The sequence below is a fragment of the Myotis myotis genome, unplaced genomic scaffold (assembly GCF_014108235.1).
Source record: "Myotis myotis isolate mMyoMyo1 unplaced genomic scaffold, mMyoMyo1.p scaffold_m19_p_9, whole genome shotgun sequence".
NCBI lineage: Eukaryota > Metazoa > Chordata > Mammalia > Chiroptera > Vespertilionidae > Myotis > Myotis myotis.
This window is the reverse complement of record NW_023416401.1, coordinates 91689444-91803738: the sequence shown is the minus strand read 5'-3', so window position 1 is coordinate 91803738 and position 114295 is coordinate 91689444. Positions and strand designations below refer to the sequence as shown.

At 57.6% G+C, this 114295-nt stretch overlaps 5 protein-coding genes and 1 non-coding gene across 18 annotated transcripts; 1 reads left to right on the top strand and 5 right to left on the bottom strand.

Annotated features, from left to right (window-relative positions):
• Positions 1-9296: 9296 nt before the first annotated feature.
• On the top strand, positions 9297-28592 carry TCFL5 (transcription factor like 5). Of its 6 annotated transcripts, none has more exons than XR_004970116.1 (7): positions 9297-9994; positions 10540-10726; positions 11282-11444; positions 13475-13718; positions 16325-16466; positions 26624-26885; positions 27850-27982. XR_004970116.1 is itself a non-coding variant. In XM_036323587.1 (6 exons), the coding sequence occupies exons 1-6, from the start codon at positions 9345-9347 to the stop codon at positions 27970-27972; spliced, it is 1458 nt and encodes a 485-aa protein (XP_036179480.1). In that variant the 5' UTR covers positions 9299-9344; the 3' UTR covers positions 27973-28592. The 6 variants fall into 6 exon arrangements, 4 of the variants coding, with proteins under 4 accessions (XP_036179480.1, XP_036179479.1, XP_036179478.1 ...); XR_004970117.1 differs by lacking the exon at positions 26624-26885 and adding an exon at positions 27610-27754 and having other exon boundaries at positions 9298-9994; positions 27850-28592; XM_036323587.1 differs by lacking the exon at positions 26624-26885 and having other exon boundaries at positions 9299-9994; positions 11282-11396; positions 13478-13718; positions 27850-28592.
• On the bottom strand, positions 11048-11165 carry LOC118663890. Its single transcript, XR_004970191.1, has one exon. It is a non-coding gene; the product is annotated as a small nucleolar RNA SNORA1 (small nucleolar RNA).
• Positions 28593-28596: 4 nt separating the features above from the next.
• COL9A3 (collagen type IX alpha 3 chain) lies at positions 28597-49009 on the bottom strand. Its single transcript, XM_036323547.1, has 32 exons — positions 48823-49009; positions 48224-48292; positions 47020-47055; positions 46414-46485; positions 45767-45820; positions 44857-44892; positions 44602-44625; positions 44302-44355; positions 43910-43963; positions 43551-43592; positions 42549-42605; positions 42168-42221; positions 41678-41731; positions 41377-41430; positions 40945-40998; positions 39889-39942; positions 39172-39225; positions 38227-38280; positions 38076-38129; positions 37838-37882; positions 37665-37718; positions 37531-37584; positions 36816-36869; positions 36629-36700; positions 35617-35652; positions 35102-35146; positions 33830-33862; positions 33544-33690; positions 33394-33448; positions 32794-32976; positions 30254-30331; positions 28597-29339 (listed from the first exon to the last, which is right to left on the bottom strand). The coding sequence occupies exons 1-32, from the start codon at positions 48886-48888 to the stop codon at positions 29149-29151; spliced, it is 2043 nt and encodes a 680-aa protein (XP_036179440.1). The 5' UTR covers positions 48889-49009; the 3' UTR covers positions 28597-29148.
• Positions 49010-52407: 3398 nt separating this feature from the next.
• Positions 52408-60113, bottom strand: OGFR (opioid growth factor receptor). Of its 2 annotated transcripts, none has more exons than XM_036323572.1 (7): positions 59862-60113; positions 57325-57393; positions 56760-56838; positions 55387-55465; positions 54579-54645; positions 53901-54049; positions 52408-53370 (listed from the first exon to the last, which is right to left on the bottom strand). In XM_036323572.1, the coding sequence occupies exons 1-7, from the start codon at positions 60045-60047 to the stop codon at positions 52455-52457; spliced, it is 1545 nt and encodes a 514-aa protein (XP_036179465.1). In that variant the 5' UTR covers positions 60048-60113; the 3' UTR covers positions 52408-52454. The 2 variants fall into 2 exon arrangements, with proteins under 2 accessions (XP_036179465.1, XP_036179466.1); XM_036323573.1 differs by having other exon boundaries at positions 59883-60113.
• A 2030-nt stretch (positions 60114-62143) lies between these two features.
• On the bottom strand, positions 62144-67179 carry LOC118663717 (MRG domain binding protein). 7 transcript variants are annotated; one of them, XM_036323625.1, is made up of 6 exons: positions 66941-67179; positions 66645-66766; positions 64907-64988; positions 64602-64676; positions 64256-64455; positions 63885-64024 (listed from the first exon to the last, which is right to left on the bottom strand). In XM_036323625.1, exons 1-5 carry the CDS (start codon positions 67086-67088, stop codon positions 64289-64291), a joined length of 594 nt encoding a protein of 197 aa, XP_036179518.1. In that variant the 5' UTR covers positions 67089-67179; the 3' UTR covers positions 63885-64024; positions 64256-64288. The 7 variants fall into 7 exon arrangements, with proteins under 7 accessions (XP_036179522.1, XP_036179517.1, XP_036179516.1 ...); XM_036323627.1 differs by having other exon boundaries at positions 64256-64452; XM_036323628.1 differs by having other exon boundaries at positions 64256-64422; positions 66941-67178.
• A 14493-nt stretch (positions 67180-81672) lies between these two features.
• Positions 81673-113899, bottom strand: NTSR1 (neurotensin receptor 1). Its single transcript, XM_036323614.1, has 4 exons — positions 112971-113899; positions 92517-92718; positions 82865-82955; positions 81673-81949 (listed from the first exon to the last, which is right to left on the bottom strand). Exons 1-4 carry the CDS (start codon positions 113652-113654, stop codon positions 81700-81702), a joined length of 1227 nt encoding a protein of 408 aa, XP_036179507.1. The 5' UTR covers positions 113655-113899; the 3' UTR covers positions 81673-81699.
• Between the last annotated feature and the right edge of the window lie 396 nt (positions 113900-114295).

Genomic DNA, 114295 nt, shown 5'->3' with positions numbered 1-114295 from the left:
AAAAGGGACCCTGGCATGGGGCAGTCCCACTGCCACAGACCACTGTCCCTGGAAGGTGCTGGACAACCCCAAGGCCCAGCCCAAGGGGCGAGCCCTGACCTTGGAGATGGCCTGGCTAGCTGAGGTTCTGCCAAGTGGTAAAGCTGGATTCTGGCCGGACGCTCCCTACACTGTCAGGGCACTTCCGCCGGGACACTGAGAAGTCCGTCAGTCCTGTGGGGCTCCTCTGGCGGTCGGCCTCCTGTGTCCAGCCTGAAGCCCACCTTGTGTCTTGTGCACACTCCACGACACCTCCCGCTTCCTGCCACCCCAGCACCCTGCCTGTCCTCCAGCCATGACTCCCCTAGTGTCAGGCGGGTACAGGTGCTGCCCAGAGCTCAGCTCTCTGGGAACCTGAAGAGCGAGGGTTGGCTGGAGGACAGCCCAGGAGCCAGCAGCTGCGTTTGCCTGTCGGGGGAGTGCCTGGGGGCTTCTACTCACTGTCACTCCTGGTCCCTGCACTTCAGCCTCTCAGCTGCTGTGAGGGAGAATGAAGGGGGCTGTTTTGCCCCAGCTGATGTGCTTCAGCGGTTAGAGCATCGGCCCATGTACCCTCGGGTCTGGGGTTTGATTCCTGGTCAAGGGCACATACCTGGGTTGGAGGCTCGATCCGCGGCCCCTGGTTGGGACGCGTGCAGGAGGCAATTGATCTTGATGTGCCCCTCCCACATTGATATCCTCTCCCTCCCTCCCTCCCTCCGTCCCTTCCACTCTAAAAAAAAACCAATGGAAAAAATATCCTCCGGGTGAGTATTAACAAAAAAAAAGAAAGAAAGAGACTGTTTCACCAGAAAGCCCAAGGTGCTGGGGCCTCTGCTCCTCCCACCTCCTGCCTCACCAGCACAGGGACAGGCAGACAGGTGCCTGGGACACAGCTCACAGCAGGGACCACACTATGGCCATACTCTTGAAGGGGCCTGAGCCAGCAGAACTGACAGTCTGCAGGCACGCCTGCCACATCTGTTCCTTGTCTAAAACTTCAGGCCGGCCAGGCTGTGTCACATAGCCATCCCTCCTGCAAGGGAAGAAATCAGGGGTGTGAGTAAAAACCAGGAGGAAGTAAGCCTTAGTGGGGACCACCACAGTGTCAGAAAGCTGACCATCACAAGTGCTGGTGAGGACTCAGGCCTGTCCCTCAGGGCTGCTGGGAGGGGCAGGTGTGCTCCCCTGCAGGGCAGCTGCAGTGTCCTACCAGCGGGTTGTTGGGTGAGATGCCACATGACCCGCTGTCCCCGTGCACGTTCAATGAGCAGTACTGGCCTAGATCTTAGGTGTTGCCCAGGCCATGCCCGCTAAGGGCCCCGCCCCCAAAGGCTCCAGGAAGAGGTGCACAGAACCTCTGTGGCCACGATGTCGCCAGGGGAGAGGACAATTAAGAAACACAATTTAAAGAGGGTCGTTAGGGAGGAGTAATTTTTAAAAGATTGAGAAACTGCCCTAAACCAAGACTCACCTTCAAGTCTATAAGTATTTATCGCAATTTATTCAAAATTGCCCAAACGATCAACCACCCAAATACTCTTTTCTAAAAATATAGATTTTTATTGATTTCAGAGAGGAAGGGAGAGGGAGAAGGAGAGAGAGACAGAAACATCAATGATGAGAGCCCTAGCCATTTGGCTCAGTGGATAGAGCATCGACCTGTGGACTGAAGGGTCCCGGGTTTGATTCTGGTCAAGGGCATGTACCTTGATTGCAGGATCCTCCCTGGCCTGGGTTCTGGTCAGGACTCATGCAGGAGGCAACCAATTGATGAATTTCTCTCACATCTATATTTTTCTCTGTCTTTTCCTCTTTCTTCCACTCTCTCTAAAAATCAATGGAAAAATACCCTCAGATGAGGATTTAAAAAAAAAAAGAAAAGAAACATCAATGATGAGAGAGAATCATTGATTGCTGCCTCCTGCATACCCCACATTGGGGATCCAGCCCACAACCTGGGCATGTGGCCTGACTGGGAATTGAACCGTGACCTCCTGGTTCATAGGTCGACGCTCAACCACTGAGCCACGCCAGCCAGGCCCAAATATGCTTCAATTAATGAAAAGTAGAGGCCCAGGCCCAGGGACAGAAAGAAAGCTGGTGGGGAGAGGGTGAGTTTCAGGGAAAGAAGCCACACTGCAGCCACCAGCCAGAGGATCCTGTCACGTGACATTCAGGAGAAGGCAAACACTGCCTCCCTCTCAGGCTGGCAGAAGCACACCTGGCCCAGAATTGAGGCTACTCGGGTCTGCTCTACCAGGGGAGTCACTCCCGCTGACCCACCTCAGCCCTCGAGGCACACCCAGCCGAGTGTCTGTGCTTCTCTTCTGGCCTTCAGATCTCAGGCAGCCAGGTCTCGGTGACCCTCTTGGCCTGGAACCCTCAGGATCTGAGAACAAAGACCCAGCCCCGGCCAGCCACCAGGCCCTCGAACCCTCTAAGCCATAATCTCCCAACAAAGACAGTAACAAAGCCTGCGCCCACCTCACGTGAGACACCATCCCGAAACCACAATGCCGATCCCCAGGAGACCACGCTTCCGTGAGCTGCCGCCCTGCACACTCTGGGAATGAGGCCAGCTCTCTTGTCACATCTCCCGCTAGCTGACAGCACAAGAGGAAAGGGAAGCCGAGGCAAGTGGTTAATAGACACACAAACATGTTCCTGTCAAAGTCAGAAGAGGCACTTCAGCTATGACATCCTTATTTCTGCAGCTGGTCACATGACCGCCACTAGTGCTCATAATGACCCCATTCCCCTGCCCAGTCCGTGCTCCCTGTGCTGGTTGGGTCCCCAGCCTGGTAGGAGACCCGCTTTCCTTCCTGCTGGGTCTGTGCTGTGGGAGGTCCTGGAAGAATTATCACTGTCATTCTCTACCAACTATAATCACAGGATATGGGTGCTCAGAGCCGGCCAGCCCCTGACAGGCCAATCCCCAGGCTGGTACAGTCTGCCATCTCTCCCCTCGAGAAGGTGCTTCTTCCCTTGGGCTGAGCACTCTAGAACCTAAACTTGCAGAAACGGAAAGCACAGATTTTTCCAGTGGATCAGCAGGGCTAATTGTGACAGGTCCCTGAATCCTGGCTTTGAAGCCAGACCACCAATACTGGTTGCTAACTCAGAGCATATACTGTGTCCTGAAGACATCAGCCAGCCCTGTGCCATGCTGCACCTCGCCAGCTCTGGAATTGGGTCCACAAAAGATCATGGGACACACCTATCAGAACGGCCAAAACCCAGAGCACCGACAACACCAAGTGCCGGCGAGGACGCGGAGCAGCGGGAACCCCCCCTTCACTGCTGGTGGGAAGGCAGGGGCACAGCCACTTTGGAAGACAGCTGGGTGGTCTCTTACCAAACTGAACAGATTCGTGTACCCAAAGGAGTTGAAAGCTGATGTCCACATAAAACCTGCACATGGAAACCAAGATGGCAGCATAGGTAAACACCGGAGTCTGCTGCCTCACACAACCACTTCAAAAATACAACTAAAAGACGGAACGGACATCATCCAGAACCACAGGAAGGCTGGCTGAGTGGAAATTCTACAACTACAAGGAAAGAGAAAAGCACTGAGACTCAGAGGAGCTGCAGTGCAGAAGTAAAATACTAAGGTACAGAGGCGCACGCGGAGCGGGCTGGCGGCTGAGGGCGCGGTTGTCGTTTTCAATCGGGAGGGAGTTTCAGGCTCTGAGCTCCAGTTCCGGGTGAGTCTCTGGGGACTCAGACTCATACGGGAGAAGCGGGACTGTCTGGCATCGGTCTGAACTCGAGGGCAGCTTTCTCTCCGGAGTGCTTGCAGCGTTTGCCGGGATGCTAAGAAGCGGGGCCCCTGAGGGCAGGACTGAGAGTAGCCATAACTGCTCGTACTGCCCTGTTGATCCCGTGGGACCCGCCCCGCCCAAGCCCTGCATGGAGGCTTTTGCTGGGTGGCCTCAGGCAGAGGCTAGATTAGCACCTCCCTAGAGATCCAGGAGCTGGTGTGCCCGGTGGTCAGAGTGGGACCATCCAGTTTGCAGCCCCTTGGATCCATAAGGGACACACTCAGGGGGCAGACTCAGTGAGCACCAAAGCCCCATTGAAGCAAGTCTTGCCCCGGAGGGGTGTCTCCAGCACAGAAGTTCTCCCACTGCAGACACAGCTGATTCTCACAGCCAATTGGCCTGGAGGTCAATTCCTCCCAGTGTTACCTACAACAATCAAGGCTTAACTACAACAAGACTGTGCACACAGCCCACAAGGGGTGCACCAAGAGTGCCTACCTCAGGTAATTGGGGAGGCTGAACCACTGGGCCCTAGAGGACACTTAGCACAGAAAACCACTTTATCAACACAGGGAAGCATAAAAAATGAGGAGACAAAGAAACAGGACACAAATGACAGAAATGGAGGAAAGCAAACTACTGGATATAGAGTTCAAAACCACACTTTTAAGGTTTTTCAAGAACTTTCTAGAAGCCGCCGATAAATTTAGTGAGACTCTCAAAAAGACTGGTGAGACTGCCGATAAATGTAGTGAGATCCTCAAGAAATCTAGTCAGACCCTCCAGGTTATGATAAAGGATCAACTGGAAATTAAGCACACACTGACTGAAGTGGAGAATATTATACAGGCTCCCAACAGCAGACTTGAGGATCGCAAGAATCAAGTCAACGATTTGAAATAAGAAGAAGCAGAAAACACCCAACCGGAAAAGCAAAATGAAAAAATAATCCAAAAATACGAAGACAGTGCAAGGAGCCTCTGGGACAGCCTCAAGTGTACCAACATCCGAATTATAGGGGTGCCAGAAGAAGAGAGAGAGAGCAAGATATTGAAAACCTATTTGAAGAAATAATGACAGAAAACTTCCCCTACCTGGTGAAAGAAATAGACTTACAAGTCCAGGAAGCACAGAGAACCCCAAACAAAAGGAATCCAAAGAGGACCACACCAAGACACATCATAATTAAAATGCCAAGAGCAAAAGACAAAGAGAGAATCTTAAAAGCAGCAAGAGAAAGAAAGACAGTTACCTACAAGGGAGTACCCATATGACTGTCAGCGGATTTCTCAACAGAAACTTTGCAGGCCAGAAGGGAGTGGCAAGAAATATTCAAAGTGATGAATGCCAAGAACCTACAACCAAGATTACTTTACCCAGCAAAGCTATCATTCAGAATTGAAGGTCAGATAAAGAGCTTCACAGATAAGAAAAAGCTAAAGGAGTTCATCACCACCAAACCAGTATTATATGAAGTGCTGGAAGGTATCCTTTAAGAAGAGGAAGAAGAAAAAGGTAAAGATACAAATTATGATCAACAAATACACATCTATCAACAAGTGAATCTAAAAATCAAGTGAATAAATAATCTGATGAACAGAATGAACTGGTGGTTATAATAGAATCAGGGGCATAGAAATGGAGTGGACTGACTATTCTTGGGGTGGAAAGGGGTGTGGGGGATGCAGGAAGAGACTGGACAATAATCGTGCGCCTATGGATGAGGACAGTGGGTGGGGAGTGAGGGTGGAGGGTGGGGTGGGAACTGGGAGGAGGGGAGTAATGGGGGAGAAAAAGAGGAACAAATGTAATAATCTGAACAATAAAGATTTAATTAAAAAAAAAACCAAACACCTGCACATGTATGTTTATAGTCATCCTATATAATAAAACCCTAATATGCTAAATGCCTGGTCGTCCAGTCATCCATTCAACCAACCAAAGTGTAATATGCTAATGATATGCTAAGGCTGCTCAACCACTTGCTATGATGTGCACTGACCACCTGGGGGCAGACGCTCCCATTTATAGGTTAGTTTGCTCCTGGGGTCTGGCTGATCAGGACTGAGTGAGACAGGCTGGACATGCCCTCGAGCCCTCCCTCAGTCCCTCCCTGGCTGGCCACCTCCCACGTCCCTCCCCGGCCCGATTGTAAATTGTTGGGGTCCCTTGGCCTGGCCAGTGCCCTCTCGCAATCCGGGACCCCTCAGGGGATGTCGGAGAGCCGGTTTTGGCCCCATCCCACAGGCCAGCCCGAGGGACCCCACTGGTGCATGAATTCGTGCACTGGACCCCTAGTTTTATTCATCATCACCAACACTTGGAAGCCACCAAGATGTCCTTCAGCAGGTGGATGGATAGGTCAGCCAGACAGGGGAATATTGTTCAGCACCAAAAAAGAAATGAGCTGACAAGCCATGACAAGACAGGGAGGAATGAAATGCATGACTGAGTGGAAGAAGCCAATCTGAAAGGAGCCAATCTGTGACTCCAACTATGTGACATCTGGAAAAAGCAAAACTGTGGAGACAGTACAGATCAGTGGTAGCCAGAGGCTGAGGGGAGGGATGAAGAGGTGAGGCACAGAGGATTTTAGGGCCGTGAAAGGATTCAGTGTGATATCCAACATACATGTTCTATTCCTGTTAAAATTCTGTTAAATTTATTTTTTTTATTTTAAAGCAAATGATTTAAATGTGCAGCTACTGAACACTTTCAAAAACTAATCTACTTATGTTGTTCTTCCAGTCTCTATGCCATCTCCACTTTCGGTCCTCAGGTATCAGGGTTCTCTTCTGCGAGTTTTATGTTGATTATTCAGGAAGTTTTTCTGTATTTTAGTTGTAATGCCAGTTTGTTCCTGGGAGCATATCTGTGCAGCATCCAGTTACTCTCAAAATTCTGTTAAATTTACACCTAAGCGTATTTTTGAGTGAGTGTACTGGCATATTTTAATTTTAGTGCACACCTGTGTATCACTGGTATGTGGAACACAATGGACATCTGCATGCTGTTCTTGTATTCTGTGACCTTGCTGAATTCACATACTAGCTTTTATAGATTTCCGTGGGATTTCCTGCACAGATGGGCATGGGATCTGCAAGTAAAGGCACTTCTCTTCCACCTGAAAGCCTGTCTCTCCCCTGCTTTGTTGTGCTCAGTGGGCCCTCTGTACAACGCTGAGCAGATGTGGTGACTGTGGGCATCTTGGCTAATTCCCTCACCCGGGGGTGGGGGCATTTGCTCTTTACCGCCAAGTCTGACATTAGCTATAGTTATATTTCCTGTGTGCTCTTGGTTGGCAGAATTTCTATCAGGAATGGATGTTGGATTAGTCAAACATCGGAGTTTTTTTTTGTTTTGTGTGTATATATTTGATTTCAGAGAGGAAGGGAGAGGGAGAGAGAGATAGAAACATCCACAATGAGAGAGAATCATGGATCGGCTACCTCTGGCAAGTCCCCCACTGGGGATGGAGCCCACAACCCGGGTATGTGCCCTTGACTGGAACCAAACCTGGGACCTTTCATTTCGCAGGCTGACGCTCTATCCACTGAGTAAAAACGACTAGGACCAGTTTTGTTTTGTTTAGGTAATCATATGGCTGATATTTTTCATCTGTCAATACGGTAATTTTAAAAAAATATATTTTATTGATCTTTTTCTTTTACAGAGAGGAAGGGATAGGGATAGAGAGTCAGAAACATCGATGAGAGAGAAACATGGATTGGCTGCCTCCTGCACACTCCCTACCGGGGATGTGCCCCCAACCAAGGTACATGCCCCTGACCAGAATCGAACCTGGGACCCTTGAGTCCGCAGGCTGACGCTCTATCCACTGAGCCAAACCGGTTAGGGCTAATATGGTAATTTCTATTGGTTGACTCTTAAAAGTACACAAAGCTTGCATCATAATCTCCTTTTTGTTAATCTTGTTGAGTTCAGTTGGCTAAGATTTTGTTAAAAAATTTTGCATACTTGCTCAGTTGGTTGAAGCATTGTCCTACACACCAAAATGCTGTGGGTTCAATTCCCCATCAGGGCACATACCTAGGTTTTAGATTTGATCCCCTGTTGGGCATGTACAGAAGGCAACCTATGGATGTTTCTCTCTTTCTAAAAAATCGATAAAAATATATTATCGGGTGAGTATTTTAAAAAATGTTTGCCTACTTGTTCATGGGGGCTGTTGCTCTGGAGTTTTACTCTCCTGTAATGTTGTGTCTGGTCTTCACCTGGGGTTGTGCTGGTCGTGTCTGTGCAGCAGGTGCAGGTCCAGCTCTGGTCCTCGTCATGTGAGGCTCGCGCGGACAGATGGATGGTGCTTATGGCTTACTGGGTGGCCCAGAGCCCCTGAAGTGACTGACTGCAGCGGGGGTCTCCCAGAGCTGGGCAGTGCTGCCCTCGTTCTGTGAAGCCGCTTCCTTCCTCGGGGTTTCTCTCCCATTTGGCCTTTCCTTTTCTTACAGGTTAGGGGCCTGGGCCTGCTATGTGTGCAAAGGAGCCCTGCAGCGGGGTGCTCACTCGCCTCCTCTTGGGGTGATGAGTGCAGCGCTGTGAGCACAACCACTGGGCCGCACATTACATGGATGTGAGAAATGCTCACCTGTCCGAATTCAAATGATGGGCTCAGACAGAAGTATGGCCAAAACGAGATTTTTAATACGCTCTGGAGAGTGGGTGTCCGTTGGTACAGAACACCTGGAGCAGCAAACACCGCTTTATTCAGTCCCTCCTCCAGTTCCTCATTGGCTGAGTATTATGGAGTCACCTGTTTCCTCCATGTCTCCCATTGGGCCATTTAAAAGAATTGGGCTGAGGCCTTCTCCAGTTGCCCCCACATCCCCCTGTTCGGGCGTTTCCACCGTGATGCTGGCCCACGTCCACAGTTCTTTGTTCCTATATCCTGTTCCCTCCTCCCTACATTCTGTTTAACCTGGGGAAATTCAGCAAATTCCATCCAAAGCCCACCCTGCTGGAGATGGGTCACAGAGGCCCACCCCCTACAATGGACGAGCAGTAGGGACTGTGCAGGAGCTCAGTAAAGCTGTGCAAATCTTAGTCCCTTGGCCGGTGTCCGTGGAGGGCACCACACGCCCTGGTAAATACTGGCACGCAGCCTGCCTGTCACACTGGGTTTGGAGCACTGTTCACCCGTCTACTGTCGGGGCGCATGGAGACGTCGTGTCCGCCCCGCATGCTGAGAAGTGGGGAGCCGCACAGCACCCCGTAGCTCCGTGAACTCGGTGGAGTGTGCGCGGCTACCGCCAAGCTTAGGTGGTTTTCGGTCTCCGGACCCCGGTCCCCGGACCCCGTCCGTCAGGACCCAAGAACCCTGGCCCCACCCCCGCGTGCGCGCGCAGCCCGGCCCGGCCCGGCCACCGCGGCCGAGGGGCGGGGCGGCGGGCGGTTGGAGGGCGGGGCCCGCGCAGGGGGAGGGGCTGCCGTTGGGGGCGGGGCCACGCAAGCGCGCTGGACCGGCGGTTTCCGGCGCGCCGTCCGCCTGAGCGCGTCCGACGCCGGCCGGCCCGCCGCGCGCCCCCCGCCGTTGGCGCCGGCATGTCGGGCCCCGGGCCGCGGGAGCCGCCGCAGGCGCAGGCGGGCGGGCCGGCGGGCCCCGAGGGCGCGGACGCGGCGCTGGGCGAGGCGGGGCTGAGCTTCACGACCACCGACCTGAGCCTGGTGGAGATGACGGAGGTCGAGTACACGCAGCTGCAGCACATCCTCTACTCGCACATGGAGGCGGCGGCCGAGGGCGAGCTCGAGACGCGCCTCAACTCGGCCTTCCTAGCGGCGGGGGGCGCGGCGGCGGCGGGGGGCGCGGCGGCGGCGGCGGGCGGGGGCGCGGCGCCCGTGTACCCGCTGCTGTGCCCGCCGGCGCTGGCCGACGGCGGCTTCGCGGGCGCCAACCCGTGCCTGGGCCACATCGACTTCCAGGAGCTGCGCATGATGCTGCTGAGCGAGGCGGGCGCGCCCCCCGCCGCCGCTGCCGCCGAGAAGACGCCGGGCGCCGACGGCCCGGGCCCCGGCGCAGCGCGGCCCAAGGCGCCCGACGCCGCCGGCAAGGAGAACGTGGAGGGCGCTGGCGAGGCGCGGGCCAAGTCGGCGGTGCGCGTCCGCCTGGAGGACCGCTTCAACAGCATCCCCGCCGAGCCCCCGCCCGCCCCGCGCGGCGCCGAGCCCCCCGAGCCCGGCGTGGCGCTCAACAAGTGGGTGCCTGGGCGCGGGCGGCGGGGCGGAGGACGGGTCCCGCGGGTGTGGGTGTGGGAGGGTCCTGTGCAGGGGCACCCGTTCCTTCTGGCTGCCATCAGCAGGGGCAGGCCCGCTGGGTCGGTGAGGGGGACTGAGGACGAGGCTTTGACGGACGCCCGCTCCGGAGAGCTCTCAGCCTGGCTGCTCCCGTGACCCTGCAGCTTGCCATCCATCCCACCTACAGGTTCCCCGTTTTATGCAGTCATGATTTTGGAGGATGGCTCTCAAAAGAGATGGGTGTCCAGGGCGTGATGGGGAGGAGGAGGTATAACTAAAGGATGACAGCCCCTTCCCTTCGTGAGGAAGAAGGTGAGCTTGTCCACTGCATCAGTTGACAGTTGCTTGGTAGAGAGTTCGGTGATGGGCGTGTTCCTCCCGACAGATTGGAGCACCCCTAGAAAATGCAGTGTTAACCTTGGAGGTGATGGCAGATGGTGGCGTGCTTCAGGAAGCTTTCCTGCCGAGTCATCACGTGTTTCTGCGTCTTCTTTTGTCTCGGCAGTTTGGTGACTCTTATTCGACATCCATCTGAGTTAATGAACGTTCCTCTTCATCAGCAACAAAACAAATGCACAGCGTTAGTGAAAAATAAGACCGCCGCCGCCGCCACGACCCTGCAGCTCACCTACCCCCTGTTCACTGCGAACGCCTGCTCCTCTGGCGGGGGCACCAGCCTCTCTCAGACGCAGGTGCAGAAAGTGGCTTTGTTGAGTGACCTTAACCTCTTTACTTAGGTTCTTTCATTGATTTTCTTAACTTTTTCAAATAGATAGCATTTGTGGCTTAGTTGGGTGGAGTGTTATTCCATCCAGCCAAAGGTGGCGGGGTCAATTCCTGGTCAGGGCAGTTTCAATCCCCGGTTGGGGCATGAGTGGGAGTGACCGATTGCTGTTCCTCTCTCACATCGATGCTTCTCTCTCTTCCTCTCTCTCTAAAATTTAATACAAAAAGAAACAACATATAAAATTGAGAGCATTTATGTGGTTAGAGAATTTTTTTTTATTTTCAAAAAGTGTTACAGGTCTCGTCACCACTGTAATAAAATTACTGTGATGGAAGCATAATCTGTGTCTCAATGTAGCCACATTAACAAATTGGTTAGGGAATTTTCAAAAGTCCTCTGTGACCTAAGCTCTTCACGTTGCATGTTAATAGCTTTGACGTCACTGCTGTTACCGCGTTGTATTTGTGCAGAAAAGAGAAGGCGCATAGTGATCAAGTTCCCGTTGCTTCATCTTTTCCAGAGTTCTAATAACTCCTGTTCTATACTGGAGGCTGCCAAACATCAGGATATTGGATTGCCGAGAGCATTTTCTTTCTGTTATCAACAAGAAATTGAATCCACGAAGCAGACTTTAGGTAGTAGAAACAAAGCTTTGCCTGAACAGGTTTGGATTAAAGTGGGAGGTAAGCCACCAAGCAGGAGGGAGCAGGCACTTCTGTCTGACCTCTGCCCTCCTGTCCTTGTGGTCTTTCGAGGGGGTGGTGGTTTATGAACATGACCGTCTTGGAAGTGTCTGTATCTCAGGGCTTCCATCTTCCCCTAGGGCAGTGATGGCGAACCTATGACACGCGTGTCAGAGGTGACACGCGAACTCATTTTTTTGGTTGATTTTCCTTTGTTAAATGGCATTTAAATATGTAAAATAAATATCAAAAATATAAGTCTTTGTTTTACTATGGTTGCAAAGATCAAAAAATTTCTATATGTGACACGGCACCAGAGTTAAGTTAGGGTTTTTCAAAATGCTGACACGCCGAGCTCAAAAGGTTCGCCATCACTGCCCTAGTCACCTACCTCACTTTCAGCATTTGCCCGAATTATAGGCATCATGCTTACAGTTGGTATGGAAACATTGCGTTCGGGCTGCCTGTTCTTAATAGTAAATACCCTAACAAAAATGATAGACTTATATAGAGTTTCAGTTACCTTCAAGTCACCAAAGCACATAGGCTTGTTTGTCTTTATTTTCCTTGTGAGTGAGGCAAGGCCTGAAATCTGCTAGAAGCTTTAGGAGACAGTCCGTGGGTGGGCAGAGGTCTGAGTTGGAGGCAAGGAGCCATAAGGTGATGTAGAAACAGACACGGCTGAAGGCAACTCGGCTTTCCGAGAGCTATGAACACCAGATGGGGTGGAGGGCTACTGCTTTCTCCCGTGGCAATAACTAATTTTTTCCTTGTTTTTATGACACAAAAGTATATGTTAACATTTGTCAGGTGTGAAGGTTAAGATTGAAATAGCTCCTGTACTGCTTACTCAGCTTAAGGAATAAAACATTACCAATGCCTGTGAATTCCCTGTGTCCAATATTCTGAAATGTGGTGATTCTTTTGAATGTGGCTTCTCAGGATGCACGTCACCACACACACCAGTTAGGTGTCTGCTGTTCTGTGTCTGGTGGAAACATGACGTATTTTTGTAGCTCTGATGTGATTGCTCCTCAGGTGGGAAGAATCACTTGTAAGGTGAGCGTGAGTTGAATCTTAAACCACTTAGCATTTGTCCTCTTCTGAGAAATGCAGTTGTCATATTAGAACTAGTGGCCCATTAAAAGGGGATTAATTAGAGGAAATATTTTAATATTGCTATTTGCCTTTTCTCTATAATAGAAGTGTCAGAGATGAAAGAAAATTAGTAAAATGTATATGAAAATCTTCTTCCTGTCAGTCTGGGGTGCACCATGGGATCCAGAGTTAAGTCCCCACCCACCCGCTCACACCTCAAAATCACGCGAGACCCACCCAGCTGCCCCCTCCCTCATTGGGCTAGATCCAGACCCAGCCGGTCTCACCCTTGTCAAGCCTCTCTGGGTGGGGGGCAAGGCCTCAGGTCCCCTGGCCCGGTGCCGGGGTGGGGGGTATGGCCTGAGGTCCCCCATTAATCCCTGCCGGGCAGGGGGCATGGCCTGAGGTCCCCTGTCAACCCCCACGGGGGTGGGGGCGTGCAGCCTCAGGTCCCTGCTGATTGCTCCTTAAGGCTTGTTATGGGAACTCGCCTCAGCTGTGGGTGCAGCCATCTTTGCGGCAGAGCGATGGTCAGTTTGCATATTCCCGCTTTATTATATAGGATAATTCCAGCTTTTCCCCCCACTCTGAATATCAGAAAAATCAAATAACTTCTTGGTTGTTCATAGATGACAGTTAACGCCTGTTGATTAACGGGGGGGCGGGGGGGTTGGCAGGGCTATGCTGATTAACACTCAGCATGTTGTAATTTGGTTAGAGGTCTGTGTCTAGTTTTGTGTTTGGAACTAAGAGCTTGGAGCTGGCTGCTCACACAGAGTTGCCTTCGTGTCCAGCTCGTCCTCTTCAGGTCTCTGCTCCTTCCCCATTAATGTTTATGTCTTGGATTGAAGATTTCAAAAATGTATTCAGCATTACTGGAGGTAAGTTAAAAATAAATAATTAAAGTACCACTTTTTTCTTATTTTGCAAAGAAGAAGCGCTGTGCAAACAAGCGATAAATAAGAGGAATCGGAGTAGGATACGTCAGTTGGACACCAGTGTGGAGCGAAGAGCCCTCGGAGAGATTCAGAACGTGGGTGAAGGTGCCACCACCGCCCAGGGCTCCTGGCAGTCTGCAGAGTCATCACAGTCTCATCTTGGGGAGCAGTCCCAGAGCGCCCCGGGCGGAAGGTCACAGCGCAGGGAAAGGCACAACCGCATGGAGAGGGACAGAAGGTAATGTGTGTACGCGGGACCGAGCTTTGGAGCATCTGTGGACACTTACCTTAGACACGTTAGTAATAACGGCACCTTGCCGTAAAAACGAGAGTAGCCGTGTCTGTGTTCAAAGGCGGGGAGAGCTCGCACGAGTAAATGTGGACTTTGCTGGGTGGATTGGGGTCCCCAACACCCCCAGACCATCCTGATTGATTAGAAAAGACATGGAAAAATTTGAGAAGGTGGGGGGATGAGGGCGGGGCCTCCCAAGGGCTCTTCGCAGGGGAGCACTTCACTCCCCAGCCCTGAGTTCTTGGATGTGTGAAAGCTGTCAGCAGACTCCATGCCCGAGATTGTTTGGGGACCAGTCCTGTGGGCGTCCCCTGCCCAGCACACAGTCAGGCTCCAGACCCAGAAGGAGAGCCTGTGTTTCATGGAAACCACATTGTATAAACCGCTTAGGCCAGTGGTTCTCAACCTTCTGGCCCTTTAAATACAGTTCCTCATGTGACCCAATCATAAAATTATTTTCTTTGCTACTTCATAACTGTCATGTTGCTACTGTTATGAATCGTCATGTAAATATCTGATATGCAGGATGGTCTTAGGCGACCCCTGTGAAAGGGTCGTTCACCGCCAAAGGGGTCGCGACCCACAGGTTGAGAACCGCTGGCTTAGGCACAGGGAGCCTCTCTTAACTCACAATGGTGGGAAATCTGAAGTTCCCAGATGCCAGCCAGGCCAGCCTCATGGGCATGCCTGCCTTCCTGAGGGTGGGTGGCCTGCCGGCAGTTCCCCTGCAGCCCTTGTCACCAGTTTGTCCTGGTTCCTTTAAGAATGTTGGGGAAGGAGGGGGTTAAAACTGTGAAGTCGTTTTGTCTCTACATATATTTGCAGATTCTGTGTAGAATCGGGGTGGTTAGTGTTTCTTACAGCTGGGATTTTACATGGTATTTTCTAACACAGAGTTAGTTAACTGAGTCATTCATTGAGCACGCGGACCAGTTTTTGTTGTAGGCTCAGGAGGTGCAGCCTGGACCAAGACGAAGCCCCATGGTGGGGCTGAGGCAGGTTACCCCTCTGAGGCAGGGATGGGGACCTTGTTTCTGCCCAGGGCCATTTGGATATTTGTAACATCATTCTCGGGCCAGACAAGATTATCAGCTTAAAAATTAGCTGCTACATTTGATCAAACATTTAACTCACCCCTAATGCCTTACAGGGTCAAACCAAATGATTTCGAGGGCATGATATGGTCTGAGGGCCGGGTTTCCCCACCCCTGCTCTAAAGGGATACAGTTAAGCCAGCCAGGTCCCATGGACTGTGATGCACACACACCCTTGAGCTCACCAGGTGACAGAGCTTCTTTCCTCTGGCATTTATTTAGAGGACATTCACTGAGCACCTGCTCTGGGAAAACCCTTGCATGTTCACAGTGGAAGTTTCTATTCTCACTGCCATGTCCTAGTGTAACAGCCTTCCTTCCGCCAGCTCTTTCCATCCTGTCCTGAGCTTCCGTCTATAAGAGTTACTGTCTACCACGTAGGTTTACGTTAAAATTAAACAAGCTGATGAGGGGTGGAGAGCACCGCTAAGTGCCAGCTGTGTTCATGCCAGCTGTGTTCACAAGGCCCGTGACATCCTGCGCGCTCAGCAGGAGACCAGGATGAGGGCCGTGCCCTGTGCATTGTTTAGTGTCAGCTTAGGTCGGACTCCGCACGTCACTAGCCATATGTGTGCAAGTTACAGATGGCCTAGTCGTGACTCCAGCTGTGATTTGATTGGTCTCTAAGGCGGCCAGGTTTCCAGACATTAACAGACTGGTGTCTGTGGTCCTTTTTGAACCAGGTCCCTTGACGAAGTGAGGCTGGGATCTTCATCCTGGGCACAAAGCGGGCAGCTTACTAACTTGAGGGAGAGGGTGACCTGCCCAATAAGTAACACGACACTTAGCTTCCAGTTTCAGAGGTTTGGGTCTGTCGTTGGTCTAGCCCAGTGGTCGGCAAACCGCGGCTCGCGAGCCACATGCGGCTCTTTGGCCCCTTAGTGTGGTTCTTCCACAAAATACCATGTGCGGGCGTGCACGTACAGTGCGATTGAAACTTCGTGGCCCATGCGCAGAAGTCGGTTTTCAGCCTGGGTGAGTCTCTTTTGAAGAAGTGACATTAGAAGAAGTGGGGGTACGTTCGCTGAGGTCGACCCCTCAGATTGAGGACATTTTCAGCAAAGGACAGCTTAGGAGTACCGTAATTAAGTTAATAACAATGTACCTACCTATATAGTTTAAGTTTAAAAAATTTGGCTCTCAAAAGAAATTTCAACCGTTGTATTGTTGATATTTGGCTCTGTTGACTAATGAGTTTGCCAACCACTGGTCTAGACCCTTGAATCTGGCCCCTGGGAAGTAAATAGGGAAGCTCCCCGAGGAGGGTGCCCAGGGCAGGAGTGGCCGAGGGAAGGAGCCTGGGTGAGGGCAGTCAAGAGCACCAGGTCCTGGGGGGACAGGCCTCTGCCCGTGCACTTGGTGCCAGGCCCCTGCGCTCTGACTCTTCAAGTGACACACACATTTGCTCAGCTCTGTGTTTGCTTCAGATTCTCTGTGTTGCTTTGGATTTTGCTGTAGGCGCAGAATCCGCATTTGCTGTGATGAGTTGAATCTTTTGGTCCCGTTCTGCAACGCCGAGACAGATAAGGCCACGACCCTGCAGTGGACCACTGCGTTCCTAAAGTACATTCAGGAGCGCCATGGAGATTCTCTTAAGAAGGTGAGTATTGCCGGGCTGGCATGGCTCTGTGGTTGAGCGTCGACCTATGAACCAGGATGTCACAGTTCGATTCCTGGTCAGGGCACATGCCCAAGTGGTGGGCTCAAACCCCAGTGTGGGGTGTGCAGGAGGCAGCCGATCAGTGATTCTCTCTCATCATTGATGTTTTTATCTCTCCCTCTCCCTCCCTCTCTGAAATCAATAAAAACATTAAATTAAGGTGAGTATTGAGGCCAGGTGAGTTTTAGGAGTTTGTCAGCTTATCAGTGTTCTTATGTGTCCTTTTCCCTGAAGATCCCAAACTGTCCTCTGTGTCCTGGAATCAGACGTTACGGAGTCATTGTGAGCAAGAGCTGTGCTCGTGGCGTGTGCTCAAGTGGCCTCCGCCTGGCCTGCTCACTCCATGATAGTGGAGATGACGGGGGTCGCCCTCGAGACAGGCTGAGCACCTGCTGTGTGTGGTGGATTGGACTGGGCGAGGGGGGCTTTCAGAGACTGGAGGAGGGAGTGGTTTTGCCCTCAGGAAACCCAAAGGGATAAAGCAAGCAAAGGGCAGATAAATGTCAAGTAAATGGTCTGGACTTCAGTGCCTCCAAAGGCAGAAAGAGAGACACTTGTGTGGGTTGGGTGACTGGGTGACCTGGGGCTCGGGCCAGCATGTCCTTGACCATCTGTTGGGTTCCCATTGGACCGAATGCTTGGTGTGGTTTTTGTCCGCCCCTTCCTTGGCTCAGAGGAGAGAACCCAGGTGGTGTCAGCTGTGGCTTCTGTGTTCCTCCGGACACCAGGGCTCCCGTGTTGGCTGCAGAGCTAGTGGTCAGGCTGACTGGTAAGGAGGCTTTAGTGAAGTGAGCTGCAGCATGAGTCTGATTGGAGAGCCAAGCTGAGGTTGGTGTGATAAACATGGAACCTTTTTAAAAAGCGCCTCATGTCCTGGCTGGGGCTTAGTCCGTTGGAGCGTCGTCCTGTACACCAGTAGCTTGTGGGTTTGATTCCTGGTCAGGGCACATGCCTAGTTTTCAGGTTTGATTCCTGGTCGGGGTGTGTACAGGAGGCAGCTGGTTGATGTTTCTCAAATGATGTTTCTCTCTCTCCCCTACCCCCTTCCTCTCTCTCTTAAAAAACAAAACAAAACTATGAAAACATCCTTGGGTGAGGATTTAAAAAAAAAAAAGAGCCTCATGTGTCCAGATGCTGGACGCTGCACGCGTGGCCGGCCGTGCTGAGTGGCTCTGCTTCCCTGGTCTGCGGCGTGTGAGCTTCATATTTCATCTCTGTCCTGGTTCTCACTGTCTATTTAATTGCATTTCCAAGCAATGCTTATGTCGGATTCCCTCTGGCAGCGGTTCTCAACCTGTGTGTCGCGACCCCTTTGAAGCTGTATTTAAAGGGCCAGAGGTTGAGAACCACTGCTCTAACGGATCATTTATAGTTGTCATGCAGTTGCTCTTTAACACTATTTGTTAGGGGTAGACTGTGGGGTTATTTTATTTTATTTTATTTTTTGGGGGTTATTTTAATAAAATAAAGCTTTTACACTTTTTAAATGATTTAATGTTTGGCTCTGTGTACCTATTAGAAAATTATTGATAGAACTCATTCAAGTATGATGAAGGCATTACAACAGCAAAAACCTTGTTAAATATACACACACTCTCAGATTGATTTATAGGTATTATGTTTTATGGACAGTATGCATACTGGGCATTTCTGAAATTTAATTATATTGAATTTGTAGATTGTTTCTGCATCAGATCATAGGAACATCAAGAAACAGGCCGGAGTGACGCCAGTTGGCAACTGGCGGGAATTAGGAGGCAAACAGCCTAACCCAGTGATGGCGAACCTTTTGAGCTCGGCGTGTCAGCATTTTGAAAAACCCTAACTTAACTCTGGTGCCGTGTCACATATAGAAATTTTTTGATATTTGCAACCATAGTAAAACAAAGATGTATATTTTTGATATTTATTTTATATATTTAAATGCCATTTTACACATAGCGTACCGCATAGAAATCTCTAAGACGTACACCAGGGATCGCACGTTTTTGGGCAAACTGCACGTTATTTAAATCATCATAATGCACTTTAGGTGTTGTTTTCCAATAATTATAACATTTTTATTTACAAAAACAATTAAACAATTAAAGTTCCTAGTACTTTTTTAACGTATGGTGCTGCGTAAAACATTTTTCTCTATGAAGAGGGACCAAACAAAATTTACGTAAGTATCTAGATTCGCTCCTTTTTCCATGGGCGTGAAAAACAAGAACACTCGTGAGGGGTCCTTAACAGATGGCGCGAAACACGAGAAAACTCCTGGGCGGTACGAAATGTGTTAAAGAAAAATCACCCAAAAAAATGAGTTTGCATGTCACCTCTGACACACGTGTCATAGGTTCGCCATCACTGGCCTAAACGCACGTGGGCCTCACTGTTTCTCAGTAACTCACCCTTCTACTTGCATGAATGTCTTTGTTCTCAGAATACGATGCATGAGAGTCTGAAGTAATTTTCCTGAGTTATCTTAGCACACATTGAATTCCACAAACCTTTCCTGCTCCATCCAGGCTTCTGCTCAGTCATACTTTAAATACATGGAGACCCCGCTGGCCTGTGGGCGGCGTCCCCAGCGTCTCAAAGAGGGGACACTGCCGTGCGGGCCCTGCCGCAGCGCGCGTCTGAGGCCAGGTGTCCACAGCCTCGACGGGTCAGGCCGGAGTGGCACGCTGTGATTGACGCTTTGCTGTGTGCAGAGCCTGGACTCTGGGTAGGAGAGGTCCAGGGGGGAGTGAAGGTGAAGACGCTGGTTGAGGGCCGCAGAGCCGCTCTCCGAGACTGCTGGGCGCTGCGGTGGGAGCCGGAGGCCCGCGCTCGCTGTGATGTGGGCGTGCTGGAGGAGGGATTGGGGAGCACTCGGGGTTCTGGCTTGAGCTGCTGGGTGGACAGGGAGAAACAGGTGGGCGGGCGGAACCCATGGTCTTTCCCAGACTGTTTAGTGCCCAGGACGACTGCTAGGTGACTTCAAAGACAACTGCAGACGTGACCCTTCTCCGCTGAATGTCTGCTCGTGTGTCCTAATGCCCCTTCCTCCCCAGGCCATTGTCATGCCTCCCACATTGATTGTAGTTCTCTGATGTCTAATAGTCACATGTCCCCAAACTGCTTTTAAAATGACTCAGCTGTGTTTTTTCCCTGAACCAGTGACCAGCCATGGGGTTTGCATTTCATTATATTCTGCGGCCTCTAACTGGGGGTCCCTCCATTAGTTATTGTGGCATCCAGGTGTCAGAAGAATTCTGCACTTAGATGGCTCACTTTATTATTTATTTACTATGGCAGTTTAAAATTCGATGCTACTTCAAACTTGAATGACAAGAATAGGACTGAGAGCCCCTCATATACCCTCCTGGCTTCGCCCAGAGCCGCCAGCTGTTGGCGTGTTGCCCCATTTGCTCCATTCTGTGCAGAATCTGTATTTTGCTGAACCTTTGACAGTGAGTTGCAGGCACAAGGCCGCTTTGCACCTGGCCTTCTGTGTATGTTTCAGTGAGAGCACGTGGTCAGAGACAGGACTTTATACCGACACTGTTACTAGTAGTTCAGGGGCAACATTCACACTGCACCTGTTGTCCCGGGGGTCCAAGGTCACGGGGCTCCCCAGACCGTCATTCATCCCTGCCTCTCTGCTGTGCCCTTTCTGGTTCCACCTGAAGTCAGGGGACGGGACAGCTCTGCCAGATGGTCACTGTCCTTCAGTACCTGCTTGGGATTAGGGGCAGAGGTGCTGTTACTTGTCCCATAGTTACTCCCCTGCGAGAACTGGGCCCTTGTCCCCTGCCAGCAACTATCCCCCTCCTTGCTGCTCAGCTGCACCGCTCAAAGGAATTGCCTGTCCCATCTCCTTTCTCCAATTGCCTTTGACTGCCTAGTGCCTGTTTAGCCAGTGATGGGTCAAAGGTGATTGTGTTGACCTGACCTTGACCTCCGCCGCCAGTCCCCAGGTCACCACCCTCCCTGGTGTTCCTGCTTCTCTTGAAGCACCTGCTCCCCTCCCTCCTTCTATAACGCCCCCCATTCAGACAGTCCGGGAGCGGAGCGGCTGGGGATCTCACCATTGGTGCACACGACCCCTCCCTCATCACCTCCAGCAGGACCCTCGCTCCCAGGCAGGAGAGTGGCCGCCTGGCTTGGGGGCTGGCACTGTGGGGAGACCCTCCTGGGGAGTGCTCCACAGCTCTGTGCTGTGAGCTCGTTCCTCCCTCGTTCTTCCATCACACCTGCTCCTTTGTCCCTCATCCCAGTGTCCTGGCTCTGCTGTGGGTCTTCCCAGAGCACCGGTCCTGGTCTGTTCCTGGCCTCTTGGATTGGGAACAGGAGAGTCAGTAGGAATGTGTTTTCTATCATAATTTGCTTTTCTGTTAATTATTTTTAAACCGTACCTCTCTTTCTTTCCTTCTTTTTTTTTTTTAAATATATATATATATATATATATATATAATTTTTTTTTTTAAATATATTTTATTGATTTTTTACAGAGAGGAAGGGAGAGGGAGGATAGAGAGTCAGAAACATCGATGATAGAGAAACACCGATCAGCTGCCTCCTGCACATCCCCATCTGGGGATGTGCCCGCAACCAAGGTACATGCCCTTGACCGGAATCGAACCTGGGACCCTTCAGTCCGCAGGCCTACGCTCTACCCACTGAGCCAAACCGGTCAGGGCTAAATATATATTTTATTGATTTTTCACAGAGAGGAAGGGAGAGAGATAGAGAGTTAGAAACATCGATGAGAGAGAAACATCGATCAGCTGCCTCCTGCACATCTCCTACTGGGGATGTGCCCGCAACCCAGGTACATGCCCTTGGCCGGAATCGAACCTGGGACCTCTCAGTCCGCAGGCCGACGCTCCATCCACTGAGCCAAACCGGTCTCGGCATTTCCTTCTTTTTAAGTTTAGATTTTCTGGTGCTTGAGTTGCAAGCTGACTTCATTTACTTTCAGCCTTTCTCCCCTCTTGGTCAGTGAATATAGAGCAGACCGGTCTCCGTGCTCCTTGGAAAACACCCCCAGCATAGGGCAGTGATGGCGAACCTTTTGAGCTCGGCGTGTCAGCATTTTGAAAAACCCTAACTTAACTCCGGTGCCATGTCACATATAGAAATTTTTTGATCTTTGCAACCATAGTAAAACAAAGACTTATATTTTTGATATTTATTTTATATATTTAAATGCCATTTAACAAAGAAAAATCAACCAAAAAAATGAGTTCGCGTGTCACCTCTGACACACGTGTCATAGGTTCGCCATCACTGGCCTAGGGTAATGCCTCATTGTCTCCAAGTATCTCTGATGTCCTTGGTTTGTCTCTTTTAATGAACCCTGCAAAGGAGGGCTTTCATTTTCCACAGATTTTCATTCTTCCTGTCTGTTTCTCACAATGTGATCAATGAAGATGGTTGTATAGAAAGTAGTTTTGAGGTTTATTGAGACTACCATGTGACCTCTCCTGTGGTCAATTTTTAAAAAAATATATATCTTTATTGATTTCAGAGAGGAAGGGAGAGGGAAAGAGAGAGAGAAACATCCACAATGAGAGAGAATCATGGATCGGCTGCCTCCTGCATGCCCACACTGGGGATTGAGCCTGCAACCCGTGCATGTGCCCTTGACCGGAATTGAACCCGGGACCCTTCAGTGCGCAGGCCGATGCTCTATCCACTGAGCCAAACCACCTAGGGCTGTGGTCAATTTTTTATGGTTCTGTGGTCACTTGGAAAGAACATGCACCCTTCTTTGAGTGAATTTCCTTGTTTGTTAGGTCAAGATTATGAATTGTGATTTTGTCCCCTCGGGTCCCCAGAGGCCTGTGTGACATCTCCCACTGAGATCGGCTTTGTCATCCCCTTGAATTCTGTTTGTGTCACACAGTTCAGAGCTCTGTTAGGCCCTCACATTCCTTGTTCTGTCTCCTTCCTGTGTGGCTGTTGTATCAATTCGAAGACCCTCCATGTGTCTTTAACCCTTTGTCTCTACTGACATGAGTTCTTACTCGGAACTTCCTGGTATCATTTCCTGACATGTAATTAGAACACCTCCTTCCTCTTAAGAAGTACAGTTTTTGTTATTGGCATTCTCATACTTAGAAATCTAACGCGAATATCAACTTTGGCCAGACGTCATGTCAAGGTGTTCTGATAAATTATAAAAATCCCTTAAAACTCAGCCTTTTCACTTGTTTGGTTGAAAACAGATGCTAATTGAGAGAGCAGAATGACAATGACTAGCTGAGGAGGGTTAAGGAGGCCCCTGTCTCACTGTTTCACAGTCACCCCAACTCCCAGGGACTTGGGTTCCCCGGGACCCTGGGAGAGTCCAGATAGAGCATGGCTCAACCCACTTCTGGCAAAATACTAAAATTAAAGATGTGCCCGGGGTTAGCCTCATGTGCGAAGATGGCTTAGAAAATCTCTCCAAGTACCTTTTTTCCATCTGAGAAATGGCTGTTTTGTTTCTGACTTCTATTTAGTTTTTTTTTTTTAATATGTTTTTATTGATTTCAGAGAGAGAGAGGGAAGAAGAGGGAGGGAGGGAGGGAGAGAGAGAGAGAGAGAAACAATGATATGAGAAACATAGATCGGTTGCGTCCTCCATGCACCCTGACTGGGGAGCAAACCTGCAACCTGGGCATGTGCCCTGACCAGGAATTGAACTGGCAACTTTTCAGTGCACAGGATGTCACACCAGCCAGGGCTTTATTTGGTTATTTTAAAAGCTAAATTCTAGCCCTGGCCGGGTAGCTCTGTTGGTTGGAGCATCATCCCAATGCACCCAAGGTTGTGGCTTAATCCCTGGTTGGGGCACATACAGGAATCAACCAATGAATGCATGGATGAGTGGAACAACAAATCCATGTTTCTTCCCCCCGCCCCACTCACCCACCTCCCTTCCTCTCTCTGAAATCAATTTCTTTAAAAAGGTAAATTCTACCCTTTCAAATATAGGCAGATATTTTATACTTGGGCTTTGGGTATCAGAACATAGGGAATTATCAAAATGTGGTTTGTCTTAAGTTGCACTAAAACCTTACAAAGTCTAGAGTACATTTATATACAGATACGGCTTCTGAGCGAAGCTGCACATGGCAGGGTCCTTGGTCATAACACCACTGAGACTGCAGTCCAGTGGAGCGCCCACCACTCCAGACTACTGGGGTCAGCCAGTGCCCACAGAGTGCTGCCACTTACCTTCCTGGCATGAATGAACTGTGCCCTACTACAGCCAGCAAACAAAAGAAACCTGATTCAAAGGACCTGGCAAGACACTTCTCCAAAGAGGCCATGCAGATGGCCAGTAAGCACATGAAAACATGCTCAATATCACTGCTCATCAGAGAGATGCAAATACAATGAGATATCACCTCACACTCATCGGTTGTGGCTACAGAAAAAACCCCCAACAAAACAAAAAAATAAACAAGCAGGTGTTGGCGAAGATGTGGAGAAATTGGAGCCCTTGGGATTGCTGGTGGGATTGTAAATTGGTGCAGCCAGAGGGGGAACCAAGATGGCAGCATAGGTAAACACCAGTACTCCCCGCCTCTCACAACCACATCAAAATTATAACTAATGTAGAAATGCAGAATAGCCATCATTCAGAACCGCCTGAAATCTGGCTGAATGGAAGTCCTACAACTAGAGAAGTAAAGAGGAAAGCACATTGAGACTGGTAGGAGGGGCAGAGGTGCAGAATGGGCTGGTCTGACACCCACAAGTGGCATGTTTTTAATTGGGAAGGGTATCTCCAATGCCTCCCATGAGAAGCAGGGGGTCCCAGCCCCACACCAGACCCCGAGCCCAGGGTTCCAGAGTTGGGAAGAGAAGTCCCCATAACTTCGGGCTGTAAAAACAGGAAGGGATTGTGGCTGAGTGACAATCCTGCTGGAGACCCAGGTGATCCCCTTAAAGGGCACGCACACAAACTTACATGGTTCCGCTTCCTCTGAGCTCCAAGGGTGGGGGACCCAGACACATACAGGGAGAAACTGGACTGTTTAGCATTGGGCAGGAGCTCAGGGCGGCTTTCTCCCAGATGGTGCTTGTAGGGGTCATTGTTCCTGTGCTGGGACCTCCCCCGTTGCAGAGCTGACTGGCAGCCACATATGAGTTTCCATCAGCCTTGGCCCACACTGTTTGCTCCACCCTGGTGATTCCCTGAGACCCTGCCCCATCCAATTTGCAGCCCCACCCAAGCTGTTTGCAGTGGCTTTTCCATATGAATGGTCTGTCCTGGCTCAGGCTTCAGACTTTACTAAAATCTCTCAAACAAGCAGCAGCTGGCATGAAATCTATCAATAAAAGGCCTAAGACCTGGCACCAGCACCAGCCTGCCTTGCTTCACAGCTGGGCCTTGCCTGAGCTCTTCCTAGTTCAGCCACCTGCAGATCTCTCTAGCTTCTGCAGGATGACTGCAGGCAGTGGCCAACTTTGCACCCCTGGGAGGCCCCAGAGCCAGTGCACCCAGTAGACAGCTTCAGACCACACCAAAGTGATGAATAGCAACTCTACATCCACAAGTAACACAGTCAAGGGGCAGACTCAGTGAGCACCAAAGCCCCACTGAAGCAAGTCCTGCTCCAGTGGGGTGTCTTCCTGTACAGCAGCTCTTCCATTGTAGACACAGTTGGTCATCATAGCCAATTGGCTTGGAAGTCAGCTCCTCCCAGTGACGCCAACAGAAATCAAGGCTCAACTGCAACAAGACTGCACACAACCCATAGGGGCGCACCTAGAGTGCCCAGTTCAGGTGACTGGAGAGGCTGAGCCACTGGGCCCTACAGGACACCTAATCCACAAAGCCATTCTACTAATTCCAGGAGACATAGCAGCTCTATCTAATACATAGGAACACAGGGAAGCAGCCAAAATGCGGAGACAAACATATCACAAATGAAAGAAATGGAAGCAAGCAAACTACTAGATACAGAGTTCATAACAATGGTTATAAGGTTGCTCAAGGATCTTAATGAGAGCTTCAAGGGACTTAGATTTTCAAGGATCTTAGTGAAAAAGGACCAGTCAGAAATTAAGCATACACTAACTGAAATAAATAATAATTTACAGGGAATCAACAGTAGAGTAGAAGATTCTGAGAATCAAATCAACCATTTGAAATATGTGGAAGCAAAAAACAACCAATCAGAGGAGCAAAAAGAATCCAAAAATTTGAAGATAATATAAGGAGCCTCTGGGACAACTTCAAGCATACCAACACTTGCGTTATGGGGGTGCCAGAGGAGAAGAGAGAGCAAGATATTTAAAACCTATTTGAAGAGAACTTCCCCTACCTGATGAAAGAAATAGACTTACAAGTCCAGGAAGTGCAGAGAGTCCCAAACAAGGAACCCAAAGAGGCCCCACACCAAGACACATCATAATTAAAATGCCAAGGGTTAAAGACAAAGAGAAAAAATTAAAAGCAGCAAGAGAAAAGCAGTTCCTTCGAGGGAGTGCCCATATGACTGTCAGCTGATTTCTCAACAAAAACTTTGCAGGCCAGAAGGGGAGTGGCAAGAAATATTAAAGTGATGAATAGCAAGGACCTACAACCCAGATTACCCAGCAAAGCTATCGTTTAGAATTGAGGTCAGATAAAAAGCTTCACAGACAAGAAAAAGCTAAAAGTTCATCTCCACCAAACCAGTATTACATGAAATGTTGAAGGGTATTCTTTAAGAAAAGAAGAAAGGAAAAGAAAAAGATAAAAAATATGAACAATAAAATGGCAATATATACATATCTGTCATAATTGAATCTAAAAAAATAAGGAATCTAATGAACAAAATAGAATCAGAGGTATGGAAACATGGAACAGACTGACGAATCTCAGAGGAGAGGGGTGAGTGGAGCATGGGAAGAGATTAACCGAAGATCTTATAGGTGTATATGCATTACCTATGGACACAAACAATAGGGTGGAGAAGGCCTAGTTTGGGGTAGGAACTGGGTGGAGGGGAGAAATGGCGGGGGCGGGGGGTGCGAAGGGGAGGACATCTGTAATACTCTAAACTGTAAAGATGAAAAAAAATAAATATGGTGTGTCCTCGAAAGGTTAAACATAGAACTACCATAAGATCCAGCAATTTTACTTCTAGGTATTTACCCCAAAGAATTGAAAGCAGGAACCCAAATGGATACTTGTATGAAAATGTTCACAACAGCATCATTCACAACGGGCAAAATGTGCTCTATCCACACAAAGCACTGTTACTCAGCCATAAAAATGAAGGAAGTCCTGACAACTGCGACATGGAGGGACCTGGAAGACATATAAGTTACATCAGCCAGTCACAGAGGACAAGTCCTGTGATTCCACTTACATGAGGGCCTAGAGGAGCCACATTCACAGAGACAGAGGTAGATGCTGGGGCTGGGGGTGAGTGTTTAATGGGGGCAGAGTGTCAGTTTGGCGTCATGGAAAACTTGGAAATAGATGGAGGGGATGGTAACACAACAGTGCGAATGTACTTACTGGCAGTGAATTGTACACTTACAAACGGTTAAAATGGTAAACTTCCTGCTGTGTATATTTTACCACAATAAATATATAAACCCAGATTTAATTAAGAATTCTGTACCTAAAAAAAAAACCAAGATGCCCTGACCGGTTTGGCTCAGTGGATAGAGCGTCGGCCTGAGGACAAGGGTACCAGCTTCGATTCCGGTCCAGGGCATGTGCCTTGGTTGCGGGCACATCCCCAGTGGGGGGTGTGCAGGAGGCAGCTGGTCGATGTTTCTCTCTCGATGTTTCTAGCTCTCTATCCCTCTCCCTTCCTCTCTGTAAAAAAAATCAATAAAATATATTAAAAAAACCAAACAAGACGTATGGAAATGTATATGGTTATACAACAGTGTGGATATATTTCATGCATCTGAGTCACACACTTACAAATGGTTAGAACAGTGAAGTTCCTGCTGAATATATTTTACCACGGTAAAACAAATGCAAATGTGGTTGCTTTTAAACCGTAAGAGGGTCTTAGAGTCTGACCAGGTATTGTGAGAAGCTGTTGGAAAATTAAAAGTGAATGTCAGTGTAACTTATGAGAAAAGTGTTTAAATCCCTATTTTTATTATACAGACCCCTAGCAAGATGTGACGTAAGTTTGGGAACCAGTGACCCAGGTACATGCCCTTGACCGGAATGGAACCCAGAGCTTTCTGGTGCTCGGGCTGACGCTCTAACCACTGACCCACGTTGGCCAGGGCTAACTGTATATTTTGAAGTAGGTTAGCTCTTACTTTCAACCTTTTGTGTTTTCGAAGACAGCAATTTTCATGTCTATGGATTGGTACACTAATGATCTTTTCTCAACGGTAGGAATTTGAGAGTGTGTTTTGCGGGAAAACTGGCAGGAGGCTAAAGTTGACCAGACCAGACTCCCTGGCGACGTGCCCCGCGCAGGAGAGTCTACAGAGCAGCCCTGCCATGGAGATCAAGTGAGCAGACTGGACACTGGTTCCTGGAAGCAGGCGGCCTCTGCCCGGCCGTGGGCGTGTCCCAGCCTGGAGCTCTGCGCCAGCCGCCAACTCTCGAGGGACATGACTCAAGTTGGAACTCCAGTGGGGACTTTGAAAGCACATTTTGTAAAAATATTTAGAACAAAATATAAAACAAAATATTTGTCCATTACTGTCCTCTTAGACCATTGGGATGCAGACACTGTGACAATTAGTAATTTTTCAATTATCTGTCTGATTCCATCATGTTTTCTTAACATGATAACTTAACAAATGAACACCCTTTGTAATTTCTTTAGTCTTACAGGTACACTGCTTTTTACTTATTTCCTTTACATTTAAAAACGCCCCCTTAGCAATTGGAAAAGTCAAAATGTTCTTCACTAGAAGTAGTTTGGAAATTCATTTCATTTGTTTATCGCCTCCCCTTGCAACGACTTCCAGTCACATGGACTGCATTGCAGAATTTTGCTAGGAAACTTCCAGAGACATCTTTAAAGCTCCTTTGTCCATAGATGAGATGTTGTCACCGTGGGCTGCTTTGGTGACCTCACTTTCACACTGAGTCAGTACTTTATGTAATAAACTATTGTTCAGAACTGAGTTTTTCAAACGAGTGGCTTTATTTATGACAACAGGCTTAGTGCAATACAAAGTCACTGTCAATAAATACTGTTGGTCAGAGACAGTTAACAGTTTTACACAAAAGAAGCAGGTAGGTCAGATGAGACCTTGGTGTGGAGGGTACCGTATGTGAAATCCTTTATTTTTGGTTACACTGGTCAGTCATGAATTTGAATTTATCATTTTATTGGGGTTATATCTTAGTGTACACAAATGCCATGTAAACAAGTTGCTGAATTTTCTCGTGGGCTTGAACACACTGCACTCCGTCCCTCCTGCTGGTACCACACGGGGCTTGTGTCCAAGGTCCGACGCTGCAGCCACATGGGCCGCTGTGCACCCACAGGAGAGGACGTCGCCGGCAGCTGGAGGACGCTCGTGGGAACCAGGAGTCCAGGCGCCCCCACAGGATGCAGGCCTCGCTGGGCGTCCCACCCGGGGTGTTGCTCTCTCCTTAGTAAAGGACGCTGCTGACCCCGTGTCCCTCCAGAGCCCACTGCTTCACTGGTGTCACGCTCACTTCCTAGGTTGTGTTTTAGGAGCTTCTAGGACCTGACTTTTCACCGCCGCCGCCCATCACAGCTCCTTGGCAAGCCGAGGTGTCGCAGATGCCGGGGGTCCCCTGAGCACCAACAGCACCAGGAAGGCCAGCGTCTCCGGGCAGCCCGGGCTCACCGTGGGCGCCATCTTGGCCGTCTTTGCCCACACCAGGCACACCTGGGGGTCCTTGAGACAGAGAAGGAAGATGAGTGTAGATCTGGAGTGAGAGCGAGCCGCAGCAGGCCTTCCCGTCCACCTGCAGCCTCCCCACACTCTATGTTACTGGCTTGTCTCCGAACCCTGGAAGCCCAGGGAGGAGAGCCCAGGCCCCGAGAACCGCAGGGCAGAGCCCCTGCGAGGGGCTGGGGCGGGTGGCGAGACAGGAGCAGTGTCTGGGTCTTGTCTGGAGTGTGGCAGCTCCGACTCCACCCTCAGGAGTGCATTGGTGTGGTGGGAGGAGTGCGTGGTGGGGACACATGGGGAGGGATGGACGGGGGGAGCCAACAAAGACTCTCCCACCGAGGGGGCCCCTGACTGGGGATGGTGGTGGAGGTGGGTCAGCAGAGGAGAAGCCAGCAGCCTGGGGTGTGGCCAGGAGAGGAGATGGAGCGGGGGGCGGGGTGGGGAGGCCCTGCACCCCTGTGGTGTGGACTCCCAGGATGTGAGTGCAGATGACGACCCCAAACAGTCCCCCAGAAGGCTGGGGTGGGGTGTGGTGGGGCTGGCCTTTGCTGAGGACAGCTCTTATATTTGACATTAAAATTTAAACATTCAGGGGAAAGTTTTTAATTCAGGGTACTTGTGGGTCCATTAAGAGAAAATTCTGTTAGAATTTAAGTGGAATGGATACTAGGTGGCTTTACTCAAACACTTTAACCGAGTCTGCTTAACTAAAGGGGAGCCAGGAGTCCCTGTACTGGCCAACCGTTCACGTATTGAAGTGGTTGTCAGATGGTCGCGAACCTCGCCTCAAAATCTTTGCCCGAGAAAGCAACTCCTTCATCAGACCTGAGACACTGCCACCCAGTGCTGCCCACACAGTGAGAGAATTGGGAAAAGGTGCCAAGACACAGAAGTGGTTAAAGACACTGGCCCTGTACCTTGGAGCCCCTGGTCTCCGTCGGGCCCGTCCAGACCCACGCCGGCCGCGCCTTTGTCTCCGCGGTCCCCCTGGCTTCCTATCAGAGGGATTTGACAGAAACAGGTGTTGAGACGGCGGAAGGCTTCGGGGTGGCGTTGCCAGCCACCTGGCGCCCATGGCCAGCTCTTTAGTCCACACAGCACGCTAAGGCTCCGACACGGGAGCCGGCTGAGTGACCGCCCACATCCCAGTGGCCGTTTCTGACGGTGTTGGTTTTGTTCCGTACTTATGCCTGTCACACGACTGACATTCCGTTGTAACCCTATTTTCAACATGGCCCACAAGTTGTGCACAGGTGTTTCAAATGTCCCTCTAATCGTGGGATCCTGGCCACCGCCTCCCATGAGCTCTGGTCTTTGCAACACCGAGGTCTACAGGAGGCCTGCTTGTCGGCCTGCGCTCTGTGTGCAGCTACATTCCTGGTAAGCGGGACCTGCACTGATGCAGTGACCCTTGCAGACAGCATGGGAGAGGAGCCTTCGCCTGGGAGAGGAGACCAACCCCAGCTCCCTCCATGGGTGTCAGGGAGCCTTCCAATCCGTCACCTCTGCATTAGTGAGCAGTATGGGCCAGGTGAGGAGTGTGCGGCCAGGTGAGGAGTGTGCGGCCAGGTGAGCTGTGCGCGGCCAGGTGAGGAGTGTGCGGTCAGGTGAGGAGTGCGCGGCCAGGTGAGGAGTGTGCGGCCAGGTGAGCTGTGCGCGGCCAGGTGAGGAGTGCGCGGCCAGGTGAGCTGTGCGCGGCCAGGTGAGGAGTGCGCGGCCAGGTGAGCTGTGCACGGCCAGGTGAGGAGTGTGAGGCCAGGTGAGGAGTGTGCGGCCAGGTGAGGAGTGTGCGGCCAGGTGAGGAGTGTGCGGCCAGGTGAGCTGTGCGCGGCCAGGTGAGCTGTGCGCGGCCAGGTGAGGAGTGTGCGGCCAGGTGAGGAGTGTGAGGCCAGGTGAGGAGTGTGAGGCCAGGTGAGGAGTGCGCGGCCAGGTGAGGAGTGTGAGGCCAGGTGAGCTGTGCGCGGCCAGGTGAGGAGTGTGCGGCCAGGTGAGCTGTGCGCGGCCAGGTGAGGAGTGTGCGGCCAGGTGAGGAGTGTGAGGCCAGGTGAGGAGTGTGCGGCCAGGTGAGGAGTGTGCGGCCAGGTGAGGAGTGCGCGGCCAGGTGAGGAGTGTGCGGCCAGGTGAGGAGTGTGCGGCCAGGTGAGCTGTGCGCGGCCAGGTGAGCTGTGCGCGGCCAGGTGAGGAGTGTGAGGCCAGGTGAGGAGTGTGCGGCCATCACACACAGGCCACCAGGACCGCTGGCAGGAATGGCCTCCCCACGGGGCAGGCGGGGTCCTGCCGTGCCCCTGACCTATGTGTCTGGAGGATGGGGAGCTCAGTACTGACTGGTTTTGCCTGAGGCTCTGCACTGCACATTCCCAGATTAATGTCACAGCCACCCTCAGGCACCATCCCGTGCCCCCCTGAGGAGTGAGGCCACGCCTCCCCGGGACAAAGCCCATCCTCGCAGGAAGGGGCTGTGTGATGACCGTCACGGTTAGACTGCCACACTGGTTTTCTGAGAGGATCCGTAAAGGTGATTAATTCATTTTGAATCTTATTTTCAGAAGTCGTGAGGTCTTTGGATCCCTGTGTGAAGAAAGCCTGTCTGCTCTGGGTGCCGGACAGCCATCCAGGCACCAGCCTGGCTCCAACACCACGGAGGGCGGGAAGTAACTCGGGGCCGAGGCCGCTCTGGGGCGAGAAGGCGCACCTGACATGCTCACCCTCTGGCGCTGGGACTGCTCCATCTCTAAGCTGGCTTTCAGAAACACAACTATTTGGTCCATAAATTGGAATCGTGAGCCCGACTGGCCGCAGGCTGCCCGTGCTGGCAGACGCCGCGTTCTAACACGAGCTCCGTGTTAAAGGCCATTTGGAGAAGGTCCGTGGCCAGCAGCTGCCACGCTGGTGTTGCAGGTCCCCAGGCTGCATTTCTGTCTGGGCACAGCCCGCCCTGCGGCGTCCACGTGGCAGGGCCACTCCATGGGTCCTGGTGGCCATGCCAGGATTTACCTCCTTTCTAAATTACGTTCCCTCGTTCTTTATAGTCCATAGGAGGTTTTTGAATTTTAAAATGTTTGCCTTTTGCAGCAGCAGTGTTGTATTTTCATGAAGGTGCATTCTATTCAGTATCAAGAGGCCCTGATGATTCGTCTCCCACGTCGTAGTAACCCCTACTCCCCAAACGTTATTCTGATTAGAGAAAACATCATATTTAAAAATGTACCTGCGGATGAATAAGGAATTTACTGTGCTTTTCCAGCAAAAGCTCAGCTTTTCAGAGTGTTGTGCGGCCGTGTGGACAGAGGAGGGCAGCGTGACGGGACCCGAAGCCAGTCAAGGCCCGAACGTCTACTGGCTCATGCCTGGGTGCCCTCGGGTCCCTGCATCCCCTCCCTCCCCCCACGGAGGAGACAGCTTGTGGAGGGCAGGTCTGGCTTCCATGTGGGGCTGTTGTGGGGCTGCCTGGACTCACCTCTGGGTCCGGGGTCGCCCAGCTCTCCAGTGGGACCACGATATCCAGGGGGCCCCCGACCACCAGGGTGACCAATGGAGCCTGGAGGCCCCGGGGGCCCCGGGGGGCCTGCAGGGCCGGGCCGACCGATGGGTCCTGGTGCTAATGGCTTCCGCAGGTGAGCAGCTAACTGTGCGATTTGCTCTTTGGAAACAGAGACGCAGCGGTTAGTCAGGAGGAGGGGCCCAGTGCGTCCTGCAAAGCGACGGCTGCTCTGCCTCTCAGGGGCGCTTTCTCAAGCGACTGGCAATGGCTCAGCGCTGGGCTTGTGACGAATGCGGTCAGGCCGCCTCTGCGTGCTGAGGCAAGCGCAGGCTGGAGAGGAGACCCTCGCTTTCTCAGAGCTGCTTAAAGAGCTGTGCATCGGAGTGGCCAGCTGGCCTGGCCCGCCAGAGCCCACAGGCACAGCAGTGTGCTCCTTGTGTTTCTTCAGTGGACACGGGGAACATGCCCGTGTGCCAGGCATGGTGTGACCCCGCCATGGGCCCCCGAGGACCCCGGGTCAGCGCGGGGCGGGGGCGGGATGTGGAGCTGCAGCCCAGGCGGGAGGCGAGCACTCACCGCTGACCATGCCCCCGCACAGCTCCCGGATGCGCTGCTCACTGGCTTCTTTCCCCTGAAATGCACCCAAAGTTTGTCAGCGCAAGGGGGGTGGGTGCTGGCACCTCGCTGAGGCCCCCGCTACCACACTCGGAGAGGAAGGCCACGTACCGGGACGCCGGGCTTCCCGGTGATGCCAGGCACACCTTGCACGCCCTGGAGGCCCACGGGCCCAGGGGGACCCGGGACACCCTCTACGCCGCTGGTGCCGTTGGGACCCTGGATGCCTTTTGGGCCCAGCTCCCCCCGACTGCCGGGCTGGGAAGAGACAACAGGACCCGCTGGGTGGGGGCAGCCACCTGCAGCTGCCACGTGGCTTCCGAGGAGCGAGGTTGGCGACGACCGGCCGCAGGGCCGGACGCTCCTCTGCTTTGCTGTCAGACCGCCGGCTACTCACCTCGCCTTTGGGTCCGACGGGGCCGCTGGCTCCCTGCAGGAGAGGGAAGGGAGCATTTTAATGATCCACATGCTGTTACCTGGGTGGGAAGCAGTTGCCAAGGAACTGACCCAGCACATGACTCTTCGAGGATGAAATACAAAGTCAGATCAGCCACGAAACCACCGTGACTCTGACGTGTGTCCCGCCCTCTATTCTGGGCTCCGCTCCTTTAACCCTCACCTGAGTGTCTCTCAGTCTTTATTGATTTGAGAGAGAGGAAGGGAGAGGGAGAGAAACATTGATCGGTTAGCTCCCGTACGCACCCGACCAGGGATCACTGCAGCCTAGGCATGTGCCTGACCAGGAATTTAACCCAAGACCCTTCAGTGTGTGGGCCAGTGCTCTAACCACTGAGCACCCAGCCAGGGCTCTACGGATGCTTTTTAACTTAGTTTCCCTAGAGGTGTGCTAGTCGCTGCACAGGATTCCTCATGTGGCAGTCCAGGGGCTGGCTCATTTGTTCCCACTCCGTTGTTATTGTCACACACGTGCCCAGGGCTCTGTGCCTCAATTCCCCTGTCTGGCTACGTCCCCTGGAAGCCGCCTGCCTGGGTGTAAAGGGGACATAGTTCCAACCAGATACCCGAGCGGCCGTCTGGGTGACAGCCCGTTGAGGCCAAAAGGGAGACCAGGAGCGAGGCTTTCAGCTCACACAGCCGAGCACAGCGAGAGGGTTCCCCGGCTCGAAGGCACTGCCCGCCAGTCAGATGAACGGGCGGTGCGTTCCAGTGCCCGTGTGGCAAGGCTGTCTGGGAATTCACACCATGAACAGCACACAAGGGAGACTACTTGGCTGCAGAAGTGAAAGGTCTGCACTGGGCGTGAGGCTCGGCCGGAGACACGGATGCTGCCTGAGCCGCGTGGGTCTGACAGAGGCAGGTGACTAGGAGCCCTGCCACACGGGGCAGCACGGCCCTTCCCACCCCGAGACTGCCCCCGGAGCTGACGAGTCCACGGAGACCTGACCAGCTCTATCTCCGCAGAAGCCCAGTTTTCTTCCATGAAAACTCAACTCCAGTGGCCACAGATGGAGCCTTTGCAGGCGGTGTCACTGCAGGACAGGCCTGTGGCCCCTCTCCCCCGAGGACAGCGCAGGGACGCAGTGGCCGCCGCGCTGACCCGCTGACCCGCTGACGCGCTCGGCATTGTCCACGCTTGCTGGGCCACGGCTGGTCCCGAGCTGGCCAGCCTGTCCCTAGTGTAACAGTGAAGTCCATGTGACACACTCACCAGTTCGCCTTTGTCCCCGGGAAGACCATCAGAGCCAGCGATGCCCTGAAACGACACCCAAGTTAAAGGGTGTTCATGCCCGAGGGGGCTCCCAAAGCTCGGGGGATGGGGGGTGGGTGGGTGGGCTGACACCCGCTGTTGGCGTGAGAGGCTTTTCTTCCCAGGAGAGACTCCTTGGGCTCAGATTGTTCTAGGTCCCCGGCCAATAGAAGAAGGGCCAGTTGCTGCCGGAGGTGGGAAGCAGAGGCAGGAGTGCAGGCCCATCTACCCCCGAGGTTCCAGGGAGAAAATGCTGCCTGGAAAAGCAGGGGGAACCTAGACCTGCCCCCGCCACTTCCCAGGGTGCAGCTACTGTGGACCTGGGAGCCAGCCCAGGTCTGGCTCTGGGGCTGGGTGCCCAGAGCTGTCTCTCAACTGGGAGGGAGCAAGGAGCAAGTGAGGGCCAAGGGCAGAGACGGAGGAAGGAGATGAAAGGGAGCCACTGCCGGGAGCTCAGAGTGGGACAGGCAGCTCACCTCATCTCCCTTGGGGCCTGTGGCTCCTCCCGGGCCCTGCAGAGAAGGCTCGGAGTTAGAGGAATTAGGGAAGCGAAGGTGTGTGCTCTCTCCCTGACGCTCCGTCCCAAAGCTAGGCTCGTGTGTGACCCCTCGGTGCGAGGCCTCAGGATCTTCCCACGCGACCGACCGCCTGTCTCCTAGGGGCTCCGCAGCATGGCTCCACTGCTTCCCAGGCGGCTCTAATTCGGTCTGTTTCTAACCCTTCACACACTCAGTCCTGGGCTGATCTCACGTGGGATTGCCGAGTCAGAGGCTCAAGAGCCCCCAGGCGGAGGCTGGGCCCTGTCTGGGAACTGTGAGGTGGCCCCCACAACATCCACATGCAAATGGTCCATTTGCTCAATAGCAGCCTGAGAACCAAACTGCAGGAAGTCTGAGACTGCCCCTGGGCAACTGGACCACAGGGAGGGCCGCTGCAGAAGTTCTTGAGGCTCAGCCTCCCCCTCAGAGTCCCGGTGCTGAGGGGCATCCTGCCCCCGGAGCTTCCCCCTGGACGCTAATGAAGGGCTGTTGTCTCCACCACAGGCCAGTGGTTTCATGTGTCCCAAGCATGTCGGGTGGTGGCTCCCGGCCTCCCAGGGCGCAGCGATGTCTGGAGGCAGGGGTGTCCTTCGCAGGGCCTGGGGTACATGCTGAGGAGCCCCGGTGGAGCGGGGCGGAGGGCCGAGGAAGATGCTCAGGGCTCCCACAGACCTGGTGTGGCCTGGCCGGGCTAGGCCACAGCCTCCTCCCAGAGGTCCTTCAGGCACCTGGTCATCTGGTCCCAGCCGGCCTGGGACCCTCTGTGCCCCACTGTCATGGACAGGAGGGACCCCCAAGCGAACCTACTGGTGTCACAGGCCACTCAGGGAGTCTAGGAGCTGGCCACAGTGCAGCCCAGTGGTGGAGAGTCATGGCCCTCATGCTTATTTCAGAGCCAGGTGACCCTGTGCCCAGGATGCTCAGCACCCCTGTGAGGACAGCCACTTACCCGGTCGCCCACGCTGCCGCGGAGGCCCTGGGGGCCTGGCAGGCCAGGGTCCCCCAGGCTACCCTTCCAGCCCTACAGACAAAGACCAGCTGGTCAGCACCCACAGGGAGCCCAGCAGGGGCCCTCCCTGCCCAGCTGGCCCACCTGGGCTCACTGGGCACACACCCTGGCCCCAAACCTTACCCACCTGGAAGCCTCGGATGCCAGGGGCCCCGGGAGGGCCTTGCGGGCCCAGAGCTCCCTGAAATCAGAAGGAAGGTGAGTCCAGCTCTGCCTCCCCAGGGGGTAGGCAGACACAGGCACTGGGCCCAGTCGTAAGGGACAGAGGTGGGGGGTGTCCTACGGGTAGTTGGGGGAGTCCCAGAGGGTAGGACTCGACACCAGGGGACCTCATGCAGCAGCCAGACTTGGTGCCAGGACTCGACGCCCAGGGCCTCCGGGTGCGGTGGCTGTGTGGTCATTGTCTCCATCCATGGCGGGGACACGGCCTGGGGAGCTGCCACAGCACCTCCCAGGGCCGAGGCGGGGTCGGCCTTTGTCCCCTCAGCACAGACGCCTCAAGAGCAGGACAGTTCTGGCCTGGCCCTCACCATCTCCTGAGTCTCCTGTGCTCAGCCCACACCACCCCGGCCCGCACAGACAGGTCACACGGCCCCAGCCCACACAGACAGGTCACACGGCCCCAGCCCGCACAGACAGGTCACACGGCCCCGGCCCGCACAGACAGGTCACACGGCCCCGGCCCGCACAGACAGGTCACACGGCCCCGGCCCGCACAGACAGGTCACACGGCCCCGGCCCGCACAGACAGGTCACACGGCCCCGGCCCGCACAGACCGGTCACACGCCCGGCCCGCACAGACAGGTCCTCGGCCCACCCTCCCATGCGCATCCCCACTCACCGCTGAGCCCCTGTGGCCAGCCTCCCCGCGCTCCCCCGCCGCACCAGCATCTCCCTGGCAGGGGGAGAGGGGAGAGGGGGCGGTCAGCGGGGCCTGTGCTCTTAGGGGGGGGGGGGGTGGCTGTGGCTACTCACCGGGATGCCGGGCTCTCCTAAGGGACCAGCCTCGCCCAGTTCTCCGGCTCGGCCCTGCACAAAGGGGGGCTCCATCTGGGACCCTGGGCTGGGGTCCCCTCCCCCTCCCCTCCCCCTCCCCCTCCCCTCCCCCTCCCCCTTCCCCTCCCCCGCCAGAGGAAGAAGCCACCTACCAGTTCTCCCTTCTCACCCTTGGACCCTGCTCGTCCGGGGAGACCCTGCAGGACAGAGGCCAGGAGTCAGAGCTGCCGAATCCACAGGGGAGCGCATGACCGGAAGCAGGGAACCCCAACGGCTGAGGAGCTTCTTTTTGCAGAGACCCCTGCACAAGCCCCAGCCAGGGACCCCGGGAGACGCCCTGTGTGGGAGCATCCACTGCAGCCCGGGCCCGTGGGAGCCCCACGCACTCACCGGCAGCCCGCTGGGACCTTTCTCTCCTGGGGCACCATTGCGCCCAGCCTCTCCCTGTGGGAGATCCAGGGGTGATGGGGTGCTGAAGCCCAGGAGGCTGAACTCCCCGCAGACCCCCTCCACCCTTCCAGGCCACTGGCCAAGCACCCACCTTCTCGCCATCCTGTCCTGGCACGCCATCCCTGCCGTCCTTGCCTGGCATGCCCTGGGGATAGGCAATGGCATGAGGCCTGACAGGCAGCATATCCCTCACTCCACACCCCTCCCCGGTCCCATCGCCCTCCAGGCCACCTGCTTGGGCAGTCCCCCCCCTCCCCCCCGACTGTGCCTCCTGAGCCAGAGGACCCTGAGCTGGTCTCATGGCTCAGTGGCCACAGTTCAGTAACCTGTGCTGCCCTGAGACCACCCAGGCGAGGTGCACAGGCAGGAAGGGGGCGAGGGCAGGGAAAGGTGGTGAGGATGCACTCTGATGCTCACTGAGCGCCTGTGGAACCATGTGCACCCTCCGCCTCTGTCCAGACTCCTCACAGTCCCTAGCAGAGTCCTGTTTTTCAGATGGGGGAACTGAGGCTGGGGCCAGGCCTGTCTGATCCCACACTCTTGACTCATTTGGAACTGAGAACACAGCCAAGTCTGGGGAAGGCAGGGGACGGCAGTGTGCCTCTTGCCCACCGCCTTCAGCCGCCTCCCCACTCAGGTGTCTGAGCTCCAGGAGGGTGGGGAGGAGCCCAGAGGGTCTGGGCTGAGTGTGGCACGTAGCGGGGGCAGGGGGCACGGGCCCGAGCGTGGGTGTCCTGCTTCTGTGTTTGCTGGTCCTACCCACCTCCAGCTCACGTGCCCCCAGATTACAGAGCTCAGCCAGCAGCCCTGCCTCCCCTGCGACCTTGGCAGGGCCAGGTGAGCACAGGATGTCCGGCTCGTGAAGTGAGCACCGGGGGCCTGTTCAACCAGGATACGTTTGCAGAGGCTGACAGCAGAGTGCTGAGCCCCGTGAGGGCCACATGCCCCCGACGCGGGGGACACGGTGCAGACGACAAGAACGCGGGGCAGACAGTCCCTCCGTGTAGGGACAGGCCGCAGGGACGCGGGGACTCACCGGCTCTCCCACAGGCCCAGCCCCTCCAGGGACTCCTTTGGGACCAGGTCTGCCCTGAAAGACACGCAAGCCATGACCGTTGGCACTGAGGCACGTCCCTCCCATATTGTCACAGTCGCTCCCCGGGGACCTGGGCGGTGGCCCTGGATGCCAGGTGTTGTGCTTGGGTCAGGGAGCAGCTGCGTTGGCCAGTCCCAGTGCAGGGCCCTCGGCACGGACACCGCCATGTTGGTGGCCAGCTCAGTCCAGGAAAGAACTGGCGAGTGTCCGCAGGCAGTGCCAGTTGGGGAGGTCATCCCATGGCCGGGTCCCCTCTCGGCTTCCTCTTTGCTGGCTGAACACCGGAGGCGCGGGCTCTGTGTGACTTCATCTCGCAGCTGTGCAGCTGGCCCAAGGCCAAGCACTAGTGCCCAGGCCTCTCGGGGGATGTGTGTCCGTGGCCAGAATTTGCACCCAGGAGCCGGGTCCTATGGCCCCAGCCCGCTGCTTCGGGGGCAGGGGGACTTGTCAGGGGACCGTAGCTTCAAGGAGCTGCTGGGCAAACGGGGTGGAGGCTCCCAGGCAGGCCAGGCCCCCACCTGCCCAGCGGCCACCCGCCCCCCCGCAGGAAAGGGCCGTCCCTGTGTCCCTTGGCATGTGACATCGTGTGTCCTCCCCCTCCCCCCAGGCCAGGTTCTTTTGAGGAAGGACCCAGAGGAGCAAGCTTCTCTCACTTACGAGGTCGCCCTTGGGCCCGCGGAACCCTTCTGGGCCCCTCTCGCCTCTGTCACCCTGAAATGACAAGGACAGAGTTCACAACTCAAGCAAGTGGGAGAGTTAGACTGAGGGGTGACTGGCAGGATCAGCCTGCAAGTGGTCAGAGGTGGCAGGACCGAGGCTGCTGAGGGCCACAGAGGCCAGAAGAATGCCCACCACACCTCACTCCGTCCAGAGAGAGAAGGTGCAAATCTTCCATCAAGGACAGACCCACGACTCTGATAAAGTCTCTCCCCAGGTGTGCCCACTGGTTATGGCCAGGTGTGCCCACTGGTACCTGCCCAGGTGCACCCACTGGTTATGGCCAGGTGTGCCCACAGATACCTTCCCAGGTGTACCCACAGGTGCACCCACTGGTTATGGCCAGGTGTGTCCACTGGTACCTGCCCAGGTGCACCCACTGGTTATGCCCAGGTGTGCCCACAGATACCTTCCCAGGTGTACCCACAGGTGCACCCACTGGTTATGGCCAGGTGTGCCCACTGGTACCTGCCCAGGTGTACCCACAGGTGTGCCCACTGGTTATGGCCAGGTGTACCCACTGGTTATCCCCAGGTGTACCCAGAGGTACCTGCCCAGGTGTACCCACAGGTGTGCCCACTGGTTATGCCCAGGTGTACCCACAGGTACCTTCCCAGGTGTACCCACATGTGTGCCCACTGGTTATGCCCAAGTGTGCCCACAGGTGTGCCCACTGGTTATGCCCAGGTGTGCCCACAGGTGTGCCCATTGGTTATGCCCAGGTGTACCCACAGGTGTGCCCATTGGTTATGGCCAGGTGTGCCCACAGGTACCTGCCCAGGTGTACCCACAGGTGTGCCCACAGGTACCTGCCCAGGTGTACCCACAGGTGTGCCCACTGGTTATGCCGAGGTGTGCCCACACAGCAGAATGGCTCAGCCCTGGGAATGTACAGTGAAGCCCAGTGGGGCTGGGGAGGCGTCTGAGTGAGGAACAGAGAAGGGAACAGGGAGCTTGGGTCTGCATGGGCCCCCCACCCCCAGGACTCACACATACCGCTTTCCCGGGGGCTCCTGGGATCCCGGGGGGTCCTCGAAACCCGATGGGACCCTGTAGAGAAGAGGGGGCATCTGGGCCTCACTTCTGAGCCTGGCCAGCAACCAAGAGAGGACCCTGCTCCATGTGGAAGGCCCTGCCTCGAGCACCCCCCCGAGCACCCCCAGCAGACCCCTCCTTAGTTAGCCACCTAGTGGTCCCCAAGCCCCCTTCCACGCTTGCCAAGGCCTCCCTCTTGTCCCATCCTCCTGGACCTGGGCTCTGGAGACGACCGAGTGAGGGCTCAGAGGCAGCCTCGCCAAGTCACACAGCCATCTGTGGCCACTGGGGAGGTCTGGAGGTGGCCCCCCAACCGCCTGTGCTGACGGCCTAGCCCAAAGCCCATCACGTGCGGGAGGGTGGGTGCTGGCGGGTGGGTGCTGGCAGACTTACCCGGTCCCCGGGGGGCCCGAGCGGCCCTGGCAGTCCTCGGAGCCCCCGAGGGCCCTGTGGGGAGAGAGCTGGAGATGCAGGGCCAGGCCAAAGCCCCCCAGGACTGCCCTGCCCCGGGAGCCACTGAGTGGCCCTGGTGGCTTCCCTAGAAGCCCTCAGCCTCAGCTCAGGCCCCGAAGGGTGGGGCCACACACCCTTAGGATCAGCACCCTGAGAGGAAGGGACCATCCCCCACAGCCTCGAGCTGTCCAAGGGGCTCCCATCCCACACCATCACCCTGTCCAGCCCCTCCCCGACTCACCTGCAGCCCCACTGTGCCAGGGATGCCGGGGGACCCAGGGGGGCCGGGGTCACCCTGCAGAGGAGGAGGAGAAAGTGATGGTGGTGGGGTCAGCCCCAAGCTCTCACAACCCCTTCCATGCCCGCCCGCTCCGCCCCTCATGCTGGCCCGCCTCCAGAGACAGACTCCCAGCCACTCCTGGCTGGGGCGGCCCCTCTGCTGCCCAAGTGGCAGTCTGGCCACTCCATGCTAGGGGGCACCTGGCCCAGCCCCAGCCTGTGGTGAGGAAAAGATGCCCCCATGGGCAGTGGCTGTAGGGACGGTGGCAGGGCTGCTGGGGCCACTTCGAGCTGAAGCCAGACTTCTCTGGCCAGCCGTGGGGCCTGCCCAGGCCTGCTGGGGACGTGTCCATAGAAGCTCCTCAGTCAGGCACGCCCTCGATGCCACCGCCGCCACGCACCCGCCACCACCACTCAAATGCCCTCCCCTCCAGCGGCCACCACCAGGGTACCTTTTCGCCATCTTTGCCGACTTCTCCTTGTTCCCCTTTGTAGCCAGTGGGTCCCTAAAAGCCAGTGGTGGGTGATGAGTCACAGCCTGACACCTCTTCCCCTACCCCCAATCCCCCCACCCTGGGCCAAGGCTCCACGGGGAGACAGCCCAGGTTGGGACAGGGCTGGTCACGAGGGTGCAGCTGGGCCAGGAAAGAGCTCTCTCAGCGAGCATGCTCGCTGATTGGGGGGGTAGAGCAAGGCCCCCAGGCAGGGTGGGAAGCCAGCCCCCCTTTCTAGACTCCCACCTCCCCCATCTCAGCCCATACAGGTGCTGGGCTGCCCTTTCAGGGCGTGGAGGTGGGCTAAGGTCTGAGTCACCCTGTGGCCACACCACTCACCTTGAACCCTGGCATTCCTGGGGGGCCGGGGGGCCCTGGCGGGCAGATGGCCGGGCACTGTCGGAAAAGAGTGGTCAGACCCCCCCACCCCCCGAGACACAGGGACCCCGGGAACTCCGAGCCAGACCCCAAGACAGCTCAGCACCAGGGCCCGGAGGCAGGTCATCCTAATACGAAGGGGTCCCCGGGCCGCACGGCCTCATTCCGGGCTGCCCAGGCTCTGTAGGAGCCAGACCTTCGCCACTAGGCCCCTGGCCTCCTCACAGCCGGCTCCAATTTCTCAGCCTCGGTGCAGGCGCCACAGGTTCAAGGCAGCTATTCAGTGAGTGTCTGCGGCCTCACAAAGGCGCCTTCATGCGAGCCCCACTCCCTGCAGTGAGTGTCAGGCGGTTCCTGCACAAACGCTTCAGGAAGGACGTGTCCCTCAGGCACAGACTGGATGCTCCATGTTGGGGAGGCTGTGGGGTGGGGGCCTAAGGATTCTAGATCATTCCACGGCTGATCTGGCACGGAACCGAGGCCATCGACCACAGTGTCTGGCGGACTCATCAGGGACAGCCATTGCTCTCACTCTGGAAGAGGCCCCTCCTTCTGGGGCGCGGGTGGGGCGGGAAGAGACGGCAGACAGCCCCAGAGGGTGACCAGCTGCCGGCCCTCCCGCGGGCGGAGCACAGGTCTGGCCGCCCGCCACCGCTTCCCCTTTGACACAAGTGACAAAGCTCAAAGGCCAAGATAACAGTGAACAGTCCGGAACCTTCTGCGATGGCACATTGGATTCTCACTGTTGCATGTGGCTCCTGCAGAGCTGGACTGGGACAGGGGGGAGGTGGGAGGGGGTGGGGGAGGTGGGAGGGGTGGGCAAGGCTATGCCCAGACCCCATCTCTGCCTTCCTTCTGGGAGGGAACAGGCTGATTCCCCAGATGGATGTCTGAGGCAGGGGATCAGGCCAGACCCCCTCCCACCAAGACAGGCACCCCAGCCCCTTCGCGAGCAATGCCCACCTGAAGGTCAGTAGCGCCTTCGGGGAGGACCCCTGGGTGACCCTGGAACGAGATGGCTGACTGTGACACTGCCCACCCACCTTCCCCCCTCCCCATCCTCACCACTCAGGGACCACTGGGGGCCTTGGGCCCTCATCCCTCCTGTGGTCAGAGCCGAGTGCTACTGGCCCATCTGCAGGGCATGTGACCAGGACAGAAGCCCTGACCATCCCCACCCTCTGCTCGGCCCTGGTCATGAGGGTGCAGCCTCGAGGGGAGGGGTGTGGTACAGATCTTGGATGAGGGCCAGGGGAGGGGTGCTTGGGGACAGAGGACCAAGCCCACCATGCAGTCACCCAGAGCCCCTGCCCAGTACTCACAGGGGGTCCAGGAGGTCCCGGAGGGCCAGGCAGGCCTGGGAGTCCAGAGGGTCCCTGGGGGGTGTTATGACTTAGGTGCACAGGCCCATCCCCCACCGAGGTGAGGGGACCAGCTACTTCCAGAGAGAAGCCTCTCCGGATTGTGTCTTTGGGGGGCTGCTCCCAGCTCTGCCTACCACCCCCCGGCCAGTCCTAGGGTCTGTGTCCTGAGGTCGGGCCTGTCCCAGTCCCTGGATGTCAGCCACAGCTTCCATCACGAAAGGGAAGGGGGTAGGGGGTGGGGGCAGAAAGGGAAGGGTGGAGGGTGGGAAGCCCCTGGTGGTTGAATTCGGGGGTCTTGGCAAGCAGAGCTCCTGCTCCCAGCAGTGGGGAAGGTCGGAGCAGCCACTCACCGGGGGGCCCCGGAGGCCAAGTCCACCTGGGAGCCCGCTGATCCCTGCCTCTCCCTGGAGGTAAAGAAGTGAGGGGTGGGAGTCTGCACCCAAGGGCTTTGGGGAGCTGGGGAGTCACAGCCCACTCCCAGACCCCCATGCAGGGCCGGTCTGCCCTCTCGGAAGGGACTGAGACTCCAGGGGCGCATGTCTCTGTCCCCCACAGAAGCCCCCCCCCAGCCCTGGTTGGGGACCTGACAGCCAGGTTGGCTGTGGGTGTGGTGGGCGTGCCTGGCTCGGGGCCACGAGGGTTGTACTCACAGGAGGTCCGGGGAGGCCTTTGCCCTGCAAAGCCAAGCATGGGGTCAGAGCTTGCCCACCACCCCACTCTTGCCCTGAGCCGGCCGGGTGGGTGTGGGGAAGAGCAGCTCAGGGGGTCTGGGTGCAGGAGAGCCTCCCACACCCCCTGGGAGAGAGAACCCAGCCTGAGGGTCAGCAGAGGAGAGGGCCTGGGACCTCACCCTGGTCGGACCCTGCAGCCCCTCAGACCCCCACCAGGAGATGAGATGTACTCACCCCAAGTCCCGGCGGCCCCGGGGGTCCCAGGCTTCCCTGAGAAGGAAACGATGTCAGGGATGGGATGGGCCCAGTCACCCCTCCTCTGCAAACCTGTTTCTCTCCCTCCCAGATCCATCCTACAGCTCCTCAGAGGAGGGGCCTCATTTTACAGAGACAGGGCCCTGGGAGGGGCACCCTCTGCTGCCCCAGTGGCCTGGGACTGGTCCCAGCCCCTGGTGGTTGGATTCGGAGGTCACGGGACCCTCCACCTTGGCCTGCGGAGGAGCCCGAACCTCGGGCAGCCGGGGTGCCCGCCTGGCCCGCCAGTCCTGTCACCCAGCCCCCCGAAGACACGGTCCTTGTACTGAGGCCACTCCCCTCCGGTCCTGCCCACTCAAGGCTCCCTGCAAAGACCCTGGAGTTCACCTACCCCCGTCCACCCGGCACCAAAGGACCCACTGGCCACAGCTGCCACTCTTGCCCTTGTCCCCACTCCTCCAGCCGAGTTCCCTCCGTCTCTCCCTGTGCCCCCTGCCCTCTGCACCCCAGTGCTGGGGGGACGGTCACTGCTCAGAGAGGGAGGGGACAGCGTGCGGAGCTGGAGAAAGCCTTCCTGCAGAGGCTGGTCGGTCAGGAAGTGGGCTTCAGGAATGATGGTCAGACTTAGGGCACAGCCTGGGTGACCCCGGGCCTCTTGAGTGTTCACCCGGGGAGCAGAAGGGCATGTGGGGTCCATCACCCCCAACTGTATCAGCCTCCCCAACACAGTCTGAATGCCAGGACAACTCTGCCCAGAGGTGGGTGTGGAATGGGGGGCCGTGCACTTGCCACCCTGTGTCCCCTGCTATCCCGCGGTCCTGCAGGGCCCCGGCCCCGAGCTCGCCCCTGGGCTGCCTGCAGCCGCCCCCCCCGTGTTGCTGGCACTCACCCGCTCTCCAGGGGCGCCCTTGGATCCAGGTGGTCCTTCCCTACCAGTCAGACCCTGGGGGGAGGCAGGGCTTGAGGGGTCACATGGAAGGAGGTGACCCCTCCCCTGTGCAGGGGAGAACCACCCATGGGCCCTTCCCTAACTAAACCGAGTCCAGAGCGGCCGAGAAGACCCCCGGGCCTGGCACCGTGCTGTGCTGGCCATCCACTGTCCACGGGGGCCCAGAACCTCTGGGGGACACGGAGGCAGCCAGTGGGAGCCCAGCGCCTGGAGCCGTTGCTGGAGTTGGCGAGCCCAGCAGTCCCATCCAGACCTCAGCCCCGTGGTCTTGGGGCCAGGCCTTGAGCCCCTGATGACCAACGGGCTGGGGCTCAAAGGGGCCTGGATAATGGGTGTTTGTTCCCAGATAAGCAGGAGCTGGTGGGACTTTCACCTCTACTGTGGGCGGGCTCTGTCCTCTGCTGGCCAAGGCCAGACTAAGCTCTGGGATAAAGGCCAGAGCAGGCCCAGCTAGACAGCAGCAATTAACCTTGACTCCTGGGCCTGGGGAGGAACTTGTCCAAGCCCAGAGGGGAGTGGGGGCTCAAGGGAGGGGAGAGGGGGCCTCGAGGGCAGGGAGGGCGCAGAGAAAGCGCAGGCACACTCACATCCACGCCAGGCAGCCCCGGCAGCCCGGCCTCTCCTGGTTTCCCTGGCCTCCCGGCAGCCCCCTTCGGTCCCTGTGGGGGAAGGACAGAGGTGTGAGGAAGGTCCAACGGGGAGCCTTGGCCTCACCAAGAAATTGTTTTCCAGTCCGGGCACCACCCACAAAAGAGGGGCCTCTCTCCAGGAGGCCCGGCCCTGCCCGTGTGCTGCAGACCCGACCCAGCGGGGTCACCTGCCAACCTTTCCCCGGCCCCAGGAGGGCAGCCCTCTCTACGGCCCCCTACTTGCTCACATCTGCAGGACATGCACCTGGACACGTCAGCCTCTCCGGCCAAGGGCTGACTGTGGGGCCTCAATCCCTGGGCCCACACGCCTCTGTGAGGACTCACTTGGGGACCTCTGGCCAGCTACCCCTCGAGGCTGCATTCCTCGCCTGTCCAGGCACTGGCCCAAAGAAAGCTTCAAAGCCCGCACCTCCCAGAGCCTCGCAGACTCCGACACACACCCTCCCTCCCACCCCTTCCTGGCTCAGCCCTGCTCCCTAACCCAGGGCCCAGTGTGGTGGGAAGGGGTGTCAATGACCCCTCTGTTTTAGCCAGGACACTCACCGGGGGCCCAGGCAGACCCGGAGGACCAGCTTCTCCCTGCAGAGGGGGAGACACCCTGATGTGACCAAGGGTTTCCTGAAGACCCCGCCCCAGGGAGCAGAGCTGGGCCCCAGGGCCCTGCCCCAGAAGACAAGTCGGGAGCCCCTCACCCCCTCGTCCACACCTAGGGCACCTCCCCGCTAGGGCCAGGTGCTGAGGCAGGCACTGGGGAGAGGGGCTAGGACAGGCTGGGCTCAGCCCTGACGTGGCCTACACTGCTTTTGGGGATCACTTTGAGGGCTCAGGGTCATGACCCCCAGAACCAAGGGGAAGGCTCCAAGAAGCCCTAGCTCCTCCACTGCCAGAGAAGCTTCAGGAAGCGCTGTGGGCGCTGAGAGGCCTGCTGCCCGCACCTGTCCAGAGGGGCAGCCCCAGACCCGTGAGGCCCCAGAAGGCAGCCCGGGCCTCCCTGCCATGACCTCCAGGCCTGCGACCCTTTGACAGAGGCTCCAGGCAGGCTTGAGCGGACGCATCCTCAGGAGGAAGGATCAGCTTGGCCCGGGAGCCCTGGGGGGCCAAGGGCCCGGCCAGGCGGGAGAGGCATGGGGTCCAGGTTGAGGGGGAGGCTCAGGGCCACCGACGGCCAGGCAGGGCCTTGGGGACTCAGAGGGGATAATATGGGTGAGGAGATGCCTTGGAGGCCCTACCTTTCATGGAGGTGGCTGGATGGAGGGGCTTTCACCCCAGACGGCCCCTGGGCGCAGGCTGCGGGATTTCAGCCGCCCCCCCATATTGCTGGCCTGGGGCACCTACCAGGGGTGCAGTGCAGGCCAAGTCCCTCCAAGGCTGGCTTCAGCCCCCAGCAGCCCCAACAAGACCCACAAAGAGGGTCAGGCCCTGCACTTCCACACCCAACCCCCAGAATACAGGAGCACAGACCCCCGGGCACACACTTCAGTGCCCACATTTCCAGTCAAAGATCACCATGCAGCCCCCCCGCCCCCCCACGCCGCCCCATGCAGGCCCCGTGTGGTGTGTCCCAAGTAGGAACAAGGATCGTCTTTGTTTCACATCCCATATGGGTGCTGGCTCATCACCCCGACATCACCCGACCTGCGAAGTAGGACGTAGTTTTCTCTCCATCAGGCCGAGGGGTTTGTAAAGGTTGGAGCCAGAGCTGGAGCCCCACAGAACCCTCCTGGGCCTTCCCACGCCCCAAACTCACATCAACGCCATCTTTGCCCGGCTTTCCAGGTGGCCCTTGGGGACCAGGAGGACCTCGAGGTCCCACTTTCTGAAATGGAACAATGTCATTAGGCACCTGGGACTTTTCACCCCTCCCCCTCGAGGTGGGTCCCCTGGTTGGCTCTTGGGTCAAGTCCGATGGAGTGTCCCTTCTTCCCAGGGTCGAGCAGCACTGGGGCCTGGCACAGGGGCCCATGACCCTGTCTGGCTTCAGCGATGCCCCCCGCCCCCTGCCACTGTCTACTGCCTCATCTGTGCAGCCAGGAAGGGCTGTGCCCACCGCAGGGAGCCTGGGAACAAAGGCCACATTGTGGTCTCTGGCGGTGGCGGCACCCTGGCCTGGGAGGACCAGGCAGCCTCCTGGGCTCACGCGGAGGAGGCCTGGTGTCTGTGGGCTCAGCCTGGTGGTCGCGATAGGCCTGTGCCAGTCTCCCCGTCCCAGGCTCACTCGCTGGCTGGCCCAGGCGGCTGGGGTGGGGGCGGCCCCCAGGCTGCACGGCTGGATGTCTGACATCAGAGCCCTGGACCCCCACCCCAGTCCGCGGGGGCGAGCCCAGCTCTCCTGCGCCCCGTGCTCACCTGCGGCTCGGTCCTGGCCAGGAGCTGCCCGAGCAGGAGCAGGGCCAGCGTGGGGGCTCTGGCCATGGCTGCGTGCACTCTGAGTGGCGCTGGAGGCGCGGCCAGGCTGGGGCTCGGGGCTCTGGGCGCGGGGTTTGGAGGGCGGGGCCGGCGGCGGGCAGGTCTCCAGTTCCCGCCCCTCTGGCTGCACACAAACCCCCCATTCAGCGGGGCCCACCAAGCTGGGCAGGGGCTGCCGCCGCCACCGGGCCTCCCGGTCCAGGCTGTGGGAGGAAGGCAGGGGCCGGGGTGGGGGGAAGCAGCCAGTGGCATTTTTTGGGTCAGCCTCTGAGTTAAAATTACCCCGGCTGCTGAGTGAGACACACACACCTTTTAGCAAAAGAGAAAGACGCTCTTTTCTCCCTGCTCCTCCCCGGGGTGTGGGAGCCCACACGGAAGGGCTCCTGTGGGGAAGGCGCACCTTTAGTCTGAGAAATGGGGTCCGGAAGCTGCCTGCCCTTCCCCAGGCCCTGAGTGGGCCCCAGGCTGCCCTAGGCCCAGGAAGGCGCCCCGGAGAAGGTGAGTGCCCGTGTCAGGGTTCAGACCAGCTCCCACAGCCCCGATTCTTGACATGGGCCCCGCCATGGGCAAAAGTCTAGGGCAGTGATGGCGAACCTATGACACGCGTGTCAGAGGTGACACGCGAACTCATTTTTTTGGTTGATTTTTCTTTGTTAAACGGCATTTAAATATATAAAATAAATATCAAAAATATGTCTTTGTTTTACTCTGGTTGCAAATATCAAAACATTTCTATATGTGACACGGCACCAGAGTTAAATTAGGGTTTTTCAAAATGCTGACACGCCGGGCTCAAAAGGTTCGCCATCACTGGGCTAGGGCCACGCCTGCCAGGTTGGGGATACCTCCTACTTCAGGGCCTTACCCCAAACTTTATACTGAGTGGTCCATCCACATGAGCCATGGCTGGCAAAGGCCTGGCTGTCCCCTGGCACCCCTCACCCCACGGGACAGCAAAGTGGTGGCTCTGGCCGAATGGAAGGAGGACCACCAGGGTCCTGAGGCCGGGCAAGTGGTGATGAATAGGGACTCTAAGGCTGCGTCAGGTGCTCCGTTTCCCACAAGCCCCTGGCAGCTCAGGGCTCCCTGGATTTGGGCAAACTGATCACTCACTCTGGGAGGGGAAGGGGCAGCACCTAGGGCCAGGTGGCCTCCATGGCCACCCTAGGGGCCTCTCCAACATCCAGGTCACCTACAGGCCCACCCCAAGATATCTGCATATTTAGGGGTCATGGCACATCGTGTCAGCTTCATTTCCACATGTGGGAACGCAGGACTTATATATATATATATATATTTTAAATATATTTTATTGATTTTTCACAGAGAGGAAGGGAGAGAGATAGAGAGTTAGAAACATCGATGAGAGAGAAACATCAATCAGCTGCCTCCTGCACACCGCCTACTGGGGATGTGCCCGCAACCAAGGTACATGCCCTTGAACAGAATCGAACCTGGGACCTTTCAGTCCGCAGGCTGACGCTCTATCCACAGAGCCAAACCGGTTAGGGCAGGACTTATATTTTTTAAAATGTGTTTTTATTGATTTCAGAGAGGAAGGGAGAGGGAGCGAGAGATAGAAACATCAATGAGAGAGAGAATCATTGATCGGCTGCATCCTGCATGCCCACACTAGGGATCGATCCGAAACCTGGGCTTGTGCCCTGACTGGGAATTGAACTATGACCTCCTGGTTCATAGGTCGAAGCTCAACAACTGAGCCACACCAGCCAGGTGGGAACTCAGGACTTTTGAGACGATGTGAATTCAAATGAGAGGCGACGGATGAACCAGGAAAGGGAGCCTCAGGGAAGCACCTGGCTTCACTGTTGGTCAGACTGCAGCTGCCCATTCAGGCTGGGCCGCACCCTCACCTGGGAGGACAGGTGTGAGTTACGTCAGGAAGAACCGGAGAGGCTGGGCTCCTGCCTCCAGCAGAGCTGGAGCCATCCTGGGCCTCACAGACAGCAGCGGGCTGGGGAAGCCCTCCACCGCCACCCCAAGCCCAGGGTCTGGGGAGCAAGATTGGTTCCCCCCAGCTCCCGCCTCAGTCCCTCCCAGCTGCCCCCCAGCTCCCGCCTCAGTCCCTCCCAGCTGCCCCCCAGCTCCCGCCTCAGTCCCTCCCAGTTGTCCCCCAATTCCCAAGGAAGCCCAGCTGGCCTCCAGCTCCTTCAGGAGCCACCTGGCATCTGGCATCCTGCTCCACTGCCCGCAACAAGCCCAGCCCCTGCTCCTAGCAGACCCTTCCATCCTGCCGCTGGGAAACGCCTCTGCTCCCCAGAGCTGCCCCTGCCGCCAAGCCCTAAGAGCTGCAGTGGCCTGGGACTGGGGGATAGGGGCCAGAGCTTGGGGGTCAGTGTACTGGAGCTGCCTGGCTGTCCCCAGTTCCCCACTGTGGGCACAGACCCCACCGCCAGGGTGACTCGAGTAGAGTTTCCTTCTGGCATCAAGCTTCTCCAACTGAACTTGAACCCCACAGGCTCTCACCTGGGACCCCGACCACTGGGGTCCCTGACTCAGTGTTTGACGTCCCACAACACATCAGCGCTCAGTCCCTCTGTGGTGCAAACAGGGGCTAAGGACATGCCCCTCCCCCATGAGGGCGCTGGGGAGTTAAGGCAGGGTCTCCCTCCAAAACGACTTCCAATTTGTCTGTCACATCGAGTCCCCTCTCCCCTGCCCTTCCCGGGACTAGAGCTAGTGGCCAATGCTCTTCATGGGAAGCAGACGGGTCACACTCAGCAGCTCCCTCCTCCTCAGGAGAGCAGTGAGCTCATCACTTCTTCTGTGCAAAGGCCCTCTGCCCAGGCCCCTGGCCCAGGGGGATGGAGCCAGGCTGGGCGCCCACCCTGTCCTGGGGGCAGGGCTGAGACCGGAGGGATGCACTGTGCCCAGGCCGGGTGGGAGGAGCCCCGGGGGTCCTGGGAGGCGGTGCCTTGGGGTGGAGGGTCAGCAAGGGGCCGTGGCTGGCAGGGCAGGGACAAAGCACAGAGAACACTGCTGAGTGAGTTTACTTCCAAAGCACATCACTGCACCAGAATCAGGGCAGGCGAAGGTGTGGTCTAGACCTGGGCATCTGAACGCTGCCCACCGCGGGCGGAGCTGCCTCGGTGCCCGTGACAAAATGCAGCCAAGGCCCACTACCCAGCCCGTGCGCTGTGATCAGGGTGCACCGGGCGGGGCGGGGGGGCCTGAGGGCTGCTCCACTAGGCCAGAGTCCGGAGAGCAGCATCTCCCGAAACCAGCCCGTCCACCCTGGCGCCCACAGGACCGCGATCCACACCGAAACACTAAGTCAAATGAGTTTATTCAGAAAAGGCCTCGGCACCAGACTAAGAAATGAGCCCACTCCGACCCCGGCCGCTCCGGGGCAGCGCAGAGAGGGGCGGCGAGGAGGTCGCGGTCAGGACTCTGGAGTCCGTGGCCGTCCGGGTCTGTCTTCCGACGGCGGCAGCGACCCCGGCGCGAGGCCAGCACTGCGGGCGCGGGGCGCGGCCGGCAAGGAGACCCCCCCCTGCCCCCCCCCCCCCCCCCCCCGGTACAGGCCCAGCGGAGGGCGGGTGTCCCCCAGCCTAAGGCGTGGGGGGCCTGGCAGTCAGCCCCGCCTCCGCCCTCTCCTCCGACGCAGGTTCGGCCGCGGCCGGGCTCCCGGGGGCCCCCTGCTCCGGCTCCCCCTGGCCTTCTGCCTCGTCCTCCTCCACCTCCTCGCCCTCCCCGGCCTCAGGACGCCCCGAGGGGGCCGGCGCCTGGTCCACCTTCCTTCGCTTCCTCACCTCGTCGGCCGCCTTGGCCCCTGGGGGCGGGGGACAGGGCTGCTCAGTCTCCCCGGGCCCCTGGCTGCCCATTTCCTGGGCCCCGGCCCCGAGGCTGCCCATTTCCTGGGCCCCGGCCCCGAGGCTGCCCTGGCTGAGGGCGCAGCCCTCCAGGTTCCGGGCGATCTTCTCCACCTCCGAGGCGCTCTGGGGGCCCGGCTCCCCCGGGGCCTGCTCCCGCCGGTTCGGCTCCAACTTCCTCTTCTTGCTCTCGGTGGGGCTCGCGGGCTCCGGCCCCTGCGACCCCGGGTCCCCCTCCCGGGCTCCCTCCTCCTGCGGGGGCCCGGCGGCCACGCCATCCCCGCCCGCACCGCAGGTCCGCCCCGGGGCGCCCGCCTCCAGGAAGGGGTCCGCGGGGCTCGCCTCCCCCGCGGCCGGCTCGGGGCCCGGCAGGGCGCGCGGCCGGGGCCTCCGCAGCTTGTGGTGCGGCGCCCAGACGAAGCGGCGGCGCGGCCGGAAGTGCGCCCAGGCGAAGCGCAGCAGCGCGCGGCGCTGGCGCGGGCAGCGCACGGTGAACACGAAGTAGTCCAGGGCGCTCTGCCGCACGCCCTGCAGCTCGCGGCGCACCAGCGTCTCCTCCAGGAAGAAGCGCACCAGCGGCGCCTGGTAGCGCTCCAGGCCCAGCTCGCCCAGCGACTTGAGGATGCGCGTGATGCGGAGGTTGTTGTGGCTGTGCCTGGAGGGGGGGGGGCAGAGGGCGCGGGTGGTCCTCAGCCGGGGCCCGCCCTCCTCCTCCCCCGGCTGCACCCCACCTCTCGGAGCCAGCGGTTGGCTGGGTTTGGGATGCGCCCTCTCCTCTTGCCGGTGCCGGTCCCCTGGAGCACCCCTCCCCCCGCACGGCTAGAGGAGGGTTGGAGGGGCTCCCGTAGTGTGCCCACGGGCAGATGCCTCCCCTGCACTTCCTCCCCCCTCCCCCCACCGACCTGGCTTCCCAACAGGCACAAGGGGGTGCTGTGAAGCTGACGCAGCCCAGTGGGTCCTCGGACCCACGCCACGGGTAGTAGGGCAGTGACCAGCGGGACTCCCTTTAGGCCCTCACACCCTATCAGGCAGGGACCCCCCACCCTGCAAGCAAGGAGCAGGGTGCTCAGCCGCATCGCTTGTCCCTGCTCCCACAAGGGCTCCAGGGCACTTGCCAGAAGCCTAGCACAGTCCCCTCCTCAGCCCGAAACCTGGCTGTGCCAGCGACCCCGCTGGGGTCCTCACCAGTTGAGGTTCTGGAAGCGCTTCTGGTAGCTCTGCGCTCGCCGCACCTTGCCTGTGTCCCGGTCCTCCAGCTCGATTCCGTAGAACCCCAGCATGAGCTCGTAGGCCCGGACAAGCCGCTGCCCGGCTTCCTGGGAGCTTTTAAAGGCCTGGAAAGCAGCCCCAGGAGAGCGAGCGCTTTGGAGCTGCCCCACAGACACCCAGCTGGCGATGCCCCCTCAGGTCTGATTCACTAGAGGCCGGGACTGGACTCAGACTCAGGCTGAAGAAGCCCTAAAACTCCTTCATGTGACCGTCTCTTTACTCTGAGCGGCTACAAGGCCACCAGGGCCTGAAGTGTCCACTTTAGTCCTGAGAGGAATTCTCAAGCCGCTGGGAAGAGCTCAGGACTCGCCAGGGCGGCATCGTGCACTCGCCATCGCCTAGGAGCATGCTGTGCCTCCTGACATGCTCAGTGGCTCCCCCATCCATCCCTCTAGGGGTCCTGCTCCTGCCCCAACAAGGGGCGACAGAGGCTAGCGCCTGCCCCAGACGCCCCAAGGTAGGGTGATTTCTCTGGAAGTCTGTGAGGAGTGCCTGGGGAGAGGTGAGGAACACTTTAGAGGGAAGATAATTAGGGGGACTTCCAGCTCCTGCCCTACGAGTGGCTCCCCAGGGGTACACAGAGGCCCGGCTCACCTCGATCTCCTGCTGTGTGAGGGGCTTGGCATGCCAGTTCACCCCTGGCTCCCGCAGAGGAAACAGCCTGTGGGAGAAGAGATAGCACAGGCCCGTCCCTGGCAGCCGCGGGCTCCGGCAGGCACATGCTGCTGGGCAGCCTGGTGTGGCTCACCACTCAACCCTGGGAGGGGCTCGCTAGACACACATGTCACAGGCTCTCACAATAAAGTCAAGGGGTGAGGGCAGGAGAGCTCCAGGGCGGGCATCACAGACCAGGGCACAGGACAGGCACGTGTGGCCTACAGCAAGGGCAACCAGCTAGCTGTTTCGCCCAGGCCGGCCAGCCGTTCCTTCTGTTCTTCGCTCTTCCCCTCTCATCACTGATGCTGAGAGTTCCCTGTGCCCAGGAGAGGCCCCCTGGGAGCCGTCCTCAAAGACACAGTGTTTGCAGGGCGACCGCAGCCACGCAGGACAGGCCGCACTCGCTGCCGCGGCAGGCTGCTGTCTGCTGTCCTTCCTGCCCCACACGCAGCCTCAGCTCCCAGCCAGCACAGAGCTGCTCACAGTGAAGACCCTGAGCCGGCAGTGCCCGCAGCCAGCACCAAACCCGGCTTCAGAAAGGATGCAGTGTGCCTGCAGGCATGCATGGGACTCCAGGAAGAGGCTTGCCTAAGCCAGGCCTTCCAGCCCCTCCCCTGGAGACCCTCCCCAGAGGTCCAGCCCCATCTCAGCCCCCCAGCTCTGCCCCTCCTCCCCAGGAGTCCCAACCCCTCCCCAGATGCCGAGCCCACCTGTGCTCCGAGCCCCACGCCCGCCCTCTGCTCACCACTGGATGTAGGAATGGTTGTCCTCCAGGAGGTCGTAGTTGTCCCTCCATTCCTCAAGAATATACTCAATGCAATAGCCTAGAGCACCATGGGATGCGTCAGTGAGTCAGTGGGGAGCTATTCAAGCGCTACCCACCTTTTTTTTTAAATCCTCACCCAAGCATTTTTCCCCCACTGATTTTTAGACAGTGGAAGGGAGGGGGAGAGACAGAGAGAAACATTGATGTGAGAGAGAGACATCAACTGGTTGCTTCTGGCACGCACCCTGATTGGCCTGGAGATCGAGCCTGCAGTGGAGGTAGGTGCCCCTGACCAGACTCAAACCCGTGACCCTTCTGTCCGCAGGCCGATGTTCTACCCACTGAGCAACTGGCCAGGGCTACCACCTTTCTTGGGGCTCTGCAGCTCTGAGTTGTACATCTCATGTGATTTTAATCCCCCAAATTAGGCCCTCGGCCTCTTTGCAACCTGAGAGCAGATGCCAGAGAGACGATTATGCCCGAGGGAGGGACAGGTGCTCCCCGACCTGCACCTGTCTTTGCTGGAGGGTCCTCACTGCCCCTCACACCAGGGCTTGTCATCAGAACTCTGCCCTCACACAGAACCTGCAGCTGAGCCCCACCCCGTAGCTGGTCTTCCACTGGCCACTGTGTCTGCGAAGGGTCCAGCTGAGCATTTACGGTGTGCGGCCACATGGCCTCTGAGCACGCTGCATCCCCGGGAAACAGCCAGACCACGGGTTCCAGTAACACTTTCCTCATGGTCCAGACGGCCTGGCTCTGCATGGTGCGTGCCTGGCTGAGCATCGAGCTAGGAACCAGGAGGTCACAGTTCGATTCTCAGTTGGGGCACATGCCAGTCTGGGGGGTGCAGGAGGCAGCTGATCAATGATTCTCTCTCATCACTGATGTTTCTATCTCTTTCTCCCTCTTCCTTCCTCTCTGAAATCAATAAGGAACATGTATATGTATATGTATATATGTATATAAACTTCACTCATGGACACTGAAATTTGAATTTCATATAATTTTCAAGTCACAAAATGTTATTCTACCTTAAAATTTTTCCAACCATTTGAAAATGTGAAAACCACACTTGCTCACTCGTTGGTGTATGTGGCTCTCCCACTCGGCAGAAGAGCCAAGTAGTTGTGACAGAGACCTCGGGGCTGCAACGCCACCCGCATGTACCGCTTGATCCATCACAGCAAGTTTGCCTGTGGGGGGCGCTGTGGGGCTACCTGAAAGCTATAGGCCCCAGTGCCCCAGTCCCAGCCCAGGTCCCAGCAGCCCAGGTCCCAGAAGACCCAGAGGCAGAGAGAGGGGAGAGGGGACCCGCAGCAGGAGGGAGCTGTAGGCGGCCAGGCACGCACCATTGGGCCGGAACGGGATCTCGTTTTTGTAGAAACTCAGGTTTGGCATGTCACCATTGCTGTCCCCTTCCATCAAATCCTAAAGAGCCAGAGAGAGTGCCGGGGACAGAATCAGAAACAGGCTGGCCTCCCTGGGCCCTCAGGCTAAAGCTTTCCTGGGGAAGGGGCATCTGCTCTCCACTGGAAAACACCAGACATCCTGAAGGCTGGTGAGGACCCCATGTGGCAACCTGGGCTCCTCACCCACCTCTGACCTCCTCCTCCTCCCCAAAGTGGACCAGTGCTGGGAGGTCCCCTTCATCTGCACCCGGAGGCGGCCCAAGGGCTTCCTGAGACTCATGGGTGCAGAGGGCAGGGGCTGAGGACACAGGAGACCACTGCAGGGGCCTCATGTGGCTGTGCCGAGAGCCGGCACCACGATGCCTAGTAAAGGCAAGGCCGCTGAGGCTCCAGAGGCAGGGGCCAAGGAACACGCTGTGCCACTGGCCTTGTCCAGGTGGAAGGCGGGAGGGTTTTGCCCCAGGTGGGCTGCGAGGGTTCGAGGGTGCTTCAGGCAGCTACGTACCGGGTAGTGGTGCCGGTACCTGCGTGTGTCCTGCATGGCTCTCCAGTTTAGGGACCCCGTCATCCTAGACTGGGAAGAGAAGAGAGACGATGAGACCCCATGGGAGATGCCCCCCTCCATAGAGGCCTGCCAGCAAGCAGACACCCCCCCCCCCCCACCTCGAGTGCCATCCTGGTGAGGGCAGCAAGGACTTGGGCCAGATGTCAACAAAACCAGAGGAGCCCAGAGTGGCTGGAGTGAGGCCTGCCCCCTGCTCAGCCCTCAGGACCCCCAGGCCCATGGGAACATTCTTGGGAGGCAGCCTTCCAAGCTCCAGCTTCACTTACTGGCTACCCCCTCAGCTGCAGTTGTATCTCCCGAGGAAAGCCCGCCTTCCGCAGCGCTTCCTCCTTGTACTGAGCTGTAAACTGCCACCAGGCCTGTGTCCCAAGGACAGCGCCTTGCCACTTATAGCTCTAGAAGGGGCGCACACCTAGTCACAGGGTCTGATGAAGGACCCAACGACCAAAGCCCAGGGCGCCAGGCCCACCCGCCCAATCCCACGGCTCAGTGACCAGACCCTGGATCTCCTGGCCACCAGCCCCTTCTCTGCAGCAAGTCAGAGGCTCCTCGCTTCCTTCCCAAACCAGCAGCCCTGTCTCTACAGGCCAAGCTCCTGGGTCCCGGGAAGGATGAGAGGTAACTGGCGAGCAGGAAGCTAAGTAAATGCAGCCTCCCCCCCACCTGTTACAGGGTGGGGGGCACAGGCAGGGCGGAGCCCAGCTGTCTGACTGAGGCTGGGGGAGGGGGCGCAGGAGGGGCAGCGACAGCTCATCCTGGGCAGACAGCTGGGTCCCAGCGCCTGGGACGAGCCAAGAAGTGGTGGAAGGGTCAGGAGGCCAGGCCCACCACTGCGCCTCCAGGCCCCAGCCCTCCCCAATCCCCAACACCCCTCAGTGGTCTGACCTCCAGCCAGGCCCACCACTGCGCCTCCAGGCTCCAGCCCTCCCCAATCTCCAACACCCCTCAGTGGTCTGACCTCCAGCCAGGCCCACCACTGCGCCTCCAGGCCCCAGCCCTCCCCAATCCCCAACACCCCTCAGTGGTCTGAACTCCAGCCAGGTCCAGGGCCGCCCCTGCCAGCTGCTTAGGTTCTCTCCTACCGGCCAAGGGCAGGGAACAAAACCGGAACTCAGCGGGTGCACGTCCCACTTCTCCACCAGTTTCTGTTTCTCCTGCCCCTGGGCCAGCGGGCACCATGTGGGCAGCACTGCAGGTGGAGTCCTCTGGGGAGCGGTCAGAGCAGGCCTCCAGCAGCGTGGCCTGTGGAACTGGCGGACAGCGTCCTCCACCTAACCCTCGCCACACCTGCTGGGGGACAGAACCGATTCCTGCCCCGTGGCTCCAGGCCCACGACCCTGACCACTGCCCAGCCTGCCTCCTCAGGGAACTTGTCCCTGCCCCGACACTGGGTGCGCTGAGGCCACTGCCTTTCAGGCAGGCCCAGGAGCCTCTCGGGGTCCCTCTCTTTGATCCCTGTAAGACATTGATAAACCTGAAAACCAGTGTTCTCCTCTGGTCCCGGGAGAATCCATCCCAGAGACCACCTGGATGGCTTCAAGATTCTCTAGACACAGGCAAGACGCCTTAATCCAAAAGCAAATGGGACCCAGGGTGCTGGCTACCATTCCAGGTGCCATCCCTCCCTAACTCCTGGGGCCCAGCTAGAGCAGTGGCACCCACACCCCAGTGCATGCTAGCAAATAGCCCCTGCTAACAAGTAACCAGTGGCAAGACAAGTACTTGGTGGCAACAAAAGTAACAGTGCAACAAGTAACCGGTGGTAACCAGAAGTAACCACTGGGCACAGCCAGGGACCCTGGCTCCCAAGCCACATGAATGCAGCCCCCTGAGGCACCTCCAGGAGGGGGGAAGGCCAGCCCCAGCCCAAGAGGAGCAGCAGGGGTGGGTCAGGCGTGGAGGGGAGGGGAAGGGTGGGGAACAGGCCCCGCCCGGTGCTCCCTGAGGGGCACCAGGAGGCCCAGAGGCAGGTGGGCAGTGGAGGTGGCCAGCACCTAGCGCTGGGATCCAGAAGATAGAGCCCCAGGCCTGGAGGTGGATGTGAGAGAGAGGAGGTCGAGGATGTGCCAGGGGCACCCTTTTGAGGAAATGCCACCCCCACACAGATTCAGTCCTGGGCACCTGCCTTAGGGTGGCCCCGGATCTCTCTGCAAAGCCTCCGGTCTGGGCCAGGGGGTGGGGGTGGCAAGCAGGGGCAGATCTCAGGGTGTCCATCAGATTATGAGGGGAGCAGGAGGACCAGGGTGGGGAACAGGGCATAGCTGGAGAGGGAGTCGGCCCCCAAGTCGGGTCTCCAGGAGATGCCTCCGTCCTCCCACCCCCCACCCCCGGCGGGGGGTGAGGGGGAGTGGACAGTTTTTCCCAGATCAGGGCCTGGCTCCCATTCTGGGGTGCGGGGGATCGCGGGTCCCCTGGGTGCGGGGATCGCGGGTCTCGGGGTGCGGGTCTCCCGGGGCGTGGGGGTGCGGGGGCTGCACCTGCAGCGCGCTGGGCCACACCTCCTCCTCCTCCTCCTCCTCCTCCTCCTCCTCCTCGTCCTCCGCGTCTCCCAGGGCGGCGGCCTCGCCATCGTTGTCGCCCCCGGCGCTCGGGCCCCCGCCGTCCTCCTCCTCCTCGTCCTCGTCCTCGTCCTCCCAGGTGGAGTCGCGGTCCGGATCGTCCATGTTCGGGTGGCGGCGGGACCGCGCTCCGCCGGAAGCGAAAGTGAAACCGGGAGGAAGCGCGGGGGCGGGGCGGGGCGGGGCGCCCAGGGTCGCGGGGCTGCCGACTCCGCCCGCCCAGGGTGCCCGCCCTGGAAGGATGTGCCCCGGGGCTGCCTGCGCCAGACGCCCCAACCCGAGACTTCCCCTTCCCGTGCCCAGAACGTCCCCCCTAGCGGTGTCCCCACCCCAAGATGCCAGTCTGGGGCTTCTCACAGGGGCTGCCCCTGAGGAACAGCCCCTGGAGGTTGTCCACAGAGGGTGCCTGTCCTAGGACCCCCCCAGATCCCCCCAGACCCCTCCAGGATTCCCCTAATGTTCTCCCCTCCGAGAACGCCCCCCGGAGACACGCCCCGAGATGTCCCTTCCTTCCAGCAAAGTGGGTGACGCACCCTCAAAATGAAACTTGGGAGTGGTCACCCCAGGTAAAACCGTCTTCTAGAACGACACCACTTTATTATCGCAAAAAACAGCTAAAACCCAGTCTGGCTCTTAGGCTCGGCCGTGAGGAGAGCGGTCTCTGGTGATGGGGCCACAGGGGACGGGGACGGGGGGGGGGGGGGGGGGGGGCACAGCCTAGCCCCGCAGGGGCTCGCGGATTCTCCCAGCCCCGCAAGAACCAGCGGAGAGGGTCGGCTGCCTGTGCCCGGGCATGGTGCCGTCCTCATGCCGCGCAGCTGGTGACCGCCAGGAGTGGGACAGAGACTTCCAACCGCCCAGGGGCTCAGCGGGAGGCCTGTCTTGGTGCTGGTGCCACGGCTCCCTGACACGTCGACCTCCATCAACTCTCCGGCACAGCCCACCTGGCTGGAACTGAGTCTGCTCCCCTTTCTAAAGGACAGTGGTGACACCCCCAAAGGATCGGGGCCCTAGGCATTTCTGCATGTCTGCCCCCAACGGCCAGGGCAGATTTCCTAGGGAGTGGGGCCAGCCCACAGGACTGGGGAGGGGCCTGACCTTGTCAGCCCATTTGCAGTTGGCCTTGGAGCCCCTGGCCGTGATCCCGGGGTAGAGGGGCTCCTCTGATGGAGGCTTTGGGTGCTGGGCTGTGGGTCATTCCAGGTTTGCTGCTCTGGGAGCCCTGCAGGAGGGGACCCCGCTTCACCACCGCAGCCTACCATTCAGCCTGCCCACTGCTGCTTCCTGCCAGGGCCAGGACTATAGACCTCTTTCCTGACTTAAGACACTGCCCAACTGCTGCTTTATGAATAATGGCCACGCCCAATCACCCCAGATTCTGCTGTGGGAACAGCTGGGGCTCTGGGGACGCCATGTGGGCTCAGCAATCCCGGCAGCTTGTTGCCCAGGTGAGGTGGCCAAGAGCATCACACCAGTGTCCCATCCACAGGCCTAACACATGCTGCCCCAGGTGCTTGGCCAGGCTCTTGTAAGTCTGGCTGAGGCGGGACCAAGTTAGACCTGCCCTAACGCTTTCCAAAAGTGAAAATAGTTGCGGCCATGTTATCTGGCCAAAGTCCGCCCATCCCTACTCAACTAGCCTTGCGGGTAGGCCCGCTGCTGCTCAGTAAGTGTTCAACACTGCTTGGGAGCCCACAGTCCTTCTGGATTCCCCGTGGGGGGTCGGCTAGAGCAGGGAGCCCTGAGACCACACCACCTGGTTCCCACCCGCCGGCCCTGCAGGCGTGTGTCCGGGCAGCATCGAGTTGCAGGACTGTGCTTCTTTTTGTTCCGTAGGCCTTCGTCTCTATGCCCCCCTCCCCACCTCCTGCAGCCCCATCCTGTTTTCTTGTTCAGATAATTTCCATGCTACATGGTGGATGTACCTAGACCCATGTCACAGATCAGACCCCTAGGCTGGGAGACATCACGTGCCACAGATGGCTGTGAGCCTGACCTGCACAAACCACAGGCAGCCAACTGGACTGGACTCACGTGCAGGGAAGCTGGGCTGGTGAGGGCTGAGCAGCCCTGGAGGCCTCAGGCAGCGGTGTCTGCCCAGGGCAGGGATGCTCGGCCAATGCTGAGGGCTGCAGCCCGCACGGCGCCAGGGCATGGGGAGTGGGGCTACTTGCCCACCCTTCTTAAAGCGCAGTAAAATGTTAATTGAAACAAGGCAGGTTTAATGACTAGGCTTTTCCAGCAAATTCTGAGGTCCCTGAAGACACTGTTCCAGATGGGAGTTTCCCAGGAAACCCAGTGAAGGGAGCCCCTCCCGTGCCGAGTGCCACCCAGGTTTTTCTGTGCATCACAACTCCGGACCTGGCAGAGTGGGTACTGAGGGGGTTGGACACTGGCAGTGAGGGAGGCCAAGGGGCAGGGGCCTATCTCCCTGCATGTGTGCTAGAACTCTCTAGAAGGCAGACCTCTGCTCTCTTCCCATGAAGAGTTGTTGCCTGCTCTGCTGCAAGGATAGCTGGGTGAGCGCAGCGTGTGCTGTGCAGACTTCATCACAGGGAAAAGGCAGTGGCAGGAGGGTGTGGCGAAGGGCAGCCTCCGACCACCTGGGTTCTGTCTAGATCCCTGCTCCAGGCGGCAGGTGCGGACACACCCATGGGCCCCCACGCCTTGGAGTGCAGGCTCTGCTGCGTGGATGCTGAGAGCAGCCGCTCAGAGTCAGCAGACTCTGGCACAAGACACTCGGCACCAAGCACTGTTGGCCTGCTGGGAGGCAGCGTGCCAGCCATGTCTTCAAGGGCCTGAAGAAATGGGTCTGGCACAGGCCAGCCTCCAAACTGATGCTGGGCGGCCTCTCAGCACAGGGTCCTGGACGGGCTGCAGCGAGTTCTGACTTCCTGCTCCCAGATGGTGGGAAGGCTGCTGGGTGGGCAGGAAACTGTCCTGTCGGTGCGCCGGCTGGCCTCTCCATCACTTGGTGGACTTCTGCTGTGCACAGCAGGCACAGCCCCGGGCACACGCAGACATCCAGCGGGAAGGAGGCGCAGCTGTGCCTCGTTTGCTCTCCATCTGAGGGCCTCGTCAGTCACGTCACACTCCACACCTGCCAAGAGCTGCACCTACCCTGGATCACGTGAGCCAAGCACATGGACAGACTTCCGACTGCAGCCAGTGACGGGTTTCGGTCTGAAAATCACACAAGCCCAGGTTGCTTTCTGTGCTTTAATGCTCCACAGGCCCCGGCCCGGCCACCGCTCCTGTCGGGCCTCCCTCCACCCACTCGTTTGGTCTGTTTGCAAGCTACTCGGTAACACAAAAGTAGCCACAAATCCTGTGTCTGGCACATAAAACGGAGCAAAAATTATCCCGTCGCTCATTGCCTTAAAACAAAACACCTTGGAAAAAATACAACATAGGTTTTTAACTTCTGCAGTATTTTGTCATATAAAACACTAGTAAAATAGGCTTCTTAGAAATTAAATAGTGAAATATCAACCACATTATACACATCGTTACAGTACAAGGGAATGAGGCCAAGTACCCCGCTGTGTCTCAGGGCTGAGGGAGGGGCCGCTGCATGCGGCGCGTGTGGCCTTTCTCCTGAGGTCGCAGTCACTTGAGCAAGAGCAGCGGACAGGTGGACAGGTGGCCCAGTGGGAAGACTGGTGCTCCTGGGCGGGCAGGGACAATGGCGTTATGCTCATTCCTCCAGGCTCTCTGTCATGTAGGCTGTAGCTCAGGCCGCTGGTGCAGAGAGCAGCGGGACTGACACAGAGCACACTTAACCTAAGCCGGCGATCCTTTTTCTAGGGGTGTGGGTGCCACAGATCCCCGGACCCCAGGGCAGGCAGCAGGGGCCGAGCACCTGAGCCCTGCCAGCCCTTCTCTGAGGAGCATCTAAGTCCGGCGCCGCTTGGCAGCACTGGGGCTGGAGGGGTTGCTGTTGGCGGTCAGGACCTTGTCGGTGACTCGGCTGCGCTTGCGCTTGTCCACCCCTTCCTTGGCCCCCAAGTCTGAGGAGTTCTTGTCTCTGTCTTTGCTGCACTTTTCGGTTGCTTTCCCCAAGCTTCCTGAAGATGAAAAAACTGGGAAATAAAATCATTTGGCTGAAATCAGAATATCCAGAATTTTATTTCATCTTCTTGTTCAGTTAGAAAATTCTGTATCTACACATATGACGCTCTGAACCCACAAGCTTCTCCTGAGCTGGGGGCGCCCGCCCGGCCCACAGAGCACCTGGTCCTCCTGAGGGCGTGCCCACCAGGGGCCTCGGGCACCACGCGCTCAGGCTGCAGGACCCGCCCGCCGCCACTCACGCCTGTGCTGCAGGTGGAGCCAGCTTTTGCTACTCAGTTTGTCCTGTACTGAGGCCTCCGGCACTGCGCACTGGGTCCACCTGACTGGGCCCGCCGGTGCCCGGGGCCGCCCTGCGGTTCATTCATGGCGTCGGCCACACGCACGATGTCCATGCCCGGCGAGGCTCCTGCCCGAGCAGATGGAAGCTGCCTTTCAACTGCTGGACCAGACAGAGTAGCTGTGGCTGCAACGGGCTAGGAATTCAGGCTGGGGACCTGCGCTGCGCCCTGTGGGAAGGCCTTGCCAGGGGTGGGTGCTGTGTCCCCCGGGACCCCGGTGGAGGGATGGGAGAAGCAACACACTTACCATCATCGGCTCCATTGTGGGGGTCCATGTCTTCCTTCATTTCCTCCTTCATTTCCTCTTCAATGGTCACTTTTCCTGTGGGGAGACAACTGCCTTCCCTGAACGCCCACACTCCTGGGTGACTACGCCTGGCCCAACCTGGGGTGGCTCAGGCTGGGGCTGCTCCCGACCACCCAGGTGGGCCGAGCATCACAGGCCAGAGACCCTCACTCCTCCCGGAGACTCATGCCCTTCACTCTGACACCACCACCCTTGCCCACCTCCCGCCTTGCCTAATTCCCAAACCTAACCTGTCCAAGTCTCACCTTCGCGGACTTCTTGAATGATTTCTTCCGGGAGGACGAAGTTCCTTTCTGGATTCGGGAATGGAAGAATCTCAGACTCGTGCTGATGGCAAATAGGAAGTTTAATTTTTTTAAGAAACAAAAAAGGTGTGATTTTAGCAAGTGATGAAAAATGTGTGAGAGCCACCTCAGGAGCACCCAGTGAGTGCACAATGTTGCCCTGAGGCTGCGGAGGTGGGCAGGCGACAGACCAGGGCGGGCACAGCTCCAGCGCCAGCCAGGACAGGGGTCTTAGTGGGAAGAATGCTGGTCAGTGTCACCTGACATGTGCTGGGCCACATCCCTGCTGGCACACACCTCAGGGCAGGGCAGCGGCAGCCCAGCAGCCTGGAGACAGGGCATGTGGGCTGGGAAAGCCACCCCACAGAAAGCAGGTAAGGTGCGCAGAGAACCAAGGCCCTGTGGCTTGTCAGGCTCCACCTGTCCTGCAGGTCACGTGTGCCAGAAGGGACAGACTGTGATACACGGAACACCAGACGAGGGAAGGTTGAGTTGGTGGGAGGGGGTTCGGGAAACGGGCTTCCACCCGCCACCCACATGGGAGCCATGTCAAGCCAGGCGGCCCGCTGTCAACGTGCTGATCAGCATCTCCGGCCGCGGTGATCCACCGGCTGCTGGCCCCCCTGCTCACTCTGTGGGTAGGGTCCAGGGACTTGTGCTAACAAGGGCCAGAGTGGTGCTGGGGTCTAGGCAGTGCCATCCCTGAGGTCTTGCCCAGGCCTGAGTGACAGGCCATGACAGGAAGAGGGAGAGGGCTGCTGGGTGTACCCTGCAGCCTCCCAGGGCCTGTCATGTGGGTCCCCCGCATGAGTGTCTGTGCCTCAGAGCTACCTGCCTGCCTCCCCAGGGACACCAGGGGCTCCCCAGGATAGGACTCTGCTGCTCTCATCTCCGTGTCCCACTTCTGGCCCCAGCAGCCTGAAGTCAGGGTGTGGGAAGTGCCTGGGGACCAGGTGACCCCACAGATGACACACGTGGGAGCTTTGCTGAGTGCAGGCCTGCCTCGGCCTTGCACCCAAGGCCACCCCCAAAGGACACCTCTAGTGCAGCAGCTGACCCTCACAGAGGCTGTGCATAAACAGCAGCCAGCCCCCCAGGACACAGCTGTGACCATGACAAGCAGAGGCAGAGGACTTGCTGGAGGTTGACAAGAAGCCAGGGACAGCACAGGATCTGGACAGAAGGCCGGGGGCTGGCAAGCCTCTCCTGACACAGCTTAGGCTCCTGCCTTGACCCAGGTGCCCCGACCCCAGGTGGGTGCCCTCATTTGATCTCCTGCTGCTCCTCTGGGGGGAACACCTGTCCCTTTGGCCCTCCTGGTTACCTAGGGAACCTGGCTGACACCCTGCCGGTCCGGTTCTCACAGAAGCCACCACATCACCTTAACCTGACCGGAATGTGGGCACCGTCCTGCCTCGAGCACTCCTGGGACCTCCCATAAGTCAGATGCCCGCGTGAGGGCCCCCTCCCTTGGGCCTGGGCTCGGCGTTACCTCCCTGGAGAGGCTTTCACTCATCACCCATCTACAGTCGGTTCTGCACGGTAACCAGCTGTCATCACTAGGTCTGTGCTTTCTTGAACCCCACTCGGAGCTACCTGGTTGAATGAATGGTCCCCACGAGGACGCAGGCGCTCTGAGGACAGACCGAGGTCTGGAGGGCTCGGCCTTGGGGGACGGGGAGGGCGGGGTCCAGCTCACCAGCGCCTGCATGTCATACATGGTGCTCAGGTGGTCCCAGATGACCTTGGACGGCACCTGCCTGCCGATGTTCTGGCTGAACTTGTCCCTGATACAGATCATGTGGAAGTGCCGGTTCACACCTGCGGGGAAGGCTCCGGTTGGAGGGCGAGAGATGGAGGGGCAGGCGTCCGTGGGGAAGGGGCAGAGGCGGGGCGCGGGCAGGGCAGGGTCGGTGGAGGGGGCCCCGCCCAGCGCGCGCCACCGGCCGTTGCCGGCGCGCCCCGCCCCCACGCAGGTCCGCGGCGCCCGCTCACCGACGGGCTTGTGGCCCAGCATGGCGTGGAAGAGGCACACCTCCACCTCGGGGCTCCACACCACCGTCTCCTCGGCGGGGCTGGTGGCCGCCTCCCCCGGCCCCTTGTCGCCCGCCGCGCCCCCGCCGCCCACCTCGGCCTCCCCCATGGCCCGGCTCAGCTACGAGCCCCCGGCGGGAGCGGCGGGGCCACGGCTCCGCGCAAGCGCACTCGCGGGGTGCGTGCTCTGCGGCTCAGCACGCAGGCGCAGGCTCAGCAGCGGGTGGGTCCCGGCGCGCCGGCGCCCCCTGGCGGCAGGCCGTGTAACGCAGCGCGGACCTCCGGAAATGGAGTGGATTTGGGGAAGGGGATGGTGGCGGTTGAGGCGATCGCTGCCCAATCTGGGTTACCCCGTCGAATGTAAATGGCGGAATTGCAAATTACACCCCAATAAAGCGATTCAGAAATAAGAACAGGCCACAGTCAGTTCCGCCAGCGTGGGCTTTAAGGGGCTCCTATTGCCTCTGCTGACCCCTGGTCGGAGCACTGCACAAAGCGGCTTCGGCGCAACGGGGAGGGATCTGGACCGTGACGCCCATACAGGTGGGCGTCTGGGGGGTTGACCCGGGCTGCGGCGGGGGCAGGGCCTGGGCGGGGCCCCGAAAGACCCCGGCGCGAGTTAACTGCGGTCCGCACCGGGGCGAGGCCGAGGCAGGGCCGGGTCGCGTCCAGGTGGAGGATTACCCGCTAGTCTGCGCCCGACCGCGGCCGGGGCGGGGCGGAGTCTTGCCCTGGGGCGTGGCCAAGGTGGGCTGCCGGCTGGGAGGCAGCAGCCCAGTGACGAATCAAAGCAGCACCCAATCAAGGCATCCCGGGCCTCCGCCCGCCCCGCCCACTCCTGCCAGGCCACGCCCCCGTGGTGCCCCAGCGCCCGCGGGTAGTGCGCTCTCGGGCTCCCGATGACTGTAGGCTCCAGGGTGGGGTTTCAGGGTGCCCTTTCTCTGCCGCCTGCAAGCTGTGTGAGTCGCGCCAGGCACAGAGCCTCTGGAGGCCTCAGTTTCCTCAAGGGCGCCTGCCCAGGGGTACGTGGGGGTTCCGTCCTGCCAGCCGTCTGCCTGCTCAGTGTCCCGGCTGCAGTTCGTGCTTCATAGTAACAGCTGGAGCCAGGCTGCTGAGCGCTGCCCCTTGGCCCGCATAGACTCTGGTCAGCTCACTCTCTGGGACAGGCACGTGGACTCAGAGCGGGGTCAGCTGGCTGGGGCCGAACCTCAGCTTCCCATGTGTGAAGGGGGCTGCCGGTGATGCAGTCCCCACAATTCCAGCGGGAGAGATGGCCCAGAGAGGATTCTGCAGCGGCCCAGGGCCTCCAGCTGTCAGGGGAGCCCCGAGGTCGCAGGGAGTTCTGGTCCCGCCTGGCCCAGAGTGGGATTTGACTCCGTGGTGGCCACAGGCAGAAGCAGGGCTGCCTAACAGGCTCCTCAACGCAGAAAGCGCCCAGTGGAGGGTGGCCTCCATTAGTAATCTCTCCACTGTGCCCTGGACACCTTGGGGTCCCTGCTCCTTGGCCACGATCCCTCTCTGCTCACTCCCACCCCATCTTTGCCTTTTTCTTTCTTTAAAAAAAATATATTTTTATTGATTTCAGAGAGGAAAGGAGAAGGAGAGAGATAGAAACATCAATGATGAGAGAGAATAATTGATCGGCTGCCTCCTGCATGCCCCACACTGGGGACAGAGCCGGCAACCCGGGCATGTGCCCTTGACCGGAATCAAACCCGGGACCCTTCAGTCCGCAGGCCGATGCTCTATCCACTGAGCCAAACCAGCCAGGGCCCATCTTTGCCTCCTCTCCCAGGTGCCTGGGACCCACAAACACCTCCAGCGGGGGTGGCAAGCTCTCTGCTCTAAGGCCAGCCGGTGCTTGCAGCCCACACATCTCACCTCTAGGGGGCGTCTCCCACTCACTGTTTGGACCCAAACCAGGGCTCCTTAGAAGCATGCAGGCAGGAACCAAATGAAGGCTGTTCCTTTGCAACCTGGCCCACCCAGAGGATGGCATCTTGAAAAGGAAGTCCAGTTCTCCAGAAGGGCATATGAGAAGGAATCGCTGTGGTGACCGGGGACTTTTGTCCCGCCTGGGGAGGGAAGCGCTGTGGTTGGCTCCACTGACCCTCACAGCACCCTGTCCTGGTCCTATTATCGTCCCCACCACAGCCCTGCAGCGCTGAGCTGGGCCAGGGAGGAGGGGAACCGCGGATGCCAGGCTCAGCTGCTGATCGCCCCCGACTGGTGTGGGGGGGTGGCTTCTTTTTGGGGTTGCCAGATTCAACATCAGTTAAATTCCAATTTCAGATAAACAAGGAATAATTTTACAGTATAAGTATGTCCCAAATATTGCATAGGTTAAGCTTATATTAAAAATTATTCACTATTTAAAATGCAGATTTAACTGGACATCTTATATTTTATCTGATGATCCTACTCCTAAATTTGCCTGAATTACTGTCTGGTTGGCAGCTTGATTTGTGCTGAGATGCAGGGCCCGCCTGGCCCATAGAGCCCCACCTGCCTCTTGCTGACAGTGTGAGTGAGGCACTTAGGGTTTGTAGAGGGAGTGAGCGGCTCTGCTGTGATGGCCAGGGGAGACCTCAGCCCCGGTCCTCCTGGGCTGATTTTGTGGGTGCAGAAGACCCCCCAGGGAAGGGTGTACAAGAACCAACTTCATCACCTTCTGCCTCACTGGACAGTCTGTGTGTTTCTGCCAGGAAAAGCCCTGTGGTGAGGTACGCTGTCCGCCTGTGCACCTGTGGGCGGTGGGATGGACCAAGAGGAGGAGGGTGGAAGTTCTGGTGGCCCGGCATCTCCAAGTGGGAGTGGCCACTCTCCAGCAGCCTGGCATCAGCGGGATGCAGTGCCTGTGTGTGCGTGTGCGTATGTGTGCGCGCGTCAGCCCATGTGCGTCCCCGCCCTGCTGAGTCAGCCTGGGGAGGGCGCTGTTGTGAGCAGTCCTCCAGGCGGTTTGAGGTGAGGGCCCCCGTGGGAGGTGCCGCCAGCTGCCTCCAGTGCTGCTCTCCAGGTGCCTTGCAGTGGGCAGGGGAGACGGGCAGAGCTGCTTTTCCCATCTCCCCATTCCCCAGTTCTGTTGTGGGATATGTGGCCTTCCACGCCCGTGGGCACAGCCCTCTGTCATTAGAGCCAGGCCCTGCGGGAGGACGTTTGTCTGGCTGGCAGTGGCGACTGTGAGAGCTGATGGCCTCACCGGGGACTGCAGGGACCAAGCGGAGAGGGGGGTTTCCTGGTTATTCGGTTCCAGTGGCCATCATCCCGTCTGTGTTAGGGAAACCGAGGCACAGGAATACTTGTATCTGGTCCACTGTGCTAGTTGGGTGCCGGGCTTTGCACTCTGACCATATGACCCCCCACTCTCTCATCTTCCCTGAAAGGGGGGTCCCGCGGGCACCACTCATTTTGCCCTGCTGGCACTGACCGACCCAGCCCCTCTGCTCTCCCCTCCTTTGGCCCCCGGGGAGCCCGTGGACCAGTTTGCAGGAAGCCCTTCTCCAGGGGGGTGTCCTGCTGGGGGTGGTGGAGACGGGTGAGGGGCGGGAACCTCCTGATCAGGGACCCTGCTGAAGGCAGTGTGGTCACAGTGAGGGGGACTTAGTCTCAGCTTCTCGGCTCAATGCGGCCCAGCTCCAGAGAGAAGGGAGGAGGCCCATTTCTCCGAGGGCTGGTGTTTTTTGATGTTGGCTTTGAAGACCCCTATCCGGCAAGAGCCAACTCCAGTGACGCCTCTACCCCACAGACACTCTCTCCCACTTGCCCTCCCTCCCCAGTTCTATTTTCCAATGATGAGGGCTTTATGCGCCATCTGATGGCGGTGTTATGTGTCATTTCCCTCTGCTGTTCTCATCTCCCTGGAGCTCTTAGAGCCCTGGGACCACTCTGGCCTCAAAATGCTGCAGGACAGTGACGTGACAGCGCCAAATGCCATGAAGGCCGCACCTGGGGTGCTCATCATGTCAGCTCTCGGTCAGTTTCAAGGGAAAAACAAGGGCTGAGTTAATTTTGAAAAGATGGGATCATTCCCCATTGACTCAGCTCCCACAGGCCAGCTCTGCTTCCTTGTGCACTTCAACAAAAGGAAATGCTTCTCCGGGCCCATGTGCAGAACAGCGAATGCTCTGTGAAGTCAGCGGTTCTCTTTTCAGGCAGGAACAGCCATTCTGAAACCAAATTCCTTCTGCCCTGCACTGGCCCTGAGCCAGCTCTGCAGCATCTATAGCAGTGATGGCGCCTTTGGAGCTCGGCGTGTCAGCATTTTGAAAAACCCTAACTTAACTCTGGTGCCGTGTCACATATAGAAATTTTTAAATATTTGCAACCATAGTAAAACAAAGACTTATATTTTTGATATTTATTTTATATATTTAAATGCCATTTAACAAAGAAAAATCAACCAAAAAAATGAGTTTGCATGTCACCTCTGACGCGCGTGTCATAGGTTCACCATCACTTATCTATAGTGTACTGCTCATCTCCTCCTCTATCCAGCATTTCATCCATTCATCTGACCACTCTCCTTCCATCTATCACCCATCCATCCGCCAATCATCCACCATCCATCACCCATCACCCATCCATCTACCATCCATCCATCCATCCATCCACCATCCATCACCCATCCATCTACCGTCCATCCATCCACTGTCCATCCACCCATCCTTTCACTCATCCATCAACCCACCCATCTACCATCCATCCATCCATCCATCCACCATCCACCACCCATTCATCCACTCATCCATCAACCCACCCATCTACCATCCATCCATCCATCCATCCACTCATCTATCCATCCATCCACCTACTCACCCACCCACTCATCCATCCACTCGTCTATCCATCCATCTACTATTTATCCATCCACCATCCATCCACCTACCCATCTACCATCCATCCATCCACCATCCATCTACCCATCCATCCACTCATCCATCAACCCACCCATCTACCATCCATCCATCCATCCATCCATCCATCCATCCATCCATCCATCCACTCATCTATCCATCCATCCACCTACTCACCCACCCACTCATCCATCCACTCGTCTATCCATCCATCTACTATTTATCCATCCACCATCCATCCACCTACCCATTTACCATCCATCCATCCACCATCCATCTACCCATCCATCCACTCATCCATCAACCCACCCATCTACCATCCATCCATCCATCCATCCATCCATCCATCCATCCACTCATCTATCCATCCATCCATCTACCTACTCACCCACCCACTCATCCATCCACTCGTCTATCCATCCACTATCTATCCATCCACCATCCATCCACCTACCCACCTACCATCCATCCATCCACCATCCATCTACCCATCCATCCACTCATCCATCAACCCACCCATCTACCATCCATCCATCCATCCATCCATCCATCCACTCATCTATCCATCCATCTACCTACTCACCCATCCATCCATCTACCCACCCACCCACTCATCCATCCATTCGTCTATCCATCCACCAACTATCCATCATTCATTCAGGACAGCAGAAAGCTCTGCAGGGGTGGCCTCCAGAGAAGGTGCACATCAGTGAGCAGTAGCCAAAGGTGCTAGTGGTGGGAGGAAGGGGCGGTGAGATAGGGTCCCAGCCTGGGCCACACTGGCTGGAGTGCGTGTCCCCGTGGTCTTCCTCTTTTGTCCACTTACTGCTGACCATGTTGTCCCAGGCTGGTCCTCAAGAGCAGCACTTGGAACACTGCGGAGAGCACGGCATGCTGGTTCAGGAGCTCAGAGCTGTCCACTCCCTGCAGACGGGGAGCAGGGCCCCCGCCCCCCACCACCGTGGTCTCCAATTCAGATCCAGGATGTGGTCTGCTCAGGACAAGGCAGGTGAAGGCTGCAGAACTCCCAGCATCAGACGGCACTGCGGGGTGGGCCCTGGGCGCTGCTGGCACTGGCTGAGCCAGCTCCCTGGTCTATGGATGGTGACCACTGGGCTGGGCTGAGCTCAGGGCTCAAGGGCTGGCTTATCCTCCTCTACACGTGTGCACGACACACATGCAAAGCTTTCTTTAAAAATATGTTTATTGATTTCAGAGAGGAAGGGAGGGGGAGAGAGGGATAGAAACATCAGTGATGAGGGTGAATCATTGATTGGCTGCCTCCTGCACGCTCCTTACAGGGAATGGAGCCTGCAACCCCCGCATGCGCACTGATGGGGGATTGAGCCATGACCTCCTGGTTCATAGGTTGACGCTCAACCACTGCCCTTTGCTGGCCAGGTGTGCAAAGCTTTCTTTTCTTTTTAAAAAAATATTTTTATTGGTTTTAGGGAAGAAGGGGGAGAAAAATAGAAACATCGATGAGAATCATTGCTTGGCTGCCTCCTGCACGCTCCCTGCTGGGGATTGAGCCCACAACATGGGCATGTGCCCTTGACCGGAATCGAACCTGGAACCTGCAGGCCAACGCTCATCCATTGGGCCAAACCGGCCAGGGAGTGCAGAGCTTTCTTATAGCAAAAGACTGAAAAGCACATGGGTCTGAATCCATAGGGCAGCAAGCACAGGAAGTGGTGCAGTGGTTACTGTAGCGATTTGCTGCTGCTGCTGCTGCTGCAACAAATGACGCCGTGGCGGCAGTCTCAGCCGCAGGCTCTCCCCGGGCACCGTCCACCGTGAGGTCAGGGCCTCGTGGGGCTGGTCCTCCACGCAGGGTCACGCTCTGAAATCAAGGTGTCGCCAGTGGGTGGGGCGCGTGGAGCTGGGCTTTTTGCCTTTTTTTCAGGAGAGTCCGCGTCCCACGTGCGCAGGCCGCGCAGCCGCACAAGGCTCTTCCCGGAGGTGGCGCCGGGCGGGCGGGCGCGGGGGGCAGCTTCCGGCTGGAACCGAGAGGGTGGCGGGTGGCTCTCCAGGTCGCACAGCTCGGGGCGGGGGGACATGATAGGGAACAAACCTCGTCCCCAGGGCCGAGGTGGACGAGCCGCCGGGGCGCAGGCAGGAGCCTCGAGGGGGAGCCCCCGCCTCCGGAGGCGCGCAGTCCGCCGAGCCCGCCCCGGCCCGCCCCGTCCCCGGCTTTCTCCGAGGAGCGAGGAGCGTGCAGGCCGGAGAGGAGCCGCCCCGGAGCCCGCTGGCCGGCGGCCCTGCCCGCGGGGGGGGGGGGGGGGGGGGGCTGCACCGTCAGCAGAGCGAAGCACACGCGGCTGCAGGAAGCGCCGGCGGAGGGCGAAGGGAGGCGCCCCCTCTGCCCGGGACAGGCCGCCTCCTCTCCACGTCCATCGGCCCGCCGGCCGCTTCAGCCTTGGCGCTGGCACCGAGCTCAGGGCTGGGCAGGGACAGGGGCAGGGGCAGGGGCAGCGGGAGGGGCGCTCAGGCCGCCCGAGCCCTGGAGCCGCGGGTGAAATGGCGGCAGGAGGCGGTGCGCACAGCTGTGGTCACCCGCGGGCAGGGAGCGGCGTGGCTGACCGAGTGCCCTTCAGGGGAAGTGGGCGCAGGGGCTGCAGGGCGGCCCCGAACCCCGGGTACGCACAGCTCCCAGGCTCCCCGCTGGCTCCTGAGAACCAGTCAGAGCTCGGGGAGGGGCTGGCGGAGCCGCCAAGGCCTCGCACCCGGATCCCGGCCCGCGCCTCTCCTGCCGCAGCAGGTGCCCGGAGGGTCTGCCGGTGCCGACCCGCTCGGGATGGCAGTGGCCGAGGGGATAGTTTGGAGGCCCCGGGGACAGTCAGGTGTGAGGACCATGTGGGCGTGAGGGACCCAGGGGTGCCCAGCCTGCTCCACCTGTGGCCCCCAGAGGCGCTCGGGGATGGGGCCTCTGCGCTGTGGCCGGGCTCGGGCCCTGGTGGCACCACTGCCGGGCGGCCTCTCGGCGGAGGAGCGTCACTGTCTAGCGGAGATGGATGACGGGGCTGCTCCGAGGAGCCCGAGTGCCGGCGGGAGAAGCAATTAGGTGATTAAGGGCAATCTGGGCCCAAGAGAGGCGACTGGTGTGGACAGACAGCCAGCAGCCTGGCCGCCGAGCTGGTCCCGCTCCGGACGCCAGGCTCCCCTGGGCAGGACTGGGCCAACTCCAGGACGGGGGCACTCAGAGGCCTGTGGCACCCGCCCCCTGCCCACATGTCCCTGTGAGTCGCGTCGTCCTGCCAGGCCCTGGGTCCAGCTGGCCCACCTGTCAGTGTTGCTCTTGCCACCCAGGTGTCACCTCCCTGCCTCCCGTTCCTCACCCAGATGGCCTCGGCACCGTGTCTTTTTCCTCATTCCCTTGGTGCCTCCACCTCACGAGTGCCTCTGCCCCGCCCGCTCACTGTGCCCGCACAGCAGGGCGGCACTCACCAGGGGCTCAGGGATCTCTGTCCCTGGGAATCTCCCCCCCCGCTGGGGCTCCCAGGGGCGCAAGGCCAAGGCTGCCCCCTCGCTACCTCCTCCAAGTAGTCTCCCTGGATTGCAGCCCCCGGCTGGTCTGTGCAGGGTCTCCGCTGCCTCCCTGAGCGGGAGGCTCCAGCCCTGACTGGTCCTCTGCTTGGACACCAGACAGGAGCCCAGCTGCACAGAAGGGAGAGGCGTTTTGTTATGGGGAGCATCTGAATGTTAGAAATTTTGTGTCTACAAATGGTTTTGAGTGTGCGCACAGGGGAAGGAGGGATGCCACATGCATGGATGTGGCATGTGAGTGCGTGTGTGTGTGTGTCTGTGTGCATATCTGCGTATGTGTGTGCGTGTGTGTGCAGGCGCCAGTCAGGACCTGCTGTGTCTGTGAGCAGCAGGAGGCAGTGCCAGGTGCGGGCAGGACACGGGCCCACTTGCTGGCACGAGTGGCTCTGGGTGGACCAGTGGAGACTGCACTCTGTACCACACACTCCTTCCTGTTACATAAAATTTTCCACGACAAAATGAGTCACTTATTTATTTATTTTATTTTATTTTATTTTTTTAAATATATTTTATTGATTTCTTACAGAGAGGAAGGGAGAGAGACAGAGAGTTAGAAACATCGATGAGAGAGGAACACCGATCAGCTGCCTCCTGCACATCTCCCACTGGGGATGTGCCCGCAACCCAGGTATCTGCCCCTGACCGGAATCGAACCTGGGACTCTTCAGTCCTCAGGCCGACGCTCTATCCACTGAGCCAAACTGGTCTCGGCATGACCACCTGTGGCCCCCAGAGGTGGCCACACCTTTTTTATTAAAAAAGACACTTTTTTAATAAAAGGAAAGGGTTTTGCATTTTGAAAGGTAATGTGCACATAGCAAGCGGTGGGCACCGGGTTGGGTGCCAGACCCAGGGCCCCCTGCAGCCTGGCCCGGCCTCAGCCCAGCTCCCACTCTGCTCCCCGGTGCCAATCCTTCCCCCGCAGAGGCGGAGCCCACGCTCCTGAAGAGGAAAGGGCAGGTGAGGTGTGGACCTTGGGCACTTAGGAGGGCAGCACCGGCGAGAAGCTCCGTGTTAAGCTGAGCAGCAAGATGACAGAAGACACTGCCCTGTCGCCTGCCTGGCTGGAGGCCCCAGTGCGGCTCCGGGCACGGGGCGCTCCCATGCAGCCTGCTCGCAGGAACGGCCAGAGGCTTTGTGGCGTTCCCCCGGCTGCCAGTCATGTCAGCTGACGTGGCCAGGGTGTCACCGCTTGGGGGAGAGTGCCGAGCTGTGCAGGTGGCTCCAGCTCTGAAGACGCGAGGGCCATTCCCGGGGACCCCCACAGTAGGTCTGGGTGGCCCCCTCAGCTGTAAAGCAGAGCTGCGAGCCAGGGGTCCAGGCCGTGTCCTGAGCACAGGTTCGGTCCGGCTCCGGGTGGGCCGGGTCGCCTCCCCGCCCCGGCAAGAACTGGTGAGGAGGTGGCCGCTGCCGGCTTGCTCACGAGGGCTTGGAGAGCCTGTGATTACCAGGCTCTGTGTGGCCAAAGACAGGCGCACTGTGCAGGAGCGGCTGATCGCTGAGCTGCCCTCCAGCAGTCACTGCAGGTTTGGGTGTTCGCATTTCTCCCGCCACGGCCCCATGAAGACAGCCCAGTGTCTCCTGGGCTGGGGAGCGAGAACCCTGCCTGGGAATTGGGTGAGACCTCTGGCTGGCACTGGGGACTCCGACCAGCAGGGTCCACCCCGGCCCTGACGGACAGCCTCAGTTGTGGGGAGGGAGGCCTGGCTGTGAGGAGGGGTGGCAAGGACTAAGCTGGGTGGCTTCGGGCCTGGGAACTGGCTCTGGTTCTGGGCTGGGCTGAGGGCTCCCACATGTCTCCCTTCATCTCAAAGGGACAAGGGTGGGACTGGAGAGGCCTGGGTAGTCAGGAGGGTGGTGCCAGGCACGCAAAGGTCTGCGATTGCCTCCTGGGCTGGGCTGCAGGCTGAGGACTGGCTACCTCTCGGAGCTGAGGAATGAGGACCACTGGGGTGGGAGGCCGGAGCAGGCTGGGTGTGTGCGTGAATATGTGTGTGTAGTGTGCAGGTATGTGCACAGACGTGTGCATGTGCATGTGTGCCAGTAGGCCCTTCCCACGTGGAGCACAGTGCCTGCCCCGGCTCCTGGCTCTGCCACTCCGCACTCCCGATCTGGCACCTGGCTTCCCCTGCCTCCATCCCCTCCGCGAAGCAGCCTCGTTTCTTTCATAAATTCAGCCTGGACATGGTTTCCATGGTGTTTGATAAAAATTGGAACTCAAATCATAATTGTGGGGAGTGGGGGACATGGGAGGAGGGAGGGAGGGGGCGGGAGGGCGGGTGTGTGTGTGTGTGTGGAGCTTCCCAGCCCAGGCTCCTGCAGCAAGCCAGTGGCTGTTGTTTCTTTTATCCCTTCAAGTGTATTTTCAAATGTATAGAGTTCTCCCCCAAGCCCTCCTCCGGTTGCTTAGCAATGGCGATGGAGCCAGAGGCGCCCTCCCTCTGAGGGTGGTGGATTCCTTTCCGGTCCACTTGCTGGAATAGAGATTCAAGCTCAGAGAACCTGTGGGGCGTGTGGAGGGCCTGGGTACATGTGCTCGTGAGACGGGCGCTGAGCTGTGGCTAGGGTTCGGGACTGCTGTGCACGTTCCCCAAATTTCTCTCTCGATGACTAGCCTGAAACTCCACCATTAGAATTGCATTCCTTCGGATGTTTTTATAAAATGTCAGGGCCTCTATTGGAACTCACGGTGAGTGATGGGAGTCCGGGCCTTCCCTGCTGGCTGTAGGGGTGGTGGTGCCTCAAAAGCACAGAGGGTGTGGCCCTTGGATCCTCATGCCTCACCCCTGAGCCAATCAGAGCAGGGTGGCGAGGAGCACCTGGAATGATGGATGGACAGGAGGATGGGAAGGGCTGGGCAGTCGTTCCTGCACTCAGTGGGCCTGGGACGCTGCAGCACAAGTTGCCGCGGGTGAAGGTTCCCAGGCCACCAGAGCTTTTGCTCACACGAGCAGAGGGTTGGGGGAGACTGGGACGCCAGTCAGGGTCAGTACTGCTATGCTGTCCAGGCTGCCAGGGCCCTGAGGGGAATGGACAGAGGGCTCTCTCAGCCTGAGAAGACACTCTCCTTTCCGACCACCAAGGCTGGGGCCTGGGGGACCCTGCTGTGGTGAGATCCAGGCAGAGCAGAGGTAGCAGGAAAGGGGTGAGTGTGGGGATGCCCCGATTCAGAAGGCACCTCCTGTGGGTAGGTGTCCAGGCTGTCTGCTGGCAGGAGGTAGCAGACAGTGGTGGCTTTTTGAGGGGACAGCTAGTGCCCCTGCCCTGTTCCCAGGCCCCCCAACTGCTGACCCCTAGCTTTGCTCCCTCAGTTCCCTCAGTTGGGGTGTGGAGACCAGAGTCAGACGTCAGAGAACCCACACCCCCTTCCTCAGGTCTCTGTGCCCAGAGCACAGACCAGGAAATTGAGACTCAGAAGGGGCTAGTGTGGGCTCAGGGCTCCTTGACACCAGGCTGGGAGGGGACCCCATGGCCCACAGGGGGCTGCTCCTGCACCAGCCCCTCTTCCTCCACGGCTTCCTGAAGCTCTGGAGGGTGGATGGGACCTGAACTGGGTGATCCTGGCCCCCAAGCCCCCAGCCTCTCAGAGACACGACCAAAGCCCACATGTGTTAGTTAAAGGGCCCCAGTGAGGGGCTGTCTGCTGTGCTAGCAAATATCTGTTGAATGAGTGCATGAATGAATGAGTGGATGGATGAATAAATGAATGGATGAGTGAGTGAATGGATGAATGAATGGATGAGTGGATGGATGAGTGAGTGGACAGATGAGTGAGTGAATGGATAGGTGAGGAGATGGCTGAGTGAGTGAATGGATGAATGACTGGATGAGTGAGTGAATGAATGGATGAATGAATGAGCGAATGGATGAGTGAGTGAGTGATGAATGAATGGATGAGTGAGTGAATGAATGAGTGAGTAGACGAATGAGTGAGTGGATGGATGAGTGGATGAGTGAGTGAATGAATGAGTGGGTGTATGAATGAGTGAATAGATGAGTGAGTGGGCAAATGAGTGAGTGGATGGATGGGTGAATGGATAAGTGAATGGATGGATGAGTGGATGGATGAGTGAATGAATGAGTGGGTGTATGAATGAGTGAATAGATGAGTGAGTGGGCAAATGAGTGAGTGGATGGATGGGTGAATGGATAAGTGAATGGATGGATGAGTGGATGGATGAGTGAGTGGAGGAACGAATGAGTGGATGGATAAGTGGATGGATGAGAGTGAATGGGTGACTCAATGAGTCAGTGAATGAATGAATGAGTGAGTGAATGGATGAATGAGTGAGTGTATGGATGCACACAGGCCCACAGCAGTGGAGCCAGTCACTGGGGGCTACCATTTCCTTTATTGAGAGACTTGGGATTCTGTCGATGGCTATACATTGAGGCAGGGGTGTGAAGTGACATGACTACTGACCAGTCACTGGGGACACTGGACTCCAAGACCAGACCTGCCAACACATGGAGCCCTGGAGTGACAACATGACGACGCGGGAGCTGCCGCGGCACCAGGAAGGCTGGGCGGGCGCACAGGCCTGGATAGCAGCAGCACAGTGGTCGTGGGGTTGCAGCGGTAGACACACCCGGCTGCGTCCAGAAGGGTCTGGGTGGTGGGGGTCTCCATCTTGTGTCCACTCTGCCTCACCTCAGAGAACTGTCTCTCTGTCCATTCTGGGCGGGGTCCTCCGGGACAGTCACCTGCAGCCGGCAGGCCCCGCTGTGGGCCTGCTCCCTGGCCGTTCTGGGGCCGGGCTCCGTGGGGCGCAGCAGAATGGCTGGGTGAAGGGCGGTGCTCCTGGTGGGAGACTGAGTCCAGGGACTCTGGGCTAGGATGAGTCCCGAGTCCTGAGTCCACGCTGCCCACGCGGCTGCCGCTGTCTCCCAGGCCCAGGGGGAGCTCTTAGGGAAAGGCCTGCGTCTTGCTCTCTGGGCCCTTCTGCCCCGGAGGCCTGGCTGGCCCAGGCCAGCTCCCCCTGACCTTTCCGGGATCGGAGACCTTCGCGGGGCTAGGCTGGCGCGGCGTTTGGAGACGGGCTCCTACAGATCAAGGAGGCGCCTGCTTTTCTGGTGCCGGGAGCCGGGCTGGGCTGCTGTCTGCCAGCTGTGACAAACAAGTCTGGCCTCCGCCTGGCTGCCAGCCCGCAGCTCCTCCTCCTACCTGCGTCTGCCGGGGCCCCAGCTCCTGCTGCCCGGGCGCTGGGCTGTGGAGTCACCTGTGCAGCGGGTGAGAGCATGTTCCTGGCCTGCCCTGGGCCCCCTCCACCCCCCACGAGGTGTCCCTGCAGAGCCTCACTGCCACCTTGGTGAGCGGAGGGGAGGAGCAGCCCCGCAATGCAGGCTGACCTTCGCTGTCCTTTAGGGCACATCCAGCTTCCTGGGAGCCTCCCGGGGAGGCTTCTGTGTCTGCTGCACCTGGGCTCCGTGCTCCTGAGGTGAGGCGGAGGGACACGGGCCTCCCTTCACTCACTCGGCAGAGTCCTGCCGGCTGCTCCTCCCAGGGCTCATCTTGGGGTCGGTCACTGCCTCCCAGGGCCAGTCCAGCGATCCAGGCCCAACCCCAACCCAGGCCTTTCCTCGCTAAACATTCATTGGTCTGGGAATAAGACTGCCTTCTGCCCAACGTGAATGTCTCCTCATTAAGGCTCTTTTGGGGTCTGGGAGAGAAACGATTTCTCTGGCTTTGAAAGAGGCAAGATGGGAGGGGTAGGGAGGGAAGGGGTGGGGGAGAGAGAGAAGCAGAAGGAAATGAGCCTCTGGGTATGAGGTCCCAGGCCCAGTGCAGGCCTTCCCCTCTCCCCCCCAGCTGCCGCCAGTCCAGGCAGTGGGCATAGAGGTGGAGGCCAATCGGCAGGCCAGCCTCCTCAAGACCCCTCCAGCCCCCTCCCTGTCCCTCTCAGCCCCCTCCAGCCCCCTCCCAACCCCCTTCCAGCCCCCTCCAGCCCCCTTCCAGCCCCCTCCCTGCCCCCTCCCTGCCCCCTCCCTGCCCCTTCCCAGCCCCCTCCAGCCCCCTCCAGCCCCCTTCCAGCTCCCTCACTGCCCCCTCCAGCCCCCTTCCTGCCCCCTCCAGCCCCCTCCCTGCCCCCTTCCAGCCCCCTCCCAGCCCTCTCCCAGCCCCCTTCCAGCCCCCTTCCAGCCCCCTCCCTGCCCCTTCCCAGCCCCCTCCCAGCCCCCTCCAGCCCCCTCCCAGCCCCCTCCCTGCCCCCTTCCAGACCTCTCTCTGCCCCTCCTAGCCTTCTCCCAGCCTCCTTGAAGCCCCCTCCCTGCCCCTCCCTGGCATTGCTGACACCAGTCACCTGTCACCTGCCCTCCCCAGCCCTAGTACAGTGTCTCCCTGGTGACATTGCTGGAGAAGGTGTGGTTGCTGGACACACTGTTGGTCTTCCTGGAGAAGGTAGGTCTCTTGCTCCTGCGCCCCCACAGGGGACAGAGGCAGGCCAGGGTGGCCAGGAAGGTCTGGCGGAAGTTGGCGGAGACGAGGTTGTACAGGACGGGGTTGGCGGCAGAGCTGACGTAGAAGAGGGCGTTGGTCAGCATGTAGAAGTAGTGGTAGAAATCGTAGAGGAACCTGGGGTGGGAGGGCCGCTCAGACCGTGTGCATGACCCACAGCCGCCAGCAGGCATGGTGGCTTGGGACAATAATTTAAAAACGACTTATAATTGTTTGATGTGAGGACATTTCATAATAAATTCCAGGTTCTTGCTTCTCCTGAGAAGTTAAAGTTCTGACTGCAGTCCCAGTTGGCACCTGTCAGCCAAGTTGAGTTACAAGCAGGATGTGGCTGCTCTGCTTTGCCCGTCCCCCCCTCTCCCTGCAGTGACCCCCCCCCCCCCATGCAGAACCCCAGGCCCCAGGGCTGCGGGGCTCCGTGGGTGCCGACTTCAACCAAGCAACCAGGGCAGTGGCCCCATCAGGTCTTCTGACAGCTGTGCCCCTCGCTCTTGACTTGTTTGCCTCCACCCACAGGGCTCTCCCTCCCTCCCAGGCTGCGCCCTTCGCCACCAGGCACCCCGAGTCTCAGAGGCCCTTTCCTTGGGGCTCCTGGAACACCTCGCCCATCCTGGTTTGTCCTCCTGTTGGTTCCTTCCCTCGGAAGCCCGGGGCCTGGGACCTGGCAGCCGGGAGCTCCGGGCTAGGGCTGCGTCCGACAGGCCCGCGAGTGTCACAGCGCGGGCAGCCGCTCTCAGCCCCTGGTGTCCTCTTCAGCTCCCAGCTCCCCCCCCCCCCTGCCCAGGCGCCAGCCCTTCCTGGCTCTGCAGACCCCTCTCCCCTCTCAGCTCGCACTCTCCTAAGCCCTGCTTTCCTTTCCTGAACCTTTCCCTCGGCCAAGTCCAGTGACCAGCATCTGTCCCTCCCCTGGTCTGGTCACAGCTGCATCTGAGGGCCCTGACCGGTACCCCCGCCCTGCCCTGCTCCTCTCAGCGCCCCCCATGCCCTCCTGTTTGGGGAGCACACTCCCCGCCCCAGCCTCCTGGTACTCACGGGGTCCACTGCTCATCGGAAATGTAGCAGAACATGAGGCGTCGCACGTGGTAGGGCAGCCAGCAGACCACGAAGGCGATGACCACGGCGCCTAAGACAGAGATGGACACCGGCCTCAGGGAAGTGAGGGAGACGGCCATGTCTGTGGACCAGAAGGCTTAGTGCTGTGAAGACTCAGTACACCCAAAGTGATGCCCAGGTTCAATGTTATCCCATCAAAATCCCAGCAGCACTTCTCGTAGAAATAGAAACAGTCACCCTAAAATTCCTATGGAATCTCAGCGGGTCCCGAAGAGCCAGAACAACTTAAGGCAGAACAAGGCTGGGCTCAACTTGCTGGTTTCAAAACTTACCGCAAAGCTACAGGAAGCAAAACAAGTGGCCCTGGCAGAGACAGCAGGGCACCGGGCTAGAGCAGAGAGCCCCAGGAAGCGGTCACGTGCATGTCAAGTGACTGGTGACCAGGCGCCGAGACCATCCAAGGGGAAAGGACAGTCTCTGCCACACAAGGTGCGGGGAAGTGGACATCCACACGCAAAGGATGGCGCTAGGCCTCCCCTCACACAAACCCACACAGAAATGTGCAGTCAGCTCGGGACGGACCAAGGACCGAAAGGGAAGAACGAAGAGTATAAAACTCTCGGAAGAAAACACAAGACGAAAGCTGTGCAGCATGTGCCTGGAGTGGCTTCTTGGATATGTCACTAAAGACACAGGCAAGAAAGGAAAAACAGATAATCTGTACTTCAAAAGTGAACACTGTCCCCAAGGACACAGTCCAGGGAAAAGGCAGCACAGAATCTCGATGCGTAATTTGCAAACATGCTCTTCCATTCTGTGTTGCCTTTTCCCTGGACTGTGTTAATATAGAGAACTTCTAAATCAGGGTTAATATAGAGAACTTCTAAAACTCAACAATAAAACAGCAAAAACCCACTTCAAAAACAGCCCTGGTTGGTTGGAGTGGGTCCCATGCACTGAAAGGTTGCAGGTGCGATTCCTGGTCAGGACACTTACTCAGGGTGTATGCTTTATCCTTGGTCGGCATATGGGAGGCAACCAGTCCATGTTTCTCTGTCACATTTCTCTCTCTCTCTCTCTCTCTCTCTCTCTCCCTCCCTCCCTCTCTTTCTAAAATCAATAAAAAACATATCCTTGGTGAGGATTTAAAATATATAGAGTGTCCCCAAAAAAGTATACACACACTTTGAATAATTATAAAGGCAGTGTTTATTAAAATACTAGAGGCCCGGTGCACGACAATTGTGCATTGGGGAGTGGGGGGACTCCCTCAGCCCGGCCTGCACCCTTTTGCAGTCCTGGAGCCCTCAGGGGACATTCTTAGCACTGCTGTGGAGGCGGGCTGCTGTGCTGCCAGCTGTCAGCCTGGCTTCTGGCTGAGCAGTGCTCCCCCTGTGGGAGCGTACTGACCACGGGGCGGGGGGCGGTGGGGGGCAGCTCCTGGTTGAGTGTCTACCCTCTGGTGGTCAGTGCACATCATAGCAACTGGTTGTTCCGCCGTTCAATTGATTTGCATATTATCCTTTTATTATATAGGATATTTACTCTCATGTACTTCAAACAGAATTTAATAATATGCAAATAATATATGTTTATTCTGCTCTTTTTAAAAAAATATATTTTATTGATTTTTTACAGAGAGGAAGGGAGAGGGATAGAGAGTTAGAAACATCGATGAGAGAGGAACATCAATCAGCTGCCTCCTGCACGCCCCCTACTGGGGATGTGCCCACAACCAAGGTACATGCCCTTGACTGGAATCGAACCTGGGACCCTTCAGTCCACAGGCCGACACTCTATCCACTGAGCCAAACCAGCTTGGGCTGCTCTTACTCTTTACTTGGCATCTTAGCAAGCAAAGTAAAGAGTGTAGTAATCAAAATTTGAGAGATCATAATAAATACACATTACTTTAATTTAATAAAAAAGAAATACAATTGACCAAATGTTGATTAGTAATGAGAGGACCCCTTTGTAAAGTATATGCATGTCTAAGTACTATGTTGTACACCTGAAATTAATACAAAGTAGTAATAAATGTAAACTGTAATTGAAAAATAAAATATGCAAACAGATAAAAATATTTTATTAAGAAATCAAAATAAAATATTAGTATCTTAAAAATCAAATAATAAAATAAAATGGATTTCATTTTCAAAATTGAGGTGCCAGCTGTTAAAGTGTATATACATTTTTTGGGACCCCCTGTGTATAGATAAATGGGCAACAAAGGACTGGAACAGATATTTCACCCAAGAGGACAAACACATGGCCAATAAGCACATGGAAAGATGCTCAACATCCTAATCCTCAGGGAAATGAAAATCAAACTACAACCGGATGCCACCTCACACCCATCAGAACAGCTGCTACCAAAACAAAACAAAACAAAACAAAACACAAATGAACCAGACAAATAACAGTTTTTGTTTATATGTGGAGAAACTGAAACCTCTCTCCACTGTTGGTGAGAAAGTACAGTGGTGCAGCCACCATGGGAAACAGTATGGCTGTTCTTACAACAATTAAAAATAGAATGACCTCCAGCAGTTCAACTGCTGACACATGCTACATAGATGGACCTTGAGGGCCTTATGGTCAGTGACAGAAGCCAGTCACAAGGACAAGCCTACGATTCCACTCTCAGCACCAGCCAGCTTTCTCGCCAGGTCCCGCCACCCCAGGGCCTTTGCAGAGCTGTGCCCTCAGTCTGCAGCTCTGTTAACAAGATCGGCTTCTGGGCAGCCAATCAATGAGTCTCTCTCATCATTGATGTTTTTATCTATCTATCTATCTATCTATCTATCTATCTATCTATCTATCATCTATCTAAAGATTGGCTCCTGGTCCTGCTGATTTCTGCTGGACGTCACGTCCTCAGAGAGCCCCTCATGGCTGCCAGGTCATGGTTTTATTTTCCTCTTCATGCTCATCCCTGTCTGAACATGTGTGATGTGTGTATTTGCTTCCTCTGGTGCAGCCTGTGCTCCCACTGGAATGGAGGGGTGACCCTGCCACTGCTGCCTTGGCTCTGGGGCAAGTGGTCTGAACCAGAGATGGCGCTCAGGATACTTGTTGATGGGTGCATGAAGAAATGGAAGAATGAGAGGGTGGATGAGTGAGCAAAGGGTTGATGAGTGAATGAGTGATTGTGTGGTAGATGGTGGGTGGATGAATGAGTGAAGGGTTGACTAATGAGTGTGTGGTAGAAGGTGGGTGGATGGGTGAGTGAAGGGTTGATGAGTGAATGAGTGTGTGGTAGATGGGTGGGTGGATGAGTTAGTGAAGGGTTGATGAGTGAATGAGTGAGTGTGTGGTAGATGGGTGGGTGGATGGGTGAGTGAAGGGTTGATGAGTGAATGAGTGGGTGTGTGGTAGATGAGTGGGTGGATGAGTGAGTGAAGGGTTGATGAGTGAATGAGTGAGTGTGTGGTAGATGAGTGGGTGGATGAGTGAGTGAAGGGTTGATGAGTGAATGAGTGAGTGTGTGGTAGATGGTGGATGGATGAGTGAGTGAAGGGTTGATGAGTGAATGAGTGAGTGTGTGGTAGATGGTGGGTGGATGAGTGAGTGAAGGGTTGATGAGTGAATGAGTGAGTGTGTGGTAGATGGTGGATGGATGAGTGAGTGAAGGGTTGATGAGTGAATGAGTGAGTGTGTGGTAGATGGTGGATGGATGGGTGAGTGAAGGGTTGATGAGTGAATGAGTGAATGTGTGGTAGATGAGTGGGTGGATGAGTGAGTGAAGGGTTGATGAGTGAATGAGTGAGTGTGTGGTAGATGAGTGGGTGGATGAGTGAGTGAAGGGTTGATGAGTGAATGAGTGAGTGTGTGGTAGATGGTGGGTGGATGGGTGAGTGAAGGGTTGATGAGTGAATGAGTGAATGTGTGGTAGATGAGTGGGTGGATGAGTGAGTGAAGGGTTGATGAGTGAATGAGTGAGTGTGTGGTAGATGAGTGGGTGGATGAGTGAGTGAAGGGTTGATGAGTGAATGAGTGAGTGTGTGGTAGATGGGTGGGTGGATGAGTGAGTGAAGGGTTGATGAGTGAATGAGTGAGTGTGTGGTAGATGGGTGGGTGGATGAGTGAGTGAAGGGTTGATGAGTGAGTGTGTGGTAGATGAGTGGGTGGATGAGTGAGTGAAGGGTTGATGAGTGAATGAGTGAGTGTGTGGTAGATGGGTGGGTGGTTGAGTTAGTGAAGGGTTGATGAGTGAATGACTGAGTGCGTGGTAGATGGGTGGGTGGATGGGTGAGTGAAGGGTTGATGAGTGAATGAGTGGGTGTGTGGTAGATGGTGGGTGGATGAGTGAGTGAAGGGTTGATGAGTGAGTGTGTGGTAGATGAGTGGGTGGATGAGTGAGTGAAGGGTTGATGAGTGAATGAGTGAGTGTGTGGTAGATGGGTGGGTGGATGAGTGAGTGAAGGGTTGATGAGTGAATGAGTGAGTGTGTGGTAGATGGTGGATGGATGAGTGAGTGAAGGGTTGATGAGTGAATGAGTGAGTGTGTGGTAGATGGTGGATGGATGAGTGAGTGAAGGGTTGATGAGTGAATGAGTGAGTGTGTGGTAGATGGGTGGGTGGATGAGTGAGTGAAGGGTTGATGAGTGAATGAGTGAGTGTGTGGTAGATGGGTGGGTGGATGGGTGAGTGAAGGGTTGATGAGTGAATGAGTGGGTGTGTGGTAGATGGTGGGTGGATGAGTGAGTGAAGGGTTGATGAGTGAATGAGTGAGTGTGTGGTAGATGGTGGGTGGATGGGTGAGTGAAGGGTTGATGAGTGAATGAGTGAATGTGTGGTAGATGAGTGGGTGGATGAGTGAGTGAAGGGTTGATGAGTGAATGAGTGAGTGTGTGGTAGATGAGTGGGTGGATGAGTGAGTGAAGGGTTGATGAGTGAATGAGTGAGTGTGTGGTAGATGGTGGATGGATGAGTGAGTGAAGGGTTGATGAGTGAATGAGTGAGTGTGTGGTAGATGGGTGGGTGGATGAGTGAGTGAAGGGTTGATGAGTGAATGAGTGGGTGTGTGGTAGATGGTGGGTGGATGAGTGAGTGAAGGGTTGATGAGTGAATGAGTGAGTGTGTGGTAGATGGGTGGGTGGATGAGTGAGTGAAGGGTTGATGAGTGAGTGTGTGGTAGATGAGTGGGTGGATGAGTGAGTGAAGGGTTGATGAGTGAATGAGTGAGTGTGTGGTAGATGGGTGGGTGGATGAGTTAGTGAAGGGTTGATGAGTGAATGAGTGAGTGTGTGGTAGATGGGTGGGTGGATGGGTGAGTGAAGGGTTGATGAGTGAATGAGTGGGTGTGTGGTAGATGGTGGGTGGATGAGTGAGTGAAGGGTTGATGAGTGAGTGTGTGGTAGATGAGTGGGTGGATGAGTGAGTGAAGGGTTGATGAGTGAATGAGTGAGTGTGTGGTAGATGGGTGGGTGGATGAGTGAGTGAAGGGTTGATGAGTGAATGAGTGAGTGTGTGGTAGATGGTGGATGGATGAGTGAGTGAAGGGTTGATGAGTGAATGAGTGAGTGTGTGGTAGATGGGTGGGTGGATGAGTGAGTGAAGGGTTGATGAGTGAATGAGTCAGTGTGTGGTAGATGGGTGGGTGGATGGGTGAGTGAAGGGTTGATGAGTGAATGAGTGGGTGTGTGGTAGATGGTGGGTGGATGAGTGAGTGAAGGGTTGATGAGTGCTGAGTGAGTGTGTGGTAGATGGTGGGTGGATGGGTGAGTGAAGGGTTGATGAGTGAATGAGTGAATGTGTGGTAGATGAGTGGGTGGATGAGTGAGTGAAGGGTTGATGAGTGAATGAGTGAGTGTGTGGTAGATGAGTGGGTGGATGAGTGAGTGAAGGGTTGATGAGTGAATGAGTGAGTGTGTGGTAGATGGGTGGGTGGATGAGTGAGTGAAGGGTTGATGAGTGAGTGTGTGGTAGATGAGTGGGTGGATGAGTGAGTGAAGGGTTGATGAGTGAATGAGTGAGTGTGTGGTAGATGGGTGGGTGGATGAGTGAGTGAAGGGTTGATGAGTGAATGAGTGAGTGTGTGGTAGATGAGTGGGTGGATGAGTGAGTGAAGGGTTGATGAGTGAATGAGTGAGTGTGTGGTAGATGGGTGGGTGGATGAGTGAGTGAAGGGTTGATGAGTGAGTGTGTGGTAGATGAGTGGGTGGATGAGTGAGTGAAGGGTTGATGAGTGAATGAGTGAGTGTGTGGTAGATGGGTGGGTGGATGAGTTAGTGAAGGGTTGATGAGTGAATGAGTGAGTGTGTGGTAGATGGGTGGGTGGATGGGTGAGTGAAGGGTTGATGAGTGAATGAGTGGGTGTGTGGTAGATGGTGGGTGGATGAGTGAGTGAAGGGTTGATGAGTGAGTGTGTGGTAGATGAGTGGGTGGATGAGTGAGTGAAGGTTTGATGAGTGAATGAGTGAGTGTGTGGTAGATGGGTGGGTGGATGAGTGAGTGAAGGGTTGATGAGTGAATGAGTGAGTGTGTGGTAGATGGTGGATGGATGAGTGAGTGAAGGGTTGATGAGTGAATGAGTGAGTGTGTGGTAGATGGTGGGTGGATGAGTGAGTGAAGGATTGATGAGTGAATGAGTGAGTGTGTGGTAGATGGTGGATGGATGAGTGAGTGAAGGGTTGATGAGTGAATGAGTGAGTGTGTGGTAGATGGTGGATGGATGGGTGAGTGAAGGGTTGATGAGTGAATGAGTGAGTGTGTGGTAGATGGGTGGGTGGATGGGTGAGTGAAGGGTTGATGAGTGAATGAGTGGGTGTGTGGTAGATGGTGGGTGGATGAGTGAGTGAAGGGTTGATGAGTGAGTGTGTGGTAGATGAGTGGGTGGATGAGTGAGTGAAGGGTTGATGAGTGAATGAGTGAGTGTGTGGTAGATGGGTGGATGGATGAGTGAGTGAAGGGTTGATGAGTGAATGAGTGAGTGTGTGGTAGATGGTGGGGGGATGAGTGAGTGAAGGGTTGATGAGTGAATGAGTGAGTGTGTGGTAGATGGTAGGGGGATGAGTGAGTGAAGGGTTGATGAGTGAATGAGTGAGTGTGTGGTAGATGGTGGATGGATGAGTGAGTGAAGGGTTGATGAGTGAATGAGTGAGTGTGTGGTAGATGGTGGATGGATGAGTGAGTGAAGGGTTGATGAGTGAATGAGTGAGTGTGTGGTAGATGGTGGGGGGATGAGTGAGTGAAGGGTTGATGAGTGAATGAGTGAGTGTGTGGTAGATGGTGGGGGGATGAGTGAGTGAAGGGTTGATGAGTGAATGAGTGAGTGTGTGGTAGATGGTGGATGGATGAGTGAGTGAAGGGTTGATGAGTGAATGAGTGAGTGTGTGGTAGATGGTGGGGGGATGAGTGAGTGAAGGGTTGATGAGTGAATGAGTGAGTGTGTGGTAGATGGTGGGGGGATGAGTGAGTGACGGGTTGATGAGTGAATGAGTGAGTGTGTGGTAGATGGTGGGGGGATGAGTGAGTGAAGGGTTGATGAGTGAATGAGTGAGTGTGTGGTAGATGGTGGATGGATGAGTGAGTGAAGGGTTGATGAGTGAATGAGTGAGTGTGTGGTAGATGGTGGGGGGATGAGTGAGTGAAGGGTTGATGAGTGAATGAGTGAGTGTGTGGTAGATGGTGGATGGATGAGTGAGTGACGGGTTGATGAGTGGTTGAGTGAGTGTGTGGTAGATGGTGGATGGATGAGTGAGTGAAGGGTTGATGAGTGAATGAGTGAGTGTGTGGTAGATGGTGGATGGATGAGTGAGTGAAGGGTTGATGAGTGAATGAGTGAGTGTGTGGTAGATGGTGGATGGATGAGTGAGTGACGGGTTGATGAGTGAATGAGTGAGTGTGTGGTAGATGGTGGATGGATGAGTGAGTGAAGGGTTGATGAGTGAATGAGTGAGTGTGTGGTAGATGGTGGATGGATGAGTGAGTGACGGGTTGATGAGTGGTTGAGTGAGTGTGTGGTAGATGGTGGATGGATGAGTGAGTGAAGGGTTGATGAGTGAATGAGTGAGTGTGTGGTAGATGGTGGATGGATGGGTGAGTGAAGGGTTGATGAGTGAATGAGTGAGTGTGTGGTAGATGGTGGATGGATGGGTGAGTGACGGGTTGATGAGTGAATGAGTGAGTGTGTGGTAGATGGTGAGGGGATGAGTGAGTGAAGGGTTGATGAGTGGTTGAGTGAGTGTGTGGTAGATGGTGGATGGATGAGTGAGTGAAGGGTTGATGAGTGAATGAGTGAGTGTGTGGTAGATGGTGAGGGGATGAGTGAGTGAAGGGTTGATGAGTGGTTGAGTGAGTGTGTGGTAGATGGTGGATGGATGAGTGAGTGACGGGTTGATGAGTGGTTGAGTGAGTGTGTGGTAGATGGTGGATGGATGAGTGAGTGACGGGTTGATGAGTGGTTGAGTGAGTGTGTGGTAGATGGTGGATGGATGAGTGAGTGACGGGTTGATGAGTGAATGAGTGAGTGTGTGGTAGATGGTGGATGGATGAGTGAGTGACGGGTTGATGAGTGGTTGAGTGAGTGTGTGGTAGATGGTGGATGGATGAGTGAGTGACGGGTTGATGAGTGGTTGAGTGAGTGTGTGGTAGATGGTGGATGGATGAGTGAGTGACGGGTTGATGAGTGGTTGAGTGAGTGTGTGGTAGATGAGTGGGTGGATGAGTGAGTGACGGGTTGATGAGTGAATGAGTGAGTGTGTGGTAGATGGTGGATGGATGAGTGAGTGAAGGGTTGATGAGTGAATGAGTGAGTGTGTGGTAGATGGTGGGGGGATGAGTGAGTGACGGGTTGATGAGTGAATGAGTGAGTGTGTGGTAGATGGTGGATGGATGAGTGAGTGAAGGGTTGATGAGTGGTTGAGTGAGTGTGTGGTAGATGGTGGATGGATGAGTGAGTGACGGGTTGATGAGTGAATGAGTGAGTGTGTGGTAGATGGTGGATGGATGAGTGAGTGAAGGGTTGATGAGTGAATGAGTGAGTGTGTGGTAGATGGTGGGGGGATGAGTGAGTGACGGGTTGATGAGTGGTTGAGTGAGTGTGTGGTAGATGGTGGATGGATGAGTGAGTGAAGGGTTGATGAGTGGTTGAGTGAGTGTGTGGTAGATGGTGGATGGATGAGTGAGTGACGGGTTGATGAGTGAATGAGTGAGTGTGTGGTAGATGGTGGATGGATGAGTGAGTGAAGGGTTGATGAGTGGTTGAGTGAGTGTGTGGTAGATGGTGGGGGGATGAGTGAGTGAAGGGTTGATGAGTGAATGAGTGAGTGTGTGGTAGATGGTGGATGGATGAGTGAGTGAAGGGTTGATGAGTGAATGAGTGAGTGTGTGGTAGATGGTGGATGGATGGGTGAGTGAAGGGTTGATGAGTGATGAGTGAGTGTGTGGTAGATGGTGGGGGGATGGGTGAGTGAAGGGTTGATGAGTGAATGAGTGAGTGTGTGGTAGATGGTGGGGGGATGGGTGAGTGCAGTGAAGAGCAGCACTGCCCTGGTGGAGCCAGCACTCTGAGTCTTGGCTCCACCCACAGGTCTTTAAACGTTGCCTTATTTGAGGTGTAGCATTCATTGCTTTGCCGGTCCCTGGCTACCCCACTGCCCTCCCAGAAGGCCCAGTGGATACGTACGTAAAACTCGGACTCCGTGGCGCAGAGCCTGGACCCGCCCTGGCTCGACGGACATGCTAAACGAGCTGTGCTTGTCCCCAACCGTGCACATGTGGCCCTGCTCGGCTGCCTGGCGGACCATCACTGTCAGTTTGTTGGCGATGATGGTGTTGAGGATGGAGATGACCACCATGGGGAACACGAAAGACATGAAGGTATTGATCTGCAGAGAAAAGGAGACAGCCCGTCGGACCCGCTGGCTGGGGCGCTTGGTCTATTGGGGTGACCAGCAGACACAGGCCCCCATCCAGCCTGGAGTCTGCCTGCTCTGAGCCCGGGGCCACAGGAGGTTTGCAGCCTCTCCCGCCCTCTGCTCAGGGGGCTGGGCCTGGGCGCAGAAGACAAGCTGATTCCCTGTGAGTCACCACAGCCGGGTATAATTTAAACAGAGAGAATGTATCCAACACAGATTTTAAACGTCAAAACATTTAAAATACGGCACCTCGCTGAGTGCAGGCAGCAGAAATAGCTACCTCTGGGGGCTGGGCGGGGCCCCATGGGCTGTGGGTCTGGCCTGGGGGAGGAGGCCATGGCCCTGCAGCCCCACCTGACCAGACTGGGTCCCCGGCTTGGAGAGGAAACTCAGGCCAATGCTGGCTTCAGGGGGTGGGCGATGCCTGTCCTCGGCTCCCAGCCCTCCAGCCTGGAGGCCAGACAGAGTCTGCACCAGGAAGGTGCTGGCTCGGTGGTCTGCCTTCTCCGGCCAAGGCGCACAGCACGCACGAGGGCTCAGGCTGTGCCCCTTTTTTGCACTCTACCCCCCACTTCTGAGAACAGGGGAGCAGCCCAGCCCCCACCCCTGCAACAAGCAAAGAGGAATGCATCTGATCAGCCCTGTGCAATGTGACTACGGGAGGAAGAAGAGGCTGACGGTGGGCCCCTGGACAGAGACGGGGGCATGGACGGGCTCTGCTTGGTCTATGCATTTGTCCAAATAAAACATGAGAGTGACTGGGGAAGAGACAGGCTAATTCTAAAATTCAAGTGGGAAAATAACATAATCTAAGGATAGCCAGGAATGTTCCAGAAGGTGGAGTGGCGGGTCAGTGTGAGACAGGGATGCCCCAGCGGTACTGCGATGGGAGCACGTGAAAGGAGACTTCCGTGAGGACAGTGTGGCAGGGATGAGTGGACAGGCAGGAGAGAGGCCAGAACTTTTGCAACGTGGGATAGCGATGGCACCTGAGCAGGTGGAGAAGGTGGGTGTCCATCTGCAAAGCCAGGAGGCTGCACCCTCTGCCCCTTCCCAGGACCCCCCTGTGCTTCCCGGGAACTGCCCACCCCGCTCCAGACCTGGCCATCAGCACATTGGGAAGACCTGGGCAGGCCCTCATTGGAGGAATGCAGGCCGCTTGTAGCCCCGCACCACGCTCATCCGTGAGGGCCAGCCGCAGGCCTTCCGCTCAGGGCTTGCTGAGTGAGAAAGTGCTTTTGTGGCTGTTGGCACCATCTCCCCAACTTGTGGGAAGGACCCACGGAAGAATGAAGCCCGCACAGGAGACAGGAGAGCGACACGATATGGTTCCAGCTCCTTGACTCAGCTGTGCCTGCAGCCCTCACTCCTGAGTAAAATAAATATTCCTCCCCCCGCCCCCCCGCTTAAGACAACCCAAATTAGTTCCTGAGACCTGTGCCCTAACTCTCACCAAAAACAAACGAACAAACAAAACTCAGATGGAGCAAAGGTTAAAAACAGAAATAAAAGCCACAAGACGGCCAGAGGAAATGATGGACGCTGGCTCTTCATGTATATGCTGCACTGTTGGAATTTTAAAAACAGTGATTCAGGTGCTGCTGTAAAATTTTGCTATAAAATGAGTGATGGAACATAAATTGTTTCAGTCCAGGGAGAAATGCCTGTCTTGCTCTCCTAATGTTTCTGTGACTACGCTCCCGCCTTCTCTGGCCCCCATGGGTGGTTCTGTGAGGGAGACGGAGGGGAATGAATGGCCCAACCATAGCAGTAAGTGGTGCCCAGGGCAGCTGGTGGGCAGCGGTGTGCTCGGGCGGGAGGCTGGCCCGGCCTGGTGTCGGCAGACAGGAGCGGCAGGGTGGCGGGTGTGGGGCCGCCTCCGGTGCAGCCAGGGGTTCTCACTGAGGTGGTCACCGCCCGTTCCACCCTCCGGAAGACCCGCGCTGGGGCTGTAGGGGCCGGCCCTCTCTCACGAGTCCCAGTGCGTTTAGGTAAAGGGGCAGCCCCGGGCTCAGCCACGTCACGGCTCCCCCAGCTGCCCGCGGTGCGGTGCGTCGGAAGGTGCTGAGTCCCGCTTAAGAGTTTGCAAACCCAGCGGCTTAGTGACACCGAGTCTGAAAATGGCTTCCTGGGCCGGCAGGGGCCCAGCAGACGGCCTGCCCAGCCAGGCCGGCCCACAGGGGCGACCGCCTAACCTCCGGGGCAGACCCTGGATGGAGCAGGATGCTCCTCGGACCCCAAGTCCTGACACAAAGCGAGCGCCAGGGCTTCCAGGGCAGGAACTATGGCGCGAGTCACTCCACAGTCGCTGTGTCACGGTCACGCCACACGGCCTCGCTGGAAAAGCAGGCTCCGTGCTCACTGCTGGAGCGGGCCGGTAAGTTCCGACGCGCCCACACCAGGGGGTGCTCCATCGACACCGAGAGTGAGCCCGGCAGGTGGGGAAAGAGCTGGGACAGAGCAGCTAGTGGGTCCCTAAAGTAAGGGGACAGCGCTACACCAGGACGGCTCCCGAGAGAAGCCACAGGTGCCGGCCCGCGCAGGCTCCGGGAGAGGACGGGGTTCCCGAGGGCGTCCTGAATTCAGAGCACCCGGTGGAGGTGGGAGCAGGTGGCACCTCTGCTGGGGAAGGGCCCTGGGTCCTTGCCCCTCGGGTCCATGACCACCACACGCGTCACCTTGCCGCCCTGGGACGGGAAGTGCTGGAGGTGGAAGGGACCGGAACTCAGGGGCCTGACTTCATGTCAGAGGACCCGGGTGCCGAGAGAGCAGGAAGGTTCTTTCCAGGTGACGGCCCAGGGCTTCCCAGGGCCAGCACTGTCCAGGCGACCTATGCCCTTGGCTGTCCCTCACCTAAGGGGCACCTACATGCCTGGGTGCTGCCGCAGCCCCAGAGTCAAAGGCCTGCTGCCCAGCAGCACACACGGTCCACAGCACACGCAGCTGGAACAGAAGGCGGCCAAGCGCTGAGCGGCACCCCAGGACCCGCGTCTGAGGGGCCCAGCGTGTGGCTGGGGGGGCCTCGCACTTCCCCGGAACTGCTGGCATTTCTGAACCAAAGGTGGAGGACCAGGGGACAGGACGGGATGGGACCAGGAGGCACTGAGTCATCTTATTGCCTGAGAAGCCGCCACGGGGAGGGGACCGTGGATTATGTGCAGCTTAGGGCTTAGCTACTTCCGACCACAAGTCTCAGCCGTGCACAGCTCAGTCAGCCCATTAGGTAGCTTGAATACGCAGATTTTGGCTCAATGTAATAAAGGACATTTAGTGCCTCCAATCCCCACTTCCCAGTTGGAACACAGCCTTTAGCTGTTAAGAAAGTGCTGTCCACAGGCCGGACGCCATGCTCAGAGCTCGACACACACTTCCAATCCACGGGGGAGAAGCTGCTGGCACCCTCACTTTACAGAAGGACAAACGCAGCGGGGCCCTAGCTGGGCCGCTGACCGAGGGAGCTCTCACGGCGTGGCCTCGGTGGGCCTCGGCTCAGCGGGCAGGAGCAGAGCGCCAGAGCAGCGGCGCAGCCAGCCGCGAGTGAGGGCTGTCCTCATCCGGGAAGCTTCCTGGGGTGTGTGCTTTCCCAGCTTCCCAGAGGGGACACTTTCTGGGGAGTAACTGCAGATTTTTGAAGATAACTGTAGTTCTTGGTGATCTCTCAGGGTTGACCTCTGTCCTTCTCTCTCTTCTTCCTCTGGCCACGCTCTGCTCTGCCCAGGTCCCCGGCCTCCTCTCTGGTTTGGAGTTTCTGAGAGAGGCTGGACCAGAGCCACTGCTGACTCAGAGAGGAGAGAACGCTGGAGTCCCAGGAGCCCTGGGTCAGCACCATGGACAGCGACCCCACAAACCTGATGGGGCTGCCAGGGTTCCAGGGAGGGGGGACTGGGATGGGCAGGGACCAAGCCAGCCAGGGGCAGAGGCCACCACGGACCCCCCACCTTGTCCTCGGACCCCTCCTGTCCTCTCATGAAGGGCAGCCCCAAACTCTGCAGGAACCCCGGCTCCAGGCCCTACACAAGGGAGTCTCCCCGACCCCTCAGGGCCAGAGCCACAGGGGCAGCACACAGTCTGAGAGCGAACGCGGTGGAACAGAAGCCCCTTGGGAGCTGCATCCTGTCTGCTCCTGGGTGGGCTGCGGCCCTGGCACCAGCCCAGCGGCTGGTCTCCCAACATACCTGCCCCTCCCCCTGTGCCCAGGGAGGTGTCCTTCTGGAGGGGCAGGACAGGGCCCCTCCCCTTGGTCTGGCCTATGTTCACTCGGATGCAGCAGCTGGGGAGAGGGGTGGCTTTTCGGTCATGCCAGAACTTCTCAGGACCGCATGGGAGCCATCGCACAGGGTGGCCACCACGGAGGCTGACGGCCTGTCTGCCGTGTGTCCAAATGTCCGCTGGCTGAAGAGCCACGAGAAGGTTCTGACCAGTGGGCTGTCTGCCTAGTAGCAACAAAGGGGGCTTAACAAATCCTTGGAGGGGCAGTGTCAGAGCGTGAGCAGGCAGGTGGACCGCACTGGGGCAAGAAGGGGCCTGAGGGTCACCTAACCACAGAGACCATGGCCACGCGGGCCCAGCCCCGTCCCCACCGCCCCTCACGCGGTGACGGCGACCCTTTGTCAGCATTGGCTGCTGCTCACCCCGCCGTGCGAGCATGAGCCAACGCGACCGGGTCTGCTAAGCCTTTGTTTGCACTCTGCCCAGGTGTCGGGCACCGATGAGCCTGAGGGATGACAGTGCCGGCTCCCAAGTGCAGAGTGTTCTGGGAGCTTCACATGTGCCCTGGCAGCAGCCACACCCCAGAGAGCATGCTCCACGCCAGCCGGGAGTGGGGGGGGGGCCTGGCCCTGAGCGAGCCCCCGGCCTCATAGGCGCTGGGAGTGGCTTTCTTGGCATTTGTTCAAATCCCCTCAGCCGCAGGTCAGGGATGTCCCAGGAGACCGGGACACGCTACGCCACAGGCCAGAGCCCGCAGCGCTGGCTGTGCACAGAAAGGTCCCACCTGCAGCCGGGGCCTGGCCGGGCCTGGGGACCTGCCTCCTCCATGCAGCTGGCCTGCCGCCTGTTTGCCATGTGCCCGTCATGGCCACATATGAGTCTCCAGCCCCACAATTTCAGTGTTTTCCTGCCATGTAATTGTGTGGGCAGTTCAGCAAATATCCTGCTCCCTCCCGATTTTGAATTACCGACCACTGGCAGCATTGGGCCGTGGTCTCTGTGGACATCTGGCTCTGTACCAGCATCTGGGCTCTTCTCAGTAGCATTACCCCTTCCCTGCTCCAGGTAAATCTCATCATGGCGGGCCCAGAACCTGGGCCGGATGGAGGGGGGCTGGGAGCAGGGACACTTGTGTCCTCTGAGGCCCCTAAGGCCGTGGTTGGCAAACGGCGGCTCGCGAGCCACATGCGGCTCTTTGGTCCCTTGAGTGTGGCTCTTCCACAAAATACCGACTTCTGCGCATGGGCCACGAAGTTTCAATCGCACTGTACATGCGTGCCTGCACGTGGTATTTTGTGGAGGAGCCACACTCAAGGGGCCAAAGAGCCGCATGTGGCTCCCGAGCCGCCGTTTGCCGACCATGGCCCTAAGGAAAGGGACTCACCCCAACTCAGCCAGCATTTGGCTGTTTCTTCCCAAATTGACCAGCCACTGGGCTTGGAGGGACCTTGTGCTCTGGGCTTAAGCCCCAGGATGTGACACTTCTGTTGTTGTTGTTAATCCTCACCTGAGGGTATTTTTCCACTGATTTTTTTTTTTATAAAGAGTGAAAGGAAGAGAGAGAGAGAGAGAGAGAGACATTGATGTGAGAGGGACACATCAATCGATTGCCTCCTGCACCTGCCCCGACCGGGGCTGGGGATCGAACCTGCAACCCAGGTACATGCTTTTGGCCAGGAATTGAACCCACGACCCTTCAGTTCAAGGGCCAATGCTCTTACCATAGAGCCAAACTGGTCAGGGCTGGAGGTGGCCCTGTGCTCCTTCAGCCAGGCCCCTCCTGGGCTTCCGTCAGGAATGGCTGTGATCAGGAGCGAGTCGGACCCAGAAAAGATGTCGGGATCCTGTGCCACCGTCCCACTCAGCCCCACTGTGCCATCAGCCTGGCTGTGGTCCGTCCAGGACACAATCAGTGGGTTAGGTAAGGGGGACAGGCAAGTGCAGCCAGAGGCCCGGGCGGTGCCAGTGCTGTCCCCAAGCGTGTCCGGAGCATGGCAGCCATGTCGGTGACAGGCCGTGCTTCCCTCCATCCCGGTGTCTCTTGCGATGGGCTTCCACGAGACACAGGCCCAGTGGACACGAGACTGCCCTCTCCAGGCACGTGCGCACGACGGCTCGGTGCAGGGAAGGGCCTAGATCACTGTGTTTCCAGGCTTGGAGCGAGGAGCAAGGCGGCCAGAGCACGGCCCCTTCTTGGGCAGGGCTGTTTCCCGCCGGTCACCTGGAACCCCTGCCACAGGCCTGGGGCGGCCAGCCGGGCTGGGGGGCGTGGGGGCTGTCCCAGAGGCAGGCCTCCGCTGTCGCAGGCCGCTCCGTCCGCACCATTCCTCCACCCACGAAAGGAATTTAATCTCCCTCCTAATAATGGTTCGTCACAAAGGCGCAATTGGTTCATTTGTTGGACTCGCAGAGCTGCAAGCCTGTGCGCTGGGGTTTTTGTTGGCGGGAGTGCATCTGGCTGAAGCCTTTGAGGAAAGCAAATGCGGCATTCATTCCCTCCCTGCCCGCCGCCCACCCCTTCCGCCACGCAAATCATGGCAATTTGCAGAACTGTGAATGGGGCCAGCCCGGGAGCCAGGGCCTGTGGGGACAGGCTGTCTGCTCTGGCACAGATAGGCAGGCTCCCCTGAGCGCCTGGCGCTGCCCTTCTGCCTGGGCTCAGCAGGCCACCTGTCACCTGAGCAGCCAGAACAGGTGATGCGGGTCCACGTGTTCCTTTAGCTTGGACGGTACATGTTTGTTCTCCCAGTTGCTGCCCCCCCCCCAGTGGGCTGCAGGGCCTGGCACCCCACTGTCCCTCAAATACTATGTGAATGAACAAAGGAGTGACCGGCTGCTCTAGCAAAGCACCGCAGCAGAACTATTCCCACAGCGCCGGCGGGGCAGCGTCCATCAGGGAGCTGGCGGGGACAGGTTCTGGTGAGGCCGCCGTCCTGTGCCCTCGCAGGGCTGGAGGGGGCCAGGAGCGCCCTGGTCTCTTCATGGGGACTCCACCCCCATGACCTCATCGCCGGCCGAAGGCCCCACCTCCTCCCACCACCACATGGGGATGGATTTCAGCACATGCACTGGGGGACACAACCATTCAGTCCACAGCAGCTGGCAAAGGGAGGGTGTGCCGTCCCAGCATGGGCACCCTAACCTGGGAAGCCTGGGCAGGCTCTGGGATACCGCCTGAAGCACGCAGACCCTGCGCATCCACGGCCGGACAGCCCATGCACACAGTACGCCAGCATACAGGCGACGGAACTCTGCTGGGAGCTGCATCACGAGAGCAGAAGCAGTGCACCCAGGCCGTGAGTCAGAGTCGGGGACAAGCCATCTCAGGGCGGCGGCGGGAGGACCTGTGCTGGCGAGGTCATCACTCTCATCACAGCAGTGACCCCGCAGCCCAGAACCTTCTTCCTCATCAGCTGAGACCCAAGTCATGAGTGGCCCTCAGAGGGTGATGTCCCCTCCCTCTCCCATCCCAAGATGAGACCACCATGCCATGCCCTCCCCAGATGTCCCCACCTGCCCCGCCATCCTTGGGTAGGACGGCCCGGAGCTCGTCCATGGCAGCGGAGCTTTCTAGAACTCTCTTCCCGGAATGGATCCGGGACTGACGCCACTGGGCGCTGCCCGCGCTCCCAGCCCACTGTTTTAGGATGCCGAGACAGCTCCTGCCCGTGGGGGCTCGTGTTTGACCCCCAGAGCCGTGATGCTGGAGGATGACCGTGCGGAGGAGCCGCGGCCGCACCAAGGCCATGGAGGCGTTGCCCTGCTATGACTGGTAACCAAGACTCATCTCCTCGACGATCTTCTCCCCAAAACACGGTCACACACTGTTCATGACATTTACATCATTGGACTCTGCAGGCTCCGTGCTGCCATGAATATTCATGGCCTGAGACACCGTGCAGGTACGTTCTGTGCTCCCAGAACAGTCCGCCTGGCCATGCCTCTCTGCTGCAATGTGACAATGCCATGACGGGGTCTCACTGGAGAATGTTCTGGAACTTCAAAGCTGCCAGCTGCCAGAGGCCCCTTTCACCCAGATGTCAGCCATGTTCTCGGGCCTGGGCCACCCTGCCATGACCCCCACAGGAGGAGAGAAAGCTGGGGAGGGCAGGAGAGAAGTTGAAACTGGGAACAGATGAGTGGAAGTGGGAGGGGACTTGTCTTAAGCCCCTCAGAGTGGCTGTGTGGGCTGCCCGGGCCTCAGGCCATGCTGGCCTCAGGGCTCCTGCAGACAGTCCGGCCCTGGGTCGAGGGCACAGGCTTGCCACGGGCTGTTTGTGTGATTCCCAGGATGCAGGGCCGTTTGCTGTAAAAGCCTTCAGGCCAGAGCCAAAGACCCAGAACCCAGGACTCCTGGTCACGGCCCTCCCCCCCCCCCCCCGCCCCCACACCTGGGACACATGTTCTTGCGGAATCCACCTCCCGCTGCTCTGTCTGTGCTGCCTATATAGCTGCTCCACCAGCAGCCGGGGCCAGAGCCATTGCCCAGCGGCTGTCCCGGGGACCCACTCAGAGCCACCCCCACTGAGCCAGCAGCCTGGCCCCCCGAGTGCAGGAGTTGGCTGCAGACCCACCTGCTGGATGGGCCCGTCCCAGGGAAGGAAGCGCAGCCCCAGGCAGTGACCGCCTGTTTATTTCCGGCGGCAGAGGCAAGCTGTCTCCCCAACACTGGGACCCACCTGATCCCGGGAAACTCCTGCTGGGCCTCACTGCGCTCCACCCAGCCCAGGCCTGGCCCCGCCCTGTGGCCGCGTGGCTGGGGAGGAACGCAGAGGCCGCTGCGGAGTCCACCACATGTAGTGGCAAGGGTGGGCTGAGGGCACAGGTGCGGCCCTGCCTGGCCCGGCCGAGCTGGCCTCACAGAGAACCTTCCGGCCCTGGAGCACCTGGGACCCAGGAGCACAGGTGAGGCTGAGCCCACTCCCTGTGCGCTCCGGCCAGCACCCAGCACCCTGCAGCCTCGGTGCAGCGGCCTCCTCGGACGCGGAGGGAGGGGCATGCGCTTGCTGGCGGTCGCAAGCATCCTGCGCCCCGCAGCCTCATGCAGGAAAGTGTGGCTGGTACTTCAGGTGCCCTGTTGTTTGTGGACAATGGCACTGCTTGGCCCGAATCAGCAGAGTGGCAAAGAAAGCCTCCATGCTTGTGAAGCTCTGCCCTGTGCTGAAGACCTGCCCCGTGCCCTGGCCGTGCTGCTCAGGGGTTAGAGCGCCGGCCTGCAAACCAAAGGGTCTCATGTGTGATTCCTGGCCAAAGGCATGTACCTGGGTTATGGGTGCATCCCTGAGCCCCAGTCAGGGTGTGCGCAGGAGGCAATCCGTCGATGCGTCTCTCTCACATCCATGTTTCTCTCTTTCTCTTTCCCTGCCCTCCCTCCCTCCTTTCCACTCTCTCTAAAAGCAACAGGAAAATATCCTCAGGTGAGTATAAAAAAAAAAAAAGAAAGAAAGAGAAAGAAAAGGCCTGCTCTGCTCTGCAAGGGAGTGTTGGGTCTCCTGGGACTGAGTGTAGGCGGAGGGGACCCTGGCCTCATCTTACAGGTGGGACACAGGTGCAGAGCGAGGGCTCCACGGGGCCTGTCTTCTGCCCCTAGGGCCAGGCACCCCTTTTTTTGTCATAAAGAGCCCACCCTCCTGGGCTGCATTCTCCGATCTCCCGAGGGCAGGAGAAATGAAAGGAGTTTGAGTCATTGGCAATGAGCGTGGAAGTTCCCAGCCAGCGTGGCCAGCTCCTAGAAACAGCCTCCCACATCGTCTGATCCCTGGCATGTTGGTGTCTGGGTTTTAACTGTGGCTCCTGCAGGGTGATCCCAGCTCTCAATTTTGAGGAGAGTCCCAGGGGCACCCCATCTGTTTTTTGATTTAGTTTAAAAGGTCAGGGAAGGATTCCATTCAAGCTCAGCAAGGGGCACCCAGAAAGTGCTGAAATCGGTTCTAAACACTTTAAATGTCACCCACTGAGGCACCCCCTTGGCAGGGGGAGATGGCCAGGCCTGAGTCCCTGTGCTGCTGACCACTGACCCCGTGGAAAGTGGCAGGTTCCCAGGCCACCAGTCCGTCCGCTCAAGAGACCCATGGAGCCTTCAGGACAAAAGGAGTTTGGCTTAGAGACACGAGGCCCTGCCCTGGGGATTAAATGGAAGCTTCTCGTGTGTTTCCAGGAGTCGCGCAAATGTAGGCATTTTGAATATGTTAGACGTGTCCTTTAAACAAGCTGTCAGGAAAAGGAATTGCAGGAAGTGGAGCGGGGCCAGCCTTGTCTCAGTGCCCGGCAAACATCTGCGTCTAGTCTGCAGGCCAGTTGGACAGGCCAGGACCTCAGAGGCACCTCCTTGCCCAGAAAAGCCCTTTTGGCTGGGGCAGCGCCCGTCTGCGGCTCACTTGGGCGACCAGTGTTATCCCCAGCCCTCCGGGACTCCGAGGGAGCAAGGGGTCCGGGAGACCTGCACCGTCCAAGCCCTGTGCCCTCATCTTCCCCCTGCACCACGTCCGGTCAGCCTGGAGGTGGAGCAGATGTCCACCAGGGCAGCTCAAGTCCCGAGAGGACAGGCCACCTCCGCAAAATGGGCCTCAGGGCTGGCAGAATCTGGGACCCGGGCATTGTGCCAGCCTGTGGGGACAAGGGGCCTTTTGGTGGCCTCTCTCCTCCTGCTTCCTGCACAGCCGTGTGGACATGGACCACCAAGACTCAGCGCTCACGGGTTCTACTGCCCTGCCCCCGCCCTGTGCGCCTGGCCTGCTGTCCCGGGAAGGCGGGCAGCCCGCCTGAGGCCACCGGAGCAGGTTCACCGGTAGGAAGGCCGCGTGCTTTTCTGGGGCTGGCTCTGCCTCCTCCAGGCCCATTGCAAGAGGGAGATAAACGGGCGACGTTATAGGGCTCCCCACACAGAGGACAGTCCAGAGGCGGTCTCCAGGCTGTGAGTTCGAGAGGGCCCTGGGCTGGACCCCTGCCCCCACTTGGTGCTCCTCCCCTTGAAGGTTCCCGGAGCAGCTGGTCGCAATGGGAATGGCAGGCGAGCCCCGATCCGGGTCCTGGGAGAGGCTCAGTACACATGCGACTGCTTCTCCCTCATCCCAGGAAATAAATCCTGACCCTCGACAGCTGCTTCCCACCGTGCACATCCTGTTGGGCACAGAGCCCAGGCCGACTGACTTACGACCGAGCGAGTCTTTGATTTTTGTTCCAGACCAGCATGTCCTGATGGCCCGACGCACAACCTGATGAACTGCCACTGTCCCTGGCCCTCAGGAGCCAGCGGCTCTGCGTCCTGCCCACAGCTGGGGAGTTACCCTCCAGGCACCAGCATTCCCGCCTGGCAGCTCAGTGCAGAAACTCCCGCACTGCCCAGGACTCTCTCAGCAGCTCTGGAGGTTGGAAGTAGTGTGTTTGGGTTTTTTAGTTGTTGTTAATCCTCCCCTGAGTATATTTTTCCATTGATTTTTTTAGAGAGAGTGGAGGAGAGAGAGAGAGAGAGAGAGAGACATCGATATGAGAGAGACATCCACTGGTTGCCTCCTGCAGGAGCCGTCACCAGGGCCGGGGATCAAACCTGCAACCCAGGTATGTGCCTTGATCAGAATCAAACCTGGGACCCTTCAGTGCATGGGCCAACGTTCTAACCACTGAGCACACCGGCCAGCGCAGAAGTGGCATGATTTTTAATGAAAGAACCATTCTTGATTACAAGGGCACAAAATTCTCTGAAGAATGCTCTAGTCATTGACTATGTCTATGTATTTATAATACATTCACCTTTCAACAGGGACAATGAGCTAAAAATGTTTTAGCATAAATAATGTGGCTCTTTTCCTCAGTCTAAGATTTATCCAAACAGTGTCTATCTTCAGCTTTGTTTCTTGGATGACTATGTTTCTTGTCATGTATCCTTTTGCAAAATTGTTGGGGTTTTCTTTTTTTGTTAATCCTAACCTGAGGATTTTTTTTTTTACCTTGCTTTTTCAGAGAGTGGAAGGGAGAGAGGGAAAGAAAAGAGAGAGAGAGAGACTCATGTGAGAGACACATCGATTTGCTGCCTTCTGCATGGCCCCTGGGGCCATGCCCCGAACCTTTGACCAGAAATTGAACCCAACACCCTTCAGTGTGCAAGCTGATACTCTAACCACTGAGCCATGGCAGCCAGGCGCAACATGGTTTTTAAAAATATATATATATTTTTTGTTGATTGCAGAGCAGAAGGGAGAGGGAGAGAGATAGAAACATCCATGATGAGGAGAAACCAAGATGGCGGCATAGGTAAACACCCGAAATTGCTGCCTCCCACAATAAATTCAAAAATACAACTAAAAGACAAAACGGACATCATCCAGAACCACAGGAAGGCTGGCTGAGTGGAAATTCTACAACTAGAAGGAAAGAGAAAAGCACACTGAGACTCAGAGGAGCTGCGGAAGTGGAGTGCAGAGGTACGGAGGCGCACGTGGAAAGGGCTGGCAACTGAGGACGCGGCTGTCTTTTTGAATCGGGAGGGAGACACAAGCCCCCGACTGCTCTGAACTCCAGTTCCAGGTGAGTCTCTGGGGACCCAGGACTCATACAGGGAGAGGCTGGACTGTCTGGCATCGGGCAAAACTCGGAACTCGAGGGCAGCTCTCTCTCGGAGGTGCTTGCAGTGATTACCGCAGGACACTGAGACGCGGTAATCCATAGCTGCTTGCTCTGCCCTGTTGATCCCCTGAGACCCCGCCCCACCCAAGCTATGGCAGAGGCTTTTGCATATGAATGCCCTGGCCCTTTGCAATCTGAAAATTACCTAACAAACTGCAGCTGGGCCAGACAGACCCAGAACTTCCAAGAGAAGGCCCAAGGCCCCACAGCAGCTTGCATTGCTTCACAGCTGGGCCTCATTTGGGCACCTCCAAACCCCAAACAAGGAAGGGGAATCTGCAGATCTCTTCATAGCTCCTGCTGGGTAGCTTCAGGCAGAGGCTAAATTAGCACCTCCTTAGAGATCCAAGAGCCAGTGTACCCAGTGGTCAGAGTGGGACCATCCAGATTACAACTCCTCAGATCCATAAGGGACATACTCAGGGGGCAGACTCAGTGAGCACCAAAGCCCCACTGAAGCAAGTCTTGCCCCATAAGGGTGTCTTCAGCACAGTTCTCCCACTGTAGACACAGCTGACTCTCATAGCCAATTGGCCTGGAGGTCAATTCCTCCCAGTGATACCTACAACAATCAAGCCTTAACTACAACAAGACTATGCACAAAGCTCACAAAGGGGTGCACCAAGCGTGTCCACCTCAGGTAATTGGGGAGGCTGAGCCACTGGGCCCTATAAGACACCTAGGACACAAAGCCACTCTACCAACACAGGGAAGCATAAAAAATGCAGAGACAAAGAAACAGGTCACAAATGACAGAAATGGAGGAAAGCAAACTACTGGATATAGAGTTCAAAACCACACTTTTAAGGTTTTTCAAGAATTTTCTAGAAACCGCCGATAAACTTAATGAGACCCTCAAGAAATCTAGTGAGACCCTCGAGGTTGTGATAAAGGACCAACTAGAAATTAAGCATACACTGACAGAAATAAAGAATATTATACAGACTCCCAACAGCAGACTAGCGGATTGCAAGAATCAAGTCAAAGATCTGAAATACGAAGAAGCAAAAAACACCCAACTGGAAAAGCAAAATGAAAAAAGAATCCAAAAATACGAAGACAGTGTAAGGAGCCTCTGGGACAGCTTCAAGTGCACCAACATCCGAATTATAGGGGTGCCAGAAGATGAGAGAGAGCAAGATATTGAAAGCCTATTTGAAGAAATAATGACAGAAAACTTCCCCTACCTGGTGAAAGAAATAGGCTTACAAGTCCAGGAAGCGCAGAGAACCCCAAACAAAAGGAATCCAAAGAGGACCACACCAAGACACATCATAATTAAAATGCCAAGAGCAAAAGACAAAGAGAGAATCTTAAAAGCAGCAAGAGAAAGAAACTCAGTTACCTACAAGGGAATATCCATACAACTGTCAGCTGATTTCTCAACAGAAACTTTGCAGGCCAGAAGGGAGTGGCAAGAAATATTCAAAGTGATGAATACCAAGAACCTACAACCAAGATTACTTTATCCAGCAAAGCTATCATTCAGAATTGAAGGTCAGATAAAGAGCTTCACAGATAAGAAAAAGCTAAAGGAGTTCATTACCACTAAACCAGGATTATATGAAATGCTGAAAGGTATCCTTTAAGAAGAGGAAGAAGAAGAAAAAGGTAAAGATACAAATTATGAACAACAAATACACATCTATCAACAAGTGAATCTAAGAATCAAGTGAATAAATAATTTGATGAACAGAATGAACTGGTGATTATAATAGAATCAGGGGCATAGAAAGGGAGTGGACTGACTATTCTTGGGGGGGGGGAAGGGGGGGGGGGGGTGGGGGAAGAGACTGGACAAAAATCGTGCACCTATGGATGAGGACAGTGGGGGGAGGGGGGGAGGGCGGAGGGTGGGGTGGGAACCGGGTGGAGGGGAGCTATGGGGGGGGAAAAGAGGAACAATTGTAATAATCTGAACAATAAAGATTTAATTAAAAAAAAAAGAAAGAAACATCAATGATGAGAGCGAATCATTGACTGGCTGCCTCCTGCACGCCCCCTATTGGGGATTGAGCCTGCAACCTGAGCATGTGCCCTGACCGGAATCAAACTCGGGACCCTTCAGTCTGCAGGCCGTCGCTCTACCCACTGAGCCAAACCAGCGAGGGCCGCAACATTGTTTTAGTAATTCCTCTGAGCCAGCCTTTTGTCATCAGTGACCTCGGATGTGTTTAAAGTGGGGCAGTGTTTAGAGTCCGCAGGAGACTGCACGGAGGCCTGGACTGTCTCCTGCACAAACAGCTCTACGATTGGGCAGAACGTACCAGGCGACTGTTTATGACACTGGATAAGTCGCGGTGCGAGGCTGTGGTCCCCACAGTCACCTGCTTCTTTTCGTGGGGACATTTCCCTGATCGTGACATGAGGAGCTGGGGTCTTGGCAGAGCCCGGCTGTTTGGCTGAGGAGGCAGAGATGTGAGGTCAGGGGGCCAAGTGGCTTGAACCTGCAGAGTGAGGCACGGGAGGGGGACCAGCAGGACAGGGGTGTGGAGAAGCAGGGCTGTGCACAGACAGAACTGTGGCAGGTTAGGGGAGAGCAGCTGGCAGCTGGCAGCTGGCGGAGCACGGGAGAGGTCTCATGAACATCCCACTACCCCCTGTGAAGCCTGCAGGGTTCACCTTAGGAGTGAGGCTGCGTCCTCGGGGAGGGTCCACCTGCTCTCAGCGAGCCAATTCTAACCGACAAAACCCCCAGGGAGACGGAGCCTGGACTAATAGGGGGTAAAGGCGAGTCTGCCCAAGTTTGCGAGGCCAGCGACTGAGCAGCCCGCTGAAGCAAGAATGTCCACTCCTCAGAGAGAGACAGCAGAGCCCAGCGTCTCTGCCATGCGCCACACACACTGTCCGGGAGGAATAAGATGCCTGGAGATGCAAAGAAATAGGACAATGGGACCACAGGGAACGCAGTCGGTTCAGAGACCGGCCGTACAGAGCGAGGCATGGGCCGTCAGGCGTGGACGGCAGCTCTGACCTTGGACACTCGAGGATGCGTGTTGATGGCTGAGAGCAGCGGTCACAGAACAACCGCAGAGAAGGGGCTATGAGTGTGTAGGACCTGCATGCTGGAAACGACCGATGGGGGAACGGAGGGGCCCCGAAGAGCCGAGCAGCCGCTGAGCTCCGGCGCCCGAGCCCGTCAGACGCCACGCCTCCGCACGCCGGTCGGGGGGCGCGGCCTGGAGCCCTGCCGGCTTTTCACACGCACTGACTGGAAAGCTGATGCTGAAACGTGTGTAGGAAGCGAAGGACCTGGAATGGCACGGACGGGGTTAGGGAAGAAGGCAGTTGGAGGACTCACTCTACTTCACGCGTGCCAGCCGGCCGCCGGTGCCACTCGCCTGCGTGTGACCTGCTCGCACGTGCAAGACTGTAGAGCCGCGCCATCACGGCGGCGCCGGTGGGGCAGGCCGAGCACAGGTGAGCGAGCCGCGGGCTCCGGACCAGGGTCGGGATTTTTGATTAAAGTGCCAAACACTTCAATGGGGGGAAGACTCTTCACGGGGGCACTGGCCACTCAGGTGCCTGTGTGCAAAGAAGACTCGGCCTCATACGCTGGCGAACGTCAGCTCAGAATGGACCCTGAACCTAAACATGCCACGAAGCGATAAAGCTTTCCAGGAGGCAGCAGAGACACGCATCCCAGTGGCCGGGGCACCGAGGCTGCTGCATGTCCCGCATCTGACTCCGAAGCATCTCCTCGGCTACACGAGAACACGCATGCACACGCAGTCCTGCACACGCATGCTTATAGCTCAGCCCTCCGACCGGAGAGCGAGGGGAGTGAACCGGTGGGGGGTGGGCTGCCCTCGGAGCACTGCCCCGGGAGGAGGTCGCTGCCGCAGCCGAGAAACACTGGCAAGTGATTGGTGGCCTCATTGCAACCAGTTTTCCTCCACTTCGTGGAGACAGGTTGTGCTCGGCTGCCTCTGCCTCCGTGGAACCACGTCGGACTCGAACGGCCTGGTGCTCAGGCAGCCGAGCAGGGGGTCCTGCGCTCCTCCTGGGACACTCCGCTCCCCCAGGGAGGGGGCACCCCACCCAGGGCTGGCCCACCCAGCGAGGGGCACCTCTGTTGGCACGGAACCAGAGCCTTTCTGCAACAGCGATGGGGAGGTGGGCCCCGGTCCTGGAAAATGGCAGCAATGAGGCCACGACAGGCCCACGCCTGCTGCTGCTCACACAGGGCTCCGGGCGCCCGCCTGCCGATGCTGGAGCGGAAAACGCCGGCCCAAGCGGGATCTGAGCGGGACACTCACACCCCAGGCTTCTGCCAGTCTCGGCTCCTGGCCCTCCTGGCCCCGCTGCACAGTGGACATTCACTGTGTGGCCTGACCCGCGCCTTGCCGCCCGGAAGCCAGCGACGCGAACCTGCGACAGCAGGGCCTGAAACACGCCCAGGTCAGAGCGGGGCGGCGGAATGGTGGGGTGACTCCACCCACGCGCAGGGCCACGTGAGGACGGCCGCCTCCTCCAAGACGCCTGCATGGACAGCGGGGCCGCCCTGCTCCTGGCCACTCACTCGCCCAGGGCCCTCCACTCCCGGAGCTGAGCCTGTGCTGGCCTGGGGCCGCCCTGTGCCCCCATCAGCTCCGCTCGGCCTGTGGCCACCCGGCCTGGGCCAACTGGGGAAATGCCCCCTGTACTCTCCACTTCAAAGCTGATCAGATATCTTTATCACCAGCCCATTTCTAACCATGACCTGTTTACAAGTGCCCAGGGGGGACTCCCAGAGGCGGTGCTGGGAGAGGCCCCGTGTGGGAAGGGACCCGTGATTGGCCCACGCCTCCGAACACGGTGGGCGAGAGGAGACACCCCGACGCAGGCACCCAGCTGCTCTCTGGCCAGATGTCACTTTACGAACAGCAGAAGTTTGCCCAGACTGTCACGTGGCCACTAGCCGGAGCAGGGCTGTAACCCGGGAAAGCGCCCGGATGGCGATGGCCGCCCAGAAAGGAGGAAGGCGGCAGGCCAAGGCCATGCCCTGCAAGGACGCTCGTTCGAGTGCAGGGAGCAGAAAGCTGCGGGTGCCAGGAGCCCTGGGAGCTGGCGGCCCTAAGGGGACGAGGGTCTCTGCTAAGTGCCCGGCAGCGAGCAGCGGAGGCCTTTAAGGAGAGGCGCTGGGAAGCGCACGGGTCTTTGGCAAATTGGGCGCAGAAGCAAGGCCAGGCCATTGTGGATACTCGGCAGACCATCGCCCAGTGGCCGAGGGGCCAGGACACACCACGGGCCCGTGCCGCAGCCGCCGCACAAGGACGCAGAATGGCCCTTTGCGATGCGCGCCAGGTGTCTGTTCCGTGGGGCCAGCCGAGCGGCCACGAGCCGGAGGAGGGTGCTTTATGGGGCTGTGCTCCCTCGGCTCTTGTTCTGACGATGGTGAACTCAGACAGCTTCTGGCCGAGCCCTGCAGGTCTGCTTGGAGGCATCTCCTGGGTGGACAGCGAGTTGCTGACCTAAGCCTGTCGCATCACACCTTTGAAGGCAGGTAGCATAGCTGCTGCCCCCTCAGTGCCAAGGCAGGTTGGGAGAGGCCCCTGGGCACAGCCGGTCAAAGACAGGAACTTCAGGAAGAAAATGGAACCTCAGAGAAGGGAAAGGTGATTCCCACGGTGACCCGTGCCCACGGCGCCGGTTGCCTCTAGCGCAGGGAGGGCGAGGAGGGCCGCCCTGCTGTGACTCTTCCCCACTAGCTGTGGCTACTTGGGGAAGGGGCCTCTCCACACGGCTCCTCAGCAGAGGTGAGGGGGACCCATGACGTCACAGTCCAGGGATCGAGGTGCAGACAGATGACAGCGCCTGCCCCCATTGTCCCACTGCCGAGTCCCACTTCAGGGGCATCAGCACCGTCTGGTTGGCAGGTATGGCTGATGTGTGAGATGATGCCCGACAGGGACAGTGCTGCTCTGGCCCCTCCTCCCACCCTCCCGGCCCCTCCATCCCTTGGCCTCCCTGTCTCACCTGCACCGCCACGGCTACCCATGGCCTAGAGCAGGGGTGGGAAAACTTTTTGACTCGAGGGCCACAATGGGTTCTTAAACTGGACCGGAGGGCCGGAACAAAAGCATGGATGGAGTGTTTGTGTGAACTAATATGAATTCAAAGTAAACATCATTACATAAAAGGGTACGGTCTTTTTTTTTTAGTTTTATTCATTTCAAACGGGCCGGATCCGGCCCGAGGGCCATAGTTTGCCCACGACTGTTCTAGATCCACGATGCCATTCAAAGTGGCACTTCAGCCGGAATCCTCCATGGATGCCTTCTCCTGGAAGTCCTGCCTGACAAGCCTTTTGTGGGGGGCTGGATCCCCCCACCCCACCAGGTCCCTCCTCCAAGTGACTGCCAGGGTGGGGTCCCAGCTGGGTTCCCATGATGCTGTGCTCAGACTTGGGGGACAGCAGCGGGCTGCTCGGCTGCAGGGTGCTTGCCTCCCACAGCCCCCACCTGCCACCACGCCCAGACTCCGGGTCTGCCCAGCAAAGGCAACATGGTCTCCACCACACCCAGGAGGGCGCCTCTGAGCCTTTCCGTGGCAGGAGCCCTCAGCACCCCATGGCTCCCTCGAGCCTCTGCCTGCTGAGGTTGGGGCTCTGATCACACAGATGGGGAGACTAAATCTAGACCAATCAGCTGGCCTCCAAGCACGGGCCGGCCGGCACCCGCCAGGAGGCACGGGCAGCCTGGGCACCTGCTGAGACCTGTGGTCTCTGAGAGCCCCGTGCAGGGGCCTCCGGGTGCCGGCCCAGCGCACAGGGAATCTGGAGGCCACCAAGGCCCACCAGTGGCCCCCAGGGAGGTCAGGATCTGAGGCCCGCCCCCTTGAAGAAGGAGGGGATGAGATAAAGGGCTGAGGCCTGGCAACCCTGGAGTGAAAGGTGCCAAGAAGGGGGGTCAGGCTGCTCCCCTATCCTCTCCCCAGCTTCCCGGGAGCAACTCCCTCTGCCCAGAGGGAACTCCTTTAGGGTGAAGGAAAGAGACGCCAGTTTTCCCATCCTCTCCCCCATCCTCTCCCCCTTCCTCCCCCCATCCTCTCCCCCATCCTCTCCCCCTTCCTCTCCCCCATCCTCTCCCCATCCTCTCCCCCTTCCTCTCCCCCATCCTCTCCCCCTTCCTCTCCCCTTCCTCTCCCCCTTCCTCTCCCCTTCCTCTCCCCCTTCCTCTCCCCCTTCCTCTCCCCCATCCTCTCCCCCTTCCTCTCCCCCATCCTCTCCCCCATCCTCTCCCCCTTCCTCTCCCCCATCCTCTCCCCCATCCTCTCCCCCTTCCTCTCCCCCTTCCTCTCCCCCTTCCTCTCCCCCATCCTCTCCCCCTTCCTCTCCCCCCTCCTCACCCCCTTCCTCTCCCCTATCCTCTCCCTCTTCTCTCTCCCCTCCTCTCCCCAAGGCTGCTCACCTGGATGACGACTTTGATGGTGTTGGCACCGACCACAGGCGTGCACACCAGGCTGCCGGGGTGCTGGCCGTCGGCGCCACGGCTCTGCTGGCCCATGGTGAAGAGCATGGGCACAGCCAGCAGGCCCGCGGCGACCCAGATGGCGCTGATGAACTTCTTGGTGCGGCTTCGAGACATGAGGGTCTTGGCCTTGAAGGGGTGGCAGATGGCCAGGTAGCGCTCCAAGCTCAGGCTGGCCACATTGAGGGCCGTGGCGTAGGTGCAGGCGTCTCGCAGGAAGTAGTAGCCCCTGCAGACGGCATCCCCGAAGGCCCAGGGGTGGTGCACCCAGATGAAGTTGTACAGCTCCACGGGCATGGCCAGCAGCAGGATGAGCAGGTCGGAGAGCGCCAGGCTGCCCAGGTGGTAGTGCACAGTGCTCTGCAGGCTCTGCAGCGACTTCTTTCGCGCCAGCGTGAACACCGTCACCGTGTTGCCCACCGTGCCCACCGCGAAGAGCGCCAGGTACACGGCGGTCACCAGCGCCTTGGAGTAGATGTCCGTGTCCACGTCCAGGTCGCTGCCGGGCGGCGCTCGCTCCTGCTCGGAGGCGTTGTCCCAGCCAGGGCCCGAGGGCGAGGGCGGCAGCGGGAAGGGCTGGGCGCCCCGGGAGCCGGAGCCGGCGGCTGAGCTATTGAGGCGCATGGTGAGCGCTGGGCCCGGTGCCGCGCCAGTCCGGGTCCCGCTCAGTCCCGCGCCGCCGCCGCCGAAGTCCGCGGAGGGTGGGCGTGTCTCAGGCGGGTCGGGGTGGACCGAGCCCGAGGGGAGGGCGCGAGAGAGCCCGGGGCGCTTTCCAGCCGGGGAGCGACCGCCCGCCCCCGCCCCCTGGAGCGCTAGGGGCTGGCGCTCACCGGCTCCGGCTCCGCTCCTGCTCAGCCTCCCAGCCCGGGCTGCCGGCGCCCTCCGTGCTCCGCCCCGCCCTCCCGCTCGGGCTGCGGGCGAGCCTGTGCGGGAGCGAGCGCACTCCCTGCCTCAGCACCGGCTGGAGCTCGGAGCGCGCCCCCCCCCCACCCCGCACCCCCCCCCACCCCGCCCTCCAGGCTCCAGGAGCTGGCGGCAGAGGGGCGCGCCCAGCCTGGGGGGCGGGGGCGCTGAAGAAGGGGAGGCGGCCCCAGCCCTGACCCCGCCCCGCTGAGCTGAAGGCCTGGGGTCCCCAACACGCTCCCAGGGGCAATTGGGCCTGGGCGGGTAGGGATATTGACTGTTTACAGGCACCTCCTGGGCAGCAGGCCTTCCTTCCCCTTGCCTTCTCCACTTTCACCCCCCGCACCCCCCACCAGGGGCTG

What these genes read in the sequence shown, in the direction of transcription:
- COL9A3 (XM_036323547.1), bottom strand. Translation starts at nt 48,888, where the DNA reads ATGGCCAGAGCCCCCACGCTGGCCCTGCTCCTGCTCGGGCAGCTCCTG. An exon ending in TGGCCAGGACCGAGCCGCAG is followed by an intron (nt 48,293 to 48,822) that starts GTGAGCACGGGG and finishes GTTCCATTTCAG; the next exon opens with AAAGTGGGACCTCGAGGTCC. An exon ending in AAGGTCCCAGCGGGCTGCCG is followed by an intron (nt 37,883 to 38,075) that starts GTGAGTGCGTGG and finishes TCTGTCCTGCAG; the next exon opens with GGTCTCCCCGGACGAGCAGG.
- OGFR (XM_036323572.1), bottom strand. Translation starts at nt 60,047, where the DNA reads ATGGACGATCCGGACCGCGACTCCACCTGGGAGGACGAGGACGAGGAC. An exon ending in TGTGGCCCAGCGCGCTGCAG is followed by an intron (nt 57,394 to 59,861) that starts GTGCAGCCCCCG and finishes TTCTCTTCCCAG; the next exon opens with TCTAGGATGACGGGGTCCCT. An exon ending in GGTACCGGCACCACTACCCG is followed by an intron (nt 56,839 to 57,324) that starts GTACGTAGCTGC and finishes CTGGCTCTTTAG; the next exon opens with GATTTGATGGAAGGGGACAG.
- TCFL5 (XM_036323584.1), top strand. Translation starts at nt 9,345, where the DNA reads ATGTCGGGCCCCGGGCCGCGGGAGCCGCCGCAGGCGCAGGCGGGCGGG. An exon ending in CCCGGCGTGGCGCTCAACAA is followed by an intron (nt 9,995 to 10,539) that starts GTGGGTGCCTGG and finishes TTGTCTCGGCAG; the next exon opens with TTTGGTGACTCTTATTCGAC. An exon ending in CCAGCCTCTCTCAGACGCAG is followed by an intron (nt 10,727 to 11,281) that starts GTGCAGAAAGTG and finishes CATCTTTTCCAG; the next exon opens with AGTTCTAATAACTCCTGTTC.
- LOC118663717 (XM_036323623.1), bottom strand. Translation starts at nt 67,088, where the DNA reads ATGGGGGAGGCCGAGGTGGGCGGCGGGGGCGCGGCGGGCGACAAGGGG. An exon ending in TGTATGACATGCAGGCGCTG is followed by an intron (nt 64,989 to 66,644) that starts GTGAGCTGGACC and finishes ATTTGCCATCAG; the next exon opens with CACGAGTCTGAGATTCTTCC. An exon ending in CATTCAAGAAGTCCGCGAAG is followed by an intron (nt 64,677 to 64,906) that starts GTGAGACTTGGA and finishes GTCTCCCCACAG; the next exon opens with GAAAAGTGACCATTGAAGAG.
- NTSR1 (XM_036323614.1), bottom strand. Translation starts at nt 113,654, where the DNA reads ATGCGCCTCAATAGCTCAGCCGCCGGCTCCGGCTCCCGGGGCGCCCAG. An exon ending in CCATCAAAGTCGTCATCCAG is followed by an intron (nt 92,719 to 112,970) that starts GTGAGCAGCCTT and finishes TTTTCTCTGCAG; the next exon opens with ATCAATACCTTCATGTCTTT. An exon ending in TCCGATGAGCAGTGGACCCC is followed by an intron (nt 81,950 to 82,864) that starts GTGAGTACCAGG and finishes CTCCCACCCCAG; the next exon opens with GTTCCTCTACGATTTCTACC.